This window comes from Fringilla coelebs, assembly GCF_963513975.1.
Source record: "Fringilla coelebs genome assembly, chromosome: 10".
NCBI classification, from domain to species: Eukaryota; Metazoa; Chordata; class Aves; order Passeriformes; family Fringillidae; genus Fringilla; species Fringilla coelebs.
Window position 1 is genome coordinate 4,442,680 of NC_140036.1, and position 137,502 is coordinate 4,580,181.

Here is a 137,502-nt window from a genome sequence, read left to right on the forward strand (position 1 = left end):
ATGTGCCTGGGAGCATTGTCCAAATGCTTCTTGAACTCTGTCAGGCTTGGTGCTGGAGGAGAGTTTTGATAAACAGTTTTGCATTTTACTTTCAGAGGCTGTGACCTGAAAAAAGTACATCAGGAAAATGGAGACATTCAATTTAAAGCCAGGTGAAGAGCAGAGCAGATCCCTTACTAAGGTATAAGTAGGGAAAGCAAAACATCACCCATGGGATGTTGGGAAAGATGGATTCCCACACAAACAGGCTGCCTGCTACTCTCAGTACTCTGTTATGCAGAGAAATATGACTGAAGTAAGCTTAAAGCATGTCCTCTTCCCCCTCATGGGATAAATATTTCATACTGGCAATGTGGGCACTGCAGGGGAGTGTTTTCCACACCTAGTGAGATCAAGAATACAAGAACAAGCTGGCTGGCTGATCTAAAAGGCACAGACTCAACTGCAGGCAGAAATCACAAGCTAAAAGAGTAAGGCTGTGGCCAAAATTTGCTTAGCCAGTGTGAGTTTTGCTGTGGTCTTTATGAAATGTCAGGCTAAAAGATTGAGCAAGGAGGAAGGACAGTCAACACCTGAAATGCCAAAGGAGAAGGAACAGCAGCTTTCCTGGGTAAAAGAGACCATTTGTGGTACTCATTCTCCTACAGACAGCAGGTTTGAAACGCTAGCCTGTTTCAGCAAAGTGCTGCTGCTTGCTTTGCTTTATCCTGAAGTATTTTGCAAGAAAAGCAACATGACAGCTCACAGGGAAATCAGTGATAAAGGTCTACAGCATCAGAGCCAGGATCTGTACCCTGTCAGACTGTGCAGTCCCCAGCAGCTTGCCCAGGACTTGGAAAGGGGCTCCCACAATCTGTGCAGCAGTGTCAGTGCACTGGACAGTATTTCCTTGTACTCACCTTTCCAGTTCCATGAGGGGAGCACACAGTTCTATGGATAAGCAGCATCCTGCTCCTCCCTCCAGCTGATGTTTGCCTTTCACTCTCTGCTGCATTTCTTTTCAAGCTCTTTACAGGCTCATTTCCCATGATGGAAGTGAAAAGCAAAGCTCTGGAAAAGCTGCAGGAGCCTGCAGCCTGGGCTGCTGCTGCCCTCTCCTGGGTCAGCATGCCAGGAGCAGGACAGTTTCTGTCACCACAGTGCTTTCATAGGACACTTCCTTTTCTCCTGCTTGCACTTCAGGAAAAGCATCCAAACAACAGATGAAAGGAATGGCTGTAGCCATTCCCACTCTTTAGACTTGATTATAAACCAAGAGAAGCCAAGTGATCATTTCCAGCACTCCCAGCTTGACCCCACTGCCTTGCTGTGCAGCACCCAGCCTGGCTGGAGGTGCCCCAGCTGGTGGGCTGGCCTCACTTCCAAAGAGCTGGAATTCCAGCCAGCTGAGAAGTGAAGATGGAACTGTACATCCTGAAGCCTCTGGAACTTGGGCAAACAGCACAGCCAAGTGATCATTACTACTTGTCTAAACTACCTAGGTGGCAGCAAAGCCAAAGAGCTCTTTAATTCTCACATGGCTGGAAAAGTCAAGAGCAGCAGAAGTGAGTAAGGACCAGGGGCTCAGTGAAGTGCAGGTAAGTGCAGACATCCTGATCTCATCCTATGCTCTTCTTACCTTCAGTGTTCATCTCTGACTGGTGGATTAAGAATTTTTTCCTTCCTGGCTGGAAGGCTGGGCTGGGAGAGTGGAAAAGCAAGAGGGGAGGCAGACAAGAGAGAGTCTGATTGAATCCACCAGAAAAAAAAAAAAAACAACCAAACAAAAAAAAACCAACCAACCAGCCAACCAAAAAAAAAAACCAACCAAACCAAAAGCATCCATTTGAAAAGCAATTTGCTTTTTTATGTCATGGTTGGGGGGTTGGGGCAGGTAAATGCAAGACTACTGTAGCAACAAGAAGTTCTATGCTGAACTGCTTTGTTTCAAATTTCAGGTTTATAGATACAGTCACTGTCAAGACACTGATGAAGGAGCCTGTACATGCCTTTTTAAAGGTCTAAACTCCTGGCACATCATTTTTACAAAAACCCCACTAATGTGGCTTAAAAGGTAAGTGCATGATAGTATCAAGAATACAAATGATATTGAGAATTTGCAGCACAAGAGACCCTGGCCATCCTTCAGCACACTTAAAGCTTCACACCCAGAGGGGGTCCTCTCAAATGCTGATTCTCTTGCATTCATATGCACAGCTCCTCTTTCACCCACTAACAGGGAAGCTCTCTCTGCATCCTCTTTCTTAACAAGGACATTCCTGGAGTCACCTTCTCCTAGACTTTCTGGAAGCCATTAGGAACCCAGCATCTCCAAGATCCCATTCCTCTACAACCTGGTGAAGTGGAAGGTGTCCCTGCCCATGGCAGGGGGTTGGAACAAGATGAGCTTTAAGGTCCCTTCAACCCAAACCATCCTGTGGTTCTACAAAATCTCACATGACATTCTTAAGTTGTAACAGTCTGGGAGACAAAACCACACACCCATCAGCAACCTGATCACCTTGATCTCTTTCCTTCAGGAAGCCTCTCAGGCCACAACCCCCATGCCCAGGCCCTGAGCACACAGGTCAGTTCCATTTCACCACCTGACCCTGCTCCACTCCTCCAAACTCACAGACAGACTGTTCCCACATCTTTTCCATCCCCAGAGAGTTTCCAAGCCAAATCCCACCCTGCACTGGAACTGGCTGTCCAGGCTTTGCACCAGGAGACACTGAGTTCTCCCTGCTTTTGAGTGGGATCCCTGGCTCAGAAAGCTAAGCTGGCACAAATTCCTACACAGCTTTATCAGTAAAGCCACAGTGAGTGCCACCTGGTTGCTAACAAGGCAGCTAACCCACTTCCTTGAGCTGGGGAACACCCTGCAGAAAACTTGAGGGGGAAAAACTAAACAAATAACTACAACAACCCCACCAAAAATCCCCAAAACAAAATCCCTGAGTCTTCAAAGTGTGGGGTCTGCAGCATCAACTGGGAAGTTCCCTGGAATTCTTCCTTCAGCACAGTTGCTAACTGGGTTTAAGAGAAAGCATTAAACACCTTTGCCTTGTCCCTGTCCCTGTTTGTGAGGTGACCATCCTCATCCTGGAACGGGGTAATGTCATTTCTAAACTGCTTTTTGCCATTTATATATGTGGAAAAAAAAATATTTTTCTCTGCAGTTTTGGCAGCTTTGACTTCAGTTAAGCTTTGCCTGTATGAATTTTCTCCCAACAATGGGGAGCAGCATCTCTATATTCTTCCCACATCACCTGGCCTGGCTTCCACAGGGCATCTTCCATAATTCCATCTTATTTCCAAGAGAAATCCCTGCTCAGCCAAGCCTTCTGCCTCACCTGCTTAACTTCTGACATTTAGGAATTGCTGTTCCTGTGCCCTTAGGAGATGATGTTTAAAAGTGACCAGCACTGACAGACCCTAGCACCTGCAAAAACATTTCCCAGGGGACCTTACTCACTAATTCCTTGAGCAGCCTGAGGTCTCATGGCCAGAGTTGAGGCTTTTCAGGCACTTTCCCCCCTGTCACAGAGATTTTAAACTCAATGGCTCCGTGGTCTCTGTGGCCAAGCTGGCCCCAATGTTCACTTTGCTCATGAGATCCTCTCTGATGACAAGCAGGAGATCAAGATCATCCTTCCAAGTCAGCTCCCTGAGGACCTATTCCATAAAGTTGTCATGCAGGTGTTTTAGGAACCTTCTGGCCCGGGCTGTACCAGCTGTGGGATGCTCCCAGTTAATTCCTGGCAGGTTGAAGTCCCCTGGGGCAGCTGACCTGGAATCATCCCTTAGTTCCTCAAGAAATATTTGCCAGTGTCATTGTCCTGGCTGGGAGAAGACTCCCACAGTGAAATGGCATTATTTGTTTGTCCCTTGATTCTTATCCAAAGGTTCTCAACTGTGCCATGTTGTGAGCTCCAGCCACTCCAACCCTTCTGTCACATACAGTGCCACCCCTCTGCCCCTCCTGTCCCTTCTGAGGAGCCTGGAACTGTCCCTCAGGGCATGCCAGTCACAGGGAAAACTCCCACCATGTTTCACTGATGCCAGTGATGTCAGATCTCTGGGACTGGGCCAAAGCTTCCAGCTCCTCACTGGTCCCTCCTGCTGGCTGTATTAGTGCAGAGACATTTCAGGTGTGGTGCACTGTAACCAGCATCTGATCAGGCAGATTGAGGGATCCCACTAGTGCTCCTTCCCTCAAGTTCAGGCACTCCAGCCCATTGCTCTTCCCTGGTGACCCTGGTTTTGTCCCTTTCCTCTTTCCAAGGTAGTTTAAGGCCCTATCAACAAGCCCTACCAGCTGGACCTGCTAGAACTCTTTCAGCCCCAAGAAAGATGCATCCCACCAGGTGCCAGCAGATCAGCTGTTGAACAGATCATCCCATCCATCCCATCTCTGCTCCAAAAGCTGGAAATGGGGTTATATTCACAAATATTCATGCTATAGACTCAGTAATTAATTTCATAGCCAAGTGCCAAGGTGGTAATGCTCCAGTGCCTGTAGTCATTGCCAGAGTTCTGCTTTACAAAACACAGAGAAAAAAAAAAAAAAAAATTCTACTCTGTTATGAGAAACCAAACACCCTACCTGAGCTCAGCCTGACTTTCTCTCTAGTTTTCCTTAGTTTGCTGTTTCATTGCTTCCTAGCTGCAAGCTGGGTTTTTGTTGTGAGTCATTGCCAGCTCACTGCAACATTAAATGCTTAATGCACAAACTCTATAGACTATTAGGCAAAAAAACCCTGGAAAGAACAAGACCATCCCACTGAAAAAAAAATCCCAAACCAACAGCAGTGCAAAAGGTCTTGTTTCCTCCCTTCCAACTGCTTTTCTCTCCAAGGGGGAGGTCAACCAAGTCCCAAAGGTGGTGTGCCTGCACACTGTGCTCCCATGCTGAGCACAAAACACTTCACCTCCCACCGAAGTGTTCAGTCCAGGGTGAAATCTCTCAAGATACCTCCTGCCATGGATTCAGCCCCTATGCACACCTATCTCACTCTCAGTTTACTTTATGGCTCTCTTGTTCTTTGCAATGCCCACCCTATGGACCAGTTTTCTACCCTGGCTGCTCCCACTCCAGACAGGGCACCAAAAAAAATCACAAGCAGCACCTGCTGTCTCCAAATAAAAGCAGTTTTCTCTCAAAATCTAGCTCCAAGTTAGCATGCAACTGCCAGGCTACAGTGCCTGCCCTGGTGGAGGCAGTTTTCCTGACAGCACATCTCTGTGACCCATCACATTTCAGTTTCAAGCTGAACTGGACTCCAGCCCCTTGCTGGTCCAGTCCTTCTCAGCCAGGTGAAAGAACAGCACCTCCAACCATGCACAAGCCCCCTTCCCACTGCCAGTCAGGAACAGGATTTTGCATCTCCTTGTCTGCAGCATGAATGCAATCTGTTGCCACCACGATGGGCAACACCACTTCAGGCCTCACAGACCAGGTGTCAGAACTCCACCTCAGCACAAAACCACACATTAAGTGCTCTGTCCTTCTGCTTGCCTGAAGTTTGCCCACTATGGCTCATTTGCATGTAAAACGTACTGTAAGTGACCCCATTTCCACACTGGCTTTGCACAGATACTCAAAAACAAATCCAAGCCAGATTTCCCACGGATTCCTAGCAGAGTTGTAACCATTTTTCACATGAACTCATTTTGCAAACTCTCCTGCCTTTAATATGACCTTCATGAAAACAGACATGCAGCGTGGAAGAGGCTCCTCGTACCCCAAGCAGCTGAATTCTAAGAGCTTTACCTCTCTGAAGAACACAGAAACTCGAATGCCATGGGATCCTACCTGTGTTTGCTCCATGCCCAGCCATGTTTGCAGATATTTTGCTATTTGCTGTACCTGCAGCCCCCCCTGCCCCAGAAAGCTCTCTGTGCAGGGTGCTAAGATGGCTATGAGGGAAGTGAGCTCATGTTTGGGTAAGACACTGATCCTGCTGCCTGCTGGGAGATGTAGTTTTACAACCAGACCAAAGTGGGGCACGGCAAGAGGAGGTGGTGGTGTGGAAGGAGCTGCTGGGATCTCCTGTCTGAGTGAGCACAGCTGACACAGCAGAGCTGTGAAACCTTCATGCAGAAGAAGACTGTCACACAGTGCTTGGCTAGCAGAGGACAGTGCTGTTAGGACACCTGTGGCTCTCCCTCATTTCTCCCAGTGCATCCTGTCACCCTCCAGAAGCCACATCTCACCCTGTCCTGCCTGCTACACCGTGCCTAACCACACTTGTCCACCAGCAGCATTCCTCAGCCTCCATGGACCTCATGAAGCAGAAAGAAATATTTTCCTACCAAACTTCAGATGGAAAAGGCCACCATGGCAGCTGTGCTGTGCTGGACACAGCCTGGGGCTTCTCCTAAACCAGGGTAAGACAGATTGGGAAACAGCCCTTGAGCACATTGTGACAGCTGGACTTGGGAGTCACCTGGCCCCAAGTGTGGCTGGCAGGCAGTGCTGGGCAGCAGTCCTGCAGAAACCTGCTCTTCCCAGCCTGCTGCAGCTTGGAGACAGCCAGCAGAAATTTATTTGTCTCATTAGAGGAAAATATGTGAGAACTAGCACTGAAATGAAGTCCTGCTGAGTGGGTGTGGGCCTAAAGCTTGGTTTTTTGTGCTCAGGATTTTGTGGAAACAGCTGAAGGTGAGGGATGCAGACAGGTAACAACCTGCATGGTCAGTCCAGTCTGGTGCTTACACTCAAGGAACTGCCTTCAGCAGAAAAAAATATGCAGGCTCAGGTTCACAGCTAAAGCCATCACCTCAACCACACATCAGATGAGCTGGGACAACTGAGACAGGGCTGCTAACAAAGACTATTATTAACTTAATGTGTTACCTGACGGTATTTTTATGAATATGAAAAGCCTTTCTTAATTCGGCTTTGTATTACAGTAAAACTCGGTGTCTGGGCATGAACCAGACTCAGCTGGCTGCACTTCATCAGCTATTTTGACTGCCATAAACTAGTACTACAAACACACAAAAAAAGAGCCCAAAACGAAAAAGCACCAAGATGCAGCTCTAAAAAATAAAAAAAAAAAGCCAGTCTGCCACCAACCAACCCTTTTAAATAGTTCCCAGCCAAAGGGTTCTATCCAAACTTCCCATCATGCCAAGCTACAACTGCCAAAATGGTTCATTTTCACATGCTGATCTCCAGTTTTGTTCATAAAAGATGGTAGAATGGGTAATGAATTTGTCAATTCATTAAGAAAAATTACATTTTCCCTTATAAAACAGAGCATAACTCAGATACTAAGATTATCTTTTACAAGAGCATAAAATTTTCACTTCTCAAAGACGTATCTATAAAAACACTAATCTTGGGAAAAAGGAGAAAAGTCATAGTGCTTACCAGAAAAAAGAAAAACATCCTTAAAGATACTCTTTCTGCAATAAGTATCTCAGTGAAGGTATTCCAACAAAGGCAGACATCTTTTTAAATATATGTATAAATAAATATTTCATATACATACATAAATATATGTATATATATATGAATGACAACTATGGAACCCTAAAATTATATTTAGTTATTTTCTTTAGTTTGACACCTAAACAACACAAAAACACAGACCTGAAGGTACAAACAAGACTATGCTGATTTCCCAGGGCAAAACATTTCCCCCCTCTACCCAAATAAAAGAGTGAGTTTTCCCATACTGTGAAAAATTATACATATGGGAAAAGTAATGCTGGGTGTCAACCTTCCTGAACTTTAGAGTCTACTTTCCTCTTCCAGTGAGGAAGTTGGTCACGCTACAAGAGCCTGGAGAATGTGCCTGTCCATGCCAGCATCACTTTTCTGACTTCCCAACAGCTCCAGAAGAAGCCATGGAGTGTTTCTCCTAAAGGAAAGTGAGAATTAGCCATTGGGAGACCCAACCCTCCACAGGTGATGACTTCTCCAAGCAAGTCCCACATCACAAATCGTTCCCAAGGCAACCCAGTGTATTCTCAGCAGCCACACACACACCACCATCAGATGGTCCTAAACTCCTGCCCTGAAACACACCTTGCAAACACAGCCACTGTGTACACATTGTACATTAAAAAACACTCGTTTTTTTGCAAGAAGGGCCCAATTTGACTTCTGTGTAACAAACTTTTTACATCACCTGATCCCTCATTGAGTTCCCCTATGTTTTCAGGTGCTTAATTATTATTTTTGTAATTGATAGAGAAGCATCTTCCATCACTCCCTACTTTGTTTCCTGACTTCTTCTGCCTTCCAAGGGAGCAAAGGATCAAAGCAGACATTTGCTCACAAATTGTGACCTCAACGTGCATCATGACATTGCCATATTTGATACCTCCCACCTCCCTTGCATTTCCTGTGTTCTCAGTACTGAGTGCAGTATATGGAATGCAATACCAAAACTATTTCTTATGCCACTGAGGACAATAACAGCTTTCCCAGATACCTGCTGCTAGGACAGCTCATTAACACACCAGAAAAAAATCAAAGGCACGTGCCAAAGGAAGAAGGAAAATCCTATCAGGAGCCACTGCACTACAAACAAGTTAAAATAATCCAGAAAGAAAAGAAAATAAATTCACGAACAGAGTCGCCTGTAACACCACAATCTAAATTCTGATTCCACATCTTGGAAAGGTTAGAGATGTAAGAATTAAATTGAGTGCCCAGTGAGTGAATTCTATAATCTACATCCATTGGTCTTACACAAGCTGCTACTTCTCCTTCCCAGAGTGACCCTTTCTCATCCCTTTTCCCCATCACACCTTCACAGCCTTAAACAGCCCCTAAGAAAACAGGGAATTCCACCTCAGTGCAGCACCCCTGGCAATACTGACCACAGTCCTGGGATATCAGGCTGTTCAAGTAAGGGAAACTGTTGCGCTTCATCTCATTCAGCTTCTCCTTCAGCTTCCTGACTTGGCTGTCGGAGCGGCTGATCCTCTGCCTCAGGAGCTTCAGCTCCCCGTTCTTCTTCTCCACCTGCTCCCGCAAGCAGCACACCTGGCTCTTGCTCTGCCGGGAGGAGAAGCAGTACGAGTGCAAGGAGTCGATGAGCTTGCAGGCGCCCGAGGCCGACATGATCACCTCGTTGATGGACATGGGGTTGGCGTCCGTGTCCCCCTTGCGCCCCAGCACGGCCTCGGCGGCGGGCCGAGGGGTCAGGTCGGCCGGGGACGCCGACAGGCCCTGCGAGGGTTTCTGGGGGGTGGCCGTGAGCGACGACGTCGGGGACACTTCTGCCACGGCCTTGTCGTGCCCCAAGGGCTGGCTGCTGCAGCTGGGCTCCACGTCTCTCTTTGGCCTTTTCCTTTCTAGCTGCTCCTTGGGGAGAGACGGCCTCTCCCTGGCGTGCTTGGAGGAAAAGCTGTACGAGTGCAGGGAGCCGATGAACTTGCAGGCGCCGGAGGCAGGAGGGGTGAAGTCGTCCACGGACGCGCCGCTCCTGTCTGCCACCCAGCTCCCTGCCCAGCTGCCCCTGGCACAGTCCTTGCCAGGAGACCTCTCGGGCTTTACCTGCGCTCCGGGCTTGGCCCCCAAATGATCCCCTAACGTCCTTCTCCGAGGGCCGTCCAGCTGGCTGTGGAGGGCCTGTTCCTCCTTGGACACGGATCCTATTTCCTCTTTCAGAGTGGCCTCCTCCATCTCTTTCGTCCCTTGCATCACCATGAAGTCCTGGCCAGAAGATGGGGCCCTGTGTGCTACCTCACCGCCTCCTTCCTGCGGGGCCTCCCCATCCTGCACCAGCACCTTCCTGGCTATTTTCCTTCTGCTCCTGACATAATCCAGCTTGCCGTGCTTCTTCTCCACGAGCTGGAAGATGGTGGGGACGGCAGTGGGCTTCAGCAAGCGGTGATGGTCTTCCAGCCGCTTGAAGAAACTGTCTTTGGTGAAGTGCTCGCTGCAAAGAAAGGAATACTTGGTGGGAGTCCAGTTGTCTCTCTGAACAGCTTTCAGCCACTGAATCAAGCGCTTCGAATCCTTCAGAGGGAATCTAAAAAGGGAACAGAGAAAACCCGCTAAAAAAATAAGCTACGTTTCGGGAATCAGAAGGGTCGGTACTTTAAGAATTACAGAACCATGGAATCATGGAACTGTTGAGGTTGGAAAAGACCTTTAAGGCGACCAAGTCCTAGGCGATGGCTAGGTTTGGGAGATTTTGGGGAAAGTTGTGTTTTGGAAAGTCACACTTATTTACAAATAAAATTACACTCATTTAAGAATTACTTCGCTTTGGGCTGAAACATTTGATATTCATTCGCTGCGTCAACAGCTCCACTCCACAACAAGCGTAGGACTAAAAGGTGTTGTTTCCATTTTCATCAGCAATCGATCCATTACTCCGCTCACCAGCCCCACGAGGAACAGCCTGTCCACAAGGAAGGGGGACGTGACCACCACCGAAACACCCAGTTCAGCCAGCACGCTGCCCAGCGTAACCCGGGTGCTGCTTACACCGGCTGTGCTTAATAACATTTCATTAGCTGGAGAAATGCCTGCAGTGCAAGAAAGCCCCTGAGCAGGGGAGTCGGGTTCCGTTTCCAATGGGACTCCCGAGACAGGGACTTTTCCCGGGGACTCGCGGCCGGCAGCATCCCCAGCGAGGGCAGAGGCGGAGGACGGGCGGCGGGGGCACAGCCCGGGGGAGGGTCGGGGTGACAGGCCGGGGAGGGCCCGGCCCCGTGGCGAGGGGCGCTCCCGCCGCCCGGCCGGGGCTGGAGGATCCGGGAGCCCCGAGCCGGTCTCCCCTGGGGGAAACAAAGGGCAGTCGCTGCCGTGGGGGCCCGGGGAAGGGAGAGGGAGCGGGACCGGGGCGCGGGCGGCCCGGCCGCGGCACTTGCGGCGGGCCGGGCGGGCCGCCCTTACCTGTGGAAGGAGACGGCGCCGTGGCGCGCCTTGCCCTGCCGGTTAGAGCAGTTGGCGGCGGCGCAGCAGATCACCATCTCCGACCGCCGCCGCCGCCCTCGGCCGGCCGGGCCCGCCCCGGCCCCCGCCCCGGCCCCGGCCCCGCCGCGCCGCCGTACGGCAAGATGGCGGAGCCGGGTCACCCCGGCGCCCCTCGCCGGTGGGGAAGGGGTTTCTGTACGGCACAACATGGCGGCCGCCACATGGCAGCCGCCATTTTGGCCCGGGTGCAGCTGTACGGCGCGGGGCAGGTGGGGAAAGGGGGGTTCGCTCCCGGCGCCTCTCGCTTGCCTCGTCGGCGCAGCTGGGCGTCCGCGTCCCGACGAGCCGCTCGGTCCGTGGCAGCCAAGCCCTGAAAAGCGTCTCCGAGTGGGGTGGGCATGGTGGAGTGGGCAACTCTCACGGGGAACGGAGGGGCGGGGCCGATCCGGCTCCGTACAACACCATGGCGGCGCCCATATATCACATCATTCGTAGGTATACGTGTCACAGAACCCGTCTGTCGGCGCTCTGCGCAAGTAGCGGAGCCTTCACAGTCCGCGCCGCCCTCTAGCCCCAACACCGGCCCCACCGCCGGCCCGTTGCCGCCCCGCGCTCCTCTTTGCCGTTCCGTACGGCAACATGGCAGCTCCCTGCCGGCAGGCAGCGGCGCGTGGCGCCGAGCTGTGACGAAACCACCGACAGCCAATCAGCGCGGGGGCCGGCGGCGAAGGGCGCTCTCATTGGCCAGGAGCGGCGCGTCGCGCCAGCTGCCGCGCAGGGCCGCGCCGGGCGTGAGAGTCGGCGGCGGCCGCAGCCTCGGCGGGGCCGCCATGGACGCAGGTGGGTCCCGGGCGGGCCCTGCCCGCGGCGCGGCGGCAGCGCTTCCCCTCGGGGCTCTCCGGCCCGGCCCGGGCCAGCCCGGCGGCCGCTGGAGGCCCGCGGCTCACCGGCGCGGCCTCCCCGGCGGGCGGCGGGGAAGGCGCCGCTTTCAGCCCTGGGCACGGCCCTGGGAGCCGCGGCCCTCCGGGACCGGCCGCCCCCCGGTGGGGCGAAGGGGAAGGCGGTGGCTGCGGGGCCGGCGGAGGCCGGAGCCGGACGGCGAGTCCCCGCTGTCCTCCGCAGCCCCGCTGCTGTCGTCGTTCCTCGAAAGCTCGGGTCGGGTCTGCCCGGGGGGGAAGCGGAGCGGTGACAGGGCTGGAGTCGCTGTGGCCCGCTCCCCATGAGGGGTGAGAAGGCATTGTGGGGGGAAGAGGGTGCCTTTGGAGGGGTGAGAAGGCGACTCAGCCGCTCATCACCCTCACGGAGGGCTCTAGCAAAGCTGCTCGTGGTAGAGATTTTGGTTTCGTGCGGGGTAAAGTAAAAATAAGTGTTTGCACTTGTGTTGGGACCCGCTTCGTAGTGGCGGCTCCCACCCCCTCCGCAGAGAGAAGTGTTGTTCCACAACAACAACAACAACAAACGCTTCCCTGGGCTCCTCCTCCGCATCGCCGAGCACGGTGTGCCGGGATCCGTGTCTCCTGGCCCTCCTCGGGGCTCTCCGGGCTTGTTTCGGCCTTCGTGCCGCTGTTGGTGTCAGCGTGGTCCGGCTGGGAGCTCCAGTGTCACGCCTGGGGAGTGCTGAGTGAACCTGCACCCCGAGCCGGGAGATGTGTCTGCTTTGCCTTGGTGTGAGAGCAGAGGAAAGCTCTGCTGTGGTGGATGGTGGGGCTGGGTCTCCTCCGTGAGAGGAGGAGGAGGAGAATCTCTGGGCTCAAGCCCCTCTGTGTCCAGCCCTGCTCCCAAGGTGGTCAGGGAGCTGACAGCAAAATTTGGAAGTGTTTGCTCCAGGCTTTCAGGAAAGCACCACCACCCTTCAGCAGCCTGACTTTCCTCACTGTCTGTCTCTTAACTCCTCTTTGGTGCTCGGATAATCAGGATTTTTCTTGTTTCAAGGGGGAAAGAAGAGATTTAATATTTCTTCTGCAAAGGGCAGAAGTGAGGGTTTGAGCTGTTTGGTGTTTTCCAGCAATGGGTTTTACTAAAGTGGTAAATTTACCTTCTCGACTGTCTCTGAAATGTTCCACATCCAATTGTCTTCCTCCTGTGCCTTGGGTGAGGTACCTGTATCAGCTAAAGGAGAGATCATCCACCTCATTTCTGTTCCTTTTGTCGTGGCCTTAGTTGGAGGCTAAAGGATTTGGGAGCCTTTTCAGAGGATGGAGAAGCCCCAGGAGCAGTTTGGGAAGGGAGGTGTGGCAAAGCCTGGCTTTTCTTCAGTGCCAGGCTCCAAAGCTCAGCTTCTGTATTTAGTGTGAGAAGTTCTTCAGCAGACAGGCTGACCACGGTGGTTGGTGCTGTGAAATTCACCTGTTGTGTTTCTGTTTGAGTCACCCAAGCCTTCACTTGTTGTTACTTGTTTCCCAGAGTTGATGGTGAAGCAAATGGCTTTGGTTGTGGTGTGGGGGATGAAGTTAGCATCCCTCAGGGGCTGTCACAGGCCCGGCCTCCAGCACGTTGGCAAACTGACAGCAGCACTCAGAGGCTGCTCCCAGAGCCCAGCTGTGCCTCTGGGTGTGTTTGCTACAAGTTGGGACAATGTTTTTATCTCCAGCGTTTCGTTGTGCTGATTAAGGCTATGAGAAAGGAGGGGACATTTCACTTTCAACCCTAATTCTGTGTGTTTAGAGAGTTGTTCTTGTGTCGAGATGGTGGACCACGTCTCCTGTGAGGAAAGCTGGGGGTGGTCACCTGGAGAGGAGAAGGCTCTGGGGAGGCCTGAGAGCTACTTCCAGTGCCTGAAGGGGCTTCAGGAGAGCTGGAGAGGGACTTTGGACAAGGGGCTGGAGTGACAGGACGCAGGGAATGGCTTCCCACTGCCAGAGGGCAGGGATGGATGGGATATTGGGAAGGAATTTTTCCCTGTCAGTAGTGAGGCCCTGGCTCAGTTGGCCAGAGGAGCTGTGGCTGCCCCCATCCCTGAAAGTGTTCCAGGCCAGGCTGGATGGGGCTTGGAGCACACTATTGGTCTATTGGAAGGTGTCCCTGCCCATGGCAGGGGGTGGAATGAGATGAGCTTTAAGGTTCCTTCCAGGCCAAACCATTCTGGGATTCTGCTGTGGCATGTACAAAGCTTTGCCTTTCCTGCTGAGGCTTTCTGGGATGAGGTGTTCTGCAGATCCCATGGGGCAGCCATCCAGCCAGCCTCCCCTCATTCCCAGTGTGTGCAAGGCTCCTGGAAAGTGAGGCTGCCTTTCTCAGGGTGAGCTGTGCAGGGCTGACACTCTGCTTTTTAACTATAAAACCTTGTGAAGTTGAGCTGCTGTGTTTGATGTGCAGAGACTGCACATCCTTCTCTGCAGAAACTGCTACTCCACTGTCCTGGATGCTCAGAGGTCAGTAATTAAAATAGACTGAGGGCTTTCTGAAGGTGAAGTTTTGGAGCACTGCCTGAGAAATGTGCTGATCTCACCCAGCTTCTGCAGCTCTGAGAGGAGCAGCTTCAAACAGGATTTCTGCTTGGTGAATTTCCAGATGTATTTCTCTTTTTCATCTCTGGCTGTAAGAAGGAGAGAAAAAGGCTCCTGTGCAATCTGTGATGTTCTTTGTGCCCTGCCTGAATTGTTTGGGTCCCATGGGCTGGAATTTAGCCCATCTGGGCAATAGCACAGTAGATGGACTTTGGAAAAGTGCTGGAACATATGAAGGTGGAGGCTTGTAAAGGAAACACTCAGTGACCTCAAGTCTTGTGGGGAGTTTACTGCTCCCATTACAATGTCCTTGGTACTAACTGGGAGCAACCTCTTGAATTTTCTTCCCTGTGAAGGGAAAACCTGAACTCTTGCATTTAGTAGTTGTGCCTTTTCAGCTGTTTTCTCCCCCAAATCCCAACATGAATGTCTGACCACCTCTTTGGGATGCACAGCTGGACACACAGAGGCAGATGTTGGGCATCCAGCTGAAGGGCTGCCAGCCTGGGACTCTCTTCCCCAATGTGCTGTGTCACGACACATGTGCTGCATTCCCTGAACACGGGGCTGGTCCAGCTGGAGATCCCCCTCTATCTGCTGACCCCTTCCTCTCTGACCTCTGGTGGAAGGGCAAAGACTCCAGCAGCTCATTTCCAGCTGCTGATCCTTGCTGTGAAGTGTCCAGTTGCAAATCCTGTCCTTGCTAAAGACCTGGTGCCCTGCAAACCGTGCAGCTGCAGAGGTTGTGATATTTGAGCAGGTCAGGGAATGTTGCTGGGAAGGAGGAGGGATGGTGGATAGCTTGATATTCCTGTGTAACATCCTTGTTTCACTCATTTTCTTTAAGATATTTGAGACTCCTGACAGAGAGTTGGATGCATGACAAAGTAAACCACAGAATATTCCTTGGAGCTTTAAAACCTTCCTGAGAACTTCAGTTTTTATGTTAAGCTCATGTCAGTTACCTTTTCAAATCTGGATATTTGCAAGTTTGGGTAGTAAATGGGAAAGAAATCCTTCATTTCCCTGTTAAAGTTTGCTAGAGGAGAAGACTGCAGCAGTAATTTGTTGGCACATTTCTGTTCAAGCAGAATTGTTTTGTTTAGCTTGCTGAGGAGTCACATCATGGGGTGGCAATGAGAACGTGTGGCCTGTGCAGTCCTAAAGGTGCCTGAAGTTAAAGACTAATTCACACAAAAAATGTGCTTTAAGTCTTGTGGGCTGGAATTAAGGCAGAGTCTGATTCAAAATTTGATTTAGGATCCTGTTGTCATCTCTATTGCTGGGGTTCCTGCTTGAACTGTAGTTGGTCTTAGTGATGGTATCTGCTTGAGTGTTTTCTTGGACATTTGGAATTGGAATTCCAGGTCAGGGAGCCCACATTAGAAGGCTGAGCTACTTCAGGAGGCCAGAGTGTCTTCTGTAGCAGCAGGTTACTCTGAAGAAGCCAAAAGTGTGTGCCCCACAGTGAGGGGTGGCTTTTGCAGAGAGCTGGACTGACAGGAGCTTGTGGCTGTGTACTCCTTTGTCCTGCTTTAAACTCACATCACATTACCCCAGATTTTATTGCATTTGCTGTGAGAGATGTTTTCAGTCACTACTTTTACAGTTACAGAGCAGTCTGCCTTAGCTCTGCTTTAAATTTTAGAGGTGGTTTGTTACAGAATTGGCACCTTTAAAATCACCTGGGTCTTTTCCAGAATTCCCAGGCTACTTTAAAGTCCACATTTCCAAACACAGATCTAGTGGAGCACAGCTCATCCAGCTCCTCTGGTTTTTCCTCCCTGTTGTTTGTACCCTGTGCACAGCAGCTGAAGCTGTCCTGATCCAAGGGCAGCCTGGGCTGGTGGGTTGTTCTGTCATGGTCCTGGAAGGGGATGGATTTTTAGGCACTGATGGCTGCCATGCTGTGAAGGGAGCCAGTAAAAGAGACAAAAGTTGTGCTGCCTGTCACCTTTGCATGAACACATCTGCACAGCTGTGTTCCTCACTTTGTGAAGTGACACCTGTAAAGGCTTCTGCTGGCTTTGGTGCCTCTTGAGGAGGGACTGAGCAAGGTTTAATTTCTACCTTAAGGTGATCTATGTTTTGCATGTTCTTCCCTCAAAATTTGTGTTCTCTGCAAGAGGATTTTAACCACTTTGCTCAATGGAAAAGAGGCCCTCAACATCAATGCTGTAGCTAATGATGTGCGTGATACTGCCTGTTCTGGGAAATGGTGTAGCTGCCAGCTGAAGTTTTAGATGTTTTCTGCCCCAGGCAGGACCTGGAGCTGGCTTAACCTGGAAATCTTGCTGCTTTTCTGCCTGTGGAGCAGCCAGGAACCAGCCAGGGCTGGGTCTGTGCCTCCCAGAGCTGAGTGCAGCGCCCTGGGACCATTTCCTGCCAGCCCAGGGGCTTTGGGGGTGGCTGGGACTTACTGGGCCACAGCAGCTCTGATTCTGCAGCTTTGTCTGGTTTTAAAAACAAAAAGAAAAGCTATTAAAGGTCTGTGATTTCTCCCTTTTCTTTCCAGCTACGCTTACCTACGACACCCTCAGGTTTGAGTATGAAGACTTCCCTGAGACCAAAGAACCTGTTTGGATCCTTGGCAGGAAATACAGTGTTTTTACAGGTATTTTCTGTGCTCAGTGCAATGTTTTAAGGCTCCACAGGACTTTGTTAGTGTTGCACTTGGGTTTTAGCTGGCATGCTTCTGTCTGTCTGGCCATTTCCATGGACTCTGGAATATTTTTGTGCAGAAAGTTACCATATGGGAGTTGTTGGGACATGTCATGAGGGCAGGATGGTGGAGGCAGGGGGCAGAAGGATGGTTTGCTGCTTCATAATTTGCCTCTGGCCATGGTGTCTTTGGGTTGATTGCAACTATTTTGGGGGGGAAAAGAAGTACTTTGTGCACAGCAGTACTGCCCTGTTCCTCAGCCAGCCTCTGCCTCTCTGGGCCTGCAGACTGTGAGGAGCAGAATTCCTTGGGAGGGTGAGTGGGAGGTGGGTTTAGCAGTGTTGCTGCCCCCCTCATGTGTGTGCCTTTCCATGCTGAACACTTTGCAGAGAAGGAAGAGATCCTGTTGGATGTGACCTCTCGCCTTTGGTTCACCTACAGAAAGAACTTCCCTGCCATTGGTATGTACTCTGGGGCAAAGGAAATTATTATAATCTGGATATTCCTAATGAAACAGTCCCCACAAACATGGCATCATTTCCATTCATAAGGTGTGAAATGTGCGTCATCTAATTGATTAGACAGACTTTTTGTTTATCTGATAATGAGAATTCCTCATCCCCTTGGGTAGGAGGGATAGAAGTGGTTTTTAAAGGGACATAAGGAGAAGTTTGGGAAGTCTGCTCTTTTTTTAGGCAACATGGGAGGATTTTTGTACTTCATCACATCCTACAGCAATCTAGTGTGAAATATTGCTGAATGATGGTCTTGGGCTTGAAGTGGATTAAAATGATGAAGCCTAGAGAATGATACAGAAATTGCTGCCTTTGTGCATCTGCTCCAGGCTCTACATGGGGGTTTTGTTTGTCTAGGGGGAGTTTTGTGCCTGAAGTGTCTGTTACACACAGGAGCTGTAGTGACAGGGGAGGATTTCCCAGTGAGCTGGAAGGAGGATGTCTGGGTTCCTTAAGATACTCTGCATGGCCTCTTCTGGGGTTTGTGCTTGTGTGTTAGATGCAAGGTGTATCAGAGGAGATCTAAGAGCAGGTAAATGGGACTCCATGTCCCCCTTCTGTCACTGTCATGCCCAGCAGTCAGTGGGAAAGAAACATGGCTCATCAATGGAAAAGAGACTTCTTCCTAACTGGTCCTTCTGGCTTGTGCTGTTCTTTCCCTGCTGGGAAACCCTCTGCCTCACAAGCTCTGAGACATCTTTGATGCAGTTTAATCCCTTTAAATTCATGTTTGTGCAGCATAGTTAAACATATGTTTGAGAACAAAGGGTTAGCATATGTTTGACTGGCTTACAGACACAATTTTGGTTTCCTTGTGAGTCATTAGAAGCTGTGGGGTGAGGACAGACCCCATTTTCTGAGTCATTTCCCATTTACACCATAGATATGATCTGCATGTCATACACAGTAAACCTTTTCCAGTATTTTTTCTCCCAGTCACCCCTGTTACTGTTCATCTCTTCCCTCTGTGCTAGCCCACTTAATTAGTGCAAGGCTTAGAGAACTAATTAGTCCAATGCTAATTTTGTAAAGCATTATCACTTTTGGAATTTGTACATGTTATGAATTACTGGTGAAATCATAGAAGACAACTGGTGACCGTTGAGAAGCTGATTAAATAGTCCTCCAGGTGATTCTTCTCCCTGTTTAGGACCAAAAGAAGGAAGCAGAATTACAAAGACTTGCAGAAGCTCTGCCCAGGCACAGATTACCTACTGTGATCACACTGAGCATTTGTTCTATGTTATTAGTAGTACTTTTAGCCTTGTGTCCTTTGTCTTACACTTTCCAGCATGAGCTGATATCCAGCTTTCTCCAACAAAGTATAGGATGTGTCTTTTTTCACTGCTTGGGTAGGGTTTTTTTTGGCTGGTGCCTTTGCTTGTTTTTGGTCTGACTACATTGTTCACTTCAAAATGTAATTTGTAGCCACTTCTGATGTGAGAATTCCCTGGGGCTGGTTTGTTCTGCATGGTGAGTTGCCTTCTCCAGATGAGGATTACAAAGTCGTCTTTAACAAACTCCTTCGTGTAGGACTGTGTAAAATTGGGATGAGAGTCTGCAGCCAGGCTTAAGGGCTGTTGTTCTCCTGAGAAATTCAGCTCTCTCTTGGGCTGTTTGGATTTCCCTTGGAATTTTTTCCCCTTTTAGTTTTATATGTTTTTAAGGGATGCCACTAAGTTACTCTCCGATAACCACGTTTTTGGTTCTCAGCCTTGGGTGTGTGAGCTAAGCTAGTCCTCATTCCCTGCCTCATTTCTTGGTGAGCCTGCTGCCCATTCATTCTCCTCCTTCCTGGCTCTGTCTCACCATTCACCCCCTGTTTATTTTCTGTCCCTGTTTCCAGGAGGAACCGGTCCCACCTCTGACACGGGCTGGGGCTGCATGCTGCGCTGTGGCCAGATGATCTTTGCTCAGGCCTTGGTCTGCAGGCATTTGGGAAGAGGTAAACCAGAGCACAGCCCACACTGACTTCCAGGGCCATGTGCTCCCAGGAGTGCAGCACTTGGAAGAACAGAGATAACAAGGACACAGCTGGGAATTGCTGAGGGTTCTGTGACTTTTTTCTTCACTCTTCTGAAGTTCAGGGCTGTTGAGAGAATAGTCTACTTGGAACTCTCCGGGGATATTTGTATTTCCTGATTTTATGTTTGTTTATTTGCCTTTCTGTGGGTGATGGTATCTTACCCCAGCTGTAAGACTGTTTTCTGTTATTTTAAAATTAGCCCTTTACTGTTGGGAATGCCTTAGATGCTTAGTAATAATATGACAATGTGAAAATTGAGTTGGTCAATACACAGGAAGAGAATTGCAGCTTGTAGCCTCTGGTTGTTAATAAGTACCATGTTTATTTCATATATCCCTTATCCATCCTAGACTGGAGGTGGATAAAGGGGAAGAGGCAGATGGATAATTACTTCAACGTTCTTAATGCCTTCATTGACAAAAAAGACAGCTACTACTCCATTCACCAGATAGGTAAGAAGAAATACATGCTCAGATGTAGCAAATTGGCTAAGGAAGGCTCTCACTCTGATACAAACTTCCCTGAAAAATCAGAGAAGCAGCCTGTTTCCTGTGGAGGGGACAGAACTCAGGTCATAGGGGTGGTCTAGTGATCAAAGCTTCTTCTGAGGCAACACTGCCCTTTGAACTTCTGTGCTGCTGCATTTTAGAGAAAGGATTTGCTCTGCAATCCTTCAGGATGTCCTTCTCCCCTCCCACGAAACAGTAAATACTGCTGATTCAATAAAGTTTCTGAGTGAGAACTCTTCCCTATTAAATACAAACCTGATTAGGGAGGGATGCAGTGTGGCTGAAGTTATTGACTGCGTTGTTCTGCTTTTTTGTTGTGATGCAGCCCAGATGGGAGTCGGGGAGGGAAAATCCATAGGCCAGTGGTACGGCCCCAACACGGTCGCACAAGTGCTCAAGTAAGTGCTGCCCTTTCCTTTTCTCTGTTCAGTCAGAGGCTGTTTTGGGGCTGTTGGTACCTCTGAGCTGACAGGGTTCTGCCTTTAATAACACCCTCCCTCCTCTCACATTCTCCCCTCACAGCAGTAGATGAGCAGGCAGCTCCCTGGAATAGGCTGGAATTGCCTAACAGCAGCTTTCCCAGGTCAAAGCACATTTCGCAGCATAACTGATAACACCAGTCTCTCCTAATCCAGTTTCTCCTTTCTGATACACCACCATCTTTGCCTTGTAGTTGTATTAATCCTTCATTACTTATCTGTTTTTTAATTTTCCTCTAGAAAACTTGCAACTTTTGATACGTGGAGTTCCCTTGCAGTACACATAGCCATGGACAACACAGTGGTGATGGAAGAAATCCGTAAGTGTCACATGGAGCTAGACTGTGGTTGGTATATCCTGGGCAGCAAGAGCCCAGGAAAAAGCTGGAGAGCACAACAAGCATGAAGTACATGTTCTATCTTTGAGAAATTGTTCCCTGTAAGGGGGCTGAGGCCCTGGCAAAGTTGCCCAGAGAAGCTGTGGCTGCCTCATCCTTGGAAGTGTCCAAGGCCAGGTTGGATAGGGCTTGGAGCAACCTGGGGTAATGGAAGGTGTCCCTGTCTGGATGAGCCTTAAGTTCCCTTCCCAACACTTATAATATGTGAAAGCTGTGTCCAGGTGTGCTTAAACAAGGTGAGAATTGCTGTTCTAGGGCAAGGAACGGCCTTGTTTGACTTTCATTTCATCTGCTGATGCCTCTGGGTCTGGAGAGAAGGTTTGAACTGACCTTCAGACAGCATATGGGAGCTGCTTGGTAGGCAGTGTCAGACTTGTTTATGGCCACAAGGAGCAAGCAGTAAATGGCTGTCACATAATTGGTAGGGGGGGTTCTGCTATTGGACAGAGTAAGAAAGCCAGAACAGATCTGAAGAGCAAAAGGGCCAAAATTGGCAGGGGGAGAGGATAAGAAGGGAATCCACCACTCTCATAATTTTAAGGAATATTCACTGGTGGTTTCTTCTTTTTTTCCTTTTTTTGTTTGTTTTTTGGGGCATCCTGCCCCCAGGCTGGCTCTGGAGGCTGAGCAGCTCTTCTTGCCCATCCTGAGCCTGCCTGCTCTGGCTGCAGCACTGCAGTAACCAAAGGTACAAAGCTGAGCACCTGCCCTGCTGGTTGCTGCAGCCCTGCATGGTCCTGGCCTCAGCAGCCTTCCCATGGCTTGCTCCAGGCTAATTCCTGAGGCAATGAGCCCACCCAGCACAAACCTAGCAGTGTTTCTACCAGGGCAGTGCTCTCAAGCAGCTGGTGTAGGGTTACAGGTGAGATGGTGGCAGGCACCCTGTAGGCTGGCTTGGCTGCCACAGGCCAGAATCAATAGCCAGGCAGTTTTTGCCTGGAGTCAGGACAGTCACTTTGTAAAGTCACAGCTATTGTAAGGTTGGCTCACTTGGGTCTGACAGAGAAGTGTGTGCCTAACCTTAGCTGAAGGCATGTGCTGATGCCCTTGGCTTAAACAAAGGCCAGTTTTAAAACAGAAATTGGATTATCTTTCATCTTCAGCCTGCAGATATCACTTCTAGAGCTGAAGCATGCTGGCTGTGAGGCTGGGTGTGCTGCAGGCTCTGTCTGTGTGGCACTGGCTGTTCAGCACTGATGCTGCTTCAAGTGACATGTCCATACAACTTGTCATGGGCAGGGGTGTGTGTGCTTGTTTCTCTCAAATGTGGATCATAATGTACCTGATCAGGGCCTGAAAGTCCCTGTGTGAGTGGGTCTGATGTGTTACCTGTCTGTAGGTTTCTGTTTGATACCTTGTGCCCCAAACATAGTGGATAAAAGTAATGTTGTTTCATACATCTCTTAATTCTGTCACTGATAGGGTTCAGCCAAAGGTTCACAGGAAATGCCTTTTGTTACAGCAGTGAAGAAACATAAATCTTTATCCCTTCTGTGTCAGTGTTCCATGAGAAAGGGCATGTCAGCTAGACCTGAGATGGAGGAGAATCACAAAGGTGGTGAAAATCCAAGGCAGTTGAAGCCAGTACCTGCCAGCAGGAGAGGTGTCGTGTCAGATCTGTTGGAATATGTTTGCAGTAAATGATTTGGATCCAGCTGGGAAGCTTTAGGTAGGTTCTGCTCTGCTGTGGCACCACAGAACTGCAAAGCCTGCCAGACAGCAAGGTGAATTTATCCTGTGCCAAGCTCTCTGCTGCTTAAACTGCAGGTAAATATACACAGTGCTTTGCCTGATGAGGAAACCTGCAGTGACACCCCATTGAGCAACAGCCCTGGCTTGGCAGCTGATTTCAGATCATCTGGACAGGCAGGCTGCTGCAACAAAAAGCCTGCTTTAACAGGAGAAATGGCTGCAAATAATGGCTTTGAGTTTCCTCAGAACCTCTGGTAACCATGTCTGTGCATCAGATGCACACATACACCTTCTCCATTCTTGAGGAACAGTACAGAGAGGAGCTGCAAACATCTGTGCAGGTAGTCTCGCCTCCTGAGGCTTTAGATCAAAGTCCTATTTCTTCTAAATTTGGGTGTAATATTGTCCTCATTCAGCTGGGTTTGAAGCTGTCAGTAGGGAACGAATACCCAGCTGAAATGGCAAGTGGCTGGTGATTAAGGTGTTTGTTTACATCACATCCTACCTGCTAGAGTGTCCTGGCATTCAGTTTAAAAGCTGGGAATAAATTAAATGAGCCTCTGGCATTCTGTCCAACTGCCTTGGCTTCATGATTCTTTAATCATGCTGTGGGTTTCTTTGGGGTTTGGGTTAGTTGGTTTGTTTTTTTTTTCACACACCCAGCAAGTAATTAAATTGGCCAGTGAGACAGGTAGGCTTGGAGTTGTTTCTGGACCAGAATTTACATAACCTGGGTGCATTACAGCCTGGCTGTGTGTTTGTCAAGCCTTTAGGATGAGGATGCAGAGTGCTTATGTCATGTCTATGCCCTGAGGAGTTCTGCTGCCCCATATCTTTGAGGCAGAGCTCATGCTGAAAATGCAGAGTTTAATGACCATACTGCTTTACGTCTGTAAAGTAGCTTGTGAATGATCTCCATTGAAAATTTATGAAGCTTTTTGTGACCTTTAGGAAAGTTATCACTACTCTAGACAGATACCTGCAGTTTGTGTCTTGCTGCAGCACTTAGTTACAGGTGAATATTTCCTGGATTAACTCATAATGCTGTCCTCACTCAGTTCAGTCATGAACTCCTCTGGAGCTGAACACTCCAGAACTTTCCTCTTTCTGCCTACAAGCTTTGTGAATTCAGGACAGTTGTCTGACCTGCTTATCAACCCCTCCAGCTTTGTTGGCAGAGGTGGTTGCTCAGAAGAATTTGCATTCTGGAAGAATTTGCATTTTTCACTGCCCAGCAGTTGTAGCTGTGAGTACAAGCTGCTGAGGCTTGCTGTGAGCTCAGCGCACACAACACACAGCCCCAGCACTCAACCTCTTCAAGCTCCTCTTGGGTTTAAGTGCTGTAGGCTCCTGGTAAAGAGCAGTTGTTGATCAGAGGAATGGCTGAAGGTGTGGGAACAGAGTCCTGATGCTTTGTGCTGCTGTTCCCCTTCCGTAGGGAGGCTGTGCCAGTCCAATGTGCCATGTGCTGGAGCTGCAGCATGCCCTGCCCTGGAGTCAGATGTGCTCTACAATGGGTGCCCAGAGGATGTGGGGCTCAGAGGGAGGCTCCCCCTGTGGAAACCACTGGTGCTGCTGATACCTCTCCGCCTCGGGCTCACTGAGATCAATGAAGCCTACATTGAAACACTAAAGGTAGGGGATCTGGAGCTGAATTCCTGCTGGGGTGATGCTTAAGGATCCTGTTGGGAATTAAGTAATTGCTCAGAAGTCATTGCAAAAGAAGAATGTGTTGAGTGACAGTCCTTGTCAGAGGTCAGGATATAGGTTCTTGCAAGCTGTAGTCAGGAAAATGGAGGGGGGCTTGAGGGGTTGGGCCTTTTCTCATTGGGTTGTTTTTTTTTTCTTTTGACTATCTTACTTCACAACTTAGATGTCAGCCTCTCTTTGTGTGCAGATGGTATCAACCTGCTGAAGCCTTTGTTCAGCACAGCTATACCCTGCTTGGTGGTAGCCTGAGTGTTAATTAATACAGTGTTGCACACTCCCCTTGGCTCAGATGCTAAAGCTTGTGCTGCAGACTGAGGCTAAGAGCTGTCAGGTGGTTGCAGGTTGGAAGCTGCAGAATTTAGGGTGTACACCAGACAGGGAGCACAATGCTAGCAAGCTCTGAGCTTGGGTAAGAGATTTCCAGATTCAGATTTGTGGGAGGTTACTTCCCTTAACTCAGTAGATCATGCTTGGCTGCTCCAGGTGGATAAAGAACTTAAACTGTTTCCTGAATGAATGTTCCCTCCTGAGAGCACTGTTGCAACCTGATGACAGCTCCAGGGATCTTGCCACTGATTGCAACAGAGCCAGGACTTGCCCGTACCAAGTCCTGGAGTAGTGCAGCTTCTTTCATTTGGTCCACCTGTCTACTTCTATCAGCAATTAAAAGTGTTTTTGAGCTGCTTCCACATTCCTAGAAAGCCCTGTGTTGCAGCCTGATGGAGATTTTTCCCCAGAAATGGCTGGTTTTACTGCTAGAGTTGCTGATTTTCCATGTCCCTGTCCATCTTTCCCACTGCATTTTTGGATGTTTGCCTTTGTTGCCACCTGCTGTTTCACTGTCTGTCAGCTGTGTGTTTTCTGTGTTGCTTTTCCAGCACTGCTTCATGATGCCCCAGTCCCTGGGAGTGATCGGAGGGAAGCCAAACAGTGCTCACTACTTCATTGGCTATGTAGGTGAGTGCCCAGAGGACTGCAGAGACTGTCCAAAGAATCTCCCCTGGCTAAAAAATGCTTGTGGGGTGGCACACACTCCTGCTTAGCCTGTGGTGCATGCTGCAGGGTTCTCCTTTTCTGCTGAAGCATGGAAGGCTCCTGTGGGCTGAACCTCTCACCTGAGTGATGTAGATTTGTACAGTGGCCATAAACTTCCACTGCATAACATGAAATCTGGTCTGTGGAGAGCATAGAGCCTGCTTCCTGCATTTAGACCTGACCTCCCTCTGCAGCTTGGCTGGATTTAACTGTTCTTTAGGTGCTCCTCAAACCCTACAAACTCCCATTGCTCTCCTCCTTCCCTCTGGTTTCCTGTCTGCCAGAGACCTCAGGTTATTTGTGCTTTAGATTTCTGGGGTCTGTATGAGCTCACCCAGGAAGGGATGAGCAGGAGCAATACCCCAAATAGTGCCAGTGTCTGAGTGGAGTGGCCACTGTGGTTGTGTTGGCAGCTTGCCTGGCTGAGAAGCATTTGGGAAAATGGCTGAAAGCGAGGTGTCCCTGGAACGTGGATTCCTCTGTGTGGTTATGAAAGCTGGCTCTGCCTTTGCTCTCCTTCCTCTTTCTATCTCAGCACTCCTCAATTTGTGGCATGCTGTTGATGTGTCCTTGCCTTGTGGCCAGGTGAGGAGCTCATTTACCTGGACCCCCACACCACGCAGCCGGCGGTGGAGCCCGGTGACAGCGGCTGCCTCCCCGACGAGAGCTTCCACTGCCAGCACCCCCCGTGCAGGATGAGCATCGCCGAGCTCGACCCCTCCATCGCCGTGGTGTGTCCTGCTCCCCAGGGGCAGGGCTGGGCGTGGGCTGGGTACTCTGTGCTGCTGTGCTCTGGGTTTTGGTGACACTGGTAAAGCAGCTCCTCACAGAGAGTGGCTTGTCTCAGGGAAGTCCCCCTGTGGTCAGCAGTTCTTGCAGTGTTGGTGTGAGGGTCCCCAGGAGGAGGTGAGAGATGAGAATTGACTCCCAAGTTCATAGAAGGTTGATTTATTATATAAGATATTAAATTATATTAAAAGAAAATGATATACTAAAACTATACTAAAGAAAGAGAGACATCAGAAGGCTAGACAAGAATGATCATAAAAACCTATGACAGAATCAGAGTCTGACACAGCTGGACTGGGATTGGTTGTTAAGTAAAAACAATTCACATGGAACCAAAGATGCACCTGCTGGTAACCAACCTCCAAACCACATCCCAAGCAATCAGATAATTATTGTTTACATTTCTTTTCCGAGGCTTCTCAGGAGAAAAATCGTGGCAAAGGGATTTTTCATAAAATATGACAGTGACATCCCCCTTGCATGGCAGTTAAATACCATTCCTCATGGAGCAGTGTCATTCTCTGAGTTTTAGTCTGGGCTTTGATTCCAGCCTTTTGATGGGCAGATCTGAATCCATTCCTGAATCCATCTGATGAGGCACCATGGCTTGTTTTCTGTTGAACCTGAGATCCCTGCCCTTTGTTTCCTTTGTTCCTCCTGGTTTTCATCCTGCAGTAAAGAAAATCTTGATGATTCCAGCACTTGGATAGCCTGGTCACATCAAGCCTTTGTGGAGTGATCAGTTTAACAGGGCAGTGTGAGGCATGTTTTTAAAGCAAGGCAGTCAGGAGTAGTAACTGCTCCCAGTCCTGATCATGGTACTTGGTGCTGACACAGGGCCTTAAGTCTGAAATGATCAATCTAAAATATAGAAAGATAAAGTCTTTTCCTTCTTTTTTTTTTTTTTTTTCAGGGCTTTTTCTGCAATACAGAGGCAGATTTTAATGACTGGTGCCAGCAAATCAAAAAGGTTTGTGTTTGTAGATCTGGTCAGGCATTTGAACAGGCTGCCTAGGGAAGTGGTGGAGTCCCCATCCCAGGAAGTGTTCAAAAGGCATGTGGATGTGACTTGGGGACATGGTTTAGTGGTGATATTGGCAGTGATGGGGGAATGGCTGGACTCGAAGATCTTAGAGGGAAATTGGAAAATAACTCCCTCTCCCTCTCTCTGATTCTCTGTCCCTGGGAAAGGAATATCAGGTATTGTTTTGTTTCCAAACCACTGCATAGAGACCATGTTCTCTGTAGCATGACCCCATTTTAAACATACTAAAAAAGTTAATTAAGCTACCAAAAGGAGCATAGCTCTGAAATCCTGCTGATGACGTGATTCAAAAGCTTTAACAAACATTTTCCCAGCTAGAATGAAGTCCCAAGAGATGATTATTACCCCAGCAGTGCAGAGCTGTGTTTCTCATGGCTCTGCTGTGTCTCCACAGCTGTCCCTGGTCAGAGGAGCGCTGCCCATGTTCGAGCTGGTGGAACGCCAGCCCTCCCACTTCTCCAACCCCGACGTCCTGAATCTCACACCAGGTGAGGCCACCAGGGAGGGACAGCTGAGGGTGAGCCCCTCCCTCTGGCTTTCTGCAAATCATGTGGAATTACATGATGACTTCTACTATGTTCCTGTTCCACCTGGAATTTAACCTGGAGTTCTTGGGTCACTTGGTGTCGTTCTTCAGCTTTCAGCTAGTGGTTTGCAGATCCCACAGTGTCTCAGGATGGTTTTTAGAGTCATCTGTGAAGGGTGATGGTGGCTGAGCAGAAGAACAAACAAGCTCACAGGCTGTCATGGCAGTGTGACTCTGTGGTTTCTGAGGGGATGCTTGGAGGAATCTAAAGTGTCCAGTGAAAAGGCTGAAAACCGAGTTTGTAGGTAATGAAAATGCTCCAAGACAGGGCTGGTTACACTTAGTTCCAGCATAAGGCACTCCTTCTTGGCATCTACCATTACCAGTGGGAAAAAGGACAAATGCTGGGCCCTAACCTTGCCTGTCAGGCTTTGCTTATCACATTAACAACATGAGCAAACATTGCAGGAGATAAAGCCATTGGCTGCTTCTGCCAAGAGCAGAGAGTGTGTGTGGGCAAGCCTATGCTGTCACCAGGCATGGGGAGGCCTCCTGGCAACCTGCACCCTGCACTTCTGGTATCTCTCTCTCCCCCGCTGCCCTCCTTCCTTAAAAGCTTTCCTTATCACACTGTCCTTTGCTGTTAAGCATGCTTAATTCCCTTAAACTGTCAGTTGATACTTGCCTGTCTTAATTGTCCCTAATGTCTTTCCTACTCTTAAAAATGTTTTTAATGGACTTGTCCTCCCTCTTCCCTGGCTTGTAGAGCCTCTCCCATCTGCCAAGGCCATTCATTTCTGTCAGTCCTGCCTCTCACTAGAAGGAGTAATTGAACTTTGAGCTCCTTTCAGGGCCTAGAGGGGTTCCAAGAAAGCTGGAGAGGGCACAGTGACAGGACAAGGAGCAGTGGCTTCCTGCTGCCAGAGGGCAGGGATAGATGGGATACTGGGAAGGAATTCCTCCCTGTGAGGGAGGTGAGTCCCTGGCACAGGTTGGTCAGAGAAGCTGTGGCTGCCTCATCCCAAGAAGTGTCAAAGGCCAGGTTGAACAGGGCTTGGACCTCCCTGGGACAGTGGAAGGTGTCCCTGCCCATGGCAGGGGGGCAGGACTGGATGGGCTTTAAGGTCCCCTCCAACCCAAACCATTCTGGGATTCTGTAACTGTCCAGCCTGAGCTAATAAAGGTTTCTCCTTCCCCCGTGCTAAAGTTGTTCTAAGTGTGAGCTCCTTCTTCACCATATAGATGGAAGGATGGAGAGGTGGGATCAACTAACATTACTTTTCCTCGCAAAGTGAACTGTGCTAATTGCTTTTAGGAGAGTGCATGTAACAGTTACACCAAAACCAACTACAGCAGATTCTCTAACACATTGGGGTAAATGTATCTCTTAAATGGGACAGAAATCTTCATGGGTATTGGTCCAGACCTGGCAAGTTCTCTGTATTGAGCCTCTGGAGGCAGAACAGTCTCCTGCTAATGCAGAGCTGGGGCACAGGAAGGTTGTACAAAACAGTGGCAGCAGAAATGTGTTTGGATCTGTGAAAGATGACATGCTTCTGTGCTCCATGTAATTCTCTCTAGGGCATTTTCCATACCACTGACATGTTCTTATCCTCCTCAGAGCCCTCACTCGGGTTTGTCACTGAGCTTTAGAACTTGTAGGCACTTGGCACTCAAACTGTGATACCCTCCAGCTGCTGGTCTGACAGTCACAGCATCCCACTGAGGCAGCGCTTTCTTCTTCTCTTCCAGACTCCTCTGATGCCGACAGATTGGAAAGGTTCTTTGACTCGGAAGATGAAGACTTTGAAATCCTGTCCCTTTGAAAACAAATAGGAAACTGACTCTGCAAATTTGTGTATGTGTGGGGAGAAGGGGGGAGGGAAGCTCCTTCGAGAGCCTGGGGCTACCGGTTTTCATAGGCGCTTGCTGCCATCCCTGCCTCCCGTCCATCCTGGCATTCCGTGCAGCCTCGGAGCGGTGTCTGCAGTGGGATGAAGAACCCAGAGGGTGTTCCAGCCTTACTGGCTGCAGTTGGAATTGCTCAGCAGCAAACAGCTGCTGGAAGTGGATGCAGTGGTGCTTAGGAGTTCAAAGCCTATCTATCACATCAGCAGGTCAGCTGGGCCTTCCGGGGGAGGCACGGAAATCTTTAGAGCGCTGAATCCTTCCATGGGGACTCCCCTCTGAAGCTTAAGTAGAGCCCACCCATCATTTAGCAGGAGAAAGGTCCAGTTAATGCCTTTAGTAGCTTTCCTTCTCACTGGCCAACCTGGACTGCAGCTCACAATGCCAGGGAACAGCAGCCACATCCCACAGACAGCTGTGAAGCCTCCGGAGTGCAGGTCTCTATGGTACAACTGCTGTTCATGCTCTGCAGGACACTCAGCACTACCTCTCCTGTCCACAGCCTATAGAAAGGGAATTGAGGGAACTTCTGAGTGACTGGGAATTCGATAAGTGAAGTGTTGGAGCAGTGCTGTGCTGCTGGGGAGCATCTCAATCCCAGTTTAAATAACGGAAGGAGTGGAAGAGTAGAAAATGCGTGTCTTGCTCAGTGAGTCAGTCCATGTGCTTCTACAATGGAATAGTCTCTACTGCAAATACCTTCAGGAAAGCTGCTTTGAACAGAAAACTGAATTCCTCAGCCCTGGAAAAAGAGTCCAGAGCTGGGAGAGCTGAAACAAGGCAGCAGAGATCAGCCAGGCATGTGCCAGGCTTCTGCCTGTCCACCAGTGTGCTGGCATGGTGACTAGGGAGTGATGTCCTGCCAAAAACCCAAGCTGTAAAACCTCTTGAGGTGCCCTGGGTGGGTTGGTCAGCACTTCCTCCATCTGCTCCTGTCAGACATTCCCTTTCCAAAGCAGAAAATGTTCCTGAAGGTTGAGTAGGTTTCTGCACTGTGTTGCTGCCTTGCCTCTGCCAGCTCCCTTCCCTGTGGATTGTGCCCAGAGGTGCTGTAGGAGCTAACCTGGAGAAACCCCTGTCAGGCGACCATCCCAAGAAGGGCAGAGTGCCTTGAGAAGGTCCAAATATACTGGAAATTTTAGCTACTTCAAGCTGGTAGCTCTGCCAGGGGCCCTTCTCCACAGAGAGAAGGGTAAACTGTGGGGGAGAGCTGTCTCCATGCACACTGCTAGGGAAGTGCTGCCACGGTTTCCTTGGTGTGTGCTGCACACTTCAACCCTGTTTACAAGGCTTTGGTTTGTGCATTTAGGTTTGGAACCTGTCAGATGATGGTGGTGTGCCCAAGGGTGGTGCCACCAGGCTAGAAATGACCTGTTTCCCCTGTGACTGACCTACTGATGCTCTAACTGTCCCTGTGATACCCGAAAGCAGAGGTTTGAACTGGGAACCACAATGCTTCTGTCACTAAATTATTATTTGCTGCTTTCTGCCTGCTTCTCCTCTTCTCTCTTGTAGTCAGGGGAAGAGGCAGCAGAGGAAGTGGGGCTGTGCTCCATTCATCTGCTTTCAATTTCTATCTGAATAAACAGATGTAAAATCTTTTGCCTGTCCTGATGTCCTTGCACATGTTGAAGGCAATGGTGGGGAGTATACAGTACACCAGGAGAGTCCAGTGTGTGCAGGGCTCCAAGGGAGCTGGAGGACTTTGGACAAGGGGGAATGGCTTCCCACTGCCAGAGGGCAGGCTTAGATGGGATACTGTGAGGGTGCTGAGGCCCTGGCACAGCTGTGGCTGCCCCATCCCTGAAGTGTCCAAGGCCAGCTTGGACAGAGCATGAAGCAACCTGGGACAGTGGAAGGTGTCCCTGACCATGGAAAAAGATGATCCTTAAGATCCCTTTCCAGCCCAAATCAGTCTGATTCTACTGTTTATGTCACATTCATGGTTGTGTGTTTAAGTATAGCTCTGCCAGACGAGATTTTACCTGAGTGTTAAGCCCAGTAACAGAGCTAAGCTCATCTCTCTTAGATCTTTAACAGGCATTTCTGGCTTCTCAGTGTGTTGCCTTGTCCCAGTGTTACTGTCAGGGCCTGATGCAGCATTGCAGGGGCTCACCTCCTTCACCAGCAGTGTCTGGCTGCCAAGTGCTGGGCAGCTGTGGAGGGAAGCTCTTGCCATTATAGCTGATACTTGTATTAGTAATGTTGTTTTAAATATTTAGCTTCCTCTCCCTGCTCCTGCATCAGTTCAAGCTCCCTCTCTCTAGAGTTGGAGAGGATTTAGTCTGTGGAGATCAGAGCAGTCACCCTACTGGAAGGTGAGTCAGCAGAGATCCAGCAGAGACCTGAACTCCCCTGGCCATGCCCATCTCTCAGTGTCCCTTGGAAATGATTAACATTCCAGTTTGTGGTGGTGATTTAGGTGATTCACAGCTGGTCTTCTTTCAAAGTGCACTGGGGTGTGTGCAGGAGCCACAAGTGACTGTTCCTCTCATCTTGCCCAGTCTAAAATAATTTATGTGCCACTTGTCCTCCAAACTGGCCTTGCTATGAGCTCATCCATCTAAGTTCAGGTTCTTACCTGCTCACAGCTGGGGAGAAGGCTTGAATTCACTTCTCCCTTTTTTTCCACAGCTCTAGTAGTATTCCTTGGGTTTAGTGCCTGAACTGCAGTACTTTCACCTCCCATATATCCTTCTAGAAGATAAATTATCATACTGAAAAGAACACGCCCTGTGCCAAATGCTTAAAAGAGTAATTTATTAGCAAATCTTCTACAAACTGGTTTGAGCATGGGGGGGGATGCATTTCTAGAGAGGATGACTGATCAGAAACGTGGCAGTTCCCTAAAAATGGGAACTCTCTGTGTCCAAGGATGGCCTGGGCTCCACACCCACATCTGCACTCCAGGACTGGAGCTGGAACAGGAGCTTGGGAGAGGGAAGTTTTGACAAGGAATCTGATACACACTCATGGCATGCTCATTTAAAAAATAGAGGAGGGACTCTGCAAGCTGGAAGGGAGGAGGAGATAATAACCAGGACAGCAGCAGCATGTTGGACCCCAAAGAATACACAGGATCTAAGCTGAAGCTGCTGGCATGTCAGTCATCCAAGTGAAGATCCAAGAAGTGACCTTTCCCTTATTCTTTTAGACCTGTATGAAGTTTCATTTCCAGAGTTCTCCCAAAGGTTTATTCTGAACCTCCTGCATAGTTTCCTTTGCAATGGACTTGATTTCTCTGTGCAAGTCTTCAATGCTCTTTGAAGCATCCACTGTCTGTTTCCAAGACAATTAAAATACAGGACAGATAACAGAGAATACAGAAATGAGAAAAACCTTACTGTTAACATCTGCTTACCCCCCATTACTCAATGTTATTCTTCCTGAGTAGTGAAATGAGCTAATTACACCCCCTCTCTGCAGTTTCTGGAGTGCATTTGGAAGAAATCAATTTATGTAGGAACAGGCATTTAAGAAGTAGATGTGAGGGTGGGTGAAGGGGAACAGAAGGATCTGCTGCAGCCTGTTGTTTGCTGGCATCTCTGGGTGTGTGACAGAGGCAGGTAGGCTAGGGATTCATCCCAGGTGCACCAAGAGCTGACCAGGATCTCCTGGAACAGGGATGTGCCCTCTCTGCCACATCTCAAGTGCCCTTGGCTGGTCCCCAACGTGTCCTGCTGAGCAGGAGTGGGAAGGGGCAGCACAGGGATGTGACAGGCAAAATCTGGGAGCTCTCACTAGAGACCCCCACCCCAGTCCATGACAAACCCATAAGAGTTAATTCTCACCTTCCAATTTAGGGTCTTGTCCTCCATGAGGCAATAGAAGCACTGAAGAACTTTCTCTTGGAAGGAGCTGGTCTCATAACGTTCCTGTCCAAAGTTGCCTCGTTCTGCTGCTGCTTCTGGGTTTAACTGGAGGAACAGGATCAGGTCTGGCTTTGGGAGCCCAACATCAGGCTGTTTGCACCAGTCCAGGCCAAAGTTCTGCCCCAAGCAAGGACAAGAGAGTTTGAGGTGAGACACAGAGACAGGAAAGCAGCAGGTTGGTTGGAGTGAGGTGGGAAAGGAACAGCTAAGGATGGCAGGAATTGCAACCCAAAACACTCAGCACAGGCCATGAACTGCACAGGTGATAGCCCAGCTTACCATGTGGGAATTCAGCCCTGCTCATTTGGGGGTGAGCAGGTTTTGTCAGGTGTTCAGCACCTCCTGTGCCTATTTAAGTTGGAGAGAGTGAAAGCTTTTCATGCCTCTGCTGTAGATCCCATCTGAGCTCTACCAAGGCACGTTCCGAGCCTCCACACAGCCAGTACCACTCCAAAACTTGTTCAGTCCAAAAGAAAGCTGTTCCCAAACACAAAGACCACACAGCTGCAATGCAGATCTCTCTGAGCCCATGGAGGCTCCTTCCCAATACTCACCTCCCCAGGAATTTCAGCCCAGACACAACAGATGCAGTTTTCCAGCTTTTGGATTTTGCTGACAGGTCTGAAGAGTTTCACCAGGGCATCCTTAATTGAATCCATGATGTTGGTGAGACTAGAGTCCACTTACTGCTCATCCACATCTTAAATCGCTCTAAGAGGAGCTGGCACATCTGCCCTCCAGTTTTTCCCCAGATGGGTAATCTGGGTATATTTGGGATGTATGTGCAGTGGGTTTTTCAATCCCATGAGGGAGTAAAAGAAGCTGAAAGTGCAACAACATCTCGGGTGTGAGCTCTGGCAGCCAGCAGACTTTTGTGTTAGGTATGGACATAAACATCTCCCCTTCTCGTGGGAATTCCTGGGAATGCTTCTTGAGTGAAAAACATGCCAAACTCCATTCTTTTAAAAAGCAGAGGACGCCCATTCCAGCAGGAAAGGATGCCATCCCTGCTTCCCAAGGGTGGTATCCACATGGCTGAGCCCTGCAGGTCACCAGCTACATTCAAAGAAATGCAGACACTTTAAGACACCCTTTTTCCCCCACCAGAAAGCAGCAGAGCATTCCTTGCTGTGCCCATGAGGATTTGGGATCATTATTTTGGGGTGACTCAGCTCATGTTACACATCCTGGCTCTTAATTTGGGGCTTTTGCAGACACCTAGTTAGCACCTAAATGCTTCAATGCATCTGTCTCAAGATACACAATGTCCAGGAAAGCAGGAGGGTGGGAGAAGATGCAGGTGAGGGTGCAGGGCTTAGGGGCCCAGGATCTCCTCAGTCCTTCCAGGAAGCAGGAAAGGCTTGGGCAGGAATGAATGCAGGTCACAGCTGGTGCTGCAGGCATGGCTGGAGCTTCTGTGACCACTCTTAGAGGATTGGTGACTGCTCAGCAGGAACAGGACACTTCTGATGGAGTGGGGCAAGAGTGTCTGTGCAGAATGGCTCCAAGGGAGGCTCTCAGAGCTGACTTGTTCTGAAAGCCAAAAGGCACAAGTGGGAATGCCAGAAATTCAGGCTAAATGAAGAAAACCATTTTTACTCTGAAGGTGAGCAGAGAAGAACCCAGAAAGGAATGGATATACATGCCTGAAGATACTCAGACTTGGCTGGATGTAGGCCCAAGCAGCTTGCTTATGTCAGCCCTGCTGGAGGCTGAGTTCTACAGGTCCCTTCTAATGTATGTGGTTCTGTTCCACAAGATGATGGGGCAGCAGCCTGAGCAAGTACAGAAAGTCTTTAATAAACTCCCAGAATCATTCTCCAGAGTCATACATCTCAGGTTCCAGTCCAGCAGTCTGTCCAGACTTACAAAAAGTCACCAAATAAGTTTCTGTGCTTGTTCTGGGGAAGGGTGGGCCCATGTTATAATCTGAGCTGAACCTTCCATCCCTCATGTCCCAGAAGAATGGCCCCTGGGCCATCCACACCAACAGCCTGGGGCAGAGAGAGGGGCAGGGGCTGCTGCAGGTCTCACTCACCCCTTTGGCACTTGTGAAGGCCACTCCAGAGAAGGCATATCTGTCTACCACCACTGTGATCCCCTGCTGCAGCTTCTCCTTCATCATCGGCCTGAAACCATGGGGGAGATAAAATAACAGAACTGCACTCCTTTATGGTGACAGAAATGGAAGGAGTTCATCTAAAACTCCAAGATTAACTCTACCATTAAGGGAGATCAGCTGTGATGCAGGTGGCAGGTGAAGAGCTGTTTGTATTCCCCACCAGGCACTGACCAAATACCCTCTCATGATACCCAAACTCCAGCACTGGGCACTGCTCTAAGCAGCTCCAGGGCTTCCAAGCAAGATCACAGATAAACTATATTAACATGGACAGCTCAGTCCTCTTCCCTGTATAGGTGGTACAGCAGATTTTGTGATATGCTCTGCCCCCTTTATTCATGACACTTCTTAGAGCTCACTTCTGTCCCTTCTGTTCTCCCAGCTTAACTGGCACTGCCACTACAGCAGAGCCAGCAAAGCTCTTCTGCAAAATGAGAACAGTTTGGAATCTTTATTTCCAGGTAAAAATAACAGCCAACAGTGATTTCCCCACATCCACACACAGGCTCTGTGACTAAAGCAAGGACAGCCAGTTGGTTGAACACAGCCTTTGGCCACAGGGGAAATTTGGGCACAATTCCTTAAGCACTGTCACACACAGGGGCTGCCTGGTAAAGCAAGGTATCTTCAGGAAAAAGAGTAAATTCACAGCCTGAACTGGTTCAGTCTCAGCTGCCCAATGTTTTAATCCAGTACAAAAAAAAAAAAAAACAAACAAACTGTGGGATCTGATCTAAGATTACAAGGGGAGGGTTAGATGGGATTTTGGGAAGGAACTGTTTCCTGTGAGGATGGGGAAGCCCTGGCACAGTTACCCAGAGGAGATGTGGCTGCCCCTGGATCCCTGGCAGTGCCCAAGGCCAGGTTAGACAGGGCTTGGAGCACCCTGGGACAGTGGAAGGTGTCCCTGCCCACGGCAGGGGTAGAACTGGATGTGCTTTAAGGTCCCTCCCAACCATTCTGTGATTAAATCCAAAGCTGTAAGAATCCTTAAGACACCATTTCCAGCCTGTTTTCCTGTCTAAACAGGATCACATTCTTGTACTTTCTGTGCCCACTGCAAGCTCAAACCCCGTGGGATCCAACCCCACCCATTTTTCTTTCCCAACCGAGCAAACATCATCTTTACACATGCTCCCAGCGGTTGGCAGAGAAGAGCAGGTGGATGGTGTGGTCCTCCAGGTTCTTCTCCCTCCCCAGGTAGGAGCTGATCAGCTGCCCAATCTCTGTCGTTCTGTCTGCAGGAAACACAGAAGATGCAAAGGCTGCCCCAAACTGCTCTTCCCAGAGGGGTGTCCATCTGTCCACAGGAGGGGGTCTGTCTGTCACAGGTGGGAGGCTGGTCAGGGGTGGCAGGAGGTCTGTCCAGAGTGAGTGGGATGTTTATTTGCCACAGGCGGGAGAAGGTCAGTCCATAAGAGGCTGGATCTACCTGCCTGTGACAGGCTGGGGGGGAAAAGCTCGGTCCATCCAGGCTGAGTCTGTCCGTCTGTCTGTCCGGGACGGGAGGAGTGTATCCACCCGGGGGGTCTGTCTGTCCGGGATAGGAGAAGTCTATCCGCCCGGGGGGTCAGTCTGTCCGGTGGGAGGCGGTCGGTCCGTCCAGGCTGGGAGGGCTCTATCTCTCAGGGCTGGGGCGGTCCCTCCGTTCAAACGCGGGCGCGCCCAGAGCGCGGGCGCGACGCGAGATCCTCCGGCCGGCCCCCCGCTCCTTCCCTCCCTCCCTCGGCGGGCTGAGCCCCGCCACGCCGTACCCGGGAAGCGGAGCAGGTCGGCGCGGTGCCCGGCCTCCCTGAGGGCCTCCACGAGCCGCCGGCCCTGCGTGCTCTTGCCGGCGCGATCCACGCCCTCCAGCGCGATCAGCGCTCCGCGCCGCGCCGCCATCGCCGCCCCACACGGCCCGGGCCCGCCCCTTCCGCCGCGCCCGCCAATCGCCGCCCGCCCCGCCCCTCATGAATATGCAGCGCCGGCGGCGGCTGCGGCCAATGGGCGGCGGGCGGGCCGTGAATACGGGATGAGGCCGCGGGCCTTGTCATGCGGGCCCGGCGGGCGGCGGGGAGCGGCGCGCGGGCCGCAAGATGGCGACTGCCATGTACCTGGAGCACTACCTGGACAGTGAGCGCGGGGCGGGGGCTGCGGAGGGGCCGGGATGGGGAACGGGGCGGGGGCGGTGGGATCGGGGCGGGGGTGGCGGCGGCGGCAGCGCGGGAATTAAAACTGCGCCACGGGCAGCGCGGGGGAGTGGGGGGGGCGGTGGCACAGGGCTTGCGTCATCAGCCGGCGCCGGGCTACGTCAGCAGTGCGCGCTGGGGAGTGGGAGTGAAGCCATGGCGGCTGTGGGGGTCAGCGGGGCGGGGGTTCTGTCCTGTCCCCTCAGTCTGCCTTGGGTCCCGCTCCCGTCCCGTCCCGTCCCCTCGGCTGGGCCGTGGTGCTGGCTCAGTGCCCAGCTCCCAGGCAGGTGCTGGGCCTGCTGAGGTGAGCGGGCGGCTCACGGTGAGTGAATCGCAGGATGGGTTGGGTTGGGTTTGGTTAGGAAGGGCCTTAAAACTCATCTCGTTCCAGCTCCTGCCATGGGCAGGGACACCTTCCGTTCATAAGGTTGCTCAGAGCATTTAGCAGCGTTTTTATTGTAGGTATTGAGAATCTGCCGTGCGAGCTGCAGAGGAACTTTCAGCTGATGCGGGAGCTGGATCAGAGGACAGAAGGTACGTGCAGCTGTTCCAGCAAGCAGAGGCGGGAGAGCCCGGCCTGGAGGACCGGAGAGCCCCCTGGAGGCCGGGCTTCAGGGGCTGTGGCTGTTCCTTCTCTCAGGCTGAGTGCTCTGCAGCGTTTGCCTCTTTCCTGTGAGGATACAGCTCACATGGCAGGGCTTGATTTTGTTTGCAGTTTAAATTCATAGCTCTGTGATCACTCTACTCAGTGCCCATTTGAGTGGCCTTCCTTCCTTGTGTTTCCATATGTAACAAGTTCTAGATTCCTGTGTGCCTTGCAGGATGGGTTTTTTCCTTCCTTTTTGAAGTTTTTGTTGGTGTCTGTCTGCACATTAATTATTTTCATTTTGAACCATTAGAGCAGTAAGTGATGGCCCAACAATTAAAATGTTTTCTGTGTGGGAAGAGAGGCTGAAACTTATGAACCCATGGGTTCAGGTCATGATCTTAACTGTGAATTAACTGTAAATTAACTTCTGAATTAGCTGTAGAACACTAGAGGAAGCAGAATCACACCACAAGTGCCAAACAGCGAACACCTTTAACTTGACAGGCTTTGTTTTTAAAAAGGAAAATGCATTAAGGAATTGAGGGGAGCATAGCAGCTGTCAGGAAGGGTCTCCTAAATGGAACTAGAAAGTCAAAAATATCTGCTTTTCTTTCTTTTTTCCAGACAAGAAAGCAGAGATTGACAGCCTGGCAGCAGCATACATTGAGTCTGTGAAGAACATGGTACCTGAGGAGAGGGTGGAGCACCTGAGGAAGATCCAGAGTGCCTACAGCAAGTGTAAGGAGTACAGTGATGACAAAGTGCAGCTGGCCATGCAGACCTATGAGATGGTGAGCCATGGAAAAATGGGCATCCTCTGGAATGCTGCACGTGGGGATGCTTCACAGTGCCAGCTTCCCCTCACCTTTTCTTCTTTTTGATTTAAATTTCTTACCAGGACAAATTATTAGCCCTCAATCTTACATTTCTCTCTGTTGCCATCCCCAAAAAGCTTTCTCCTTTGGCACCAGGTTTCCCTTTTGCTGAAGAATTAGTGAGTTTACCCCCCTTGGAGGTGGCTTTATCAGCACTACTCCTCTGCTGTGTGATAATGCCAGCAAATTTGCCCCACTCCCTCCTCCCCAGCTGCTCTCTGTCACTGATAATTTATTTGGAGCACACTTAGTTGAAAGCAAATTGGTTTTTTTAAAGCCAGCTGCTCTGCTGTGTTGTGGAGGAGCAGCAGGAATTCTGCTCAGTTGCCTTGGTTTATTGGACATCAAAATTTCCTCAATGGACCTTGGGAGAAAATCCCATTTCTTAAGATGCATCTTTCCGCTTTTTTTTTCTTTCCTTCTGTGCCTTGAATAATTCTTATCTCCACTTGTTTTACCCCCAGGATGAAAGTTGACTGAGGGGAATCCTTTTGACTGTATTAAGTATTTGTTATCCAGCTTGCAGAGATGCTTGGGGTTTTGCTACAGCTGCAGTAGGTGTTTGGCTGCCATCAAACACTGCAAGGAGGGAAATGATGTCCCAGGAATATCAATGCCCTGGATAATTAGTGCACTCATTTAATGACAAACTATTGCAGCAGCACAGTTTGGGGCTGCTGCCTTGGAATCCCTGTTCTGAAAGTCACTTTATTGCAGCCAGGGTAATTAATTAATTAATTAACGTGTGTTGACTTGATATTGAGGATAGCCATCCTCTCTCTGTCTGTATTCATTTTTAAACTTCTTGGGTTCACATGGCAGTGGAGTACCAGGGGAAACTCTGTGTGCTCTGCTCAACGCATTTCAAGGACTACCTTTGAATTTTGAAAATCACAGGGACAAAGTCATGATTTTTAGTATCTCTCATCTTGTTTTGTTCTGAAAGTCATTACTCTGAGTTGCTTTTACTCCCTGTTGCCTCCCTTCTCCTCCCTTCTACTTGCTTGTGGAGGGGCTGGATCCTTGTGCTTTGCCTCCCATGCCATTTCCCTTTCCCCAGCCCATACCCCTTTCCTGCCTCGTTCTGCACCACCACACTCTGCTCCTGCTGATAACAGCCACGTTTGAGCCCTTCCTGTTTTTGCTGGGGGCTCTTTTTTTGGGTGTTTCTTTGCAGTTCAGTTTGTGGTTTCCTCTTGGGGCAGGTGGATAAGCACATCCGGCGGCTGGATGCGGACCTGGCGCGCTTTGAAGCTGATCTCAAAGATAAACTGGAAGGCAGCGACTTTGAAACCCCTGCATCCAGGAGCCTGAAAAGTGGGTGAATTTTACACAATTGGCATCCTTTTCCAGCACTTAGAGTATCAAAGAAGGAAGGCTGAGATCAAAAATAGGCTGTTATTTCTGGAGGAAGGAAAGAAATGTGTTGTTCTGTTTGTTTTTAATGCTCTTACAGTGGGCAAGAGATGAAGAGAAATGTGGTGCTGGGATCAAATTTACTGTCATTTGTTTTATCCTGAGGTTGTTACTGGTTCTGAAGAGGGTGCTGTGCCAAAACTGCACTGCTGTAACAGTCTTAGTTTTGGGAGAAATTAGGAATTAAAATATTTAAAATTAAAAGCAGCAGCGCAGTACAGCTTTATGCCTTTGAACAATGAAATAAGGGGTAGGAGCAAGGAGGTGGAGATAAAAGTTGTTAGTTATTGAGTAATCTATTAACTGTGTTTAAAAATACACTGAGATAAAAAAAAAATACTGCATGTCTAATCAAGTGTGATGCTGTTTATGACATACTGCAGTGCTTTATTGCCAAAACTACAAACACAAGAGCTCGGTGCTCAGTTGTTATTAATTTGGTGTACTTGTGGCTTACAAATGCATTTCAGTCAGCATATTCAGTTACATATATAATAAGGATTACTCAATTACATATGCAGTAGGGATTTGTAGCCAGTAACTGCATCAAAAGAACAGATGGGGGTGTTTCTGCTACTCAGATAAAGTGATGGGGTTGTTTTTCCTTTCTAGAGGGACGAAGTCAGAAAGACAAAAGAAGCTCTCGTGGTCGAGGCAGGAGAACATCTGAAGAAGATACACCAAAGAAAAAGAAGCTCAAAGGAGGGTAAGGCAAAGCCAGGCACAACTCCAGGGCCTTGGCCTCGACACTTCATGAATTTTCCACAGGCTCATGTTACCCTATTTATGACTCATGTCCAGATGGTGAGCAGTATTAGGAGTGTTCTGGTCTTACTCCATTTCATTAATGTCCTGCTTAGGACAGGCCAGCATTGTTAATTAACTCCTTGGTTGGCATGTGGAAGCTCAGCATGCTTGGAACACTCTGACTGGAAGGACAAGATCAGTCTCCCTGTTGCTGTTGGCAAGCTGGGAGAAAATAGCTTTGATTTTTGTCACAGGGCTATTTTTAACAGTTGCTTGTGGTCTTCATGGTAAAAGAAATTCAGTTGGCCATCAGGACAGAAACTGATGTTGTGCTGCTGTTCTAGAAATCTTGGAGAATTTTGGGGGGTTGTTTTCACAGGATTGTGTCCTAGGTAGCCTTGAATAATCTGATTTGGTTTCGAGAGGTGATGAGGAAAGCTTGTCCCCTCTCTCAGGTGGGATTTATATTGAAGGGGCTTGGTTTACTATGATATTTTCAGGTGGCAGGAAACTAAAAGTAGCTTCTATGGACTGCTACTGGCATGTCAGCACATCCCTGTCAGGGTAAGAGGGTTCACTCATCCCTGACAATGAGAAAAAAATCTATATTGAAACAGGTTGGGGAAAACCCCAAACAGGTTATTGTACCCACAGCCAGGAGTAATGTGTATGGTAATTTGTTACTTTACTCATGACATCTACAAATCCCTCTCTTAATTCTTTCCACTCATACTGTGTTTGATCCAACCTACCTTATGATTTTAATTACTGGATTGTGGTAATGCAATACAAACTCTAAAGAGGCTCAGTGTGGTTTAGGGAAGATACTGTAAAACACTAATTTTCCCAAGTAGGATTTGGATGTTGAAAACACCAAATCCCAAAATGGTTTGAGTTTGGAGGGGCCTTAAAGACCATCCCATTTCAGCCCCTTCAGTGGCAGGGATACTTTCTACTAGCCTGGGTTGTTCCAAGTCTGGCCATGAACATTTCAGGAGTGGGGAGGCACAGCTTTTCCAGGCAACCTGTGCCAGGGCTTCCCTGCCCTCACAGGGAAGGATTTCTTCCCAGTATCCCATCTAACCCTGCCCTCTGGCAGTGGGGAGCCATGCCCTTGTAACACAGTGCTGTCTGCAGTTCAAAAGTGTTTTGTCCTGTCTCTGTCCTTGCCCACAGGTCTGAGTTTGCTGATACCATCCTGTCAGTGCATCCCTCAGATGTCCTGGACATGCCAGTGGATCCCAACGAGCCCACCTACTGCCTGTGTCACCAGGTGTCCTATGGAGAGATGATTGGCTGTGACAACCCAGATGTAAGCACTTGAGAGATGGTTGAATTTCAGGTGTTTGTTGCCTCCCAACCCTGTGCAGTCCAAGGAGGGGGTCCTTGCTTAGTTAGCTCAGTCCTTGATCACTTAGCTCATGGCAAATGATGGGAATGTTTGTGAGCCACTAACAGTCTCCTCTGTGGGTTTTTCCTTTCTCTCTTGCAGTGCCCAATCGAGTGGTTCCACTTTGCATGTGTGGACCTGACCACCAAACCAAAAGGGAAATGGTGAGTGTGACAGCATTCAGCTTGGGGGTTTTTATCAGGCTGCAGTTTGCCTCAACAAGAATTTAAACCCTGCTGTGACCCTGACAGAGGAGCTTTGCTCTTTTCATCACAGGGTTTGCATCCTCTGTGATTGGGGATTAATTTGATGCTAGAAGATAAAAGACAAACCTTCTTAAAATCCATTTCCACAGAAGTCTTAGGTACTGGTGGGAGCAAAACTTGCCTGATAAACAGAGCAGGTTCTGACCTGAGGCTTGTGTAAACAGGGACATGTTACATCTGAGGTTAGCTCTATTGTCACTAGTTGTGGCTGTGCTTAAAACAGACACAGGTGCCTCTTTGTTTCACTTCTGAAGGCAAAGTTTGAAGACTTCTCAGGGATTTACTATGTGCTTATCTTGGAAAGGATCATGGGCTTGTTACTTTTATCTAATGGACTGTTTTAATTGAATAACAAATTGCCCATCAGAAACAGGCTTAATTGTGCACAAATGTTAAAAACAGTCCTCAGGCTCTGTGCAGTTAATTTCAGGAGCTAATTACTGCCTCTTTCTTTTTTTCTACAGGTTTTGTCCTCGTTGTGTTCAGGAAAGAAAGAAAAAGAAGTAAGGAGTAGAGGGGGATACACTGCCGAGGCAAGAAGAATTTAATATATTCCTTCATTCATGTTGCAATATTACCTTTGATTATTTTTTGTTAGTCTATCCTCCATCTTTTTCTGGTATGATATTTAATTATCCAGTGGCCAGTTGAAATTCCTGTTCTTTCCTAAGACAATGACTTTGGGAGGGAGTCCCAAATCCCTTTGCCACGGAGATTTTATTTATGTTAGTCTTGCACAATAATACTGAGGGAGGGTGTTGCCTTTTCTGGCTGTTTCCATTTCCCTGAAGATTCTTTTGAGTACATCACTGTGAAGATGAAACCTGCAGTATTCTTGAAGAGAGAGAAAAGGTTGGATTTATTCACCAAATAAGATGAAGGCCTGAGTTGTTAGCTGTGATTGCCTGTGTGGCACATGGGTAAATCAGGAGATCAGGTTTTAGGGAAAGGCTCCCTGATGATTTTTGTTTGTTCCCATGATGGTGTGGCTCTGCTGTTGAAGAAGGCTATCAGGAATGTTGTAACAGAACTTCTTGTCTTTTCTTAATTGGCCACATTTGGATGTTCTTGACTTCTCTAGCTGCCTTTCAGATGATGAATGCGAATCCTTGCATTAGCACAGTGTCAGTGGCTGCAGCAGAAGAGAGAAAGGAAATCAGGAGCTGGAAAGTAGAAGTCTGTCTTTTCCTTTCTCTGAGATACAGAAGAACCAAGTCTTGCTTTTGTATCTGTCTCCTGCATCACAAGGCTTCCCTGCCTTCAGGGAAAGATTTAGTGGGGAAAGGTGTTCCAGGTTTCCTTCCTGCTGGTGAAAGGAGGAAAGAAAAGCCCCAAACTCATGAGGTTTGCTGGCTCTGGTCCCTAGTGGGTGTTGGTGGCTGCTCTGTGCAGGGCTGTGTGCTGCTTTCCATACCAGTGTGCAGGAGCTCTTGGTACAGACTGCTGGAAAGGCATCAAGAAACTCCCAGATAAACTTTTCTTCTGCTGAAAAAAAAACCAGCATAGAAGGTTAAAAACACTTCTACTCAGATTCTGGCACCTGTTTTCAAAAGAAAGAAGGCTTTTCCTGTTACACTGAGCCTCATGATTTGCAATGAAGGAAAGTAGAACACAGCTCTTGCCACCTCTCCTTCCCTCTGTGGGGCTTTGTGCCTGCTGCTGATGTAGAAGAAACCTCTAAACTGTGAGTCAGCTTTTCCATGAACATTGATTTGTGGCAGGAAAAAAGGATGGATTTTAGGAAAAAATCCCTTTCTTTAGGATGCTGTCATTTCCAGTGTGATGTTGCAGGTGTCTTTACTGCATTGCATCACAGAGAGATGAAGTTCCCACAGTTCTGTGTGTGAAAATGCACATTTGTGATGCACATTTGTCATTGGAACATGGAAAGCAGGCAGGGAAATTAAGGCCAGAGTGCTGGATGGAAGGAGGAGGAAGAGCAGTCACACAAACCTGGAGTACAGCCTGCCCTCTTCTTCCTGCCTCTTCATGAGAGCAAATTTGTGGTACCTCATGAGCCAGCCTGTGATCCAGTGCCCTGATGCTGCTCCAGGGTTTGTTTTCCCCTCCCACCCAATGGTATTGTAGGCAACTTCTCTTCCTGGTTTTCCTAAGATTTGTTAGTACTGCTATTGCTGTGGATTAAGCAATTGATTGGAAACAATCTCAAAATTCCACTCTGGAGATCTTGCTGGAAATGTGCCATGAGGGAAGAGAGCAGCTGTGGGTGAGCCAGTGTGGAGCTGACTTCCCTCAGCTCTAAAATTCTGGTCAGGTAGGATTAAAAAAACCACATTTCTAATAGTACTTTTGGGGCTTTGAAGAGCATTTTCTACTTGAACCAGCAAAGCAAAAAGGAAAACAAGCTCTGGAAGGTAGAGCCCTCCAAAGGAAGAATAATTTGCTAGGAATTATGAATAGTGTGAGGTACAACATTCTGTTCTTTACAAAGCCTGTGGTGTGTAAAGCATCTGAGATCTCATACCAGCAATAAACTGTCCCACTGGGAACATGCCAGTTCAGGGCTTGGATGGGCTCAGGAGCATCTCCTGCCCTCTTACACCTGGTCGTAGAGAATTTTTACGACTCCTTGTAGACAGAAATACCAGCAGCCTTCATTTTTTGCTTACTAAAGGATTTAAATCTTCTGACTTTTGAATGTACAGTGTTAAAATACTTCCTGGAGAAGGGTGATCCCTAAAGGAATACCCCACTAAACATTGCCCCCCCAAAAAAAACCCCACACAAGGTGGGGCCCAGCTTTACTGCAGCTCATCCAAACTGGAGGTCCGAACCCGACTTTTCACCCAAATTACCGAAAAAGAAAATTAAGGAATGTAAAGTTTTAAAAAAAAAAATGTATATCTGTATTTTTGGATCTTGGAGATGTTGGATTATATTATAAATAAAGTATTTTTGGGAATAAATGCGGGTTTTGAGGAATTTTGGGGAGGAATTTTGGGGAGGTGCTGTTGCAACCTCCGGCCGCCAGGGGGCGCTGCCGCCCGCGCGCGCTGAGCGCGTTCGCGCTCATCGCGGCGGGCGGCAGCGCCCCCTGGCGGCTCGGAGTGAGGCGCGCAGCGCGTCCCCGCCGCTCCCAGGTGTCCTTGGAATCTCCCGTTTTACCGGCATAATTTACGGGTTTTCCGCTCGCTCCGCGCTAAACCGCACTGAGAAGGCTGCGTGGTGTCGCGGTGGGAGCAGCGGAAAAGCATCCCCGAGGCGGTGCGCTTCCCCTCGGTGCCGCGCTCCCCTCACGGCCGGGGGCAGGGGGTTTTTTCCATGGCTGCCGCAGTCGTGTGGCGCCGCGGGGCCGCCTGGCTGAGGAGCTGCCGAGGGACGGTCCTGCGGCGCGGCGGGAGCCCGGAGCCCCCCGGTGTGCCCCGGGCCAGGGGCTGTGCTGCCTCCCGGGAGGTGGTGCCGACCTGCGAGCGGTACGCGGTGCGGAGGCTGCCCTTCGGCCGGCTGGCGGGCGGCGATGTGGCCTTCTTCGAGCGCCTCCTGCCCGGCAGGGTGGTGACCGGCGAGGAGGTGAAGCCATTTAATGTGGACTGGCTGAAGTCGGTGCGAGGTAAGCGAGCTGCGTGGTGAAACCGCCTTCCTGCCTCTGTTAGTTACCGGAACGAGGAGTTTGCCAAAGGAAATCTTATCTTTATTTATGGCGGATCGCATCTATACAGGCCACAGAGTTGGAAGGGACCCATGAGGATTATCGAGTCCAGCTGCTGGCCCTGTACAGACACCCAGACAATCCCACCCTGTGCCTGAGGGCGTTATCAAAAGGCTCCTGGAGCTCTGGCAGCCCTGGGGCCGTGCCCATTCCCTGGGGAGCCTGGGCAGTGCCCGGCCGGCCTCTGGAGGAAGAACCTTTTCCAGATATCCTCCCTAACCCTTTCCTGACACAGCTCCAGCTCTTCCCTCGAGCCCTGTCACTGGTCACCAGAGAGAAGATGAGTGCCTGCCCATCCAAAATGAGTTCTTCTCATAAAATTATTCCTTTAAGAATTACCGGATAGCTTTTGTTAAAAAAAAAAAACTAAACCCTCTAACTTAATAATTGATTTTTTTCCTGAGACAAGTTGATCCAGCTAACAGTTTTGATTGAACCTCAGAAAAAGATATGAAAGCTTTTGGGAGACTTGATTGCAGCCTTCCAGTACTTTAATGGGGCTTATGAAAAGGAGGGAGAGAGACTTTTTATATGGGCCTGGAGTGGCAGGACCAGGGGGAATGGCTTCCCACCCAATGCCCTCCCACTGCCGGAGGGCTGGGTTAGATGGGACATTGAGAACAAATTCTACCCTGTGAAGGTGCTGAGGCCCTGGCACACAATTCCCAGAGAAGCTGTGGCTGCCCCTGGATCCCTGGAAGTCTCCAAGGCCAGGACAGGGCTTGGAGCCACCTGGGATAGTGGGAGGTGTCCCTGCCCATGGAATGAGATAAACTTTTAGGTCCTTCCCAACCCTAATTATCCTGTGATTCTGTGATTCTAAATCAAGCAATGTGAATTCTCTGTTGCTTCTCTCAAAGATTTTATGAGAATTTAAATAATTCCCCATTGCCCCCAATGGCACCCAAGCCTACCTATACCTGCAAAGTTTTTTGCAGGGCTTAAAGGGAAAGGCTGGTGTTGAAATGTTAGTTGTCAAAGTGGTTGAAATGCCTAACAGTGGAGGGAGCATTGTCATTTCCCACCTCATGTTTTCCCACCTGTTTCTTTCTGACCTCTGCAGAGCCACAGCTTGCCTTGAGAGTCCCTTGCTTTCATTGCAGGCTGCAGCCAGCTGGTGTTGAAGCCCAAGACAACAGCAGAGGTGTCTCAGATTCTCAGGTAACACACACCTTTTCAGCTGGGCTTGGTGCTGAGGAGACTTGGGTTGAGTCTGGGATGATCCAGCACCTGAAGAGAGCTTGTAGGTGTTCAGACACCAATTCCTTAAGCATTGGAGTTGCTGAGTTAGTTTCTTCATGACTCTCCTCTTCTGATAAATGGCTAAAATTAGGTATTGTACGGATGCTCAGAAAAGAGAAGTTTTGTGAAAGATTCAGGAGGGTCTGTTTGAAAAGGTGAAGAAGGTTAGGGCAGAACTGGGCAGTTTGAGGGTCTGTTTTACCCACCCTGGTGTGAGCACAGCTCTGGTTGGGCAGTGCTGTGCCAGATCACTGTTTGGCTGAGGAGCTGACAGCTGCAGGAACGTGCTCCTGGCTCTGTTAAAACAGGGATGCAGAGCACAGGAACGGCAGGCAGGGCTTCTGAAGGAGCTCTGGTGCTGTGGGCTCTGTGCCATCCCTTGTGCAGGAGCTGCTGTGAGCTCAGAGGGGATGTGGTGGGTGCTGCTTGGCAGGGATGTGGCAGGTGCAGCAGCTGAGGCACAGGTGCACATTTTGTTGCCTACTGGGCAGTAATTTCTTGGGAGGAAGAGGGCAGTCATGTCTGAAAGCACTGCCAGAGGATGGCTGTCAGAGCCCATTGGGGAGCCCAAGCTGTTAAAACAACTGCTGCAGGAACAGCTTCTGTAGAAACAGTGCTTCCCAGGCAGATGTTGTGTGCCAGATGTGTGGATACACAGCGGGCTAACCTCAGGTGTTGGTTCTTTACTCAGCCCTGGGCTGAGTTCAGACAGGAGTTGCTCTTTCTCACTTTGCCATTGAAACTGTCTCCTTCCCTCAATTTAATCTTTCTGTGAAATGCTGCTTGATTTTAAGGAGCACTGTCACAACAGTTGACATTCATGTAGAGGTGAAACTTCTTTGACAGACTGATTGTGGCTTTTAAATGCATAAAAATTGAGAAACCTCTTTCCTTCCAGGTACTGCTATGAGAAGAACCTGGCAGTGAACCCTCAGGGAGGAAACACAGGCCTTGTTGGGGGCAGCGTTCCTGTCTTTGACGAGATCATTCTTTCCACTGCTCTCATGAACCAGATCATCAGCTTTGACAAGGTGTCTGGTAAATATTCCAGGGATGTGAAGCACAGAAATGATCCCCAGGCCACAAAACAGGAATTTTCCTGGGAACAGATAGCAGCAGGATCAGCAGGGTTCAGCCCAGCAGCTTCATGAGGAGGTTTGTTTGGATTTGGGGGGTTAGGGGTGAGGCTGGTGTGAGTATCTCTGTTCAGAGAGGGAGAACAACAGGCAGAGACACACTTAATGTGCCTGTGTTTTACCAGTCCAGAGTTGTGGGTGACAAGATACTGAGGCAATAGCAAAGCTCCCTGAGGCTTGAGGAGGGGGCAGTTCCCTGGAGCATGCATAAACTTGTGCATTTAAACTGAATCCCAGGAAGTTTTGAAGGAAGTGGTGATTGCGTCTGCTCATACTGCTCCTACTTCTTGAGGAGGCGCCTTCTCAGCCATCAGCTTGTAGCGTGATGTTTGTGTTCCAGGAATCCTTGTGTGCCAGGCAGGCTGTGTGTTGGAGAGGCTCAGTGAGTACTTGGAGGAGCAGGGGTTCATCATGCCACTCGACCTGGGGGCCAAAGGCAGCTGCCACATCGGGGGGAACGTGGCCACCAACGCCGGGGGCCTGCGGCTCCTGAGATACGGCTCTCTGCGAGGGACCGTGCTGGGCCTGGAAGTGGTAAGGCGAGTACCTGGCAGTTCCCTTCTCAGCATAATCCTCTGCTTCTTACTGCTTCCTGCTCTTCTAACTGTCCAGCACACTGCCAAGTTCCTCTCCAGGCTCCCACTCTTACCTTTTCCTTGTTGGGCTCTTTTGAGAAGGGTCAGCACATGTCTTTGTGTGTGCAACATGTTATCGCTGCTGCAGTTTCCAGCTTCCTGACTTCCAGTGCTTGCTGACAGAGCGTGTTAGGTGGTTTTCTAATCCAGGCAAGTGGAAAGAAGGTAGGGAGAGGTTGGGGCATCCCAGGTTATATGGAGTTGGTTCCTCTGAGCAGAGGGTCTCTGGAACACTCTGCTAAATCCATCCTGCATCACTCTCTTCTAGTGGCTGCTCACTCGGATTTTAATAGAATCTTAGGATCACAAACTAGTTTGTGTTGGATGGGACTTTGAAGATTATCTTAGGGTTTAAAGCCCACCCCATAACAGAGCTGTCTGCTTTGGGTTCATTTGGCTACTGGCTGTGCCCTAGAGTCGCTGCTGTTCCTCAACTGCTCCTGTCCTACAGGCAGGTGCCTTGGGATGTAAAGGCTGGATTAGGAGTTCTAAAAGTTTTCATGGCTGGAGAAAAAAATTTGGTCAGGGAACAAAAGCATGGCTTTGTTTTACTATGTAGGCTTAGAAGGGAGAGCATTTGTCTGAGGTCAGTTTGGCTCTAATGTCAAAATAGCCTTCAATAACCTGTTTTGGAGATACTCAGCCTTAATTTAAGGCTCAAGTGGCAGAGGGTTTACTTCATTCTGCTTAACTGTTCACTGTTTCAAGTGGCTTTCCTTGTTTCTGCTGGATAGTGGGAGCTAGGGCTACAGAGAATGGCTGGTCTTCTCCACCATTAGTAAGAAAAGCAGAGCAAAGTGGATTTTCTGTTATTACTTGTCTTGATGAAAGGAGAGGAGGGAAATATCTACTCTATCCTACTCGGGTAGGATGTAGAGGCGGGAAGAGCCGGGAATGGAGGAGCAGTGTGGGAATGGGCTGCAGCTGTTTCACATACTCAAGGGGAGTGACACTGTGACACTTCACATCAGCTTGGTGATAGGCAAGTTCATTCCCAAAGCCAGCAGATTCCTCTCCAGGTGCTCTGACTGGGCCCCTGTTCCCACAGGTGCTGGCTGATGGCTCAGCTCTGGACTGTCTGACCTCTCTGCGCAAAGATAACACGGGCTATGACCTGAAGCAGCTCTTCATCGGATCCGAGGGGACCTTGGGAGTTATCACTGCTGTCTCCATACTCTGTCCTCAGAAGCCTAAGGCTGTGAATGTGGCATTCCTAGGTAGAAGCTGATATTAATGGTTTCACACCTGAATTCAAAGGCTGGGAGTAGGGATAGAGAGGAGAAAGCATTGCTCAGCCTGCTGAGCTGGACTGCCAGCATCAATAGTGTAGGGCTCTGTGCTAAAATACCTGTGCAGATATTTAATATCTGTTGAAATATCTGCAAGGGCAGGTTGTTCTGTAAGGAAGGTAGAGCCAGGAGCTTAGCCAGGTGAGGAGGCAGGCAGGACAAGTCCCCACACTGGTGAGGGAAGGCCTGGTCTGGCAGGCTCAAGAGATGAGCAGACTGTGTCAGTAGGCAGAGGCAGCCACCATCCAAGAGTCAGGTGAGTGACCAGGTGATGAGGCAAGGCTGAGAAATCATGTCTGCAGGTCAGGCTCTGGATCAGCAGGGTATGTGGCCAGGCTGCTTAAAAGCTGCTTCTGGGTGTCCCTCAGCAGAGTTGTTTGTGGGGAACCTTCACTGAGATTTTTTTACTTCTCAGAAACCTCCAGAGGGTTTGGGGTGGTGTCTGTTTTTTGGTCCTGATTCCTGTCTGTTCTTCTGAAGGGTGTCAGAGTTTTGCCAAGGTTCTGGAAACATTCACAACCTGCAGAGCCATGCTGGGCGAGATCCTGTCTGCCTATGAGTTCATGGATGAGAAGTGCATGGAATTGGTTAAGATACATCTCAAGCTGTCCAGCCCAGTGGCAGGTACCAGTGATATTCACGCTGTAGAAAGGGGCACTGTATTGCTTGGGGATTTTTAGACTACTTTTAAACACTTCTAAATAGTGACTAATTTTAAAAAGTTCACTCACTGACTTTTAAAAGGTTGGTGATTGTGTGGGCATCCCTCATAATTTTTGTATCTAGCATATCCATTCCAAACACCTTTTATCTTTCAAGATGAAACTTTTTACTTGTATTTGTCCTCACAAAACTGCTAGCTCTCTGGAAGGTAGTTGCTTAATAAAAGATCTAGCATGTCAGTGAAGTGCGCTCTCTGGCACCAGAGAGTCTGGGCACATAATATGTGGGGAAAGCTCCAAAACCTGCCCTGAATTCCTCTGTTTTGCCCCAGGGCTTCTACTTACTTTGTTTACCCTCATTCTCAGACAGCCCTTTTTATGTTTTAATTGAAACTTCGGGCTCCAACTCAACTCACGATGAAGAAAAATTGAACAACTTCCTAGAACGGGCCATGACTTCTGGTTTGGTCACTGATGGAACTGTGGCAACAGACGATAAGAAAATAAAGGCAAGTCAGTGTTTCCTCTCCCACAAATCTCTTTGACATGGATTTGTGTTTTATACAGGGAAGTGTTCAGACTCAGGTTTGGTGTATGCATGGAACCCAAGAACTACTTGGGTCCTATGAATTCCTGTGGTCCTTGATTCCTCAGGTGCTGTGGAGCCTGCGAGAGAGAATCACCGAGGCCCTCACTCACGAGGGTTATGTGTACAAGTACGACATCTCCCTGCCCGTGGAAAAGCTCTATGACCTTGTGACTGACATGAGGGCTCGGCTGGGCCAGGGTGCCAAAAATGTGGTGGGCTATGGCCACCTGGGTAAGTAGGGGTGGTATTGTATTTGCAGGGAATGCCCCAATGAAGGCAGGAATGATGAATCTGACTCCATGTTCTCAGAAGGCTAATTCATTACTTTATAATACTCTATTATATTAAAGAATGCTATGCTATACTATACTATACTATACTATACTATACTATACTATAGAATACAGAAAAAATACTTACAGAATGCTAAAAAGATAATAATGAAAACTCTTTCCAGAGTCTCCGCACAGCTTTTGGCACCCAATTTGCCAATGAGTGAAAACAACTCACCCCAGAATCCAATGAAACAATCTCCAAACACATTCCAAAGGGGCAAAACATAGGGGAAGCAAATGAGATAAGATTTGTTTTGAAAGCAAATTGTTTTCCTTTTCTCTGAGGCTTCTCAGCTTCCCAGGAGAAAAATCTTGGGCGAAGGGATTTTTTCAGGGGATGTGAATGCCACAGGGGTGCTGGGAAAGGAGGTGATGGCCCTTCTGTGCTGTGGGTGAGAGGCTTAAATTGAGGGCTGTGGAAGAGGAGGGTGCATCAGGATTTTTTTGTTTGAATTTCACTGCTTTGAGGCTGTTTTCTGTATACTGATGGCAAGTTGCTGGCCAGTGTGCCATGGAACTGGTCATCTGTATCTTCTTGCTGTGTACTTTCTATTTAAATATATAATTTGTTCAATTGGACCATCAATTTCGTTGATGAACTTAGACACATTTGGCAGATAACCACTTTCTTGTCCAAAGTGATTAATCCTGCTGGAAATGAGTTTTTTGTGAGCCATTAACCCTCCAACAGAGAGTGATAATGATAAATGCACAGAAAGGTTGATAGATTTGTCAGCATGCTGGGAAACTAATCTGATTTTACAAGCAGGTAAACTGGTCGTTTAGGAGAGCTGCTCTGTTACAATAAAAACATGTAACACTGTTGAGCACACTTGATTAGGATCATTTGAAAGACAAGTTGCATAACAAAGGCTTCCTGTTGGTAGCTCTTTGAGGACTAAGCTGTGTGCAGTGAGGGTTTGCTAGGATGCAGGAGGAGGATGAGTAAGTTGTATTTTTCTTTGTGTGTTTTGTCTTTTGGAGTACCCAACAACTCTGTGCTTAATCAAATACTGTCAAACACAGTGGCAAAAGGAGAAATTGTTCTGCTTTCTTTGTTTCTATTGACACAGTGCCAAAGCACATTTAGAGCATTGCACAAACATAATAGGGAGAGAAAAAGTGATGAAGGACCATGTTAGAATCTAATGATCATTATGAAATGCCATTGGGCAAGTCTTTGTCATTGCATCACGGTGGTGGCACAAACATTAATGCAGGACAGTGGGAATTTGAAAATCACAAAAGTCGGAGTTTGAAAGCAGCTTAACTCAGAACCTTTCCTCAAATATTGCACTTGGAGCATGGAAAAGCAAAGATCCTATTTTAATTATTTGTGCACAGAGAGGCTGATGTTTGTGGGACAGTGAGCTTGTCCTTTTTGCACAGTTTGCAGACTAACAAAGGCCCTGTTGTTTGAGAACGTGGAGGAGCCAGGAATGAGTATCCATTGCAGGGTCACCAGGTTTTTCTCCCAGACCCACCTGTGCAATGTTTTCTTCCAGGAGATGGGAACTTGCACTTGAACATCACGGCAGAGTCCTACAGCCATTCCCTGCTGGATGCCATCGAGCCCTTCGTCTATGAGTGGACTGCGAGATGCAGTGGGAGCATCAGTGCAGAGCACGGGCTGGGCTTCAAGAAGAGGCACTTCATTCAGTACAGCAAACCACGTGAGGCAGTGGTGCTCATGCAGCAGTTCAAAGCCATGCTGGACCCCAAAGGGATCCTCAACCCCTACAAGACGCTGCCTGAGAAGAGGAGCTGAGGAGGCAGCAGAGCAGGGCAGCTCCAGCTCTGTACCTGCACTTGGGCCAAAAGCACCCTGGATCAGCAAGAACATGGAGTGCTCTGTGTTTGATTTTGTTAGTGGGATGGAACAAGTAAAGGAATGTGGTTGCTCTTTTTGGGGGTGCCTGCTCTTGCTGAAGAACACACTGCTGGGTTTCCTACTTAGTCTGAAAATAGAAACCAAGCATGGAGATACTGTGTGTGTGTGAGTATTCCAACTCTCCCTCCCCTTGGGTTTGTTCTGATTTATCAGTGACAGCAGCCAAAGGAGGCATTTTCTCACTTGGGCTGTGCAAGTGAAGCATCAGAGAGACAGGAGAACCTGTGGATGTAAGTCTTCCAAGTGAAGGTGTTGCTCTTCCTGTCTTGGTTTGAAAAGACAGGTGTCTGCTAAGGAAGGCAGGAGCCTCCTGTGAAATGGAAAATGCAAACCCCCTCCCTATGAATTATGATGATTTTGAAACTAAGAGGCTCTCAGGCAAAGATATGGGAATAGGAATAACAGTTCTTTAGTAGGAAAATTAAAATAAAAATGCAATAGTAAAAACAAAGGAAAGAAAACCACTGACAGAGTCAGAACATGCCCGGTGTGTCAGGGTGGGGGCACAGCCCCATCCCATGGGGGCTCAGCCCTCCTGCAGTCCCAGCTGTGGCTCTGCTGCAGCAGGATCCTGCACAAGGGGGGAGTTTTCCTCTGCAGCTCCAGGGCTGCTGGAGATGGGCCTGCTCTCCCTCTGGGAATGCAGGGCAGGAGAAAGCTGCTCCTCTGGGAATGCAGGGGGCAAAGGCTGCTGTGCTGTTCCAGGGCAGATTGTATCCAGGTAGGAATGCTTGGCTCCTGCCCTGAGCACAGCATCTCCCCATGGGATGGTGGAATTTGATCAGCCCTGCAGGGACACTCACTGGCCATGGACAGCAGAGATCTCCTAGAGGGGAGGATGGGCTGTGGGAGAGATAAAGAAAAACTGCCCAATGAACAGAGGATAACTGCCTTACCTTTAACAGATGGTAATTTAGTACACACCCAGCTAAACCCGAGACACTTCCTCACTTGTTTTATCTTACACACTTATCCCAAAGCCCAAACAGCATCTGGCTATGGCCTCTTTAGTGATGCCACCTCCAGGCTGTCCCAAATAAGCATCAGTGTTGTCCCATGTACAGGTTTGCAGTGCTGGAAGGACTAGCCAGAGAACAGAGGGTGCTGGAGACCCAGCTCCTGGATTTTATTAACTGGATGAGAAATAGCAGCAGCCAGGATGGGGGGGGGGTAGATCCCAGCCCTCCTGCTTGACCAGGGGCAGGCTCTAGGCATGCCAATGTTTCCTGCTTCCTTGACTTCCAGTCTGTTCTTCACAGCAAATCATGATTTGCTCTCACAGAGAGGTGTAAAATTATCCCTCCAACCTGGCTGGATAATATCTGGGATAACCTGGAGTGATAATCCAAAAGGATGAGCTTGGAGCAACGTGGTCTAGTGGAAGGTGTCCCTGCTCATAGCAGAGAAACTACTCTATGACTGTGCTGGGAGTGCTGTGGGCTCTCTGGAGGGAGGAGAGGCCTTGCAGAGGGATCTGCACAGATGCACCACGGGGCAGTGCCAGTGGCACAGAATTGCTGAGTCCAAGTGCTGGGTTCTGCACCCAGGTGAGCTGGGAGAGGAGAGGCTGGGGAGCAGCCTCTGGAAGGGTCTGGGGGTGCTGGGTGCAGCAGCTCAGCAGGAGCCATGGCCAGGAGGGCAGGTGGCACCTGGGGACACCGACACAGCGTGGGCAGGGGTCAGGAGAGGGCATGGCCTGGCTGTGCTCAGCTCTGGGCAGCCTCACCCAGAGAGCCCCAGGGTTGGAGATGGTGAGAAGGGGCTTGGGTGTGTCCAGAAGAGGAGAACCACGCTGGGGCTGGGAGGTGTGACCTGGGAGAAGGCTGAGGGACAGCCTCATCCCCCTCTGCAGCTCTCCTGAGGAGGGGGTGTGGAGAGGGAAGTGCTGATCTGATGGGAATGCTGCTCTCAAAGCAGGGCCAGGGGAGGTTCAGGCTGGACATTAGGAAGTGTTTCTTTATAGAGCATATAATCAAATACTGCACCAGGCTTCCTGGAGAGAGGGTTGATGCCCCAGACTGCCAGTGTTTAAGAGGCATTTGAGCAGGGGTGTAACTTTAGGGCAGCCCTGAACTGGTCAAGCAGTTGGACCAGATGATTGTCATAGGTCCCTTCCAGCTGAACTGTTCTATTCTAACATGAAGGGTTTTATTGGTTTTGGGGTTTGGTTTTATGTGCTACAGTCTGTTTTGTAACTTATGGTTTGTTGTACAAAACCACATTGTCACCTTTGTGCTACAGAGGGTGGTGAGTCATTCATCTTCTGGCTTACTTGGTTTTTGTTAGTTATATCCTTATTTCCTGATATGTGTCACTCATAACCTAAGCTCTCGTATCCAAATGAAGCAGGTGGTGATAAGAAAGAGCCAGGACATTTTCCAAAGGTAAATAAGTGTCACTAAGCTGATAACTTTTTACAACAAGAGGATATTTTCTGTCAACATGGGCAGAGCAGTGGATGTCACCCAAGCCTGCTATGCTCTTTCCCAAAAACTTCTCCAGGCTGGACAGGGATTTGAGTGGCCTGGCCTAATGGAAGGTGTCCCCTGCCAGTAGCAGGGGGGTTGGAACAGGGTGAGCTTCCAACCTAAACCATCCTGTGATTCTGTGATTCTGCTGGACTGCCTGGGGGGGCTGTGGGACAGGTAATAAGCTGGCTCTGGCTGTGCTCAGAGGGAGCCCATTGATGGATTTCACTCAGGTGTACTGGTTTGGAAAGCCTTACTGGGTGCCATGAGAGTAGGGAAGGTGGTGTCTTATGCAGTATCTTCTCCACTACCTGCCTTTTGGTGATGTTGGCTCTTCCACCGAGCAGTGAAATAAATGTTCCATCCAGAGCCTTGTTCTTCAAAGAAAAACCATCCTAAAGAGTGTTTTCTTCTGTTTTAAGGCACAACACAATCTCTACAAGGCTGCACACTGTCAGATTGCACTAAGGATGCTGGCTTGTGCTCAGCAGTGTGTTGCAATGCCCTTCTCAATGCAGTTCTAAGATCACACATCTCTCAGCTTGGCCTTGTGGATGCTTTTGACAGAAATTCCTCCATATTCCATGGCCTGCCAGTACCTGGTCCTGCTCTCCAGTCTTGCCCATTCAAGCCTTTCATCCTTCAGGACAAGCCAGAGAGGAGCTGATTTTTTTTGTCCTCTTCTGGGCTGAAGCAAAGTGAACAGTGCCATCATTTGCAAAGAGGAAGAATTTTGTCATGGAAACAGAGGTCAGGCATTGCAGGGTTTGCCCTGGAGTTTGGAGTCCCCATCCCTGGAGGTTCAAGGAATACCTGGACGTGGCACTGAGCGCTCTGGGCTGGTCACAAGGTGGGGATTGGTCACAGGCTGAACTCTGGTCTTGGAGGTCTCTCCCAACCCAAATGGTTCTGGAATTCTGTGGCTCTGTGAAAAGAGAAGACAGCCTGTGCAACACCTGCTTGGGTGTGGGGTGATGAAAAGCTATGGGAAGTCCATGGTGTAATTGGAAAAGAAATCTGCAGGATTTGCTTTCTGCCAGGACAGGCTGATGCAGCTAGTTCTTTCTGAATCAAGCTGTTTATATTTTCTGCCCTTTTCCTACACCATTCTTTCTTTTTTTCCCCCTAAACTACTGACCATCACTGTGTAAAATACAGACTGTCCAGATGAAAGGCTCTTTTTGGGAAGTGGAACTTTCCATAGTTCTCTTTTTCAGCTGTGTGCAGAGAGGGTGCTCGGGAGGGAGACACACAACCCTCTGCTGTGGCCAGGGAAGTTCTGGCACAGCTCCATTTAACCATCTTCCTTACACTTGAAGAGCCTAAAGCTCCATGTAAGTTTTACTGTTTTCACTGAACAATAGAGCAGTTCTCTGGGGGAATACAAGGGAGGAATGAGTGTAGGGTCATTTTATCTTTCCTAGACCTTATTTCTGTGTTCTCAGTGATGCTTTCACATAATGGTGCACTGTTGTTTGTAGGAGGGAGAGACAGGGTGGGTACATGTATTTTTAGAAAGAATCATTGTGACAGCAATGATTTGGACAATTTCTTGTCCAAAATTTTAATTTTCCTGAGACAGACTTAAATATTAGAATGCTGTGAATGCTCCACACTTAGACCCAGTGGTCTTCTGGCACAGTAAGGACTTGCCTCTCTCTGTACAGGATCATGGCCGGGATAGAGTTAATTTTCTTGACAGTGGCTGGTCCGGATCTGTGTTTGGATCAGCGATGGAAGCACAGGAATGTTGTAGCTGTTGCTGAGTGGTGCTTACACAACATCAAGGTCTGTTCTGCTCCTCGGCAATGAGGAGCAGGGAGGGGACACAGCTGACCTGGCCGAGCACAGAGCTCTCCCACGGCGGAGGAGGCGGTGCTCAGCAATAAAAGCTGGGGAGGAAGGAGGTGTTCCCGAGTCACCGCTATGCGTGATAGAGCCCAGCTTTCCTGGGATGCCCGAGCACCTGCCTGCGGCAGGAAGCAGGGAATGAATTCCTTTCGATTTGCTTGCTTGTGCAGGTTTTGCTTTACCTGTTAAACTGCCTTTATCACAACCCACGAGTTTTTGCACTTCCACCTTCTGATTTTCCCCATCCTGCTGCAAGGGGCCGACTCCCCCAGGGCCAGAGCGGGATGGAGTGATGAATCCCACCCCAGCTCATTAATTCTGTGTCACCTTGCTGCCCTTCCCTGCCCCAGTCTCTGAGCAGCCCACCTCCACATGAGGACAAGTATTCATGCCTGGCATAATTTTTTTTTTTTTTGGTGTAACCAAAGCTGACAATTTGTGTTCAACACCCCAGGAGAGCAATGAATCAATTGTAAAAGTGTAAAAAACGGGCTTTTGTGATCTGTGGGCTCTACCAGCTCCCGAGTGAGAAATGGCAGAGCTGACGTGTGTAATGTAACAGGAGAAAGAGGTCGCTGAAATGTGCCCCCCCTGCCAGCAGCAGCTGGTGCTGTGCCAAGAGTAACCCTAGAAATTCTCCATAAAAGAGCACATTGACTCAGCTTCTACCGAGAACTCAAGGAAAGCAACCCTACACCTTGCTAATCTCTGCATCTGGGTAAGTGCTGGAGTCGGGGCTGCTCTGGGGAAGCTGTGATTTAAAAAGAAACGCTGTGTATTTGGGTGCTCTGCAAATGTAGCGGTGTAGGTGAAGGATCCTGGAGTGCTGAGGATTGGGCTGTTGGTGGGGGGCCAACAGTATACAAGGGTTAGAAGGTGTGTGAGGGGAGGGAAAAGGGACCACAGGAGGTGCATGGAGTCCAGAGTAACAATTCAGTCCCCCCTAATCCAGGCTGGGAGATGTGGGTACACTTTTAGTTGCCCAAATGAGGAGAGCATTGGCTTCACCTGCAGGACAGATTCTGCTCTCCCAGGGCAAACTGCGACCATCAAACCCAGTTTGTGAAGTCCTAGTGTACAGCAGCCTCAGTGGAATCTAAAATTCCTGCATATTATGAATTTTAACAGTTGTTAATGACACCAGAGATTAGGCATAAAATAATGCTCCTTTAGGGGCAAGATTTCTCCCTCACAAGGCCTGGATACAGCCAAGTCTGTTAAGCTCTTAACCTCCAGCTACAATAATTGCATTTTTACCAAACAGTTTGAAGTCTAAATGTTTTAAGAGGAATTTTCCATAGGTGAAGACCATTCCTGTTTGCTGATGTCCCCAATTTGCTCTTGCCAAACGTGTCTGGCAGGCAATTCCTGTCCTTACCCACCGAGCAAGAAGCAGATGAAAGGGACAGCAGGCACTGACCGTGGCCCCTGGCGATGTGACGTTGTGCAGGGTGACAAAGGTCCAGTGCCCTCCAGCAGCCCCCTGTGAGCCTCCCTGCTGCAGCCAGGAGAGACAGGGATCCCCTCTAAGGAATCCCAGTTCGATCCTTCCTTCCCAGCAAAGCTGCTGCAAACCCTGTGTCCCGAGGCAGCTCTTTATACTTGTGTTGATGTCCTGGATACCAGCGCTTTTCATGGCTTATTAATTAACTCCCACCCCCTTCTGGGAACACCTAGCCACTCCCTTCATCCTCACCTATCCCAGCCATTTATAGCAGTGAACAGATGCTAGGAATAGTGACTTGGCCACTGAGAGCCAGAGGAGACAAGCAGGCTGGAGTCGATTTGCAGGAGGAGAGATTTCCCAGCTCACAGCAGCATGAGAAGCCCTGGGTGCACTCCAAGGTAAGGGCAGAGGGTGCTCCGTGCTCAGGGTGCCCCACTAAATCTGGCTTTGCAGGAAGGTCTGGTTCAAGTCATCCCTGGAAGTTGTTAATAACCTACAGAGTTAGTTACAATTTGCTCCAGGGAAGGGATTCATTTTGCCATTAGTATTTCTTACTGTTCCAGGTCTTTGAATTTAAAAGAACCTTGTTAGTTTGATACAGAGGTCTGTTATTTTCAGCTTGAGCCAAAGGAACAAGAAGGGGGTCCCAAGCCTTAAAGCATCTATGGCTGCACCTCTAAGAGAGGTAATGTTTTCTTCCCAGGGGACAGATAGCACAGCACAGGCTGGAAAGGCAGTGGAACCTCTGGCACCGAGTGCTCCGTACGTTTTTTGGCTTCTTAGAATTTTGTGTCTTAGCTGTCACCTCCCATGAGCTGCTCAAAGGCCTTCCAGGCTCGTTCAGGTAACTTCAGCACAGCATTCAAATTTGGGCTTTCTCTCTTGAACTTTGCTGCAGCAGATCTTAGAGGTATTTCACAACCTAAACAATTCCAGGATGCTGTGCAGGTCAGAGACTCGCAGTGTTGTGACAAAGGGGGGGTGTGTGACATTAAGGGAACACAGCTTAAGGCTCTCACAGAAATGTGCCAGGCTTGTGGGGGCCAAGCTGGGGTGAAACCCCAGTGCAGGTTTGCAGACAGAGAATCAGAATATTCTGAGCTGGAAGGGATCCACGGGGATCATTGAGTGCAATTCCTGGTCCTGCAAAGAACAACCCCAAATACCACACCAAGTGCATGAGAGCACTTTCCAAATGCTTCTTGATAATCTCATAATTTCCATTACATGCATTTGAAGCATAGAGAGCCTGAGATGTAATAGTTCTCTGCAGAATTTCAAACAGTTGTCATGTCTTACTCATTCTGGAATGAGTACTGGAAGCAGGTCTGGTAGCAAATCCCACACTGGCCCTGTGCTGTTTTCTGAGAGAGCAGACAGTTCAAAACACGGTTCAAAACACTGTGTTTGCTCCAGGTGAAGATCCTACACGCTTTCTGTCAGTAAAAACCCTGAAACATTTCAAGAGCTCGTTTATTTCCAAGCACAAGATGTGCAGGAATGAAGGAGGCAAGAGGAGGGAAAGGTGCCATCAGTTTGCTGCGTGAGAGATTTGTTTATTCAGCCACCCATTCCCACAGAGTGTGTGGGGATGTCACCCTGGAGCCAGTGACAGCCCTGACAGTGCAACTGTGGGTGGCCAAGCCCGGGGGGTGATGGGGACAGGACTCCATGAGTGCACTGACCTGCACCCTGTGTACCTGCAACCCTCCTCCCATCCCCAGGGGCTCCATTTTCCCACACTCCTCCCTGGGGATCTCCTCGATCCCTGCCCTTGGCTCTTGCTCTGGACACCTTCCTTGCTCGCCTTTGCTGGGCTGAGGTGCAGCAGAGTTCTCTCCATGCCACCACTCCCTGCTTGTTCCCTGGGCTGGGAAGGTGTGGTGGTGTTGTGAGGGTCCCCAGGACGAGGTGAGAGCTGAGAATCTGACTCCAAGTTCTCAGAAGGCTGATTTATTATTTTATGATATGATATGATATACTAAAACTATACTAAAGAAAGAGAAAGGAGACATCAGGAGGCTATAAAAGAATGAATAACAAAAACCCATGACTGACCAGAGAGTCCGACACAGCTGGACTAGGATTGGTCATTAATTAAGGACAATTCACATGCTGGGTAAATAATTCTCCAAATCACATTCCAAAGCAGTAAAACAGGGAGAAGCTGAGGCTTCCCATCTCCCCAGGAGAAGAATCCTGGGCAAAGAAGATTTTTCAGAAAATATCATGGTGACAGGAAGGCAGATACCCGTCCATCCATCCATCCATCCATCCATCCATCCATCCATCCATCCATCCATCCATCCATCCATCCATCCATCCATCCACAAGCACCATGCCATGATGCTGCATTGTTTGTCTCCCCTGGGACAAGGAGCCTGCCATTTCTGTGTGGGGACTGGCACCTGCATGGACCATGTCCTGCAGAGACCAGTCACTCTTGCTCCTTAAAACTGACAATTCCAGGAATAGTTTTGGCCCAGATAATTCAAACCTTCATTCCTCCCCATGTCTCCAGAGACAAAATCTGGCTGTTGTTTGGTTTGGGGCATGTCCAGACAAAATGGGTCTCTGGGAGCATTCATTCAGGCTGGGGTTGGGCTTGGTGTGATGAACGTGTCTGAATATTTGGAGGCAGAATGGCCCCATGTAACCCTTTATTTAAGAAAACAACTATTAAAATATTGAGGGATGCCTTGATGTGATAAGGTGCAGAGGTCTACAGAGCCTGTCTTCTTGCAGCAGAAGGGATTGGTAGTTCTTCTAGAGCATACTGTGATCTGGATCTGCCTTCAGGATGATTTGGGGTGTATGTGATTTGTTTGCCCCATAAAACATCATTCAGAGTTGCATTTTGGGGACAGTGCTTAAATTAATGAATGGGCTGGTACTGCAGCCATTAAACTGGTCAGAAAAGGTGCAGCAGGAGGATGTCAGCTCAGGAAGGACCTCCAGGCAGGCAGGGTGGTGTGCTTTGGAAAACCATCAGATATAAGGCAGCCCCAGTTTAAATGCAAGACCAAGAAGGAAGATTGGTGTGGGGGCTGCATGGAGCCTGCTCTGCCTTTCTTCTCTCACCTCATCTCCAAGGACAGGGGATTATCCCACTCCCATCCCCCTAACTGGCCAAAAATATAGGGAATCCTGATGAAATCTTGCCTGCAGGTCTGTCTTGAAACTCTTTGTGCAGAAGCTGTGCTGCAAATTCCTGTCACAGGTTGGTACCAGCTATGACTGAGGGTATTCCCTGGCTTTGGGAAGGGCTTTTGGGGGAAGGCTTGAAGGCTTGCTTGCTCCCTTTGGGGAGTGGAAACCACAAGTGTGAGCATACCATGCTGTAAATTGGGATGATATCTTCTGAAAACAGTGTAAAGCCTGAGCCAGATCTGCTGCATTTTGGCCATGTCTGCAAATATGAGATTCACACAGAGCTAAAAAAGCTTCTAGGGTGAGAGAAGTCAGATCAAACTTGGTGGTGAAAAATTCCTTTTAGGTGGGCTTTGAACCTTCAAAAGACCCCCTCTGTGTCCCAGCTGGAGTACACTGGTGATGATCACAGTACCATAGGGTTGTTTGAATTGGAAAGGACATTCAAGTCCATCCCATTCCAACCCCCTGCAATGTGCAGGGAACACCCTTGATACATCCTGGTTGCTGAATTAGTGCTGGAAAAGACTCCTCCCTCATCATTATCCACTCCACCATTGCAAAGTGGGGTGTAATAAATCCATTACAGGTACTGTTGGGTTATTTGATTTTCTGTCTTGAGATATTGTATTTTGGTGGATTTTTTCCCTCAGTTTAGTGTTTTTTTTTTTTCCAATCCCCATCTTCTGGAGTGATGTGATTACAGGAGCTGCTCAGGTTTCTCACCGGGGGAAGCCTTTATACCCCTACAAAGGGCTCGTTTTCTGGTGAATAATCTGGGAGTTTGAATAGTGAATGAGCTCTAAAGCCCCAGAAAACCAAAAGAAAAGCAAAACAAAAGGCAGCCAAGCAGAGCAGGAGGCTGTGGGAAGAGCTCAGGCTCTGCCTGAGGCACACTGTGTCTCGCCAAAGGCCAGATTAGGAGAGTAAGAGTGAAAGTGCAGTTTCTCACTGTCTTGCCTCTGACACCTGCTCAGGGTCCAAAGGTGGCAGCCAAAAACTCAGCACAGTTTTATATGCTGAGATATAACACTGTGCTCACATTCCTGAGGGCAAGATGCAAAATGTGGTGGTTTGGGGAAGGACTATTGGATAAAAATCCCCTGAAACTCTTCTTCTTCTCCAGGCACGCCAGGTGTCTCATCGTTTTCAGCTTCTGCCTGGGACTTTCCTTCCTCTCAGGATTCTTCCATATGAAGAGTAAGAGTTACAGGTAAGTGAGGCAGAAGCAAGGTTGCAGAGTTTCCTGTACCTGGAGCAGGACAGGTGGCCTCTGACACCTGATTTACTTCTCATGAGGCCCTGGGCTGATGTTCAAAGGGGGGTGGCTCAAAACTCGGTCCTTGTTTGGGGAAGGAATCGAATTAGCCAAAGCTCAGCCTCTTTGGGACAAAATCAGCTGTGTGGGAAGAGGGGATTGAGCTGAATAAGTGAGAGTCTGGAGAGGGGGAAAGCATCTACACTGGAGGTTTGGGGCTGATTTGGATGCAGCCTTGGACCAGCTGCAGGTGTGCTGTCAGAGGAGCGGCTGGGTTTGGCTTTGCCAGGTCTCAGAGGTGGGGTGCAGCACCAGAGAGCCTCTTTGCCCCATCTGTCCCCTTCCTGCAGCATCTCAAAGAGCCACGAGGAGCTGCTGATCCCTCCCACGCCGTGCCACGCCAGGACAAACGTCATGTTCCTCAAAACCCACAAGACTGCCAGCAGCACCGTGCTCAACATCATGTTCAGGTTTGCAGAGAGGTACAACCTCACCGTCGCCCTCCCTGCTGACCAGCTCTTCCACCTGGGCTACCCGAGGACTTTCGTGGCCCACTTTGTGGAGGGCTTTGAAACCATAGGCCAAAATTACAACATCATGTGCAATCACCTGCGGTTTAACCCTTTGGAGGTAAGAAAGAGCCCTGAACACCCGAGGAGAAGCTTGGTTGGGACAGGACTAACCTCTTCTTCCTCCCACAAATAGGTGAAAAAGGTGATGGCAGCCAACACCTTCTACTTCTCCATCCTGAGGAACCCCATTCCTCTGCTGGAGTCTTCCTACATCTACTACAAGGACTATGTGCCCGCCTTCAGGAGCTCCAAGAACGTGAACGAGTTCCTGGAATCACCCACCAAGTATTACCAGCCAGCAGATTACAGGAAGAACATCTACGCCAGGAATATCATGTGGTTCGACTTCGGCTACGACAACAACGCCGAGGACGACACCAACTACACCCAGGCTGTCCTGGAGGAGATCGAGCAGAACTTCCACCTCATCCTGATAGCAGACTACTTTGATGAGTCCATGATCCTCCTGAAGCACACTTTGTGCTGGGATCTGGATGATGTGATTTACTTCAAGCTCAATTCCAGAAGCCAGGACACCGTCCAGATGTTGACTCCGGAAAGTGAGGAGCAGATAAAAGCCTGGTGCTCGCTGGACTGGAAGCTCTACCTGCACTTCAACCAGAGCTTCTGGAGGAGAATTGAGGAGACCATAGGGCTGGAGGTGCTGGGAAAGGAGGTGGATCACCTGCGGACCAGACAGAAGGAGCTGATGGAGACGTGTCTCTCAGAGCAGGAGGCAGTGAGGAAGGATCACATCAGGAATAAAGCTCTCCTGCCCTTCCAGTCAGGGGCTGCAAACATCCTGGGTTACAACCTCAAACAAGACTTGGACAACACGACTCTGAGGACCTGCCAGAAAATGGTCATTCCAGAGCTCCAGTACACCTCCTACCTTTATGCTGTCCAACACCCACACAAGAAGAGGAAAGATGTGGGATTGCCATTGCTGTGGACCAGTCTCCAGGAGAAGATGCAGCTCCCAGGGTCCAACTAGGACACGTGGCAATCCACTGGGGCTTCCCACTGCTCTGCATCACCCCTTGTCTGTTGTCTGACATGGAACTGACCCACAGGACTCTTGTGCATGAGGGGAGGCACTGGGGGCTTTGTTTAGGGACACCAAGTTGGTGGTTGGTCTCTTTTTGGGGACCCTGAGCCAAAGGCTTGGCATTGTCCAGATCCTGGGTGATCCCACCTGGCTGGAGGGAGCCGGGCTGGCTGCAGCTGGCCAAGACATTCCAGCCTCTTAATCATTAATCAGGAGCGTGATCATTTGCCTACATTTGATTTTATTTGATATCCATCGTTGCATCAGTCTGGTCACAGCTCACTGGAGCAAGTCCTGATTTTGGAGGGTTTAGGGGGAGGGGGAGGGAAGGGAGGGGGGTGTGACAAGGGGACAAGTGCTCAAAGAAGCAGGAGGGATGGGTGAGGTTAGTCCATGCTCAGTGAGGACTAACCACCACAGGCTGCTGGAGCTGCCTTTGCTGTGGGAGTGCCAGGCACCCTGCCCAAAGCCAGGCAGGCTGGGGCTCTGTGAGCTGTGCCTCTCACCTGTCCCCAGGTGAAGGGGACTCTGTCCCCTGTGGGAGAGCTCAGTGCTCCCCTGGGAGGAGGTTTTGTGGTTTTGCCCCTTGCTCTCAGGCAAGGGTGCCTGAGCATGGATGTTCCTTTGGATGCAGCATCCCCAGAGCCCTTTTTTGGCAAAGCAGACACTTTTTTTGGGGCTCCCATTGCTGTGCTGGCACAGATTAGGAGGGGATGGAGTGAGGCACAGCTTTGAGCACGCTGGTGCATCCAGGTCCCCTCTGCTGCCCTGACCAGCATGAGCAGGAGGAGGTGCTGGCCCAGCTTTAAAACACTGGGGTTGTGTCAGTGTGAGCTGGCACTGACAGATGTGGTGGGAACAGGTGACAGTGGCACCAAATCCACTGGGCTTGGTGCTGCTGTCCTCACCAACCTTCCTGGCACTTCCTGGATGGCAGGATGGGGAGGGTGGCTCTGGGGTCCAGATGTTGCCTTGGGGGTGAAGCTGTGGGGCAGCAGCCCCAGCTTGGAAGCAGGAGTGATGCTGTCAGGGGGAGAGGGGTGAGAAGCAGAGCCAGGGTTTTCCTCTGTTGTGTTTAGCAGCTGAGGCAGGGGTTAACGAGCCCAGCAGGAGCAACCCAGATTAACAGCACTTTGCCTCACTAAAATTAACCCGAGGCTCTTCTAGCAGCCAGGTGGAGCTGCTGGAGCCACACCAGGTGCTCACCCAGGGGCCCTTCCTGGGCAGTTCTGCAGCCTCCACCTCAGTTTTCCCCTTTTTTCATGGAGCTTCTGATCCATGATTTGCCTTATGGATTCTGTCAAACCCTTTTAGCTAAACTGATCAGAGAGATGGAATATTGGAATACAGGTATAATAAAAAGGGTTTCTTAGTAGCTGATCTGTGTGCAGGTGGGGTTCCTGGGAAGTCTGGGGATCTTGGAAGGTTCCTGGGAAGTTTGTGGATTCTGTGGTGCTGGGGATCCTGGAGAGGCTGGCAGGGCTGGGGCTCCAGGGGAGGGTGGGAGCCCTGGTTGGGCTGGGACCCTCTGCCCACAGCTGCCAGGCAGTGGGGTGCACTGTGGGGAGCGTGGGCTGGAGCCCCTGGGCAGGGCAGGGCAGTCCAGCCTCTCCCGGCCTGCAGGAGGAGGGAAACTGAGGCAGGAGATGCATGGGTGCCCTTGCTCCCCCTCCGGGGCTCCGAGCAAGGTGGCCGGGCAGCCGCGGGGCCCCGGCTCTGCCATAAGGGCTCCTTTGTGCCCCGGGCGCCGCTGCTGAGTCAGGGATTCGTGCCGGGCTCCGCCGGGGGAGCCCCGTGACCCAGCGGAGGGGGGACCGAGCAGTGAGGGCACAGCTCTGCCGAGAGCCGGCGGGGCTCCGCCGTGGGGCCGGGGACAGAGACAGAGACAGAGACAGAGACAGAGACAGAGACAGAGACGGGCCACTCCAGCTGAGCCGGAGCCGGTGAGTGCCTTCGCTTTCTCGGGGGGTGTTGAATCAGCAAAAGCTCCTGATGAAACCGCAGGTGAGAGCGGCTTGTGGCTGCTCCAGCCGAGCCTGGAGTGGATGCCCATCTCCTCCTGTGGTGATCATCTCCAGGGAAGTGTAGGGACGTGTAAGCTGGGGACAGCTGACCTGCTGGGGACCCCCTGTCCTGCTGTGCAGCTCAGGTTCCCCCCACAGGGGAGGGGGAGCAAGGGCTCAGCTGGCTCCATTGCACTGGAGGCCCAGAGGAACGGGAACAGCCCCTGACCCTGCCGCGATGAGCCTGGGCTGCTCCGGGGGTCCCGTCTGTGGGCTCTGCCCTCCCAATGCCCGCTGGAAGAGAGCACGGAGCTGCAGGTCTCACCCTGCCCTTTGCTCACTGGCCTTGATTTCCCAGACAAGCATCTTAAAGATCAAAATAATTTTATTTCATTTAATTTTGGGCTCCCCAGGCCAGCCTCCTCGCTGGTACCCTAACCCTGACCCACCCCTGAGTGCGGTGACTTGCCAGCGCCCGCTCAGCCCCTCTCCACCCCAGCCCTGCTCCCGGGGGGCTGCCCCGCCCCAAGCCCACCAAATTAAACCCCAAACCCTTCCGAGGACATCCCCACGCCCCTGGCCGTGCCCGGCAGCCTCTCCCCCCACCTTGTGCATCCTTGTGCTGCAGCTGCCATGGGCTCCCGGCACTTCCCGGCGCGGACCGTGCTCTTCGAGAAGGAATCCAACGGTGTCACGTACCGTGTCCCCGCCCTGCTCTACCTGCCCTGCGTGGCCAAGCTGCTGGCGTTCGCCGAGGAGCGGCTCAGCGCCGACGATGCCCACGCCAACCTGCTGGTGCTGCGCCGCGGCTCCATCTACGGCAGCTACGTGGAGGTGGGACGGGATGGGCAGCCTGGGGACACAGCGGGGGCTGTCCTTGTCGCCTGGGTGGGGCACTGCCAGGCTCCTGGGGGCAGCCACACAGGGAGGGGAGGCTGGCACGGGTGGAGTGAATGGCAGGGTCACGGCAGGGATCTCAAAGGCCGTCTCATTCCACGCCCTGCCATGGGAGGGACGCCTTCTGCTATCCCAGGTTGCTCCAAGCCCTGTCCAGTCTCAGCATCTCTGCTGCTCAGAGTGACTCTGAGATATGTACAAGTTTCTTTTTCCCAGCCCGGCAGTCGAGGAAGGAGTCAGGATTCTTCTGTTCTCATTCTCAAGGTTGTTTATTATTTCTTATCTAAAACATCCTTTCTCTGACTCGCCGAGGTCTGTCTGGCAGGTCGGGTTGAGGCACTCTGCCTACCTCAGAGGCGGTGTTATCTTTTTATACTAAAAACTGCATGTACATTATTTACCATAACTTCCCAATACCCTACCACCTATGTTAGACAGTGAGTATCTAAAACCAACCTAAAAGTGCTAACATCACTTAGCCTCCCCAGAAGATGGAGGCTAGGAAGAAGAAGGAAGAAGGACAGGGTACACCCAAATTCCTCCATCCTGGGACTCCGAGCCCCCATTCTAAAAACCTCAAAAATCTATTTTTCACCCCGTGACAAACTAACTATTATTCTACTTAAACTCTCTTGACTGTAATTCTTCATATAAAGGTGGTAATTTGCTCCATGGGTCAAAATCAAAGTCACTGGTGTCTTGGGCTCTGTGTCAGGGTATCGGATCCCCCCGGGCAGCCAGAGGAATTTCCTGGGTTCTGACAATCCAACCCAGCTGGGAACGCTTCAGGGATGGGGCAGCCACAGCTCTGGGCAAAATCTGGGATGGTGCTTACCCCTGTCTGTCCTCTCCTCCTCCTCCTCCTCCTCCCTGGGCAGTGGGAAGACATGCGTGTGCTGGAGACGGCGACGCTGCAGCACCACCGCTCCATGAACCCCTGCCCGCTCTACGACGAGTTCACGGGCACCCTCTTCCTCTTCTTCATCACCGTGCTGGGCAGGACGCCCGAAGCCTACCAGATTGTCACTGGCCAAAATGTCACCCGCCTGTGCTGTGTCACCAGCGCTGACCAGGGCCTGAGCTGGAGCACAGCCACAGACCTGACACAGCAGGTCATTGGTGCCACCATCAAAGGTACCCGGCTGCAGGGGCTGCGGAGAGGGGAGGGCAGCCAGCACGGGGGTGGCCCTGGGTTTGGTGTCCTGCTGGGGGTGACTTTGACACAGGAATCCCACAAGCTTCCAAAAAGGTGGAGGAGGACCACAAGCAGAGGGGAGAAGGGATGGAGGGAGTCTGCATATCAGTTCCTGGGAGCGGGGAGAAGACGGAGAGGCATTGTGGGGACAGCTAGGCAGCACTGGGCTCTGTTGCCCTCTTACCACTTGAGAGGAAGCCCTGGGCACGGCAGGGCACTGTGGTGGTCACTCTTTACCCCATCCCACCTTCACCCCACGCCATCTCCGCTCCCCAGACTGGGCGACGTTCGCGCTGGGCCCGGGGCACGGGATCCAGCTGCGCTCCGGCCGCCTGCTGGTGCCCGCCTACAGCTACCACATCGACTGCAAGGAGTGCTTCGGGCAGCTCTGCAAGACCACCCCGCACTCCTTCGCCTTCTACAGCGACGACCACGGCCGCGCCTGGCGCTTCGGGGAGTTCATCCCCAACCTGCAGACGGGCGAGTGCCAGCTGGTGTCCGTGGACGAGGAGGACGGATCCAACGTCCTCTACTGCAACGCCCGCAGCCCCTTGGGCTTCAGGGTGCAGGCGCTCAGCACGGATGACGGGGCCGTGTTCCACGGGGGGCAGCTGGTGCAGCGGCTGGTGGAGCCGCCCCACGGCTGTCACGGCAGTGTCATCGGCTTCCCCGCGCCGCTCGTGTACGGCCCCCGGCACACCGGGACGTCCCCCCGGGGCTCGGTGTGCCGGCCGCTTCCCGGGGCGCTGCGGGGCTTCGGGCAGCCGCCCACCCGGCGGGCAGGAGGTGCCGAGCTGCCCGCCGGCAGCCACCGTGAGCCAGACGGGCCCCATGAGGATTGTCCCACCCCGGGGCGTCACCGTGATGCGCACAATGTCGCCTTGGTCCAGGGGGACTCTGCAGCCACCCCCAGCCCCACTCCCTTCTTCCAAGCGCCGACGTGGATCCTGTACTCCCACCCCACCAGCTCCATGTCGCGGGTGAACATGGGGGTTCACCTGAGCACCTTCCCCAGGGATGCAGAGAGCTGGACAGAGCCCTGGGTCATCTACGAGGGCCCGAGCGCCTACTCGGACCTGGCGTACCTGGAGCTGCCCTACAGGGACGCGCCGGTGGCCGGCGGCACGGCCATCGCCTTCGCCTGCCTCTACGAGAACGGGATGAGGTCTCCCTACGAGCAGATCTCCTTCAGCATGTTCACGCTGCACGACGTGCTCCAGAACATCCCCCTGACGGCCGCTGCTCCCCGGCGGGGCCGCGGGGGGAAGAGGAGGAGGAAGAGGAGGAGGAGCTGCCTCCTCTCCTAGAGCCCGCCCAGGTCAGCTCCCCCCGGCGCTGGATCCCGGAGCATCAACCCCTCGGCTGGGTCCTGCCGCCATCCAGCACGGCCACCCCGCACAGAGGTGTGTCACTGTCCCCACACTGCGGTTTGTCTCATTTTTATTGCTGGTTTTTAAATACTATTTTGGGTGGGGAGGCTTTTGCCCCCAGCCCAGCCTCAGGCTCCTCTCCAAGCAAGAGCCACCTCTGGAAACAGATACTGGGGGGCAACAGCAGCAGTGCAGGGGGGAGGCAGGCAGGGTACCCTGTGCCCACCCTGTGTGCCATGGATGCCCTGTGCCACCCCTGTGTGCCAGGAGTACCCTGTGCCACCCCTGTGTGCCAGGTGCTGGCTCAGGGGGATGTGGGATAGGTGGTACCACCACCCTGCTCCACAGACTTTCCTCCCCTTGTTATAAATAAATAGTTATGCCATACAAATATGGTATATAATGTTAAATTCTTTCATTTTCATGAAAAGGCTTTTTCTCAATGTCACTCTGAGGGTTTGGGCTGGGGAAGAGTTCTGTTCCTTCATTGTAGCTGGGATGGGGCTGGGTTTTATATTTGGGCTGATGATAAAGAAATGTTTGTATTGCATTACTTGTCAGTCTGGGCTTTTAGTTCTTTCTTCATTATTTTCCTTTTCATTACAATTTATAATTATTATTTCAATTATAAAAGTGTTTTTATGTCAACCCAGGAGATGTCTCACTTTTACCCCTCTGATTCTCTCCCTCTCCCATGGCATGGGGGTGAGTGGCTGGGTGGTTCTCAGATGCCAGCTGGAGTTCAACCACCCCAGTATCCCAGTTAGTGTTTTGTCTACTCTGGGATTTGGTTTTTTGATGTGCCACTGCTCTCCTCTGACCCTTGTCAGCCTGGGGACAAACCCCCTCCCAGCCCATCAGGCCCACGCTGGGTCCTGTGAAGGTTATGGGGAGGGGGCTGAGCACAGGAGTGCCCCAGGGAATGAGCAGCAGCTGCTCCTGACACTCGTGTGTGGGTGAACTTTGGGGGTTGCACCTCAATTCCTGCTCTGCCTCCCCCAGCACAGCTCCATCTGAATGCCCCAGCTCGGCTCCTCGGGGCTCCTTCACCTGTCCTGCCCTGTGCAGGTGACAAACACCAGCTCAACTGCCCTAAATATGAACTGATTAACAAAACTGATAACAAAACTGATTAACAAGAGTGTCCAGCTCTTCAGACTGTGACACCACCGTGTCTCATTTTCCACCAGGGTGGGTGGAGGCTGACAAACTACAGACAACATCTAGAATAGAAATTTTCAGTTGCACTGAAGTTGCAAAATAGAACTGAAAGACTAACTGGCTAGTGAGATAAAAGGGTGTAAAAGTGGGCAGACAGGATGCTAAACACAGCTGGAACCACTGGAGGAACAGGGGATGAGGGACATGGTGAATTTTGTGGCAAAGTTATGTAACAAGAAACAGCAGCATGTGCCCTGAGAGAGGGTCAAGGCAAGGTCAGGGTATTGGGGCACTCAGTGAGTGTGACCAGCAGCCACCCCTGCAGAGAAACCTCTAGCAGCACCAGTCCCTTCCAGGAAGGGATGGAGGCATGTAAGCTGCTTCTGGACAAAGTGCTGTTGTCTAGGAAGGCCCTTGTGATGAACCTGTGTGATGAGGATGGAGCAAACCCTGCTCTGAAGGGTTTCCACAGCACACATTTGGTTAGAGCAGCTATCCTCCGTGTGTCCAGCTCTGCCATAAGGGGTGCCTGCTCTCTAATGCTCCCAGCTGGGTCAGGAAATGGATTCTCTGCCTCCTGAGGACCTTATTCAAGGCTATCTGCCTTTCAGTCCTTCTCCTTTCAGGATCACGAGGGGTGGCTGAGGCAGCTGCTGGAAGCCAGGTCCTCACCTCCATCCCTCACCGGGCCAGTTCCCAACCCCAAACGGCCACCAGCCCCCAGGGAAGGGCCATGGCCCAGGCCAGGTGACAGGCACAGGAGCAGCCCTGGGCTCATCAGCCCCTCTGGGTGTGCATCCCCCCGGGGGCTCTGTCAGTCTCACACGGGGCTCTTGCACCGGGCTGGTGTCACGGCTCCTGCCGCGCCCTCCGCGCAGCGTGTGCCAGCAGCCGAGTGACACCCGAGGTGGCACCTCCTCCTGGCACCTCCTCCGGGCCCTACTTGCCGTCGCAGGAGCCGCAGAGGCAGCCGAGGCAGCCGTTGAGGATCTGGAGCAGGGCCAGCAGCATCTCGGCGGCGCTGACGAGCAGCAGGAGCGAGAAGAGCCCCACGTGCCAGGGGACGATGCCCTCGGGCTCCAGGCAGGTGCTCCAGGTGCTCCGGTTGTACAGGTAGTTCTCAGCCCTGTGTGACAGGAAGGGGACGAGGTGCAGGATGCCATCACTATCTGCCATGAAACATCCCCCAGACATCCCACCCTTCATCCAGGGGATGAGCAGAAAAAAAGCTTAGAAGCAAAAAAGAAAGGAGCAGGCAAAAAAAAAGAATGGTTGGAAGAATCACATGCTCTCGTGTGCGTGAATCTAAAAACAGAACAGAAATATTTTGACAGGAGGGAAAGAAACCTATGCAATAACTAATTCTGCCATCTCTCTGACAATTGACCTGACCACTGGAAGCAAAAACATGGAAGCTAATGTCAAGATGTTGCAGTGCAAAAACATTGGAATAAAACATTAACCATGGGCTCAGATAGGATGAAATGTTGGTAAGAGTCTGAAGTAAAGAAATGGGAGCAGAGGGATTCAAAGAGTGAATACAAAGGGAGGATTCCACCTCATAATAAACTAGCAAACAGCGCTGCAACTTCTCATTTGAGTTCTGTTCTGTCACTTGATATTACAATTACTTCAGCTGGAGGTGGGAGGGTGATGAAGATGGAAAACACCCCGCAGAAACCCATGGAAGGTGAGAGGGGCTGCCAGGGTCTTGCATCAACCACTGCCAGTGATCACCACCCACCCCCTTCATTAATCCACTTAATTAATTGTGGAGGCAGCAGCGGTGATCCGGCCCTCACCTGGCATCCGGCCGCAGGTCGATGGGATCCAGGAAGGGATATCCCCAGCGGGCGGCGTGCCCGGGGCCCGGCCCGGTGCCGTTGTAGCGGCAGAGGGGGCCGGTGCTCAGCCCCACGCCGCACAGCACGAAGCAGGCGGCGGCGGCCAGCAGCGCCAGCTTGGACAGCACCACGGACAGGAACGCCTGCGGAGCGCCGGGGGCACACACGGTCAGCGGGTGCGAAGGCAGCTCAGCTCGTCAGCAGGGTGTGGGAGGGGGAAACTGCCCTGCCAGCTGCGGCTGAGGATGGAGGCAGCGACCCGCAGAGCCCATCCCAGCCCGCCCCGGAGCCCTGTCCCCTGGGGAGGTGACACCCTGCCGCAGGGCCCGCTCTGGGACTGGGGACATTCCACATCCCACCGTGGCACCCAGGCAAGGGTCTGTGCCCAGCACAGGACAGGGGGACCCGCCACAACACACCGGGGGCCGGGGGAGAGGAGAAACCCTGCCCTGTGCCGGGTGGGACCAGAGGAGAAACCCTGCCCTGTGCCGGGTGGGACCAGAGGAGGATCCCTGCCCTGTGCCGGGTGGGACCAGAGGAGGATCCCTGCCCTGTCCTGGGTGGGGCTGTGGCAGAGGAGGATCCCTGCCCTGTCCCGGGTGGGACCAGAGGAGGATCCCTGCCCTGTCGAAGATCTCTGTCCCAGGTAGGGCCATGGAAGGGGAGGATCCCCGCCCTGTCCCACCGCGGGTCCATGGCACAGAAGGATCCCCGCCCTGTCCCACCGCGGGTCCATGGCACAGAAGGGTCCCTGCCCTGTTCCACCGCGGGTCCATGGCACAGAAGGATCCCCGCCCTGTCCCACCGCGGGTCCATGGCACAGAAGGGTCCCTGCCCTGTCCCACGGCGGAGGAGCTGTGTCCCGGCCCCATCCCCGCTGCCTCCCGGCCCCATCCCCGCTGCCTCCCGGCCCATCCCAGCTCCCTTGGCTTACGCTGTGGCGGCCGGAGCAGCCGGAGCGCTGCCAGCCCAGCGCCGTGATGTGGGTCGCTGCCAGCAGCACCTGCGGGGACAAAACCACAGCTGGGGGGACAAAGGGGAGCCGCCGGCCCCGCTCCATCCCCCTGGCCCTGCTCCAGCCCCGGGGGCGTCCCGCGGTACTCACGGCGATGCCGCCCCAGAGCCCCGGCACGGCGCGGGCGTGGCGGCCGATGTGTCCCTGCAGCAGCGGCTCGGATGCTCCGCCGGGGAACAGCAGGAGGATGCTGGCTGCCATGGAGAGCGTGCCCAGCACCAGCAGGCAGGGCCCCACGATCCGGCTGCACTTCCCCACGCACATGGCCGTCCTGCGTGGGCACGGGGAGGAAGAGGAGGAGGAGAGGAAGGGGCTGCATTGGGCCCTGCAGCGCCCCGAGGCTTCCCCAGCCTGAGCCCGTCTCACAGCTGGGTTGTGCTTTTGGGTGTGAGCCCATCCTGCCCCTACCTGAGGGCAATTTCCCATGGAAATTCTAATACTTCTTTGCCAGATGGGCACTGGGGTTCCCACACCAAACCCCAAGACTTGTGTGGCTCTTCCAAAATGTGTCCCAGCTCCTGGCAGGGGCAGATGGTCTTTAAGGTCCCTTCCAACCAAAACCTGTCTGAGGTTCTATGAAAATGTTCCTGCAGGGAACCAAGCACCCACCACAGCTCAGCTTGGCTTTCATGGTTTACAACAAGCAGGAGGGAGCCAGGAAAGAGACAAAACTCTGTACAAGGGCTTGTGAAAGGACATCGGTCTCCAATCAAATCTGGCAGCAATTCCATCCCTGTCCCTGCCAGAGGTCTGAGTATGAAACTGATGAAATTTAATTAAGAAAACATTATTACCTATCCTGCAGTTCCACTGACATGGAAGTTATTAATTAAATTATTAACTTATGAGTTAGGTTATTGTTATGATTTTATCTAGAAAGCACCTGCCCATCTCCAGGTGATACCGTGTCCAAAATTGCCTCTCCTGCACCTACTAGACCCTTTCTGTACAGGATGTCCTTTGGTCACACTGCTGAACACAGCACGGTTTGCTGCTGTCCTGGCTCCCAGCTGTTTTCTGCCCTGAATTCTCTTGGCTTGAAGTTGGGCTCATGCATTTTCCCCTTTCCTGCTGAACTGCAGCCCATTTTGCACAGGTTCCCCAGCTCCAGCTGTTTCTTGCTCTGGCTTTGCAGAGCAGGGGCTGCTCGGGGCCAGCCCCAGAAGGGAGGGCTGAGCATGGAGGGACAGAGCTCTGAGACACCTGAGGGGGACCATCAGCTCCACACGTCCTAGAATCCCACCTCTCTTGATTTCCATCTTCCCTGCCTTGGTTACAGGGAATTTAAGGCCTCTTTCCCCCTTTCAACCCCTGCCTGCAGAGCAGGGATTGTGTGTGGTTGTTTCCTGCCACAGCCCTGTGCCGAGTGCCCCGTCCCCAGCACCTTCTGGGACAGCTCCAGCTCCTCTGAGCTCACAGCCTGGGCTCTCTCTGCTCATCTCCCCTCCACTGCTGCCCTCTCCCTGGGGATGGCAGGAGGTCTCTTTCTCCCAGGAAGCTCCCAGGGAACTCTGTCCCTTCCAGACATCCCTTCAAGCACCACAGACAAACCCCAGTGCAGGGGAGGCAGAGCCAAAGCGCAGGAGGTCCTGTGTCCCTCTGCACAGCAGGGCTCCCTTCTGCCAGCACAGCCCCAGGACCAAACCCACAGAGATCCCAGCAGAGCCCAGGGAGCCTCTCCCCCCTTCCCAGCTTACCTGGAGTGATGCCTCACGGAGCAGCAGTGCCAGCCCTGCCTGAGCCTGGCCCAGGCATCACCCATGGGTGACTATTTATGACAGCCCAGCCTCTGCTCCCCTCCCTCCTGCCCCTCCAGGGCCGCCCACCAGGACATGACCCTCTGGCCATGTCCCCATCCCAGGGAGGGATGAGTGGCTGCATGAGCCAGCCTCTGCCTTGCTCTTCCCCATTTCAGAGCTCACCCTGGTACAGCTCACCAAAACAGGCACACCCTCAGATTTTAAGGCTTCTACCACGTCTGCACTAAATGCCTCAAGCACTGCCCGAGCAGTGAACACTGCTGCTCCTGGAATAATCTGTTGGGATAGTGCTCTCCTCTCCAATACTTCAATAAAAGCTTCAGAATAAACATTCCCTTGTGTTAACTGGCTCCTACCTCCCACCCTTTGCTTCCTCACAGGTGTCTCAGCTTTTCCTCAGGTGCTGAGTGCATCCCCACCACGTGTGTGTCCCGTGCCTTGGTGATGAGATTGAGAGAGGAAGGTTATTTCTGGGTATCATTATTATAAATCATCAGATATCAGCATTTTCTATCTGCCATGGCTGGCAGTTAACGTGCAACAGGGAAACTCCAGTTCCCACAGAGGTCACAAACAGGATCAGGAGAGCATGAAGGATCTCTGTGTCTGAGAAAAGGAGTCAGGGAAACAATAAGACCAAAAAAAATGGCAAAAATGGGGCAGTTTTGTTGGCAGAGGAGTTGCAGGTGGCACAAGCAAAGAGGAGAATGGCTCGTGGGCTGTGCAGGCAGAAGGAAGAACCTTCTCAAAGAAGAGTTTTGGGAGCCCTCCAAGAGCCACATGGAGAAAGGTGAATGGGTGAGGCCGAGTTACAGCAGGCAATTCCATTCCTCTTGCAAAAAAGAGCTGAGGAGCAGATTATCAGACAGACCCTGTGAAAGGAAAATCAGAGTTGGCACCAGAGAGGAAATCCCATTTTAGTCACGGAATCTCAGAATAGTCTGAGGGGGAAGGGACCCAGCAGGCTCATGGAGTCCAACTCTGAAGCCCAAGCAGGGACTGAACCTGAGACCTTGGCAGCCTTGCTGGGCTCAAGCACCTGAGTTCATCTCAGGGTATTTCATCCTTAAATAAGACAAATCAGTCTCCAAAATGAAGACAGACAACACATGCAGGATAAGCAGAGTCCAAGTTCTCCTTCCTCTCTTTTTTCACTTCGAAAGAGGGGAACCCATCTTTCACTCTGCTGGTAGAAAACGTTTTGCAACCTCATCCTGTGCCTTTCCTACGTCACAGCAGTCTGAGGTTCCCAGCACACACATGACCTGCTCCATCACCTCCCACAAAAAACCCCACGCCAGGAAGTGTGAAGCATCCAGCTGACACTCCTCCCTGGACTGCTGATCTTTCCCTTATAAGAATAATCCTAAAGGAAGGCTAATTTTAGCCCTGCACGTGAGGAGCTGTGTGCTTGCCTTTCCCACAGCAGAGTTCAACTGTGCAAGTGTCAGCACAGCAAGGAATTTGCTGCCAAACGTGGCCCCACCTGAGGCAATTCCAGCTTGGCCAGGTCCTCCTGCTGGAGGTGCCTTCACCTCCCTGCTCCCCTGCCCTTTGCTTCCCCAGGCTCCTCTGGGGCTGGGGAAACTGCACAGCAGGCTGGGGGTCAAGAGTGGTTTGGCTTCAAGGAGAACCAGAGAGAATGAGGTGAGTCTGAGCTGGTGAGAAGGAAACATTCTGTGCCAAAGCAGCCTCCACCTTGGGCCTGGATGGAAGATGTTCAGCACCCCTCTGGTCTCTCCCACTCCCCTCCTTAGCATCTGCAAACCTGTTTGTGCCACTGCTCAGCCAAGACTTCTCCAAAATCCCCTTAGGCAAGCCCTGCAGGGTGTTGGTGGCTAGAACTGACTGAGGAAACACCAACACAATGCTGGACAACAGCCCCTGCAGGGCTTACAAATGTCACCTGAATTTACAGTGCAGATAAACCAACCCCATGAAAAGTTGGAAGTTTACAGAAAGGAAAAGTAAGTAAATGAAACCCGAGAGGTATTTTGAGTTTGAGGCATCCCTGCAGCTCCTTGACCTGCAGACTGATGTAAAAAGATTCCTGACTCAGTTGGAACTGGAGATATTTTCCTAGGCTGCATGAAGAGTTCAGGGTTTTCCAGCTTCAGGACCGTGGCAAGGGCTGAGCTCCACAGTGGAGACCCAGCTATGGTCAGGAACACGAGGCTGACCCAAAACTGATTTCTTAATTTCTGTTTCTCCACTGTACCTGCCAAGCCCTGGTCCAGAAGGGTCCCTGCTCCTCAGCATTCCATGCCAGGCCACGACAGGAATGTCCCAAGGAGCCCAAACTCCCCAAGCCAGAGGCTCTGCCTTGCCACCACCTGTACCAGGAGGACACTGACACTCAGAACAGGAAGCCCCATTTCCTCTGCTCTTCCATTGGGAAGGATGGAAAATCCCAGCCCTGCCTCTTTTTATTAGTTTTCATACAGGTATTTTTCCTGTCAAGGTCCTGCAGGTTTGTCTCACTTCAAGATTTTCTATCCTCTACAACAGCCTGAAGCTTTCTTGGGCAGTGCTGTCATCAACAATTCCTTATCCTTCTAGCCCAGTATCCTTAAGGAAAAACTCAGCAACTCCACAAATCACACAGGACAGACTTCCATTAGCACTAAACCAACAAATAAACCCCAACCCAAAAAAACCAAGAGCTGAAGAAAGCTACTGAAAACAGTTTGTTTTATTTCCAGGATCAAATATTACAATAGGACATTTACATATATTTATAAAAAATGCAGCAGTTGTGTATATAGATCAGAGGTTTCCTTGAGTTTGGTCCCTCCCAGCACAGTGAGCTGAAAACTTCCAAATGAATCCTCTCCCTCCTCCCATGTGAAGTTGCCATTATTGAATAAACTGACCCTTGTGAAAAGCTGTCCCTTAGAAACTGGATGTTCCCCAGTTCCAAAAAACAGCCTCATTTTAAAAAAATCATCTGTCCTAGAGCCTGGTGTCTCTGAGCTGAGTTTTAACCAGAAGTTCTTCATATAAATCTGGTCTATAAAATAGCACCTCATCCCCTGCTCCACACAGTTTCAGTTCCACACCTTCAGCGTGGGCACCATTTCACAAGAGTTACAAAAAGTGACTTTTCTCTGCACTGCAGACACTCCCAGTGATCTGGCAGCGACCAAATCCCCAATTTCTGCCCTCACTCCCAAGGTGCCCATGGAACACAGGGGATAACTTGAGGCACTGAAGCCCTGTGGGTGTAAATAGATATGGCTCTGTTTGTTGGGACTGCACAGACACCAAGCATCCCAAGGACAAGAGGAGACAGGAAAAAAAGTCAGCACAGAAAGGGCATCCATTAACCTCACCAGCTCCAAACCCACACAGGCCTGGGGGTGCTTCCAACAAGGCAGCCAGCACAGGGCTCAGCATCAGTTTGTGTTGTCTTTGAAACAGGAGCTGTTCCACTTATAGAAAATCACTTGTGAAAATAAATAAATAGAAAGGGTGAGGGAGAGGAGAGGCTGGATTTGAGCCTATGGGAACAGCCAGACGAGGCACAGCTGGTCCTTAAGGACAGAGACCTTGCCCTTCACCCACCTAAAGCACATCTCTGCCACCCCTTCTCCTCCTGGAACATCAGACTATCTGTTTTATCAACTTCACTAAACAGGGATTAAACCAGAAGAAGATAATGACATTTAGTACAAACCATAAAGGAAAAAAAATGAAGAGATGAGGCCCTGAAATGATACAGATCTTCCCACTCACACGGACATTCCTACACAGGTCCCTAGGTTCATATTTCATTTTTATGTGGTTTACCAAAAAACCATCATGCTTCAAGCATCTCTGCAGTGTTTGCTACCTGACAAACAGCCCAAAATGATGACCTGCTCCCAAAAGAAAACTGGTTTTAATTTAGCCCTTGTTGCTCGAGTCCCAGTGAAGCAGCTCTGACAGGAACAGGAATTTGAGACCCTTCAGCAGAGAGGTTGAGTTACTAAAACCTGCACCAAACCCAGCTTTTCTGCAGAGGCACAAACCACAGCAGCAGTGCCAGGGCAGGCTGAGTGAACAAATCAGCTCTGAAGGATGTGGATCCTGTGAAACACAAGCTGGACAAAGGAGAGGTGTCACTTCCCCTAACAGTGAGAAGGTCAGGGAGCTCTGGGAAAAGCTGATGGAAAATTCCTGTTTAGATCTACTTAGGAATAATGGTACATCTGGATGCCTTTTACAGACAACTGTATTTTACAAGGCCACCTGCAGATCCTGGACATTCCTCTAAGATCAGTGGTGTTAACTGAACTGATTTACCAGGAAAAGCAATGCACTGCAGTCCATGAATGTCAGAAATCATAAAAATCACAGACCTTGGTTCAAATCTTAAAGAAAATAACCCCAGTATGGCCAGAAATGTTTGGCCCAGCCTCTACCTGCCCTTTTCAAGTCAGTGGGGAATGCTGTGAGATTGAGCCTGGTCAATCAGCTTGACTTAAGAGCACACAGCATCAGAAAAATCCAAAATCCTTCTGTGGGCCTCTCAAGTGGGAAGTAAATGTGTCAGCTGCACCTGGCAGGTAAAGCCAGAGCTTGTTTCCCCTTCTGTTCCAGGATCCTGGTTGTGCCCAAATGGGAAGTGTTTTACATCCCAAAACAAGGGCACAGGCAAAGGGAACATCTCCACCAGCAGCAAGGAGCTCCAGCTTCAAACACAGCAGCCCTGACAGTTCTCACTCAGAAAAACCTGCACTGCCCACATGCACTGCTGCTCCTCTGCTCCTGGCAGCCCCTGCAGCAAATCCTGACCCAGTGACACTCACAGGAAGCCACAAACCACAGCTTTTGAAGGATTGGCTTCCTCTGTCCTTCACAGCTCAACATCGTATTTCCCAAGCAAATTTAACACATTTTTTCCAGCAAAGGCAATCTGAGCTTCAGATTTCACATCTACAAGTGACTCTTTAAACATTGCCCAACCCATCACCTTCACTGCCATGAGCTGTCCTGTCCTAGGCAGGACTTGATTTGTGTTTTCAACCACATTCCTCAGGCCAGCAAAACACATTCCTCCAAAGGATGAAGAGCTGAAGAGGCTGTATCCTGGTTGGTGCAGTTTTTCATCAGCTTTCAGCCCCCACAGCACAGCTGATGTATGGCACTGGGTTTGTTTGGGTTGGGAAGGAGGGGAAAGAACAAAGAGAGGAGCCACATGCAGGGATATGTATTCCTTAAAACTTTTTTTCTCTGTTTCTTGCTTTCAAAGCAAAGCAAAAGAAAGGTGATAGAAAAAAACCACACTGTGAGACAGATAGAAAAAAATCCAACCCAGTTTCCTGGAACAGAACAAACTCCTAAAAACCATGAGAAAATGCCATTTTCAGTATAAATGTTCAACTTCCCTATCTTCTTTCCCCTGTTTGAGCAATTCCTGGTCTCATCACAGAGCTCAGCCCAGCCCCACACACAGGAGCAGGCCCAGGAGGGGCAGGGGAGGGAAGGTGCCAATAAACCACACCTGGGACTGGTTATTCCAAGCAGACAGCTGGAGCTGCTTTGGAAGCTTTAGGACTACATGGAAATGTGAGTTGGGGGTCTGGATACCCAAGAACTAAAGGATCCTTCAGTCCAGAGGTGTCACTGCTGCTTCACAGGCCAAACACAAGACCCCCCTCACTTTCCCCTGCTGGGAGCAGCCTCCACACCTGGGGGTCTCCACAAACCAAAGATGACATCTGGTGTCACATCAACCCCCCATCAGGAAACTGAGATGAGACTCTGCTTTCCTGACACTCCATCCTGCAGCAGAAAGGGAAATCAACTTCTACAATTGCATGATTACATGTCAAAGCTCAATTAGGAGCAGGAGACAGCTGTGAGCTGAAGTTTTCATGGGGAATGCCAGACATTTTCTGTGATTTCTTGCATTTAAAGGTTCCAAAGTACAGATGCTAGTATGAAATCAAAGGCAAAATATCTCGAAAAACTGGAATATGTAAATTTCTGACTACTAAAGTCTTTAAGAAAGACAATCATCTGAGAGAGGCAGAAAAAGTCAGCAGTTATGCCAGGTCCTATGTGCCTTCTCCTCAGTGACTGAACACCATGTTAAACTGAGTTTTTACCTGTAAATACACAAATCCACCACACTGTGCTGAGGGCTGTGCCAGTTAACTCCTGTTCCACTAGAACATCTGCTGAAACACCAACTGGCCAAGAGCTCCATCAGAAAAATCCAAAATCCGTCTGAAGGATGACATTCTGGTGGAGACACTGGAGGAAAACCAGGGCACTGACTTGTGCTGCCAGCTTCCAGAGCTGAAAGGAAAGCCTGCACCAAGGAGCAGCTCTCCATGCAGCCCTCCAAATTTAGAGCTAAGTGACAGTAGATGAACACAGAAATAGAACAAAAATCATCCCAGGGAATTCAAGCCACCAGGCTGGGAAGTGTTTTATGAAGCATTAATTGATGCTCAATGCTGTCAGTGCTCTAAAACCCCTGTAAAGCCACTCACTCCTAGAAAAAAAGGAAAAAAGCCAACTGACTGTCAGGGCTCTGTGGCAGGTGTTTTCAGAGAATCCAAAACCTTTACAGTACCCTTGTTATTTGCAAAATCCTGAGAGCAAGTAAGGAGACACTTTGAGGATGCAGGGAAGAGAACATGGACAACCCACCCACGCCCACCAAGGAGCTGCTTCTGCTCCAGCACTGGACTCACAGCTTTCCCTCTGGGCCAAGCAGTCAATCCCATATGGAGCACAGTTGGATTTCTGGGGGGTTGGTCGGTTTTTTTACTATGTCCACTGGCAATTTAAAGCAGGAGAAAAACATGCAGGCAATCTAGAAGCCTTTGAGTTAGGTGGAGCAGAGCATTTTGCCACGGCTCAACCCAACCCTTTCCAAAACCAGAGTGTTGGATAAGAGAAGGCTGGAAGGTTAATGGAGACCTTTTGTGTAGGGAATCCAAACAAAGGAAAGACTGTCCTGAAGGTTATGCCCTCTCCTTACAGAGAGATGCCTCCATGCCTCATCACACACTCTTTTCAAAAATAAATTAAACAAAACAGATTTAAGAATAGCAGCGAGAAGGGTTTGTGTATTATGGCCACTCCAAGCTCCAGCACGCTGGATACACAGATCACTGTTTTACTTTATTCCAGGAAAGCAGAGGAAAGATGTTCTTCCCAATGCTCTCTGCAGCTGAGGAAGAAAATAAAACTCTGAGCACTCTCATTTGGTCACTAGAGAGGGAGAAGGGAGGGAGAGAGAGGAGGAGGGAGAAGGGAGGGCCAGTCAGCTGCCTGATTCCAGCACTGCAATCCCACGACCCTTAACTGCATATTTAACCACTCTTGTCCCAGGCAAAGAGGAGAGGGAGGAAGGCTGGGAGAACTCAGGCCACAGTGCTAATTCCTTTCCTGCACAAAGACAGTCTCTTGAGGACACAGGCCTGCCTCCTGTAACGTGATCTCATAGTCCAGGTGGGAGAGTTTCCTCCGAGGGAAGTTGGTGAGCAGCTCAAAGCGCTCGTTGGGGTATCCTTTGGACTGGACGTGTTTCACAAGAGCCTGGGGAGAAAGAAGGCAAACCACTGTCACAGAAGTCAGAATGGGAAAAAATCCTGTTTTCCTTTAAAAAGTGTCACCTTTTTTTTTTTTTCTTTTTGGTTTGAGGGGAAGAAAGGGCATCATGATAATATTGGAAGCAAAAGCACCTCTTGGAAATAATCTGTGTAAAGCAGCCAGTGCTTCGTCAATAACAACACAATGATTAAAAATAAAACATTTTTATATGTTTTATATCATCAGTTAAAACTGATCAGTATCATCAGTTAAAACTCCTGATGTGCAATTGTCTCCTTAAGCAATTTCTTTTGCTAGTCCTGGCCAGCTTTAAAATGGAAGCAACTAAAGGCTGAAAAAAATCAGTATGGAAATGATGTTCACAAAGAAACACCTGAGACTCAATCTGGATCTGACTGAAAGGCTCCAGAAGATCACAAGAGCACAAATGCTGCTTGTTCAGCTCTGCAACCAAAAGATGTCTTTACCCACAAATCTTGACTCAGCTAAATTCCTCTGCTGACTCTAGAGCAGAAGGGAAATGATATGCTGAGATCAATTTCCTTTAATTTCCACAGTCAATAAAAGGAGCCAAACCAAAAGTCAGGATTTATTTCAAGATTACACTTTTGTACTGCCTAAATGAATTGCTCGAGTATTCAAAAGTGCTACATGTCTAATAATATATGCAAATTTACTTAACAAGCTGCATTCAAAAGGCAGTCAAGCTCTCTTTTCCTTTTATTTTGAAGCAGGAGAGACAAGGATGAGAACATGGGCTGAGGACAGTCTACATTCCTAGAGCTGCTGGCTAGGCAATAGCCCCATTTTTTTACGGGACAGGACACTTTTCTCCCAAATCTACACAAAATCCTTCTGATGAGGTGTGCTTTTGACTTCCCCATGACTCCAGCTGTTAGACTGACTACATTTAAATGAGCTTCACTGGCCACTGTCTCCTGAAAACTCATGGCAAACAGGAGCACAGTTACCTCTTTACACTCTGCTCCCAGGTAAGCACCTGGAAAATTTTGATGGAAATGCCATTCACATGGACTGGTCCAAGGTGAGAAGCCCAAAGCACAGTTGAGACACACCTGAGGCACAGTAATTGATCAAAATTCTACCTCCCATGCAAAACCACCACATTCTGTTTCGGGAGAACTTCCTCCAAAGTCTGCTCCAACATCCATGTCCAGAAGGGAGGGTGGAAGTATGATGGGAGAGGTGGAGAATGAGGAGTTGTGCCTTTGATTTTACCATGGGAACCAACTACTTTTAGAAACAAAGCCCCAGAAATGAGAAAGCTGAGAGCATTTTATGGCAATTAACAATTAATGTAAAAGCCATTTAGAGTCATTTTACAATGGAAATGAGTAGTGAGGGGATTGAAGAAGACACTGGAGTGCACACAAAACCCAAGCTGCAGTGGAGCCAGTAGTTACCAGAGAGGAATGACATGGAACACAGTGCAGGCACTCCCTGGATACACCTCTCCCACCAGATCTGATTTCAACAGTGTCTCCCCAGGCACAGAAATTCTCCAGTTTCATCTTTCCTCTACTCAGACAAGGATTCCCATTAGGTCCACTCACCAGAAGTTTAGCTTGTTCAGGCAGTGAAACTTGTTCCCTCTTTCCATCTGGATACCTCAGCATCAGCTGTGCCTTTGGTCCTACACAAATGAAATTATCACAAGTTAACACCAGGGAAGCTGAGCTGAGCTCCTGGGTAGATTTTAGGTGGGACAGCACAGCAGGGTGAGGGACTGGAGACAAACACAAGGTTCCAGCCCATGCAGATAAATTTCTACCACAATGCTCAAAAGAGACACATCAGGCTCAGGACTCTTCCAAGTGACTGAGCCCAGGCAGAGTGCCCAGAGCACCTGTGTTACACCAGAGTGGACTTTACTCCTGGGCAGGACACAAGTCAGGGAACCCAGAGGGCTCTGCAGGCTGGGGCACTGCTGTGCCCAAGTGGTGCTGCTCTTGAATCACTCACACGTCTGCTGGCAAGGAGGGAGGGAATCAGAAGGGATTTTTAAAAGAAGGGATGAAACCAGGCTTGGCAGCCTATGAACAGTTTCAGTCAGAAAAGCCCCAAGAAAAGCAATAAAAAAGGGGCACTTACCATTCACGTCCAGGCCCCGGAAGGTACTTTCAGGCTTGTCAGGTGACTCCTCCAGTGCCCCTGCATCCATGCAGGGCAGGACTCTGTGGTTTGATGTTGTCCCAGGCTCAGTCCTTGCAGAGGGCTCAGGCTGAGGCCTCCGGCTCTCCTCTTTTTTATACCCCAAGTCCTTGTGTGGAGACTTCCTCAGCTTGGCTGGAATCTCTGTCTCCTCCTCCTCCTCAGATCCACAAACAGAAATAAACTCTTCGCTTCCAGAAAAAAGCTCCGACTCCGACTCCTCGTCCGACCTGCTCTCCTGCTTGGCCTGGGAGGAATCAAAATGGGTCTCCTGCAGGGAGGCTCTGATGGCAGCTTCCAGCTGGCTGTCCTCACTGGCATCGATGAGACTCTCCTGTGGGATGCAGACAACATGTCACTGTCATATTTTCTGAAGAATCCTCTTTGCTCAGGATTCTTCTGGGAAGCTGAGAAGCCTCAGAGAAAAATGAAACAATAATGATCTGATTGCTTCTCCTGTGTTCTGCTGATTTGGAATGTGGTCTGGAGATTGTTTACCAACTGGTCATTGTTTGATTGGTTTCATGTGAATTGTTTTAACTTAATGACCAATCATGTCCAGCTGTGTTGGACTCTGGAGAAGAGTCACGAGTTTTCATTGTCATTCTTGTTAAGCCTTCTGTAAGTATCCTTTCTCTATTCTTTAGTATAGTTTCAGTATAGCATTCTTTAATATAATATATTATAGTATATCATAATATAATAAATTAGCCTTCTAAGAACATGGAGTCAGATTCATCATTTCCTTCCTGTCACGGGGGACCCTGCAAATTCAACAACAGCACACACATCACAACTGCCTGCAAACATGTACTGAAAACCAAAAGGACATCAGTCTTCCAGAAGGGAAGCCACTAAACCTGTCAGGGATGCACAGCAGGGAAAACTAGGCATGCTGCAATTACTAAATGGCTTCTCCTTGGAATTCTGCACGGAGTAATCAATATTCCTTTCACACTCTGACTGCTAAATCCAAACCAAGTGCCAAAAGCGAGAAGGCATTCCCTGGCACGCTGTGTCTCTGCATGCCCTTGCACTAACTCCTTGAGTGTGCCTGGGAAATCAGGAGAGCTGCACAAGCACAGGTCACAGTGCTTCTCCAGGCTGTCTCCAAGGAGCCTCAGACTTACAGAGCGGGAGCATTTCTGGGGAGGGCTGCTGGAGTGGCCGTCCAGCTGGCCGTGCTCGCTCAGGAACCCGGTCACTTGGTCCAGGAAAGAAGTCACATCCAACTGGTGCCACTCCACGAGCTTCTGGCCTAGGGAACAAAAGGTGCCATCAAATTTCAGTAAAAGGCTGCAGTTTAGTGGTCAAATGTGAAAAATGTGTATTTTATGATTGGCTCTTCACAAATATTAAAAGGAATATTAGATGCGTTATGTTAGAAAGTTATGCTGTATTAATTCTCTTAAGTAGTGTTTTAAATCCAGTTTTAAGTTACAACAAAATGCTAAAATAGAAACTATGCTAAGTAAAATACTTTTTCTAAAAGAGAGGAATGAGGTACTCCCACTAAGATAGCAGCCACAGGACACCTGAATCTTTCAGAGAAAAAGAATTTATTGCTCCATTATCAGGAGAAATGAACTTCTTCCTGCCTTGCTCAGCCCTGAAGACACCATCAGGATTCAGAGGAAGAAGCTGACACTGACCAGACAGAATCCTGTGTTCGAATGGAATTTATGCATCATGGATGAGCTGTATGAATATGCAACAGGCTGTTGTTTTAAGGGTTAATCCTCTGTTAATGTGAGTCCTTTTTCAGGCTTATATTGCCCAGAAAAGGTACCTGGACTGTCTGTAACTCTTTGTTTTTATTGTCTCATATTGTCCTAATCCAAATTGTCCAAATTTTTATTACTCTAATTATATGAGTATTTTTTTAACCATTTTATTACTATTAAACTTTTAAAATTTTAAAAACAAGTGGCTGACATTTTTCACATCAAACACACCAAATCACTGCTGCAAGAAACCTTATTTGAGGAACTGCAGCTTCCCACAGGCTACCACCTGCTAATTATGGAGCTTCCTCCTTCCACCCCCTTGAAAGGGGACAGACATGGATACAGACACAGTTTATTTCCATTCTTTCCTTTTAACCTATGGGAATGTGAGCACAGAATGGTGAATTTGGCCTCAAAACCAAATCACTGCATTTATGAAGAAGCATTTCTCCATTCTTGCTAAATTAATTCTAACCCTTGGCAAACAGCATTTGTTCCCAGAAGAAGAACTTCAGCTGCAATATTAAAAATTGTATGTATTTTTAGTGGTTTAAGTCAGCTACACAGAGGTCTCATCTCTATCATTTCGGTCCTTAGAAACAGGAGACCAGACCAACATTACATAACCAGGCAGCTGCATTATATGATGATAAAAGAAGCTGCTGGATACAAAAGAAAAAGCAACAACTTTAAAAGAGCTGGAGGGAGAAGTTTGATTGTTCAGGTAAAAAACAAGCAAAACTAAACAAAAACTTGAAGCCAAAATGGTATTTCAAAATTAAGAAGCAATTTAAAGTCATTGCTGAGTCTCACAAAGCTCTGTGGAGGAACAAAAAGCAGAGTCATGCAGCAATTACAAATATTGTAGTTATTCATCACATGACTTCAAGAAGCTTTTGAAAGTCTTCAAAAAAGGAATTCAGAGTTTTTCCACCAGATGGAACTATTTTCACTTTATAAGCAAAATACTCGCCAAGCTTCAAATACACAAAATTTCTGCAAGTTGGGTGTTTAATTCCCTTGGTTCCTCTGGGAACATGCTGAGTCAGTCCTTCAGGTCTTGAAGAGATTCTTCAGCCAAGTGTAACATGAACTGCAGTGGAAGGCATTCCAACCTACAACTGTCAGTGCTTCCCATGGGATAACTCCAGGCAAAGCAGCTGCCACTTGTCTTACCTGTCCTGGGATCCAGGATGGAGACATAAGGGAAGTCTGCTAATTTATAAAACTGTATGTACCGCTGTCCTTCCTCGCTGTCGTGGTACACCTACAAAATTGGGCAGATTAGTGGCTGGAGAGGGAACACAAACAAACTGTACCTTGAAAATGCACAGAGTTTTTCTCTCTTCTAGAGTTTAAACTGTACACACAGTTGTCAGTAACTCTGGCAAGCTTGAAATTTCGCCTCTAGCTCTCCATGTATTAGAAACTACATGGTAACATCTTGATTGTACAAGTGAAAGGCCTTCAGATACATATCCACGAATTCCATCTCCATCCATAAACTACATACACTCCATGAAACACACTTTTTCTGCAGGTTCACCTGGAGAATTCCATCTTCTCCAAGTAATTCAATTTTTTTCCCACTGTCCCATCTACCAAGCCACACATCCATCCCCAGGCAATTTCTCACCTGCCAAAAAATGAAGTGGTCCCTGATGATGTTCTTCACAGCCTCGTTGCTCCACACATCACGGTTGAGGCACTGGCAGGCAAAATCTTGCACGTTCTGAATGTTTATCATGAGCCACTTGTTCTGCATCTGACCACACTCCTTGGCCTGTAAGCAGAAGGAAAAGCTTGGTTAGATCAGGCTGAAGGGCCAGACAGCACCGATGCCAGCAATGATCAGAGATGGCTTCTACCAGTGCCAGACCTTCCACCAAACCCCTTCAGAGTGAGGAGGATGGACAGAGCTAGTGAAAAGGCACCCACAAAACAGAAGGCAGGGCTGGAGGATCTGCTTTAAATGAGCCTGGTTGAATTACAGAATCACATCGATGAACAGAGCTGCTGGATTTCAACAAGCCAAGCACAGGGAGGGAAAAGCAACTCAGAGGGGGAGCACACATGGCACTGCTGAATAAAGTATTTATTCAGGGAAAAGTGTAGTCAGTCCCACTGATCTGACAACAAAGACCTGCTCAGTCTAAAGATAAACCCATGGACCATCTAGTTAAGTAGGCTGCATAATTGACAGAGGACTTGCATTGATTCAACAGGACCCCTTCTCTGCGTGTTTTCTTTTTCTCTCCAAGTTTTGAGTTACTCTGTGACTGTCCAACTGCCCAATTAGGCATCCTTTTTTGATGCTGCTTATCCAGACTGCAAGTGGGGAGGGAGACAGGAAGGCGCAGGAAGAAATCTTACTGGTTTGAGTCACAAAGCTGGCACTGTCTGATTGCTTGGTTGCAAGTTAATGGTAGGAGTTTGATCAAGAATGTAATTCTGATCGCTGAACTGTCATACCTGTTGAAAAAAAGAGGGCTAGATCAACAGCAGGAATGCTCTTACCACCTGGAAAGACTGGAGCTGGCATAGGAACTCTCTTTGCTTAAAAAAAAAAAATAATTTATAAGTTATGCTCACCATCCTGCTGGTAATCTACTGTCAAGGAATTCAAAGGATAAAAAATTCAGGGGAATCAGGATGTTATGCAAGATTTTGCTGTTTGGGTACTATTTTGTTCCCCAAATCAAAGTTTTTACTTTTGAAATGAATTTTAGTGCAGTTTGGAACAGTCTGCCTGTCCACTGTGTGACAGACATGTGAACCCCACACACTCAGCTTCACCAAGGCAAAAATCTCAGCCTACAAAGTCAGTCTGTGTGGCCAAGTGCCCTGCAGAGGCAGCTTTTGTGTTACTCAGAGGTAAAAAATGAAGGTAGAAGCATGGAATAGTCCTATTCCCACAAGGGGCCTCACTCTAACTACTTACCCCTAAATTTACACTGCCAGCATCCAGGTCACCAGGTGAGAAAAGTGGGGAAGGTGACACCTTAGTAACTGGCAAGGGTCTGAAACATAATTGTCATGCTTTTATTTAAAGGACTTGTTTTGAGCTAACTGCATTTTGAGAATTAGTTCTAAGAAACCAGCATGACATGAGGACTAGAGGCACTGCCCAAGTTTAAAGAGAACACAAATCCTTATTTTAAGTCCATTGGATTGCCTTAGTCCTGTGTTCTCAGGTAGTCTGTTAGAAGAACACTCCCAAAAATACATAATTAGAAAGCTGGAAAGTGCACCTCACTCTTCTACCCTCACTCTCTATATATTTTAATATTAATGAAAACCTCTCCTCTGTCCAGCTGAGGGCCTTGGAAGGATGCAAGCAGGAAATTCCAAAAAGAAAATCTGGAAAACTGAGTTTTTACCTGCAGAACAGGCAGAGCTTTTGAAACTACTTTTAACTTCCTTCCAGAAGCAAGCTTTGGATTTAACATTTAAAAGGACACAGTTAAACTGCTGCTATCTCACACACAGAGCTCTTACACAGCTCAAGGGGTTCTTCTGAGGGGGTGGAAGGAGAACAGTGTGAGGAGAAGAGGAAACACTGTGGATTTGGAGATTGTTTTGTATTGTATTGAATTAGGGTCATTTTGGTCAGTGACAAGGCAACAAGGGAAGGCTCAAGAGCTGGCCTGTGTATCCCAAAAGCTGGGGTCTGATGGATTTAGATCCTCTGCTTCCAACACCAAGTGTCCCCCCCATTCCCTCCTCCTCTGAGGTATAAAGGCCAGTGGCAGGCAATCACAGAGCAGTACAGGGCAGTACAGGACAGCCACTCTTTGAGAGCAGAGCCAGTGGAGCCCAGATGCAAAAACCAACCCAAACCTATCCAATCTGTCCTAACTGTGCCTTTACCCTTTCTGCCCAGTCACATAGTTCATCATCACACCAGCAACCTGGTGAGACAATCTGAGACAAGCCTTGCTTTATGCACAGTGCTGGATCTCCCTGTGTAACTCTGGCTCCTGCACTACTAAAAATAAGTTTTCCTCTCATTTGACTTCTCTGAACATGTATGGTTTAGAAATGTTGGGATGGTTCCTGCTGGCTCAGTTTTGTTGAAATGCAATCCTTTCAAGGCAGCAGAGAGAAGAAGGAAGTGGAGCCAGCACCTTGTGATTCTCTGGACATTTCTGTGACTCAGTGGGGAAGATAACAGCTGACAGAGAGTCAGAGCAGGAAGTTATCAAACAAGAAATCTCCTGTTTGGGCTACACTTCTCCTTCCTACCTGGGGCAGGGCACAGATCCTTTCAGCACCCAGGCACTCCTGAGCCACAGCTGCACCTGCAGCTGTGCTGACCCAAACCAGGCCAGAAGCACCTTATGCACAGGTAATTGCTCCACTAGAATACAGTGACCAGGTCAGCTTCCAAATGATTGCTGCTTTTTAAGCAGAAACAAAACACCCCTCAGTCTCAGCTGTAAAGCAGGGAGCAGCTAAAAAAGGTTATTGTTAAATGGGAAAAAGAAATCATATAGACAGACATGAAACTCTGCAATGTGACCTTCAGTCACTTCACTGAAACCCTGCTGAGTGTTAAGCACAGAACTGCACACACCAGAACCATCCTTGCCCACAAGAAGTGCAAGCTAAGTCAATTTGGTGTGTCCCCCTCAAATTTAATCATCTCTCACATCACAGGCATGTAGAAAGAACACCTGCAATTCCTGAAAGCAGCCTGAGAAGAGAACAAAACCACACTCTTCTCTACTGTTTGGTGTGCAATTTATTTTCTTCACTTGAGTGATTTATTCCTAACAGATTCCCAGTTAATGGGAGAACTCTAGTTTAGTCAATCACACACTGAACTTAACAAGTACAGTGATCATAAGCTGTTCTGCATGTGGAGCACAATGCTTTTTCATATATAGCTGGTAAAAAAAACCCCAAAAGATGCCATTCAACACTAAAAATTTTTCTGCCATGGAGTTAACCCCACCTATTCCTAAAGCTGGTATTACTAAGTTAAAATGAGCAACTTTTTGGGCCTTACTGGTAACAAAGCTTCCTTGTAACTCGAGAAAAGTGAGGGTTCTTGGGGAAAACTAAAGATAATTACATGTACTTACTATCAAAAACCAACCTTAAAGTACCCAAAGAGCAGCAACAGCTGATGAGTGACAAAGATACATAAGACCAGATGTCACCACTCCTGCCAACAAAGCCCTAAATCCTAAATGTTCTCTGATAAATGTGCATGGCTCAACCCCAGCAGAGTGTTCCTGCACACCCCTCCAGAGACTGGAACACACCACACACCAATCTTGGAAAGAAAACCCCACTTAGATCAAAGCTTAACTACAAGAGCATCACAATGACAGGATTTAGTCTTTGATCTTTTGGAATGTGATGAGCATCTCTGGTTTATCATATGGTTTATATCCATTTATCTCAGCATACAGAGAAGGGAGAAGCCAAGAGCAGCTTGCTAGAGATGAATTTTGGGAGACTGTGATCATTGAGGCCTTACACTGTCCCAGGCTGAAGCAGTAGAGCAGTTTGCAGTCAGAAAAGGTAAAATGCAAAGGGAAATGGTCAACACAGTGAGAAGGTGTGAAGAGTTATATTGCAACAAAGTTGAGGAACATCAGTGTGAAATGAAGGGTATCCCACAGGACAAGGAACTGCAGAAGAACACAGCAGGGTGAGTGCCAACACCAGAAAGTGTGCAGGTCCTTAGAGTGCAGGTACTGCACAGAACAGGGCAATGTGAGTATACACAAATCCCTTCCCAAGCCCAGCCCACCCCTTTTTTTAGAATGCAGAGACTTTAGGAGAAATAAACCATCAATCAGTTATTTCACTCTCTAACACTACTTCTGACTGTGACAGATGCCACAACCAACACTGCTTCAAGTCTTCACACATTTCCAGCAAGACCCAAGGAAAGACAGGCACCCATCTCAAACTCCACAGCAGAGCTCAGAGGGCACTTGCTGACTGCTCCTGCAGCAGCACTGGCTGTTGCCATGTGAATTCCCCTTACTGGTGCCTTCAACCACACATTTGCTGGTTTCACCAACAGCTCTGGACCCCAGGCCCAGCAAGCACCATCAGCTGGAAGATCTGAAACACATCTTTTAAAGTAAACCCTGCTTCAGGCTGCTCCTCTGTTCCCACTGCATCCAATTCCTTCCCAAGGTGGACACTGTTTCTCTCTGCCAGCATCCTCTCACAGCTGGAATTCTGTTAAGGAGATTGTGGAGGGCACCCTCAGAACACAGGAATTAGTGACAAGGCAACTGATCCCCAGTGATTTGGGAAGCAGAAAAAGAGAGATGAGGGTAATGGGATGAGAGCTGGAGACTCCATAAAGGCACACAGTGTTTCACCAAAAGCTCTCCAGCAGTGCTCCAGTACTTGTGCACAGCAGTCAAGGCACATGTGAAAACAAAGTAAATAATATTTTTGTTCAGTCAGTCAGTTGTGCAGACTTGTGCAGCTGGTTCTTCAACATCTGTATTGCACCATTTAATCATTACTTTGCATTCTCATGCAGTAAAAATAATGATCATCTCCATCATCAATCTATTCAAAGGTGACCAGGAGAAAGTTTAGCAGTAACTGGAATTTCTGAAAAATATCTGGAAAAATCTGGACTCAAAATATATAACTAATGATTAGAGAACATGCAAATTGGTAAGTTATTGATCCACATCATAACAATTTAGAGACAGATCCACACATGCCTGCACAGTCAGGGAAGGTGACACCTGAGATTGTTTAAAGCTGACAGTGTCCTGTATCTCTGGGACATTTCCCCTAGCACCACCAGAAGTAAAAGACAACCACTGTGATTTTATAGAACAACAGCTCCACTGAGGATGAAGTTGTGGCTTGATGGCAAAGACACATTCAAATACTTCTACTCACTCAGGTATCAGAAGCCACTCAGCCATGTTAACTCCACCTGAGCTTCTCAGCAGGGCTGTGCTGCAACCACACTGGCCCTTGCAGTCCTCTGTCACCTATGCAAAGCAATCTTACTCCAGCTTCTTCTATGGAGACAGCTCAAGGGATTCCATTTTCCCATTCTGACCAGCCTCCCTTGCTCACTGAAGCCCTTCACCACATGTGATTTGCCACACTGATATTGAAACATAAACCAACGTGGTCTGAATGGTGAGGACTTGGACTGGATGATCCTGATGGGTCCACTGCAGGTGACACCATCATCAGGGAAGTCCTTCAACCCATCACCAACATTCCCATACGCAGTCCACCAAACATTTATCACTGCCCAGTCTTTGGCAACCTCTGACTGTCCAGCCATGGATCCATGCTGACCCCCTGCCCCCAAGGGTGAGCCCTCACCGTTTCAAAGCTGCCTTTGTGCATCAGGTCAATGGGAGGCCTGAAGAGATCTGCCAGCGTCGTCAGCTTCTTGTCCACCGCCCCTCCGTTGCGGAGCTCCTGCTCCTGCCGGACTGCACAGCCCCAGGAGGAAAGGGACAGCAGTTAGATACACACACTCACCAGGGGCATCCAGCACTGCCTAAATGCTCAAACACTGAGCTTCTGGGGTGAAACTCTCTCCAGCTCCTAGGAGGTTTGGGGAGAACAGGGCTAGGGCAGCTAGTGAGTACAAATCCCAGGATATCTCTTACAGAAAGTCCCAGGCTCAGTCCCACTGAACAAGAATTAGCTGGTGTGTAAGGGCTGAACCTCCCTTCCTCGTGGGCTTTCACTTTTAAACAACACCTTAATAAACCTGAGGGGTCACATACCAGTATTTGAAAACAAAGGAGCCAAAAAAAGTTGTGACTTGTCCCCAGTGATGCTTTTAAATGGGAAACCGAGCTAGATTGTAGCAATGTAACTTTTAAAAGGAGTATTTCCATTCTAGTGTTTCCATTACTTGGCTGTGGGGCAGTCCCACAGAAAAGAAACAAACAGATTTAGTTTACGTGGAGAAATCTCTTTGGATGTTTCTTTTAAAGAGTATCAATTCCATCTGAAATAATACAGAACACATTTCCACTCAGACAGGACCATGGACAATAAAGGTAAATCACAGCAGATAAATGATGTATTTTATGGAACCAGGTCAGCTGAAATGGGCAATAACCTTCCCATGGCCACAACTTTTCTGGTGTGGAAGGAGCTGTCAATGGGCCAAAGCATAAAAACCATGCTTGAGCAGACACACAGGGAATAAAGCATCCCTGTGGAGCTGCCCTAGGAGCCAGGAGATAATCTGGAATTTCATGGCCAGGGCTGCTTTTCCAGAGACAGCCAGACAGTGATGTCCACCCGTCAAGTTCTGCCAAAAAACACTATAAAGTTTCACCATAAACTTTTGCAAGTGTATGTCTCACATGTTGGGCATGTCTTAAGAATGGAATAACAGGGTGGTTTGGTTTGGAAGACCCTAAAGATCAGACAGTTGCATCCCCTCCTGCCATGGGCTGAAACACCCTCTGCTAGTCCAGACTGGAAGATGGTGAGAAAAAATGTAAGGGTATTAATTCTGTACATGGAGCATTTTCACTTCTAAAGCTGCCAGTGATTTCACTACTTCTTGTGTTCATCATTACTAGAAAAGGGGAAAGAAAGTAACTATCAACACCTATTTTCAGTTTGGCAGCCGATCCCTGCGTGGGAACATGGTCCATGGACCCCAGTAACCAGTGACAGGATGAGGAAACAGCCTCAGGTCGCACCAGGGGAGGCTGAGATTGGATATTGGTGACAATTTCTTCATGGAAATGCTGGGCCAGCCCTGGCAAGGATTTAACATACATGTGGATGTGGCACCTGGGGACATGGGGCAGTGGTGGCCTTGCCATTGCTGGGAAAACAGCTGGACTCAGTCTCAGAAGACTTTCCCAACTTTCCTGATTCTGTGGTTACACCTCAGGAACACTCCAGCAACATCAGCAGACAGCCATAACTCAGATGTGAAACACCTGGTGCTGTGCTGTTACAGAATCACATTCTGTGACATTTCCTGGATGAAATAACAGCCAGTGCTTTGGAATCTGGAGGTTCTGTGCATGAACAGCCAAGGGCAAACAGCAGTTAAAGCCACGAAGAAGCCTCAGGGCTACTCCAACGTAATTCAAGTGCTAGAATGTCCACTGCCTAGCCAAGAAAAATATCCAGTGGAGGTATTTAATTTCTACTTGGGTGTTAGGATTCTTCCCCCTTTTCAGTTCCCTCTAGAGAAGAAAAAGGGTATTTTTGAGAGTTAGCAACACCAAAGCAGACAGAATATACTGTGATATTCATAATTCTATACTTCTAATAATGTACCCTGCTACACAATTGGCAATTTAAAAATGCTTCAGCAACTGAAAGCTGTCCTAGCCTACAACAGGAATGATTTCTCCATCTTATTTGCATTAAAAGTAATAAAATAAAATAAAATATCAGGCTTACTGATCTGTAGACACTTACTGGTTTCTGTCTGAAAATCCCGAAAGCCATCGAATATTGAGCGAGCAGGTCTGCGCCTTTTAGGAGCTTAAAAAAAAATTAAAGAATTACTTGAAAAGTATATCATCAAAATAAATGCATATGAGTACTTTCCATCACATGTGTAGGAGAACAGAATAGGAACCCCAAGCAGGGACTAAATGGGAGTAAAGGTCATTGGAAAGGGCTGGAGATGGATGGAAATAAGAAGATAATTTGTAAATCCCGTTTCCTAGCACATCCTTCCTCCAGCAACCTTAGCCCAGAAACAAAACATGTACCAACAGTACAGAGAGGCTTAAAGCCCCTTCTGATGAGCTTGCCAAGACCCTTCAGCATGGAGTGGCAGTGCTGTCACAGCACCACCTTGTCACAATTCCAGCCAAGATTTTACCCAAGGCCTTCAAGGGGATGAAAAACTTCAAAAGATTAAACTCCATGAGAATTTTTTTTTAATGAAGAAGCACCTTTGTTTTTTCTACAGTGCATTTCTACTCTTTTCTAAACTCTTATCCTGATCCTGTCCCAACTTCTTGGCTGGACTGAACAGCCACACTCTTCCAGTAGATGCAGCATTGTTGTTTGCAAGGAAACCTTCAGAACTGATAATCTGCAGCTGCACAGAGAACCCAGGAAGGGATCAGAAATAGCACCCTCATGTCCCACTGAAGTCCTAAGGCACAGCACAAGCACTGCATTTGGAAGGAAAACAGAACTGCCTGTCAAGATTATTCCAGCTATTTATCTCCTTTCCCATCAACTGAAAGACAGAACTTTCAAAGGCCAATTGCTACAAGACATAATAAATAATAAACAAATTAAAGTAAGATAAATAGAACCTATACCCAGTGGAAATGTGATGATACAGCCAATCATGGAAAAAGAAAGCAAGCCTGAACAAGGGATGTGCTGGGGAATAACATCTCTCAACTCCAGGGAGTAAGTTCTCCTTCATCTTGAGTGCTTAGGCACAAGCCAACCTCAGAACAACTTAAACTCAGCTGGAACAGCAACTGAAGGACCACTTGAGCAAAAGCAGCATGTCCCTGCCAGCCAGCACAGGTGAAGAGCCTCTCAGCAATCCAGGAGGATCCTTTGTACTGAATGATGGGATCCATGTACCCAGCAGGGCACAAATACAAAGGGTCACCTCTTCAGCTGGAAAAAACCTGAGCTTATACAACCACCTCAGTATGACCCTTAAAAACAGAAACTGCCATCTCCCCTGCTGTAAGGCTGGAGCTGAGACCAATTATCTCTTCAGGTTCAGCTACTTTGTCAGGCTGCTCTGTGCCAGAAACACAAGTGGCACTGCTGGATCAGACAGTGCCAGGAGGGAATCACTGACCCAGGTCAGTGACAGTGTGACTGAGATCAGTGTGCAACAGGTAGGTATAAGAACACCAAGTGTTAGGATCAGCAGATCTGAATCCTAATAACCCACAGGAGCTAACAGATCTTTGTCCAAAACATTTCTGAGCCACAGGAAAAAGTGCAGAGAGCTCCTCTATCTTCAGAGAGGGATCAGCAAGGCATCTTCCTCTGGATGCACATTTCCTGCTGCAGAACTGCCCTCCTCTGCTACTTAACTCCCCACTTCCAAAATCCAGGTAGGATGGGAAGTGCAAGGATTAGATAAACACAGTGTGTCCTTGTTTTCATGACACTGCATCTTATGGTTGAGACCTTCAAAGTCCAGCTTCACTGTTGCTGACAAGGTGGCCTTTCAGCAGCAACAGGAATGTCATAAAACTACATCAATGAAGATCACAGAAGTGCAAAAGCACTTCAACGAAAGCAAATGCTTTGTATATCATTCCCTTTTTGCCCAAGTGCAAATTAAGTGAGTATTTCAAATTGTTGCTACTTTATGCATCTCACATCAGTACGTAGAAGTGGAAGTTAAGTTAGTCCATTTCAGTGATTCATATTTTGTCTAAGGAATAAATATTTTCTGATGGGACTGAGGACTGAAGCATATTAAAGGAGTCAAAATTGTCCTGCTCCCAAAACAGGAAAAAAAAATTGCTAGAAGGACTAAAACTAGAAAAGCTAATATTGCTATTTGTATTTTGCAAATACAGCAAAAAGGGAAGTGGTGTGCACCTGTACTGCCTGGCATTGTGTGCTCCCTCTGAACCACCCTCAGCTTGTGCATCCTGGCTAAACACCTCTCTGAGGCTGAAAAACAGAGTCAAGAAAAAAATCAGTTTCAGGGTAAACCTGAAGCTTGGCCTCCTTCTCCTTTCTACCACAGGAACTAAATGATAGGAAAGAGCATTTTCCATGGTGTGAGACCACTGCAGTGACAAGCATTTGCATGGCCTTCTTGGTGAAAAGGGCAAAGCTCTCAACCCATCTGACATGGCAAAGGCCAGCCCAGAAATTACCTGGTCCACATGAGAAGGACAGAGACAAGAAAAATAGCTGCACAGCACAGGTTAAAGAGCAAATTAAATTCCTACATGAGAAATGGAGAAGGGTATGAGCAATCACAGAGTTCAGCCCTTCTTTCTGATCTGTCATCTCAAGATGACATTTGTTCTCTTCATTTTCACTTGTCAGCCAAGGCTCCATCTTCCACCCCATTTCCACAGCAGTACCCCACAGTTTTGGGCCCCCAGATGTATACTTAATTAATTGGCTGCCACTTCACAAAGTCTCATGAAGCAACATTTAGCAAATTAGTACCCCTAGGAATAAAGCATCTCTTGTGTGTGAGATTTTTAATACCACTGGTGTTATTTCTTCTTATTAAACAAGTTTTGATTTTCTTTTGTCACTTAGCTCACCTCAAGGTAAAGAAAACAGAAACAAAATAAGAACACAAGCCTACCTCCAAACAAGGGCTCAGGCTCTACTAAGATTTCCTGCTTTTGAGGAATTGGAGCTCGTACTTCATCCCTACCAAAGGAGAAGAAACAAAAAAGAAAAATCAGAGAGATAATAACAGTCCAAGTACTTACAAACCACATCTCATTATGCTCCAAGGCTCCTGCAACTTGAACCAGCTAAAGATGCTGCTGTACCATTGCAGAGAAAGAAGAGGTTTGGGATTAAGAAGGATCTTGAGGGAGCATCTGTTCCCACTCATGGCACTGCTGCTGGACCTGGTCCCCTGTGCACTGAGAGCTGGTATGGATGACCTTTGATATAACATTACACAAACACCTGAGTGACTTGATCCCAGGCTTTGTCAATCTACTATATATACATCTTTTGTTCTTGAATGGAAGTTTTTAAAACCTTATCAAAAGATGTTAAATAGTCCACTTACCATCCTACTTTCCTTGCTAGCTACATAGAAAAAAAAATTATCTTCCTGATTACCAGCTTTTGTCTGTCAGAAAACTTTTTGCTTCCACCTGAAAGTCACACCTCTCTCTTTTCCAGAAGGAGGAAAACCCCCCATTTCTGAAGCAGTTCTTGGCTTACATAACTGGGCTCCCTCACATGTCAACAGCTCAGTCAGTTATACTTGCAGACACTTACAGGTAATCCAAAACTACAATTAAAAGAGAGGCAATCACAAAGAAATCACAAGCATCTCTGTGACAACAGTGTGGTCACCTGGCCCAGAGATCTATGTGCAGAAGGATTCATACATTGCTACATCCTGTCTGTGAATTTCCTCTTCCCCCAGACTTCCAAGGTGTGAAGTGTGCACTCTGCAGCTCTTGACCATGCAGGTTTCAAAAGGTAACTCAGGATGTCAGCAGGATGCACTGACCTTGCTCTTACCCTCCACATCTTTGATTGCTCTGTGAAGCTAGTTACTCTCCATTTTGCACATTTACTGTTCTCTCCTCTTAGGAGGAACACTGAGCTGATCAGCACCTGGAGGGTGTTGAGTATAATAAAGAAAGTATTCCAAGAAAAATCTGGAGTCACTGATGTACCAGAAGTTGTCCAGAAATAAGAACACTAACCTATGTATCTATTTTAACCTTGTTAAAGGTTCAAGTAGGAAGGCACCTCAGATCAGCTATAAAGGTTAGCACTAAAAGAATTATTTAAATTTAAATTTATACATGTGCTTCACAAATATGAGGCAAGGATTTTCCTCTGTAAGTCAGCTGTCTTTTTCCTGAAGTGGAGGATTTTCATAAAGACAAAAGCCTTGCTTAATTTACCATATTTTATGAATGTGATTTATACCACTCAAGATATTCCTTTTATCTCAAGCAGTCACATTAATAGGCAGCACTGAGATTCTCTGCTGTGCTTAAGTGGAAATTCTCTTCCCTTTGCAGGCATCTGATGTGTTAGAGACAGGTGAAGGTGCTGAAGTTGCTGATTCCTCTGCATACTGATGTACAGGCCTGGCCTTTCCAGTGCCAAACTGGTTAAACCACCACAATAAAACCCCCACAAGTCAGACTCTTCTCCCAGGTAAAGAGAGACAAGATGAGACAAAACGATCTCAAGTTGTGCCAGGGGAGGTTTATGTTAGATATTATGACAAAATTCTTCATAGAAAGGGTTGTAAAGCACTGGCACAGGCTGCCCAGGCAGTGGTGGAGTCACAATAAACACATGGATGTGGCACTTGGGGACATGAATTAGTGGTGGTGCTGTTGGGTTGATGGCTGGACTTGATGATCTTAGAGGTCTTTTGCAACCTTAAATTCTATGAATTTATGAAACAGGAGTAAGGTGGCTGCATTTATAAGAACCAAACCGAGAGAATTCTCTAACTGCCACATTAGTGTAAAGCAAGATTGCTGAGGCATTTAAAAATAAGGCTCTCTTATTACTGCATCCCTACTTAACGACTTGGGCTCTGTCTGTAAAAAACAGCAGGTGAAAGCTCTAGAAAACTTCTGAAGTGCAAGAGACTCACAAACCAGAACACTGGAGCAACCAATTGACCAAGACCCAAGCAGTGTGCAGTGCTGTGGTGAGAAGTGGCAGTTGCCTGGTTTGCTGTGCTTGGCACAGTGCCATCTCAGTGCCATCAGAGGGCCAGGCTGGCGGGCACAGCCGTGCCCAGGGTACGTACTCGGGGTGCGGGCGGGCAGCAGACACGGCTGCAGAGCTGGTGCTGGGCTCCTCTGCTATCCCTCCTCCGTCCAGGAACATGGTGACAGCCATCTCCAGGTTGTTGTTGCATGCTTCAAGCATGTGCTTCCCCACGCTTTCACTGGCACCTGGAATGCCAAAGGGAAAGAAAACACATTAATTGGTTATTAATTGTTGCAGTGTGGTGAGGATGAGGTGAGAGATGAGAACTGACTTCAGGTTCTCAGAAGGCTGATTTATTAAAATCTAATCTATTATATTATAAGAAAATGATATATTAAAACTATACTAAAGAAAGAGAAAGGAGACGTCAGAAGGTTAGAAAAGAATAAATAATAAAAAAACCGTGACTAACCGGAGTCCCAGCACAGCTGGACCAGGATTGGTTATTAAGTAAAAACAATTTACATGGAACTAATTAAAGATGCACCTGTTGGTAAGAAACTTCTAAACCACATTCCAAGCATTCAGATAATTATTGTTTACACTTCTTTTCTGAGGCTTTTCAGCTTTTCAGGAGAAAAATCCTAGCTGAGGGATTTTTCATAAAATATCACAGTAACAAGAGCGTTTGGACTGGAAGCGCCCAGAACAGCTTTCTCTCTCAAAGCATTAATAATTAGGAGGAACAGTTCATCAGCTGCCATTTATCCCTGAAGCACAACTGTGAAAGGAGACAAACATACACAGCTCAGGGGGAAGGGAATGCTTGCAGTCAGGACTGCCAGGCTTCTTCCTGTCAGCAACTGAAAACCTAGAGGAAACCATCTGAGGGGTTTTAGCATGATGTGGACTTTCTTCTAGAGGCCAGACGTTTTCCTGGTACAGTGACCTGTTGGAATGAGTCCACAAAGGTGCTGTGAGGGCTGGAGCCGGGCTGGGAGAGCTAGGGGTGCTCACCTGGAGAATAGAAGGCTCCAGGGAGACCTCAGAGCCCCTTCCAGTGCCTAAAGGGGCTCCAGGAGAGCTGGAGAGGGACTGGGGACCAGGGATGGAGGGACAGGCAAAGGGGAATGGCTGATAGAGGGCAGGTTAGATGGGATACCGAGGAGAAATCCTTCCCTGTAAGGGTGGTGAGGCCCTGGCACAGGCTGCCGAGAGAAGCTGTGGCTGCTCCAACCCTGGAAGTGTCCAAGGGCAGACTTGGAACACCCTGGGACAGTGGAGGTGTCCCTGACCGTCACAGCAAGTAGAACAAGATAAGTTTTAAGGTCCCTTCCATGCCAAACCATTCCATGATTCTGTGGATTTTCCAACACAAGCAGGCATACACAAAGAAAAATGAAAACCTGACTTAACATTTTAACAGGAAGAATATTAAATCAGCTGCTAAAATTTTTTATCCACTTGTAACAGACATTTAGAGAGGGAAGAAAAGACACTCTGATTTACTGATTCTGCTGAAAGGCAAAATCAAACCAGCAGAAGCTCAGTTTATATAAGAAGGGGGAAAAAAAGCAGCCAAGAGGGAGAAAGAAATACTTTTCTACAGAGTTCTTTGTATAATGACTAACATTTATTCAAATCACAGATTCATGGAATGGTTTGGGATGGAAGGGAGCTTAAATCTCATCCAGTTCTACACCTTGCCACGGGCAGGGACACCTTCCACTACCCCAGGTTGCTTCAGGCCCTGTCCAGACTGGCTTTGAACACCTAAAGTGGAACTAATCCTAGTTTTGATGTTGCTGCTCAAGATGAAGCGACAGTTCCTAACATCACCTCTAAGTCTCTCCTCAGAGGATGAGCGTCTATGTCCCAACTTCTCCTCAAAAAACATCCCATCAGCAGAAGTTCCATCAGGAGAAGCTCTCCTGCAACCAAATTCTTTACAGCACCTTCTCCCTAGGTGGTGGACTGCCAAAGAGCTTCTTTTCCTTTAGAAAGGCTGGTAGAGAGGAAGAGTGGTAAAATGCAGCTGAACCAGTCTGGGAGCAGCTTTGGGATCTGTAGGAATTCTTACTGACTTCACAGCAAGTCACCAAAATGACAACAACACTTTGCCCAAAACCAGGCTCACAGACAACATCAGTCTGGGCAATACATATTCAGATATTTCTCAGATTTTCTGGGAAAGACTCAAGAAGCTCTGGTTTGAACACAGAATATACTTTGAAACTGTGGAAATCAATCAGTTCTAAATGGCCTGCACATCAAACCATGGAGAAAGACAAACTGACTGAGGGAACTGGTTTCCCAAAACACTCAACCTGCCACAACAAGCACACTGGGATGACAGGCAGTTGTATTTTTAAGACCTCATCTGAGCTGAAGAAAGTTCAAAATAAAAACTAGTAACATCCCAAAAAACCAACAAGAAGTTCAGGTTCTTCACTCAAACGATTTTTTGGCATTTTCAGCACTTTTCAGTGCTAACTGTAGCAATGAAATCACACCTGTGAGCCTGGAACACACACACACCCCACTCTACACCTCCCTGCAGAGTCATGCAAAGCCATTCATTTGCAAGAACTGGAAGAAAAATGATAATTCAACCCTCTAATATTATTTAAAGAGACACTGACACAGCAAGTGTCTTCACTGATTCCTCATCATTCCTGAGGGAACAGCCAGCATATCAAAGCTTTCAGTCCTTCGTGCTGGAAAACAGAAAATTCTAAACATTGGTTAAGTTTCAAAGCAAATTTCACGGATATCCCACCATTTCCTTGGGAAGACTGATGCCTTGAGAGGCTGCCTAGAACAGAGGCTGGGCAGAGTTAAAGGAATAAAGCAGGGAATTATTAAAAGGCCCTCAAAGGATACACCTTGGGCGGTACAAGAGCCTGGCTGTGGCTACACTCAAGATGGACCCTGAGTCATGAGTTTTCACACTTTTATAACTTTTGGTCCATTTCCATATTGGGGTTAATTGTCCAATTACATCTCCAGGTTATGCAGTCCCATCCTCCCAGTCTGCTCTCCTCAATTCACTGCTGTTTATACTTTTTGGGCCTGAAGCTGCAATGGTGTCCTTGGTTCTGGGGCTGGAAAAGGATTGCTTTGTCCGACTAAACTGTGAGGAGACCTTGCTAACACTTTATATGAAGTTCACACTAATGCATAACAGAATCTAGAAAATGTAAAAGCTAAAACTTAAGGCATCAAAACACACAGGAGTTACATTCTCTTAGCAGTACTTTCCTGGATGAGAGCACCAAAGAAACAGAATTCTGCCACCAGGATCAAAGAAAAGCATCAAGGACTATTTCTCCTCATCCCTCATGCTGGAGATGATTCCCTCAGCCTTTTCCCCACAGACAGTAGTGACTGGGAACACTTAAAATTCTGAGATGAAAAAGCTACTAACAAAGCACTGAGGTATGAGCACCTGTCATACCACAGCAGCATGGGCCAGACAAGCTCCACACACTCCTAGATGCAACCTTAAATTCTGTTAAAGATAAAAACAAAACTTCAAAATTCCACTTAATAGTGGATGGCTGAAGCCCAGCAGGCTATTTATTTTTTGGTTTTGAAACCATAGAGGGGCTGTCTTATGTTGAGCATAAAATACGTGTCTAAACATAAAAGGTGTCAGGAGGAAGAAACCAGCACAGCTCTGTGTGTTCTGGGTCAGGTTTTAGTAAATATCTCCCACACAGGCACATACTACTGAAAATATAATTGCTGGAGGTTCTTTTTCTTCAAAAGATTTACTCCATAAAGATTCTTTGGGAATAGCAGCGAGATCAGCAACATCCCTGCTAACATCCTGTTGAGTATTTGAGTGTGTCCAAGTAAAGGGACACAATCTGAAACGGAGCTGGTCTGGACAACCGAATTAAGGCAGTTTCATTTCCCTTCGGCTGTTTAGTTGACACATCTTATTAACCACTCCTGCAGCATCTGACACGCAAAGCCATCAACCAGGGGTAACTACGGCGAAGCAGATTAAACACAAAGTGGGTCAAGAGCTCCAAGCACACAACGTGAAGCAGGAGCTGTCACCCGACGCGAACTTCCACGGAAAAGCGACCAGCTCTCCCCGTTTCCCAACTCCAGCCGCCCGCGCTGTGGGATATTTCTGCTTTTTCAAAGGCGGACTCGGGGCTCAGCTCTCGGGCTCCTCCCGGCCGTCAGAGTCACCCGCGGGAACGAGAAGCGGCTGCCGGGGCGGAGCGCAGGCGGGAGGGAGGGAAGGGGCAGGGAGGGAGCAGGACACGCACCCGCGCCACCGGGACAACCGACGGGAACCTCCGAGCCGCCGCTCAAAGGGAGGCGAACTCTCCGCCGCGCAGGGAGCGGGGCCGGCCCGCGCCAGCCCCGCCGCGCTCTGCGGCCCCGGGGCGCGCCCGCGGACGGGCCCCGGCACCGCCGGCGCCCGGCGGGAGGCGCTCCGGGGGCAGGGGCAGCGCGCCCGGAACCGCTCCGCCTCGGCCCGCGCCTCCCGCCCCCGGCCCGCCGGCGGTGGGGACCGGGCGAGACCCTCCCGCGTGAGCCTCGCGGCCTCGGCTCGCCCCGCGCCCCGAACCCACCGGTGATGGCGGTGAACTGCTGGACCAGCGCCCTCAGCGCCGCGGCGCCCGCCGAGCCCCCGGGCGCCGCCATCTTGCCGCCGCCGCCGCCGCACCACAACACACGCGCCGCCGGCCGGCGCGCGCTGCGCATGCGCGGGTCCCGCCCGCGCGCGCGCCCCTTCCCCCGCCCGCCGCCGCGAGGGGCGGGGGGCGCGGTCGCCGTGGTGACAAGCCCCGCCCCCTCCGGCCGCGCGGCAAGCGGGAGTTGCCGTGGCAACGCCCTCTTTTCCCCCCACTCTCCCACCCCCCCGCCTCAGCGACTTTCCCTGGGAATATCCCCGGAATTCCCGACCCGCCGCTTCCAAGCGGGGACACGGGCCTTAGAGGCGGACCGGCACTCTCAGGACACGCACCTGGGGTTCCCACGCGGATTTTCCCCATCACAGAAGCCCGCGGCGCGGCGGGGGGCTGGGCAGGCCGCGGGCCGAATGCGGAGCGGATCCAGGCGCTGTGAGCAGGGAGACGCCCAGGAACAGCCCGGGTCACCGGCACAGGCCGGGGTGACCCGCTGGACAGCAGCGCTGCGGTGAAGGACCTGGGAGTTCCGATAAGCAACCAGCTGTCCCCGAGGCGGCAGAGTGTCCTGGGGACCAGGAGGGCCAGTGGGACACTTGGAAGAGCACTGCCCGCCGGTCAGGGAGTGATCCTGGCTGTCTGTGCAGCCCGGTGAGGCACAGCTGGAGTGAGACAGTGTGTGTCCAGCTCTGGGCTCCTCAGGAGATGAGACACATGGAGCTGCTGGAGCATCTAGGGGAGGCTGCGGAGATGCTGAAGGGCCTGGAGCACCTGGGTGCCCAGGAAAGGGTGAGGGAGCTGGGGCTGCTCGGCCTGGAGAGGAGCCCCAGCTGAGAGGGGCCCTCAGCCCTGGCTGTCCCTGGCTGCAGGGAGGGGCAGAGCAGGGCCCGGGCTCTGCTCCAGGCCCAGCCGTGGCACCAGAGCCACGGGCAGGGCCTGAGCCCAGGCAGCTCCACCTGGACATGAGAAGAAGTTTCCTGGGCAGGGACTGAGCCCTGCACAGACCCCAGAGAGCCTGTGGAGTCTCCCTCACTGGGGATATCCCAGAGCTGTCTGGACAGGATGTGTGCCATGGGCTCTGGGATGGCCCTGCTGGAGCAGATGGACCCACTGCGGTCCCTTCCAGCCTGATCCATCCTGGGATTCTGTGGGGCAGCACCTGAGGTGATCAAGGAGCAGCTCATCTGCACCCACAGGGCACCCCTGCCGTCACTGTCACAAAGCCAGAAGAAAAAACCCTTGGATTTGTCCCCACCTACTGTACCAGGTGTTTCTGATCCCCAGGCCACCTGAAGGAATGTCAGGAAAGGAATGTTTTACTCCTTTGCAGTTTCCCTACACAGCAGGAATGTGGCTGCCTTGCTGCTGCACACCTTGCCAGTAACACTTGTCAACTCTGAGTACCACAAAAAGCTGAGATTTCCCTAGAATTCTGATAATTTATTACCTCACTGCCATGGAAACAGGTCCATCTGTTCCCTCTCTTATTGCCTCCCATCCCCACAGCAGCTCTGGTGCTCAGAGAAGCAACCAAGCCTGTGAAGTATTTGGGGTTTTGGCACTTGTTTTGTTTTTCCTGGCAGTTGGATAAGCTGAACTTGCTCACAAACAAGATAAATTAATCACCAGGGCTGAAGGCAGGTGAGCAGCAGTGAACTGTTACACCAGGCCAGCCATCTCAAATACAGACTCCTGCTTCACCAATACCAGTAAAACAAAGCTGATTTCACCTGCTTCAAAGCTCCTGGACCACAGGGTCAGAAACAAGCTGTTGGTACAACCAAAATCCACTCAGCAGTGGCCAAATTCCACCCTCTAACAATGAAGATCTAAAAGAAAAAAACCAAATTATGCCTGTGAGGATTATTGTTCTGTGGACACAGTGAGGAATGGGATCATTTGGGGGCTTGAAGCATCCCACCTCGGATAAAGCTGCTGCTATAGGTGACAGCTTTTGTACATTTTGCAGTTAAGTTTGGTTGTATCTAACAATCAGTTTTAGTCCTGGTTTTGTTACTGCATTCTACTTTGAAAATGGGGATTGTTTTTTTTACAGGCTTACCCTGACTGGACAGGCTGAGAGTCACCAGCATGGAAACAGTCAGTAGCTCTGCCTTAAAAAAGACCCTTTAATTAAGTTTTTTTGACATCATGGGTAAACCAGAAAATAATCCCAACTGTGTTAAGGATTAAGGAAAAACAGACCCATATTGAAGGAAAGCTTCCAGAACAATGGCTGAGGCAGCAGGAGAAAAAGCAAAGGATTTGTCACTGGTCACCTGCTGTAACTTTCTCAAAAAACATCTCTGAACAGAACATGTATTTATTTATTTATTTATGAGGAGCCCACCAATAATAAAGATGTTCAGGCTTTGGGGAAAAAAATCCTAACAATTCATATTTTTGGCTCAGTGTGCTGGTCATGCTTTCCATAAAATTTGGTTTTTTAAAACTTAAACCATCAGAAGATGTTGCTGAAGACACAAATCTTTTAGGAATGTCCTAGAACAGAATTAAAGTCATCAATGGTGTTCAAAAAAAGGACAAAACTCAAACATTTGCTGACTTTGATGACTAGCACACACCCTTCAGTGATGCAGCTGGCACTTGGCTCCATTTCAAACACAGACAGTGCAAAAGCAGCTCCAAAGCAGCACAGAAAAGCCAAAATATGGCTTCATAAAACAACAGATGAAACAATTAGCAAGAAACCTTCCTCTGCATACTAGGATCCGGTTGCCTCTTCCCCAGCCTCAACTTCCTACAGGCCTCAGCACCTCCACATCTAAATTACAAAAATTTTTTTGAGTTATTTTAGTTTTAAACCCAACAGGAACAGTATTTAGTAGTGCCTCTAAAAATGGAGGGGAACAGTTACAGCCAGGCAGGGCAGTTATGTGAATTTCTAATTACAGTTATGTCATTACTGACCACTCCAGTCTTCAGTTGCTTCTTTCCCTTTTAACTTTCTCCATCATAACTGGCTTCTGGACTCTTGTTTTAATCACACTCAAACCAGTTTGAGTATGAAAATGAAACAGCATTAAGTACAGTAACACCATTGTACATTCATATGTATCATTAACAGGATATTAACAAGAAAACAAAATTATCTTCTTCTTAACAACAGGGAAAATGGGATCTGCAGGAAGGATCTCTGTGAACAGAGGTGAATGGGAGCCCACAGCCTTGGCATCCATGAAAGATCCTTGGCTTTGGCAGTGGAGAATGACCTGTTTGTCTCCTCTTTGTTGAGGGGAGGGGTTAGCATATGAGAGGGAAAGAGTGGCTGTCTGCTTACACTCCTGTTAATGGGTGTGCCAACAATGCAATTGCAGCAACAGCCTAAATTCCAGCAAGGTGCTTCAATTTACACAACAGTGCTTGTGCTGAGGGAAGCTTCAACCTTGCAGCTGACAGCCAGCTGGGATTACAGACTCGTTTTTCATTTGTTTCCACCACAGAACGTGCATCTTTTCCATTAAAGGTTTCAGATTCTCATTTTCAGATCAGACCATCAGTTATCATTGTTTTCCAACACTACCAGTATTCACACTCCAAACCGTGTAAATGCAAGTTAGAAAATAAGAAATGCTCCGATTCCTGCCAGAAATGCTGCAAGTGCTAGGAAATAATATTCAAGAAAGGAACAATTAAAAAATGTTACATTCTGGGGTGTATGTTACCAGAACTTCTCAGAACTCACAGCACTGCTGCCCAAAGTGGTTCCCCTCCAAGGCAACCACTCAAAACTGCTTAGGGAAGCTTTGCCTAGCACAGAAGAACATGACCACAGTTCCCATTCCCATCCCTCCATGTGTCCATGGCTCTGATCTACTCTGCAACAGGGCTTTTAAACATCTGCAGGATTGTCTTTTGCTTGTTCTTAGGCAGTGAACAAATATCATTTGTGTCACTGGTATTAACCACACAATTCAAAACCTTTCCTTCCTTGATGCTGGGGGATTTCACCCGGACCCTGGCAGGGGACTGCCAGTTTTCGTTGCAGGAACCCTTCCGAGTCTTGTGGTGATTGGTTTCAGCCTGAGTTTTTGATCCCTTTGAGTCTTTTGCCCCCTTGGAGCTTCCTTTCCTGGCAGCAGAGTCTTTCCCAGACCGAGGTGGTTTGGTGCGAAGCAGATACTCGTCAGGAGAGCCCTTCTGTCTGTTCAGTGTCCTTTCCTCCTTGTCCAGCTCCTTCTGCAGCTGCAGAGCCAAGAGCCTGTCCTGCTCCTCCTGCCTGCGCCTTTCATAGAACTCCTGCTCAAAGGCTCTTTGTGTCTGCAAGTTAAAATCATTCATCGGCTCTCCTTGGTCTTCTACACTTTCTGAAAAGGTTCTTCTCCTCTTATCAAGCATGTCCAACTCAATCATGGCATCAGCTGGGGCCTCCACTAGCTTCCTTTTGGGAGTCTCCTTAGAGTTCTGTGGCTTTTCTGGGGTCTCTTCATTTGGGTGCTCAGCCTCCTTCCCCAGACCAGACAACACAGTCTGGTTGTCAGACATCACACAATTCATTTCTAACTGACCAGAGGTACAAGTTTCATCAGACTTTTCAAGCTTTCCCCCTTGGACATGTGTCAAATTGCCACTGTCTAACTCAATTCCATCATCATCTCTTTTGGGTCTAAGAACTGTCCTAGACCCTTCCCCTTCTGTGGTTCCATGAAGTGCATCTGGAACTCCATCTTCTAAACCATTTGCTCCTGGTGTTTTTTCCTGCTTGACAGTGGCAGTTTCACCTGAAGGTGAGGCACTGAAATAGTTCATGCATGATTCCAAAAATGAATCCTTAGCTCCAGAATCTTTATTTACACTGGTCAGCTGTGGAGACAGGGTTGGCATTTCTTCTTGTTCATCCTGCACTGCAGAACTGCTGCTTTCATTGCTGTTGGTCTCCTGAAGAAAAGGGAGACACCAGTAATGAAGCCCATGGGTGTGAATAAATACCAAACTCACTTCTCATGGCTGCACTGCCCCTGAGTGCTCTGGGACAGCAACTCACATACTTCTCTTTTTAAAAAAATACCTGTTTAATAATAATGAAAATATTTAAAATAACTGCAGAAGCCCAGCTAAAGGACTGAAACTACAACTGCAGCATCATCCTCTTATCAGTTATTCAGACTAAATGTGCAAGCCTGCTCATCATCTTTGGGGACCTTACAGGAATGATCAGACAGCCATGGAATGATGTAAATCAGCGTGCACCCTCTTCCAGCAGGCTCCAGAACTGCCAATCATGAATACTAAAGGTAGCTTAAAAAGGGCAGTATAATCTGCCCAGTGCCAATGTGCAAGGGAAATAGAGAACTGGAACTCTCCAGGCAAGGGGAAAATATCCCCTAATTAGTAACTGTGAGATATAGAACAAAATTATTCCTGTTACCCCAGAGATAGAATTGCTCCCTCCTCTTCCTGTGGTACTGGAGAACGATGCTGATCCCAACATACCATAATTCTTTGGAGACAGATACCTTAAAAAGAAAAAAAGGATAAACATTTTGTCCTTGAATTGTCAGTCCTTTGCATTATTCAAGATCTTCAGGTTCATTCTGACAAACAAAAAACAAAAAGAAGGCAAGTGTTTCCCTTCTCCTCCTATGAGGAAATGTTTGAAACTTCAAAGCTTCACATTTGTCCCCAGTTATCTCAGGAAGCTGGTCTACAGCATTCCAAAGAAGCAAATGGGGCAGAGGGACACTGAAACAGGCCAATAATTAAAGAAACACTTGGCTGAATCCCTTACTTCTGAATGTCTCCAGAGTTGCTTGGTTTGTTCTTTGCCTTGCTCAGGTTCAGCGGGGATGTCTGAAGGGAGAGGCTGTGTGCTGGTGACGGGCTGCCAGGCACGTGTCCCTCAGGATCCTCATTCTTCCAGACAAGTAAAAATAGCATTAGGTAAAACGAAACACAACACAAACTGCAGAAACCTCAGGGAACTACTTGGGTTTTGCTGCAGAATTAAGTTACTGTTGTCCAAAGAATTCTAGAACTGTGAGTTCTAGATGGTTACAGAGAAAGAAATGTTACCAGATCTGTACACCCTCCTGAATCTAGCACTGAGGGACAGGAGGCTTTGCTCAAATAAGTACACAGGTTTCATCATTGCGTAGCAAAAATTCAACTAAGCAAAGCAAATTAATAAAACAAACAAACAAAACCCCAAGAGGTAAGGTACATTTTCACTGTACGTTCCTTTCTTCCAGGATAGGTTACAAATGTTCATTTCTTCCAAAGCAGGATTTTAAAAAATATGAGGAAAAGGAAGCATACAGCAGAAAAATCAATGTTTTCAAATGTTTCACAATGAAAACATGCAGCACACATGATGGGTGCTGAATTTCAAGTGTGTATTGCACAGGCTTCAAAAATCAATGGTCAATCAAGGCTTTAAAAATAAATTTGAACTATTCCAAATTTTAACATTTGCTCTCAGAAGTCCAAGTTGCTTGCACTATATTGATATTTGCTGCTGTCCCACTCGATCCTAACTCACCAGACTGTTACTAAGCTGCCAGGCCAGCTCTTCATCTTGCTTCAGCTGCTTCTCCATCTCCTTCCGTCTCTCTTCTGCCAGCCTGTTCTCCTCCTCCTCCTCTGCCAGCAGCCGCTGGATGTACTCCTCACTCGCTTTGTTCTCCTCCTGTTCATGTGCTCGCCTTTCTGCCTCCACCTAAAGCAGGTGTTTGAAAAAATCCACCTGGTTACTGCTGCAGGGCCACATTTTACACCAGGACCTCTAAGCTGACACTGTTTAAATTTTGTGAACCATTCACTGTTCACAAAATACAGCAGCATTTCATTGCACGAGTCTCAAAGATGTAAGGATCACATGGAGGCTATGTGTAGAGCCTTGGGTTTGACCACAGTGGCAAACCTTTTGTTTTCTCTAAGATTATACCATTAACCTGCAAGGTTAAACTCCATTCTTCACCTTTTCAAAGTGTTAACTTTGAAACAAAACTAAGATCTCCAAGTACATGGCTGTACAGAGAAAGTGGGATTAGAATTCTGTTTAAGGCTGAACGCCAGGTATCCCACAGCACTTGCTCAACCTACTTTTATCATTATATATCCCAAAGGCAGCACATCTCTCTTCTAGAAAAGTGCTCTCTTGAAATACACAAAATCCAAAGCAACAGGCCAGGAATTTTACATGTGCCTTTCTTACAGCAGACATGCTGAGAGATCAGTTACCAGAAACTCCACGAGGAGAGCAAAGTACTTCAAGAATAAAGCTTTCTTTGGAAATTCCCTCCAGTCCTCTGCTTCATGTGCTCCTGTAATCACCAGCAAGGGGCTCTCAGGGAAAGGTGCATTCCCATACATTCCAGCTCTAAATATTAATACTACTGTGTCTGAATTGGAGGAAGGATCCTTAAATAAGCCAAAATTAAGGCTTCTTTAGAATCTTTACTGATTTTCAAATGAGCAAAGGTAACAGAGTGAACAAAGAACAGAGAAGATGCTCTGTGTTCATGACTGAAAGTTATGTAATTGAGGTCTCTTACTTGGAGGGAAATCAAGAAGACAAATATAAAGCCAATGTCCAAACAGTTCCAAATTTCTACATTTGCTACTTGTATGTACATTGACTGAGAGATGAGGTAGGAGGTATAGATCAAGAATGTCACCTCGTGTCAAATACAAAGAAATCTCTTTCACCAATTTAATTCATGATTCAGGAGTGACCAGTATGTTCTTGCAGCTGCAGTGCCCTTTAAGTATCTTTATTATTAAATAAAATTACAGCTGTTTGTAAGCAATTCAAATAAGTGGATACAAAGCACTTATGCTTTTTAAACATACTTTTTGACTTACCTTGCTAATCTCTGCTTCATATTCCTGCCTCAGCTCCCCAGGCTTGCTCAGCTGGTGCTGTGGCTTGGGGACACAGACTAATCAAGAGGAAGCAGAGGAAAAAACCAAAGTCAACAAAGTCATGACAGTCAATAACAAATAATTTTAACAACAACTAAGGATTTTAACTCCATACGCTGTCATGGGAATGATTTGACTTAAATCAAATGCTCTGATTGAAAAAAGAAAGGAATAAAGCAAAAAAACCCAAGGAATAAAGTTTACACAGTAGAAGAGTGTGGTGTTACAAAGTGGCAGGAACAGGCAATGTTTCCCAAGCACTGTATATAAAACAAATACAATGGAACAAGTCTCCCAGAGAAACTGTGGCTGCCCCATCTATGGAAGTGTCCAAAGCCAGGCTGGATGGAGCTTGGACCAACCTGGTCGAGTGGAAGGTGGAAGGCAGGGGTGGAATGGGATGGTCTTTAAGGTCTCACCCAACCCAAACCATTCCCTCATTCGTTCTCTGTCAGTACACTGACCATAATTTGTGTATTTCACTCTCTTTCATTAATAAGGCCTCAGAACACTGCAGGTGGAACAAGTTGCCCTAAGGCCAACCTATCAAAACATCCCCCAAAGGCACTGGCAACATCATAAAACCCCAAAATCCTTCTTCAAAAAGTTAATCAGATTTCACTTCCTTCTCTCTGACACCACAATTTTCAGCTCACAGATTCTTGCATTGACCGAACCCCTAGAACTGCAACCAAACTAACACCTGAAAATCTTTTAACCACTTCACTTACTTGACAGTGATAAAGAAACATACCCACAGACTCAAACACTCTGCTTGCAGATGCTACAGCTGCAAATGAACAATGAACAAGGCCAGGCACACCCCACACCAAAGGCATGAACAAATACCCACTGAAATCACCAGCCAATGTAATTTTTATCTTCTGTGCTACAAATGAAGAAGGCATTGCCACCTATCCCCTGCCCCTTTTGCAGGACAGCTCTGTCTCTGCCAGCAGTAACACAGCTCCCTACCCACAGCTCCTTATTTCCCAACATCTGAAGTCCACCTACAGCAATTCCTGTGACACATCAGAGACATCCCAGGACAAGTGACATTTCACTTACTTTCCTCATCCAAATCCTGTCCGTTCATCCTGCGCTCGCACTCCTCCGGGTAATTCTTCTGAATCTTCTCCCAGAGCTCCCAGTTGATCAGAGTGTTTCTGCGCGTGTTGTACCGTGCCCAGGAAGAGACTCGACGCCGACAGAAGGGGCAAGAAAGGCTGGCCTTTTCCACTGTCATCTGGAAGCAGGAGTTGCACAGGGTATGGCTGCATGGCAGCGTGACAGGCTCCACAAAGATCTCCATGCAAATCTGGCAGAGGCAGTCGGACAAGGAAAGCGGGGCCTTGGATTTCTTCGACATACTGACTCCAGGTAGAGGAACAGCACTAGGACAACATCAGGGCCTGAAAGCAAAAAGAAACATTTAGGTTCCTTCTGGGAAGTAAAGCATAAAGGAATAATACAAAATGATTTACAGCTACTTCAAGAAAATGTTAGTGGATTTAGAAGCCTGCTTAAGTGGCTGCTCTTCTCAGGGCCTGAAAGATTCCTGAGGAAGAAGCAGAGCTTCACAGAAGTTGTGGAAAAACTGTACCAGGTTTTTCTACTGCAGTTTCCTGTGAGCTGTGGCAGATGCTTTGGGGATAGCAAGGAAGTGGTAAGCAGAGGGGGGAAAAGAAAGTCAGAGTTCTCCCAGCCACCTCTGTTACTCCCCTCTTCTCCCTATCTATGATAAGAGATGCTGAATATGTTCCTCCAGTTACCTTAACCTTCCATTCACTAATTTTTTCAGTATATGCACATCCTTTGAGAGCTGCTTTTGGCACAAGCTTGCTTCCAGCACGTTCTGAAGGTGAAATACACCAGAACAGAGCAGCTTCTTCCTCATTCATTTGCTTGCTTAAGCTATATATAGCTATATATATAGCCATATAGCTATATATATAACTAAATGTATAGCTATATAGATAGCTAAATTTAGCTATATAAAGATAAAATTACTTTTTTCTCAAGATAAATGAAGAACTAAAACTTCAGCACCTTCTTGTATGACTTGAAACTCTGGGGGTCATCTGTCTCCTCACACGATTTTTCCACTTGGCCAGCAATACTGTGGGAGAGAAAACAAAAAGACACATACAGCAAAAGAAGAATCCCACTGATATTTAAGCTACAAGCTTCTTAAACAGGCAGCTTCAGAGACAGGAGGCCCTTGAAAGAAAGGCTGCCATTCCTCACAGAGAACTGTCCATGGAGACAAATACGCGTTAAGGCGAGTTTTATTATTTCCGCTGTTTTTATTGACAAAAAAAACAACCCCAGCAGGTCGGCGCCCAGCGAAAAGGGGGCCCCCGGTCGCCCTGCGGCCCCCGCGCCCCCCGGCCCCTGAGGGTCCCAGCGCGGACCCGGCACCCACCGCTCCGGCCCCGCCAGGGCCGCGGCTCCCGCAATGGCGGCGGCGCTGCGCCCCGCCCCTCACTCCGCGGCTCTTCCCGCCGTCCGGACCAGGGCTCCGCCTCCTCCTCCTCCTTCTTCTCCTTCTCCTTCTTCTCCTTCTCCTTCTTCTCCTTCCCTCCTTCCTTCTTCTCCTCCTCTTCTTCTGTCTCCTCCTTCTCCTGTTCCTCCTGCTCCACCGAGCCTGCTGGGAGACAGAGCCCTCAGAGGGAAGGCGGGCTGGGCTGTGGTGATGGGCCGGGCGGGAATGGCTTCCCACAGCCAGGGAGGTGGGATGGGAGGCATGAATCCTGCCCTGGGAGGGCGCTGAGGCCCTGGCACAGCCTGCCCCGGGCAGCCGCGGTCGGCCCGGGCCCGGCAGTGCCCAAGGCCGGCCGGGCGGGCTTGGAGCTGGGCTTTGCTCCCTCGCTTTGGTCCTTGGTTTTGTGAAAAATGCCTATTAATGATTGGCTTTTCGCAAATATTAAAATGAATATTATATGTGTTATGTTAGAAGGAGTGTGTTAAATATAGTTTTAGGTTATAACATAATGTTAAAATAGAAACTATGCTACGTAAGATACTTTTTTTGAGGGACTTGCAGCGAAATAGCCGCCACAGGATGCCTAAATCTTTCTCTTCCCACCTCACTCAGGCCTGAAGACACCTTAGGATTCAGAGGAAGAAGTTCACGACAGAATCCTGTGTTTGAATGGAATTTATGCATCATGTATGAGGTGTATGAATATGCAACAGGCTGTTGTTTTTAAGGGTTAATCCTCTGTTAACCTGGGTCCTTGTTCGGGCTTATGCTGCCCAGAAAGAGGTACCCGGACTGTCCACAACTATTATCTCATATTATCCTAATCCAAATTGTCCAAATTTTTATTACTCTAATTATATTGCTATATTTATAACCATTTTATTACTATTAAACTTCTAAAACGTTACAACCAAGTGATGGGTGTTATTCACAGTTCGGTCCCTGGCTGTGCTCACCTGGCCGCAGGTGCCCAGGGCACATCCCGCCTCAGGTCCTCCTCCAGCATCTCCGCCTGCTGCTCAAACTCCTGCGCCAGGCTCTGCAGGCTGGAGTCCAGCTGTGCGAACCGAGCCTCCAGCGACAGCAGCCTGCTTTCCACTCTGGGTGGTGGAAAACAACAGTAAGGGAATTTCGGAAGGATTTGGGGCTTTCTGCTGTGGCATTGCACTGTGAATAGCTTCTAAATCCACTAACATTGTGAGAGCAAACGCCACTAAAAGTCAAGGTTTGTTGTCACATCTTAGCCATTTCCATCTTGACATCTACAAATACAGCTGCAAAGTTAGTATGTAGATATATCTGTGGCTCTCAACCATATGCATTATCAGTGCCATAGGTTTTTCTCTAACACATTTTGAGATGATTTATGCTTTTATTTGTAATGTCATAGTCTTTTAAATAATTTTCATTTAACATTGAGCAGAACTTCTCATTACTCCTCTGGTTAAAAATTATGCAAATAATAAACAAGCCACCCACAGTGGTTTTTAATAGGACTGTCCTTCCATGGACAACTGTGATAAAAACGACTTCATAGCTTGTATTTATTAATTGCTTTTTCATTATTTGGTATCTGTTGTGTTTTTCTCTATTTAAAATTGTAAATGATGAGGTTTTGAGTTTCAAGCCACTCAACTTTTGCTGAAGAAAACTGCCTGGTTTAAAAGAACTTGCTGTATTGACACAATGTATGAGGGAATGCCATTTCTCTCTTTCCTGGAGATACAGGGTGTGCTGGACTTCTGTCACTGTGGGTGGTTTTTATAAACCTGGTTTTCTCCACATTTTCCTGTTACCTGATTGAGGTGTGTTATTGAGAATCCTGAGGATCTCAATAAAAGCTAATGTAAATAATTCAAATTCCTTCCTAAGTACTGAACAACTATCTCAGTACTATGTAGTCAATAGTGATTTACTAGCAGAACATCACCTACTTACAGAGTTTTTTGTGATTTTCCTTTTTATTTTACTGGCAAAACTTCAGGCTGTATCAGCTAACAATAACTATCCTATCAGCAAATACCATTACCTACATATTTTTCCTTATCTTTTTTCATTCCTAGTTTGCTCCACTGCTTCTGTGACCTACCTGTGTTAAACACTCTACCTGTATCTTTGGATGAACTTCTTTAAGAACAAAATACACAGCAGCTGGTGATGACATTAAAAGATAAAAAGCCAAAACAAAACCCCTCAAATATTTTCCCATTCTTTGATGTGTATTCTTTGACGGTATTTTAATGCCTGTTGACATAAGAGATGGACCAAAAATGACATTTTTTCCTATCAGCAGCTCCTTCCTCTCCCTGCCTGCCTCTATTCCTGCCTCCCCCTTCTCCAAACCAAACCACACCAAACCCTTATTTGCATTCTGTCTATAGCTGACCTGAATGAGGAGTAAATAAGAATACTTCAACAGTAGCATATTTTACTAAGTATCCCTGACCTTAATTCATTGTCTGGCCGATTGTGCAGATCCTTGTCTAACGATTTTCTGTTGTTTCCTGAGGCCAGAGGCTTCCTCTGCAGCCTGGTGAAGTTCCTCTTACTGTTGTAGGACCCCTCTTGCTTCAGCAAGAATTTTGGGACAAAAATAGAACTTTAATTGGAAAACTAAGCTGGTGTCATGTAGAAATGTAGGGAGTTCAGAAGAACTGGAAGGATTGATGTGTCATAATTGGATGGAATCTGTCAGCACAGAGCGAGCAAGTGCAGAAACTGAGGTGAGGTGAGTTGGGGTTTGCTGTGAATGACTTTCAGAGCTGGGCTGTCAGATAATGAGAGTTCTTGCCCGGGAATTGTTGGTTTGCAGCTTTTTATCATGCTAAATAAGCTTCCTCATGGCCCATTCTCCAACTTCCTCTACAAGTAAGAGTGAAGTTATCTAAGATCTCACCACTAATGCTACTGTCAGTGCAGCAGGAGTTCCTCAGCTGCCTTCAGTCCAACGCTTTACAATTTGACCAGTTTTGTCTCTCAAACATTTTTGTATTGCCTGTCTGTAAATTAATCTTCTGTATTTTTAAGCACCTGCAACAAACATTTCAGCATTTGCCAATTTTGGATCTAAAAATGTCTGTTCAGTTATACCATGGTAGATCCATAACTAATCTCCCACAGCTGTAAGTGAATTCTGATAGACTGAGTGCTGCTGCTTCTTGATATAAGTTTGGAATGAAAAGAGGAAGAATGGATTAAACCTCCTGTTTTCATTTCCATCATGACCTCTGAACACTTTTTCCTTTAGAGTAAGTGAAGTTACCACCAAGTCAGTGACCTCTAACTCTGACTAGTGTACACACAAACCACATCCCCATTCTTTAACAGAAAGCTTTTAAAATTCCTCTCTAGTTAGCACGCAGAACATACTTGGAAGCCATGCAGTAGAAGCTGCAGCATTCCCAATTCTCTGCAAGTGTGGTTCTATGTGAAACCTTATTTCTGCTATCCAGGCATTTACAGAAAATGACATTTTAGAGCTGTCACTTCTGTGGGTTTGATTTTCCAGGCCAGTGCAGCATCCCACACTTGTCGAAGCTCTCCCCATTCTCTCACTCCATGGTGCATTAGACACACACTTCTTCAAGCAGTTTCCCAGAGAATTAATTTTCCCTTTTTTCTTTCAGGAGTTGTTTCACTGTTTCTCCCTCTGGTCAGGCCTCCAATAGCTACTTTTGTGTTCACCATTGTGTGAATCAGAGTTATAAAGGCTGTGGATGAGCCAACAGTATGAGCAGTACCTCGACAAGAGGAGCAGTTTCTTTCCAAGTCTGTCAGCTGTCTGTCTGTCAACACATAATCATTCATTTCCTGAGCAGGAGTACTGCATCCCATCAGCTGTGCTACTCTTGACAGGGATCCTTTTCACTGCAGGTTAACCACAGTTCTATGTCTGACACCTGATTTGACTTGTAAATGTCTCAACACTGCAAAGTTAGCCTTTAAATGTAACATGTTATAGAATCCCAGAATGGTCGGGGTTGGAAGGACCTTAAAGCCCACCTCATTCCACCCCCTGCCATGGGCAGAGACACGTTCCCCTAGACCAAGTTGCTCCAAGCCCCATCTAACCTAGCCTTGGATACTTCCAGGGATCCAGGGGAAGCTACAGCTTCTCTGGGCAGCCTGTGCCAGGGCCTCCCCACCCTTGCAGTAATGTGAAAATACAGAGAGTGGGGACACTATCCTGCCTGCCTCTAACTGCTGAAAATTTCAGACCCTCTTTTGACTGTTTTTCCTGAAGATCCTCCATGCTCAAATCTTTGTATCTGCTCTGAGCCACCACCAGTGGTGCCTGCAGCTGCACTGCCCAGCACAGATCAGTGCCAAGAGGGGCAGCTGAGGCTGGATTATTTTTCAGGAACCTGTTGGTCACATTCCTCTGCCAAGTGCAGGCTTTGGAAATAGAGGGTGAATCAGCATCACCTATGACCTGATTCCCCAGTGATGGTGATTTGCTTTCCTTAAAATTTTAAGAAAGGTCCATTCTTGGGGGATTTTTTTTCTCATGATAACCATTTACTCCCTATCTTTGAACCCTCCAGACTCTGAGGCATGGTTTGAAAATCAGAAGTTCACCTCAAATCTCCAATTAGAACAGCAAGCCTGAATTACACAGAATCACAGAATATGCTGGATTGTAAGGGATCCACAAGGATCCAACTTCTGGCCCTGAACTCCTGCCCCCCTCAGCAATCCCACCCTGTGCCTGAGAGCATTGTCCAAATGCTTCTTGAGCTCTGGCAGCTTTGGTGACATTTCCTGGGAAGCCTCCTGAGTGCTTGACCACCCTCTGGGAGAAGAACCTTTTTCTAATATCCAACCTAAACCTCCCCTGACACAACTTAAGGCCATTCCCTCAGGTCCTGTCACTGGGCACCACAGAGATCAGTGTCTGTCCCTCCTCCCCCCATCATGAAGAAGTTGTAAACCTCAGTGAGGTCTCCCCTCAGTCTCCTCCAGGCTGAACAGACCAGGTGCCTTCATTACCTGGTGACATTTCATGCAGCTGCAGGCCATGGGTGATGGGGCAACTGCCCAAATCCTGCAGCTAACAGCCAGGATGGGAGCCAGGGAATAAACACCACCATGGAGCTGATGGCTCTGTCCCTTTTTCCTCCCCAGTGAGTGAAGGAGAGATTAAGCCTGTTCATGAGCTCCTCCCTCCCTGTTTACACCCCACCCTGTTGCCCACAGGAGTTTCCAGAGAAGCACAGGTTAGCCTGGCGTGGTGTCCCATGTCCCAGCCCTCCCTGTCCCCTCCCCAGCCCCACAGGACCTGTTCAGTGTCTCGTTCAGGGAGCGCAGGGAGATGCTGCCTTTCGCCATCTTCCTGGAGAACACCAAGAGAAGGAAGAAAAGCTGGAGTGGGCTCGCTCCTCTCTCCTGCAGCCGGCAGCACCAGCAGGGACAGGGGATCCGAGTCCTGCAGGAGGTTGTTTGTTCCAAGGCTTTTTATAGCCTGTATATCCAAATATAGGTCATGGATGCACCAACACACGTCCATGGACATATCACACACTGAACCACACAGCCCCTTCCTCTGCCCCACTGATCCCATGGCTTCACAGATGAACTAATTCACAGCTAACACAAAAGGGAGCAACTACAATTTCCTGCTTTTTTTTTTTTATTGCTGTGTTTTGGCTTCGATTTGCTGTTGCGCCCACCAGATCATGTCTTGGGCCAAAGTCTCCTGCTGAGAAAGGCTGTACAAGCAGATTGCCTTTGTTTTTTTAATTAAAAAGGTACGAAGGTAAAATCTGATTTGGATGAGAATGAGTTGTATTTGGTTGCAGGGAGCTGCTTTGAGCAAAACCAAGACAGTTGGAATCTCTTCCATAAAGGTTGGAGAGAGGCAGCACAACCAGATAATGATTTTCCAGAGCTGGGTATGCAAAAAAAAAAAAAGAGCTGGAAGTTTTACCAACATAATATGGGTCTGGTAACAGCCCAGTTGGTGAAACACAGCAGCACAAACCCAAACCTCCCACCAGTGCAGCAGGTCCTCAGCCAGCACTAGCAATTCAGTTCTGTGACAGGATAAGGATAGCCCTGGAAAAATCCCCTTTTTTAAAAAATTATTTGCCCACCTCACAGGAAATCCAGCATGAACTGAACATGCCCAGAGCTGTAACATTTCCACTTAGGTCTTCCTACCTTCAATTTGCAAATGAAGGGAAATTTCTAGCAAGCCAAGTTCTGCTCATTGTGTTTCAAAGCTTTGGGAAGACAGGAAGTATTTGGGTAAGGAGAAGCTGTGCCTTTGGCCCTTTGTATTCACCCTGTCATGGGGGTACAGTAAACTTTGGGACACAATTTTGTGTGAGGCTGGCACTATTAGAGTGATTCTTAGGACAAGGGAACAGTGAAAGAAAGCATTTATTAAGACAAGCGTAATAGCTCTTTTTCCCTGGGATACACAACTAACTCACAGCTGACCCAGCAAACAGGTGTAGCAGTTCCCCTTCTCTTCCTTTTGCTGCAGTGAAAAAATTTAGTTGCTAACCACAGGGAAACTCATTTGATTACTTGTTAATTGATGCATCTCTAGTCTATGCAGCTGCTGACAGAGTGTGATGAAGACCAGATTCCACCACGACCAGTTTAAGCCGACTGGGACACAGCCCCATGGGAGAAGCCACACAGAGCACTGCAACAGCCCAAACCACATAGGGCTGAGCCAGTGACAGCCCTGCTGCTGCTCAGCAGCCTCACTTAGCATTGTGGGTGTCTCCTGAGCACTAATTTTCTCCTCCAGCCTTAATTACGTCAGCTTAGCCATGAACTAATGTTACCCCTAAATATAGAGACCCGTTTTACTTAAATTCAAGCAGCAAGCTGCCAACCCTGCAAGAGAGAGTGGCTGTGAGCATAACAGCCACAAAAAACCAGCACGAGGCCAGGGACATCATGAGTGCACAGCAAATCCCTTTTCCTTCCCAAGGACCCAGAGGGGTTCACTGTCCAGTTCACTGTCAGTGGATGTAACTGGCTCTGAGAAGTGGTTTTATCCCCTAGACTTCCGTAAGCACCTGGGTGCCTTAAGGTTCTGGCAATGGATAGGCTGATATAGAGCTGCTCTGGTCAGCAACCAACACTCTCCTGGAGCCTTTGATCTCCGCACACGACAGCCAGTTCACCTTCTCTCCGTGCTCAATGCTAAGCTTTGGCACAACTCCAGGGTGTTCATTTGAGGTCGCTTTGTTGAGCTTCCCATCCTTTCTGCTGCAAGCAGCTGCTTGGGCCTTCCTCCTGTGCACAGATTTTGCTGGACTTTTCTGCTGCTTCCCAAGGTTGCTGCTGACATCCCAGAGCAAAACTTTCCCATCGTTTCCTCCAGATAACAACCAGTACCCCTCAGGCATAAAGAGCACCTGCGAGACTCCCAAGCTGTGAGCCTGGAACTCCAGCTCACGCTCAAACCTGGCCCCGGTGACGCGGAACAGTCGGACTTTGCCGTCCTGAGCGCCGCAGCCGAAGACGTTGCCGCAGGAGGCCACGGACAGGGAATGTGCGAGCGGCGGGTTGAAGAACTGCCCGGCTGACTGCGGGCTCTCTTCCTCCATCTCACACTGCTGCAGGTTCGTGCTCCACAAGGGACGAACTTTCTGCAGGTTCCACAGCATCACCTGGGAAAAAATAAAACAATAGGATGAATTGTGTGTTTTACTTCAAATCGGATCTTCAGTAGTAAAATAAGCAAACACGCTTCTTGTCCTAGCAGAGCAAAGGCTGTGTGTGACTCCAAGGGGTGTAAGGCATGTGGTTAAACTTGCCCTAATAAATGTAGCAAATCTTTCTGGCCTGCTTTCCAAAGCCCCACCACCACACTCTGCAGTCAATGACTCAGACCTTTAGACCACGGAAGAGATGCAAACACTGCTCTAAAAGCTTTTGCATTCATTGCAGCAGTAGTAATCATGACATACTGCACATCAATTATTGAGAAGGAGGGACAGGGAAACCCTAGCAGTGAACAGAGATCATTATCATTCTGGATTTCTGTCTCTGCTACTTGGCCTATAATAGTCACTTCCATGAACGTGTCTGAAAAATGGGACATCAAAAGGCAAACAGCAGTTGAGGCTGTGGTTTTTAAACAGGCATATTTGTATTTAATTTTATATCCAGTGAGGAGATCTGGTTTGTGCTATGGAGTAGGGCATGCTTTACCTACTGAGATGGGGCAAGTTGTGCTTTTAGACTTCCTTTTCCAATGCCACCCCACCTCCAAGCCCCCAGTGAAGAATCCTGTGTCTCTTGTACACCAGTTCAAGCACTACAGATTTATACTGAGCCAATTAAAAATAATGCTCTCAAGACTTTTGTAGGATCTGAACTGACACTGAGCATTCTCAAGGCCAACAGATCAAAAAGCACAAGTCAGTCTAATGCAGCACTGGTGTACTGTTTCATAAAGCTAAGCTTCAATATGTTATTAATAAAAATATTCCTTCAGTAGTAATCGCCAATAAGAAATACAGGAGTCTTTAAATTTACTTAACAAAAGAGCCTGGCTCTGCATTCCTGGAATCCAAATCACACTAAAACATCTGAAATATACTTCCTGTCACTTTCCTGTTTCAGTTACTGCTGTAGCTGCTGCACTAAAACTACTTCTACAACAACTCTGATTTACTGTAAATCAGAGGGGCTGGGTGATGCTTACAGAAAATACTCCTGCTTTCATAAGAGACAGGACTGCAATCGGATGAATCCATCAACTGATGAAGAGTTTTCTGCAAACTAAGTATTTTCTGTCCTCATGGCATTTTCCCTGCTTCATTGAAACTCCTGAGAGAACTCCAGCAACCTGAATTTCAATCCTCATCAGCCATGGCTTTCCCAAAGGTTTGACAAGCCCAGAACATGTTTTGTAGAGCTCATAACTTCTCCAAAGGCATGGTGCAGCACAGGGCTTCGGAGTTCTGCAGCTAAGCTCCCCTTTGGGAAATGATCTATCTTAAATGCAGCCTCAATGCAGAACGATGCTATTTTCACTGTACAAAAGCACACTAATGAAATCCTGTTTTGGGATACTGACTTTCACCTAAAAACCAACTTGCTGAGCTACCATAAATGGAGCTAATACTAAAAAGTCACAAAAATTAATCAGCTCATTTGTACCCAGTTGTACATAAACGTTTACAATTCTGATTAAAAGTTTCCAGCCACAAGCTTATCTGCATTTTAGGGACCAAAATTAAGTCAGCTGAGGGACTGAGTGTTTACTCCCCCCAAACAGCATCTATCATCATGGCTTTAACACAGAAAAATACAGTTTATACTAAATATCAGCATGTATTTGCTCTAATGGGTGTGAGATGTACTTTGGTTTCGAGAACACAGGGTGAAACTGCTCAAACCTGTCACACAAACTTCACCCTGACACCACTGGAACCACAGAAACCTTCGAGAAGTGACAGTTTTCATATCGGGCCAAACCAGGAATGTGGTCAGACCTCAACCACTGGAAAGAAATTACTGAAAAATATCTGTTCTGGGCTTAACTCCCAGCATGGTTCTTCTCAGAATGCAAAGGACAAAGTTTCCTGCTGATGAGGACAGAAAAGTTTAAAAGGCAAAGAACATTTCATGCTTCCAAGATGCTAACAGAACAAAGGATAACTTATACAAATCACTTGTCCTCACAGTGATACGTTCTTCTAGGAAACGTGCTGCTCTACCTGCCTGCCTCAAGCACTGTGCCTTTTCCTCACCATCCTCTGCATCTCATCTGCAGCCACAACTGATCCCTAGGGACAGCTGCTGGTTTTGCTCAGTCCAACAAAGAGCTAACACAGCACAAGTGAGCTTTGCACTGTATTCTGATTTCCCCCCACCCCACTCACTTTTGAATTGTAAATGTCAATGAAGATAAAAACAGGGGCAGAAGCTGCTGATGGGACAAACAGCCCAAACACTTGGTTTTGGGCCAAAACTACTTCAGAATAATGAGGGAGCTTTCCAGTGACTGCAGGCTGAACACCTTCGTGCTCGGTGAAAGTCTGTGGGTGCCTCACTACACAGGTGGGTAATTACTGTTTCACTTCATTAATAACCGTGCACATGTATGCAAATCACCTGCATGTCCAGTCCACAGGAAACCATGCTTTGAGGCCGCTGAGGTCGGAAGGCAACAGACGAGCAGATGTTGGAGTGTCTCAAGGACCGGCTGACTTTCTTGCTTTCCAAGTCCACAACCTTGATGGCCCCCGAGTCATCGGCCGCGGCCAGGAAGCTGTCGGTGTCGTTCACCGAGAGGCAGTTGATCTCCTCCTCGTTCACGTGGAAGCGCTGCAGGGGCTCCTGGAGGGAGCGCACATCCAGCACGCTGATGGTTTCTCCGTGGGACGTGTACAGCGTGCTGGGCCGGCGGGCGGAGAACACCACCGAGGTCACGTCCTCCGCCTGCGGGAGCCGCAGCTGAGCCACGGGCGAGCCTCCCCCGTCCCAGAGAGCCAGCTCGCCCCGCTCCGCGCCCGAGGCCACCAGCCCTTCCGCGCTCACGGTCAGGCACAGGACAGAGGAGGAATGCCCACCGCTCCACTTAGCTGCCATGTTCCAGGGACACCCCTGAAACAAACAAAAACAAGCCCTGAGCTGAGGTGGTTGCCGGTCTCATTACAGCAGAAACTCATCAAGCGAGAAGATCATCCTGAAACTCCAGTGTCGAGCTAAAACAGGCACCTCGACAGCTCAGGACAGCTCAGTACCCAAGTGGAGCTTTTGCTCAAGCAGCAGCGACACCAGGCACTACCACGATGCTGACTGGTCTTTTCCAACCTAATAATACAATGAGACCTTTTAAAAGAAGTTTAAAACAGGTTGCAACATATTTAATTGGCTCTCAGAGCACACCCATGGCGCTCACCAACCTTAACCCTCCCCGGTGCGACTGCCCGCAGCAGCGTGTGTTCACAGCACTGCTTAGGAGAGCACATCAGCAGAAAATTAAGTGAAGGGCGAAAAAGAGTAGGACAAAAGTGTTGGAGGGATTGGGACGCTGCGGGGAAATAGAGAGGCACATGGGGTTTGTGTGACAGCCCAGCACCCGCCTCGCTGCCCTAAGGCCCGTGCATTTATTTAACTACTGGGCAACAAACGGCTTGTTTCTGGTGGTTTTACCTTCTTTTGGTGGGTTTTTTTTTTACCACGTTATGATTTCCATGTGATTTTTCCCGACCCAGATCTAAAGAGCAGCCAGAGCCCATTCATTCCACCAGAGGAACTTCGGTCTTGGCGATCAAATAACACCACAGAGAAGGCCGATAGTTTCCCCGCAGCTCGCATCGGGGCAGATTCGCGGCCGCCGGTCCCCGGGGGCCCCAGGTGAGTCGTACCCCGCCAACCCCCGGGCCCTGCGGCAGCTCGGTCCGACCGCCCCCCGTCCCGGCAGGCCCGGCCCTGCGGCCGCCCCCCGGCCCGGCCCGGCTCGCGGGGCGCGGCGCTGCCGGGGCCGTGCCGGTGGGCTCGGGAGGCGCGGGGCCCTCAGCTCTCACCTCAGCTCCCCTCGGCTCCGCCGCGCTCCCCTGGCCGCCCCCGGCTCCGCTCGGCTCCGCCGCCGCCCCCGCCTCTCGCCGGCCCCCCGCGCCCGCCGCGCACGCGCGGGGCGGTGCCCGCGGCCGAGATGGCGGCGCCGCGCGCCCCCGCGCCGTGAGGCCTCGGGCGGCCCCGGCGACACCGGGCGGGCGAGGGGAGCGCGGGGGGCGATGGCGGCGGGGCCCGGCCCCGGGCCCGGCCCCGGGGCGTCCGCGGCGTCGTGGGGAGGGCCGGGCTGGCGGCTGCCGGGGCGGGTGCTGGAGCTAGTGTTCTCGTACCTGGAGCTGCGGGAGCTGCGGAGCTGCGCGCTGGTCTGCAAGCTGTGGCACCGCGTCCTGCACGGCGACGAGAACAGCGAGGTGTGGCGCAGCCTGGCCGCCCGCTGCCTGGCCGAGGAGGCCCTGCGCACCGACATCCTCTGCAACGTGCCCACCTACAAGGGCAAGGTGAGGCCGGGACCCCCACCCCGCCGGGACACCCCCTCACCGCCTCCCCCGGCGCTTGGGGACACCCCCGCAGCCCTCCGGCCCGCCCGCCATTGGAAACGAAGGGGGCGGGAGGCTGGGGAGCGCGGCGGGGTTTTATCTCCTAGAGCCACAATGGTTTGGGCTGGAAGGGACGCCTCCCACTAGAGCAGGCTGCTCCAAGCCCCGTCCATCTCCCCCACCCGCCTTGTCTCGCCCAGGTCCGTGCCTTCCACCACGCCTTCAGCACCAACGACTGCTCGAGGAACGTGTACATCAAGAAGAACGGCTTCACGCTGCACCGCAACCCCATCGCGCAGAGCACGGACGGGGCGCGCACCAAGATCGGCTTCAGCGAGGGCCGGCACGCCTGGGAGGTGTGGTGGGAGGGCCCGCTGGGCACCGTGGCCGTCATCGGCATCGCCACCAAGCGCGCCGCCATGCAGTGCCAGGGCTACGTGGCCCTGCTGGGCAGCGACGACCAGAGTTGGGGCTGGAACCTGGTGGACAATAACTTGCTGCATAACGGGGAGGTGAACGGCAGCTTCCCCCAGTGCAATAACGCGCCCAAATACCAGGTGAGGGGGTTTGGGGTGGGCTGGGGGGGGTGCTGGCCATCCCTCGCTGTCCCGGCTGGCTGCTGAATTGCTCCTAAGTGACTCTCAAAGGTCTCTTTGCCTTCCCTGCAGAAGGCAAATGATTCCGCCTTGTGAGCCCTTTCCCCCCTTCATTTACTGCTTGTGCAGGCTACACCTGTCTGGTGTTCAGTGCACCTGACCCTGGGTTGTTCCCACACTTAAAACTCTGAGTGTGAAACCTGTACTGTGGCTGTCTGCTTAGACATTGTGGCGCTTTTTGGAATAAAACCTGAAAGACTGTTGTAGCTTTCTGAAGTAGCGACTTGCCCCACAGCAAGGTGAGTGTCTGAGGGCTTGTTACCCCTTGGTTGTGTGGCAGGGTGAGCTGAAGTTAGTGCTTAGGTGAGAGTCTTCCTGCAAAAACCTGCAGCAGTGCTGATTGCTGCTGCTTTGCTCACTGGCCACCGTCTGTGGGTGACATTTCTTATCTGGAATCTGATGTTCAGATACCTTCAGGGTGTTAAAGAGCAGAGGCCACCCTACCTTTTTGTCCTTATAGAAGTGCTTGCCTTGCCATTCTGCCTCCTCACACAACTGCCTTTTCACTGCTGGATTGGCTCATGTTACAACTTAAACTGGATCATTGTTATTTCCATCTCAAATTCAGAGAATGGGTTAGAAGGGACTTTAAAAATAATCCACTCCAATCCCCAGTGCTGTGGCTTTGTTTCCCTTGTGGGTGAAGGTCTGTGTAGTGCCTTGCATCTGATATTCCTAAATTTTGTGTGAAAGTTCAAATCGGTGACCCTTTGGTGTATTTTGTGTTTATTAAGACCTGTGCAGTGGTCTGCTCATTGAAAACGTGCTTGCAGGAAACACATGTGTGTGTTAGTGTTGGCTAGAAGGAATTCCCAGTGCTGGGGCTGGCTGGAGAAGAGTCAGGAGTTTGTGTGGTGCCTGCTCTGCTTGTGGGACTTGTGTTGTGTTGTCTGGGACTTTTGTTGGTATCTGAAATAATGTGTGCTAGATAAATGCAGGGAGCTCTGGGCCTGCCTGGATCCAAGGCTCCTGCTGTGGTCAATGCTGGTTTCACTTGTGTGTCTGTATGTGTGTATATATATTTAGGGGTTTCCTTTTACTTTGGTGAAGAAACACCTCTGTCAGTGACAGCACCTGCATATTAATCTATTCTGGGATTTTTTGTAGGTGGCACTTGCCTTTCTCTAACCCATTGTCTTTAAAAATGCTCCTCACAGAGCAGTTGCTGCTCAGCAATAGCAGCAGCTGAACACAGAGTTCAGGTAACTTGGAGCCCATGGCAAAGATTCCAGAGCTCTGCAGTATTTCCAAAGCACACAGCACATAGTGTCTGCTCTCAGTGCTCTCACAGGTTCATATGGGAAGGGTCATGTTTATTATCATAAGCAGGTGGTGGATGCAGGCTGTCCTGCTTCAGATCATGGTGAAATTAAGAAATTCCCATCATAAGAGCAATCAGTCATGAGACACAGGACAGCCCTGCTTTAAAATTCTCTGCTGTGTTACATTTTGCATTATTTGTGTTTCCATCTGAACATGCTGACTCTCTCTCTCTGTTATTTTTACTCTCCCTCCTGTCTCTGTTTCCAGATAGGTGAAAGGATTCGAGTTATCCTGGACATGGAAGACAAAACATTAGCATTTGAGAGGGGCTATGAGTTCTTGGGAGTTGCCTTCAGAGGACTGCCAAAAGTTTGCCTGTATCCAGCAGTGTCTGCTGTGTATGGTAACACAGAAGTGACTTTGGTCTACCTGGGAAAGCCTCTGGATGGATGACATGGATTGTTTCGTTGGGACGTCGAGATGTGGATGTTTGGGAGGAGAAATCTGCATGTTGGTTAGAGGGAAACGTGTATTAGAGGAAAAAAAGAACAAAAAAGTGTGGGTGTGTGTCCAAGAGCCATCGAGGGAACCACGTGGAGTTTGGAAACGGAGGACCAGCCGTACTTCAGAAATTGTGTTACATTTCCTCTTTCTGCCAGGCCAGAAAAATCCTCAGGGCTGCAGTTGGTTGAGTGGGAAGCTGACACATGCATGTCGCAGCAGATTTTATTGCTAAAATGGCAGTGTGACCTCAAACATTTAAGAAAGGACTTGATACAAAAATGCTTGAGGAAATTTCCCTGGGATTTGTAAGTGGCGTGTTTTGTGAGAGACTCCCATTTCCAAACTGCTTGTTCCTTCCTTCCTTCCTTCCCTCCTTCCCTCCTTGGGGCCAGCATGGGGGCTGGAGCAGAGCTGGGGGTATTTACAGTTTTTAGTGTCCTCAGAGGCACGGTCTGTGCAACTGCCCTTCTCTGGTATAACCATACAACACGTGTGCAGCTATTTTTAAGTGTATTTTAAGGATTGTATATAAAGAAAACGTTGAAAAGAACAGTTAAAAGAAAGGGTTTGCTTTATTCTAACTGGGACAGAATTTCTTAAAGGGGAAAAAAAAATAATCACCCCCCTCCCTGGCACACAGCTGGGACAGGTGTAGAGCCTTCATGTCAGTGCAGTTCTGTTGTAATGTGTTTTGGGATGCTCTTGTGGAGTGCGGTGCTGCTTTGGGTTGTTTCCTGTGAAAGTTTCCATGGCTTCAGTGACAGGTTTGTTCTCTGTAGGAAACAAAAATGTTTTCCCCACAAGTTTCCTTTCAGCAGAACTCGTGCTTCCCTCGGGGAAGGAAGGCTGAGTAGAGCACTGAGCCTGCCTTCCTCTCCACCAGAAATGTCACCTTTTCAAAGCATTCTCTCACTTGTTGATCACTGTTGTGAGACGTCTCAACTTAATGTGGAAGGAGCATTGGGCTTCTGCATCCAGACCTTACTTTCAGCTTCAGTGGCTTTATAAAGCTTTAAGGCTTGCCTGAACCTTTCTTAACTGAATGAAATCCCCCAGCACCCCAATATTCACCTGCCCAGGACTAGTAAAACTCACCAGCCCTTTTTGGGGATTCTGGGTCACATTCAGTGTTTGTGCTCTTCACTGATTTTCTCAAAGCCATGTCCAGACCCCCCAGGTGTGTCTGTGTGCTGGCCTGTGCCGGCTGGGAAGCTGCCAGGTGTAGTGAGGAGGGAATTCCTGGTGAAACCACTTTGTAGTGAGGCTGGAAGGTCTGTAGGGAGCCCTAGGAGGGTCCTTTAACAGGGCAGGAAGGCTGTGACACCCATGGCTGGCTCCTGACTCTGGTTTTGTGCTGGTTGGCATCTCCCAGAGCTGCCTGGGCTGTTTCAGAGCTGCTTTTCAGAGAGGGAAAGGAAATGTTTATACAACCTCTTTTTGCGCTTTTTGTTTTGTTTTGTTTGGTTTTTTGTTTTGTTTTGTTTTGTGCTAGAGAATGTGAGTTGCTTGGTACCAGACACTGGCAATTCTCTGAGCATGGAAGAAAGAGGAATTCCTCTTGGGCTGTTGCTCATCCCCTTCCCTGTTCCTCAAGGAAGTGAGTGAGGCTTTGCCTTGGAGTGTTTTTGGCCAGGTAGGTCACCAGGTTCTGCCCTGGAACTGTGCAAGTTGTTACAATTTAAAGGATTTAAAAGTATTTATTTGTTCTGTGTGTTCATTGCTGAAAGGCAAATCAAGGTCTGTTCCTCTTGCTGCACCAGACATTGCTGCTGGGAGCAATGGAGGTGTTTGAGGTGTGCTGAGAACAGCCAAATAAAGGATGTGGGATGGGCATCCACGTACCCAACAAATCTGTTACAGGCATTGATTGTACTGGACTGTAAAGTGTCTGCAGAGCAGAACTGTGGGGCATAGAGTTGGGGATAAAGGAAACAAAACCCTGCCCAGTTTAGGAAAATAAATAGTCCCCAGGATGAATGTATCCTCAGTGCAGTCGTGAAAGATGAAACCTCTGCTGTTGTCCATGATCCAGTTAGAGGCAAGGAAACCCTGAGAATTCCGAGGAGTTTTAATCACAAATTCAGATTGATTCCCATTCTTCAGACTGCATCTTACCCTCTAAATAATTTCCCTCTAAATCAGAAATGCTGAAAGTTGAACATTCCTTAAGGGTGGGTTTGGGTGGACTCACTAATGTAAGATTATAACTTATTCCTGGAGACCAATGCTGGCTGTACAAAATATTAAAATAAACTCTGCTATCATTCAGAAGGATCTATCAGTGTGGATTGTTGGAATGGCATCTGCAGCATCCCAGAGATGGGAAGAAGCGAGCTGCAGTTTGGTGCCCCAAGAGGACAGAGGCGTTGGGGCTGTGTGATCTGCTGTGTGACTGCTGGGAAAGACAGAGTGGTTAAGGAGGGCTTGGAAACTCAGGGATCTGACAGCTGTGATAGGAAATTGCCTCCTCTGAAACAGGGATGCTCACTCCTGACTCTGGGAAAGGCATTCCTGCCTGCTGGAGGCCTCTGGGTTGGAGTTGGGGTGGTGTGGTCCTCACTGCTGCACCGAGGGGTCTCCTTCCCCCTCAGCTTCCTGCTCTTTCCTTTGCTTTCCCTGTGGAAGTTCAATATTTCAGAGTGCTTTTAGGAAGTATTGTGGGTTTGAGCTCTGAGGCACTTTGCAAACTCTCTGCACCAAGAGTTTGTTTTTAAGCAGTAAATCCTGGCTGACACCTCCTGCAGGAGCAGAGAGGTTTGTGCTGGTTTGCCAAGAAGGCAGAGTTGGTTTTTTTAGCCTGAGGTACCTCAGAGTCAGCTGAGCAGTTGTTTGGGGTATTTTACCTAACCTGACAAGGGATTTAAGGGCTTTGGTTAGGGGAACATCAAATGTTCACAGCCCCCATAATAGAACAGACTAACAAGGTCTTGGCTTTAGACTCTTGCAGGATTTTGGGATAAGTGAGCATTTTATCTGTCATTTTAATAAAACTCAGAATTCTTTGTGGTTTGAGCGTGCTGTGAAATCTGTTGGGAGCTGAACAGTCAGCGCTCTGTCCCTGCCATATCTCTGGGGAGGTGAGGAGCTCCGTGTGGTCACTGGTTTGGGGACAGAGGCTGCTCTTGGCCTTGGTGGCACTTTGTGCTGGCCCTAAGCCACTGGTGTGACACCTCAGGTGCTGCTGGCAAACTGATAAATCAAGGTGGGCTGGGAAACTCCCTCCTGGAAAATGCTTTTATCCCAGCTGAAAGGCTGCAGTGAGTGTACATTTTTGGGAGCCCTGTGTGCACCTTCCCCTGGCAAAGGCCCCTGAGCCCTGTCCCTCCTGGCCACGTTTCAGGTGACAAACCCAGGCAGGAGCAGATGGCCCCGGTGCTGTGGCTGTGCTCTTCCCTGCCTGCCTCCGAATGTGACAGTGAGAAATCCAACTTTTCTCCCTGCTTATCTCTGATCTACATTTCTAAACTCCCTGAGCACGCTGGGTGTGTTTCCAGATGGCTGCCTCTATTTTTTTTTCCTCTTCCATTTTTGCTGGGTTGATGACAGCAGCGATGAGTTAAAATAACCTTGGGCCTGATCATAGTCTGATCATGGAAAACTGTTTTTTTCAAAGTATTTAAGAGGTGAGCAGCCCTCAGTCATTGCTTAAGCTTTGTATTTCCATGTGAACATTTCAGTTTTTACATGTTATAAATAGCTCTTAGATGTGTAAGTGAATTTTTTTCACTTACTTGCAGGGAAATCTGCAGACAGAAAACAGCATCATTGAAATTGCACTAAGATCCTTTGTACACTTAAAAAGCAGGTTTCCAGGGGGTTGGCAGTGGCCATGCTTGACTCTGTTAGTGACAGTAGCCCACCTTGTGCTAAAGTGTGATTGAAAGAAAAAATGAATGAAGCAGTGAATGGACACAGAAAGCTTTTCCTGCTGGACTTGCTAATTCCTCCCTGAAGCAGTTTTTTTTTCCCTACTGCTGGATGAGGCTGTGTGACTACCAAAGGAACTCTCCCATCTGCCCACGAGAGGGCAAAGCTGTGGGAGCCTTGACTTGTCCTGAGTACAATAAATGTTTTTAATGTGGAACCTTCCCCTTAACAATTACTTCTTGTTCTTTTCAAACACCAAACCAAACTAAAAATCCTCAACAGTGGATGATGGACACAGAATTTTTTAAAGTTCACTCCTTCATTTGAAACCTGTGTCCTGAAATAGGCTGAGCAAATATTTGCATTTCAGAAAATTATTTTTAGTGACACCAAACTGAGCCACAACTCCAAGATCACCTTAAAGGACTGAAAGGGATTTGGGAGGCTCAAACAAAATGTCAGAGTTGCTGTTCAAGATCCACTTTTTCCAAGACTTGCTTTTCTTCCCTTCAGGCATTTATGAGGAAGAAATAGTGATATCAGCAAAAGATTATTTTTAAAAAGTCCATTGCAATTGAAAAAAAAAAAATCAGAGTAATTGAAAGGGGATTTTGAAATTAAACTCATTGTATGCTACAAGTGTTGTTCATTCTTCTGCAATTTTACCAAGTCAGGAATTGAATGGATTTTCGCTTCATGCCAGCCCTGGCAGGTGTGGTGTGAGCTACCTGCAGTGGTTTCATGACTGCTTGATTTATTTTGCCTTTTTTACTGTGGAGCTTAGGAGAACTCAGCCATATCCTATCACTTTTAAATAGCAATCTAA

General features: G+C 48.8%; 12 protein-coding genes across 15 annotated transcripts in view; 6 read left to right on the forward strand and 6 right to left on the reverse strand.

Moving 5' to 3' along the window:
- Positions 1–11,007, reverse strand: part of THAP4 (THAP domain containing 4) — a 17,815-nt gene extending 6,808 nt beyond the window's left edge. The window contains exons 1-2 of one of the 2 annotated variants that reach the window (XM_084211946.1): positions 10,850–11,007; positions 8,821–9,977 (exon numbers count right to left, since the gene is read on the reverse strand). In XM_084211946.1, coding sequence (XP_084068072.1) covers positions 8,821–9,977; positions 10,850–10,926 — 1,234 coding nt within the window. In that variant the 5' untranslated portion in view covers positions 10,927–11,007. Of the gene's footprint in view, positions 1–5,797; positions 5,877–8,820; positions 9,978–10,849 lie in introns of those variants that run through there. The other variant, XM_084211947.1, reaches the window with a different exon arrangement.
- A 630-nt stretch (positions 11,008–11,637) lies between these two features.
- Positions 11,638–31,221, forward strand: ATG4B (autophagy related 4B cysteine peptidase). Of its 2 annotated transcripts, XM_084212082.1 has the most exons (13): positions 11,638–11,710; positions 16,832–16,930; positions 17,368–17,439; positions 19,340–19,438; positions 19,870–19,971; positions 20,354–20,426; positions 20,748–20,827; positions 24,036–24,232; positions 25,186–25,264; positions 25,928–26,073; positions 27,045–27,101; positions 27,571–27,664; positions 29,455–31,221. In XM_084212082.1, the coding sequence occupies exons 1-13, from the start codon at positions 11,701–11,703 to the stop codon at positions 29,526–29,528; spliced, it is 1,182 nt and encodes a 393-aa protein (XP_084068208.1). In that variant the 5' UTR covers positions 11,638–11,700; the 3' UTR covers positions 29,529–31,221. The 2 variants fall into 2 exon arrangements, with proteins under 2 accessions (XP_084068208.1, XP_084068209.1); XM_084212083.1 differs by lacking the exon at positions 19,870–19,971.
- An 836-nt stretch (positions 31,222–32,057) lies between these two features.
- On the reverse strand, positions 32,058–37,498 carry DTYMK (deoxythymidylate kinase). The gene is made up of 5 exons (XM_084212157.1): positions 37,359–37,498; positions 36,734–36,842; positions 35,521–35,611; positions 33,402–33,599; positions 32,058–32,889 (listed from the first exon to the last, which is right to left on the reverse strand). The coding sequence occupies exons 1-5, from the start codon at positions 37,486–37,488 to the stop codon at positions 32,779–32,781; spliced, it is 639 nt and encodes a 212-aa protein (XP_084068283.1). The 5' UTR covers positions 37,489–37,498; the 3' UTR covers positions 32,058–32,778.
- An 86-nt stretch (positions 37,499–37,584) lies between these two features.
- ING5 (inhibitor of growth family member 5) lies at positions 37,585–44,193 on the forward strand. The gene is made up of 8 exons (XM_084212229.1): positions 37,585–37,719; positions 38,238–38,309; positions 38,989–39,155; positions 40,445–40,556; positions 41,268–41,361; positions 42,579–42,714; positions 42,895–42,956; positions 43,523–44,193. Exons 1-8 carry the CDS (start codon positions 37,683–37,685, stop codon positions 43,563–43,565), a joined length of 723 nt encoding a protein of 240 aa, XP_084068355.1. The 5' UTR covers positions 37,585–37,682; the 3' UTR covers positions 43,566–44,193.
- Positions 44,194–46,145: 1,952 nt separating this feature from the next.
- D2HGDH (D-2-hydroxyglutarate dehydrogenase) lies at positions 46,146–54,598 on the forward strand. Its single transcript, XM_084212489.1, has 9 exons — positions 46,146–46,629; positions 47,832–47,889; positions 48,869–49,008; positions 49,447–49,640; positions 50,790–50,958; positions 51,511–51,654; positions 52,059–52,201; positions 52,347–52,512; positions 54,122–54,598. The coding sequence occupies exons 1-9, from the start codon at positions 46,341–46,343 to the stop codon at positions 54,382–54,384; spliced, it is 1,566 nt and encodes a 521-aa protein (XP_084068615.1). The 5' UTR covers positions 46,146–46,340; the 3' UTR covers positions 54,385–54,598.
- Positions 54,599–60,645: 6,047 nt separating this feature from the next.
- Positions 60,646–66,247, forward strand: GAL3ST2 (galactose-3-O-sulfotransferase 2; the record flags this gene model as incomplete). 2 transcript variants are annotated; one of them, XM_084212491.1, is made up of 4 exons in its annotated part: positions 60,646–60,671; positions 64,559–64,636; positions 65,032–65,311; positions 65,387–66,247. In XM_084212491.1, 4 exons carry the CDS (start codon positions 60,646–60,648, stop codon positions 66,245–66,247), a joined length of 1,245 nt encoding a protein of 414 aa, XP_084068617.1. The 2 variants fall into 2 exon arrangements, with proteins under 2 accessions (XP_084068617.1, XP_084068616.1); XM_084212490.1 differs by lacking the exon at positions 60,646–60,671 and having other exon boundaries at positions 64,488–64,636.
- Positions 66,248–68,937: 2,690 nt separating this feature from the next.
- On the forward strand, positions 68,938–71,703 carry NEU4 (neuraminidase 4; the record flags this gene model as incomplete). Its single annotated transcript, XM_084211969.1, has 3 exons — positions 68,938–69,138; positions 70,080–70,335; positions 70,673–71,703. 3 exons carry the CDS (start codon positions 68,938–68,940, stop codon positions 71,701–71,703), a joined length of 1,488 nt encoding a protein of 495 aa, XP_084068095.1.
- A 2,163-nt stretch (positions 71,704–73,866) lies between these two features.
- On the reverse strand, positions 73,867–76,050 carry TM4SF19 (transmembrane 4 L six family member 19; the record flags this gene model as incomplete). The annotated part of the gene is made up of 4 exons (XM_084212053.1): positions 73,867–74,053; positions 74,730–74,914; positions 75,706–75,774; positions 75,877–76,050. 4 exons carry the CDS (start codon positions 76,048–76,050, stop codon positions 73,867–73,869), a joined length of 615 nt encoding a protein of 204 aa, XP_084068179.1.
- Positions 76,051–80,220: 4,170 nt separating this feature from the next.
- UBXN7 (UBX domain protein 7) lies at positions 80,221–108,015 on the reverse strand. The gene is made up of 11 exons (XM_084212079.1): positions 107,932–108,015; positions 103,434–103,581; positions 101,268–101,335; positions 98,414–98,479; positions 96,329–96,441; positions 90,633–90,779; positions 90,173–90,263; positions 88,400–88,527; positions 87,210–87,603; positions 86,672–86,751; positions 80,221–85,082 (listed from the first exon to the last, which is right to left on the reverse strand). Exons 1-11 carry the CDS (start codon positions 108,002–108,004, stop codon positions 84,921–84,923), a joined length of 1,470 nt encoding a protein of 489 aa, XP_084068205.1. The 5' UTR covers positions 108,005–108,015; the 3' UTR covers positions 80,221–84,920.
- A 2,299-nt stretch (positions 108,016–110,314) lies between these two features.
- RNF168 (ring finger protein 168) lies at positions 110,315–118,347 on the reverse strand. Its single transcript, XM_084212087.1, has 8 exons — positions 118,298–118,347; positions 117,922–117,991; positions 116,941–117,284; positions 115,813–115,889; positions 114,488–114,664; positions 113,738–113,862; positions 113,378–113,465; positions 110,315–112,887 (listed from the first exon to the last, which is right to left on the reverse strand). Exons 3-8 carry the CDS (start codon positions 117,239–117,241, stop codon positions 111,823–111,825), a joined length of 1,833 nt encoding a protein of 610 aa, XP_084068213.1. The 5' UTR covers positions 117,242–117,284; positions 117,922–117,991; positions 118,298–118,347; the 3' UTR covers positions 110,315–111,822.
- A 6,152-nt stretch (positions 118,348–124,499) lies between these two features.
- On the reverse strand, positions 124,500–128,935 carry WDR53 (WD repeat domain 53). Its single transcript, XM_084211948.1, has 2 exons — positions 128,444–128,935; positions 124,500–125,988 (listed from the first exon to the last, which is right to left on the reverse strand). Exons 1-2 carry the CDS (start codon positions 128,918–128,920, stop codon positions 125,401–125,403), a joined length of 1,065 nt encoding a protein of 354 aa, XP_084068074.1. The 5' UTR covers positions 128,921–128,935; the 3' UTR covers positions 124,500–125,400.
- Positions 128,936–130,022: 1,087 nt separating this feature from the next.
- FBXO45 (F-box protein 45) lies at positions 130,023–135,040 on the forward strand. Its single transcript, XM_084212258.1, has 3 exons — positions 130,023–130,347; positions 130,587–130,943; positions 132,573–135,040. Exons 1-3 carry the CDS (start codon positions 130,072–130,074, stop codon positions 132,756–132,758), a joined length of 819 nt encoding a protein of 272 aa, XP_084068384.1. The 5' UTR covers positions 130,023–130,071; the 3' UTR covers positions 132,759–135,040.
- The last annotated feature ends 2,462 nt before the right edge of the window (positions 135,041–137,502 follow it).

Coding starts and splice junctions, on each gene's coding strand:
- ATG4B (XM_084212082.1), top strand. Junction 17,440..19,339: donor AAAGAACTTCCCTGCCATTG/GTATGTACTCTG, acceptor CCCTGTTTCCAG/GAGGAACCGGTCCCACCTCT. Junction 19,972..20,353: donor CTACTCCATTCACCAGATAG/GTAAGAAGAAAT, acceptor GTTGTGATGCAG/CCCAGATGGGAGTCGGGGAG.
- DTYMK (XM_084212157.1), bottom strand. CDS start 37,488: ATGGCGGCGCGGCGCGGAGCGCTGATCGCGCTGGAGGGCGTGGATCGC. Junction 36,843..37,358: donor CGACCTGCTCCGCTTCCCGG/GTACGGCGTGGC, acceptor TGTTTCCTGCAG/ACAGAACGACAGAGATTGGG. Junction 33,600..35,520: donor CCTTCACAAGTGCCAAAGGG/GTGAGTGAGACC, acceptor TGCTTGGGGCAG/AACTTTGGCCTGGACTGGTG.
- ING5 (XM_084212229.1), top strand. CDS start 37,683: ATGGCGACTGCCATGTACCTGGAGCACTACCTGGACA. Junction 40,557..41,267: donor TGCATCCAGGAGCCTGAAAA/GTGGGTGAATTT, acceptor TTTCCTTTCTAG/AGGGACGAAGTCAGAAAGAC. Junction 41,362..42,578: donor AAAAAGAAGCTCAAAGGAGG/GTAAGGCAAAGC, acceptor CCTTGCCCACAG/GTCTGAGTTTGCTGATACCA.
- D2HGDH (XM_084212489.1), top strand. CDS start 46,341: ATGGCTGCCGCAGTCGTGTGGCGCCGCGGGGCCGCCTGGCTGAGGAGC. Junction 47,890..48,868: donor GAGGTGTCTCAGATTCTCAG/GTAACACACACC, acceptor CTTTCCTTCCAG/GTACTGCTATGAGAAGAACC. Junction 52,202..52,346: donor CAGACGATAAGAAAATAAAG/GCAAGTCAGTGT, acceptor TTGATTCCTCAG/GTGCTGTGGAGCCTGCGAGA.
- UBXN7 (XM_084212079.1), bottom strand. CDS start 108,004: ATGGCGGCGCCCGGGGGCTCGGCGGGCGCCGCGGCGCTGAGGGCGCTG. Junction 90,264..90,632: donor ACCACTTCATTTTTTGGCAG/GTGAGAAATTGC, acceptor CCAATTTTGTAG/GTGTACCACGACAGCGAGGA. Junction 88,528..90,172: donor CATCCTGGATCCCAGGACAG/GTAAGACAAGTG, acceptor TTTGTTCCCTAG/GCCAGAAGCTCGTGGAGTGG.
- RNF168 (XM_084212087.1), bottom strand. CDS start 117,241: ATGTCGAAGAAATCCAAGGCCCCGCTTTCCTTGTCCGACTGCCTCTGC. Junction 113,863..114,487: donor GGCAGCTTAGTAACAGTCTG/GTGAGTTAGGAT, acceptor CTTGTCTGGAAG/AATGAGGATCCTGAGGGACA. Junction 112,888..113,377: donor GGAGCAATTCTATCTCTGGG/GTAACAGGAATA, acceptor CCTTTTCTTCAG/GAGACCAACAGCAATGAAAG.
- WDR53 (XM_084211948.1), bottom strand. CDS start 128,920: ATGGCAGCTAAGTGGAGCGGTGGGCATTCCTCCTCTGTCCTGTGCCTG. Junction 125,989..128,443: donor CCTGTGGACTGGACATGCAG/GTGATTTGCATA, acceptor ATTTTTTCCCAG/GTGATGCTGTGGAACCTGCA.
- FBXO45 (XM_084212258.1), top strand. CDS start 130,072: ATGGCGGCGGGGCCCGGCCCCGGGCCCGGCCCCGGGGCGTCCGCGGCG. Junction 130,348..130,586: donor TGCCCACCTACAAGGGCAAG/GTGAGGCCGGGA, acceptor TGTCTCGCCCAG/GTCCGTGCCTTCCACCACGC. Junction 130,944..132,572: donor ATAACGCGCCCAAATACCAG/GTGAGGGGGTTT, acceptor CTCTGTTTCCAG/ATAGGTGAAAGGATTCGAGT.